General features: G+C 52.0%; 4 protein-coding genes across 12 annotated transcripts; 3 read left to right on the forward strand and 1 right to left on the reverse strand.

The window, feature by feature from the left end:
* Nucleotides 1-285: 285 nt before the first annotated feature.
* Nucleotides 286-58,788, forward strand: MECP2 (methyl-CpG binding protein 2). Of its 2 annotated transcripts, XM_033112260.1 has the most exons (4): nucleotides 291-442; nucleotides 5,356-5,479; nucleotides 47,344-47,694; nucleotides 49,085-58,788. In XM_033112260.1, the coding sequence occupies exons 2-4, from the start codon at nucleotides 5,454-5,456 to the stop codon at nucleotides 50,166-50,168; spliced, it is 1,461 nt and encodes a 486-aa protein (XP_032968151.1). In that variant the 5' UTR covers nucleotides 291-442; nucleotides 5,356-5,453; the 3' UTR covers nucleotides 50,169-58,788. The 2 variants fall into 2 exon arrangements, with proteins under 2 accessions (XP_032968060.1, XP_032968151.1); XM_033112169.1 differs by lacking the exon at nucleotides 5,356-5,479 and having other exon boundaries at nucleotides 286-442.
* Nucleotides 58,789-61,544: 2,756 nt separating this feature from the next.
* On the forward strand, nucleotides 61,545-70,456 carry IRAK1 (interleukin 1 receptor associated kinase 1). Of its 4 annotated transcripts, none has more exons than XM_033113066.1 (14): nucleotides 61,545-61,728; nucleotides 61,812-61,979; nucleotides 62,077-62,208; nucleotides 62,327-62,430; nucleotides 62,614-62,802; nucleotides 63,039-63,103; nucleotides 63,290-63,404; nucleotides 64,166-64,284; nucleotides 64,776-64,983; nucleotides 65,297-65,362; nucleotides 66,886-67,122; nucleotides 67,829-68,264; nucleotides 68,704-68,847; nucleotides 69,347-70,456. In XM_033113066.1, exons 1-14 carry the CDS (start codon nucleotides 61,593-61,595, stop codon nucleotides 69,406-69,408), a joined length of 2,181 nt encoding a protein of 726 aa, XP_032968957.1. In that variant the 5' UTR covers nucleotides 61,545-61,592; the 3' UTR covers nucleotides 69,409-70,456. The 4 variants fall into 4 exon arrangements, with proteins under 4 accessions (XP_032968957.1, XP_032968980.1, XP_032968965.1 ...); XM_033113089.1 differs by having other exon boundaries at nucleotides 67,829-68,030; XM_033113074.1 differs by having other exon boundaries at nucleotides 62,617-62,802.
* A 21,880-nt stretch (nucleotides 70,457-92,336) lies between these two features.
* Nucleotides 92,337-98,673, reverse strand: TMEM187 (transmembrane protein 187). The gene is made up of 2 exons (XM_033118903.1): nucleotides 98,382-98,673; nucleotides 92,337-94,731 (listed from the first exon to the last, which is right to left on the reverse strand). Exon 2 carries the CDS (start codon nucleotides 94,482-94,484, stop codon nucleotides 93,684-93,686), a length of 801 nt encoding a protein of 266 aa, XP_032974794.1. The 5' UTR covers nucleotides 94,485-94,731; nucleotides 98,382-98,673; the 3' UTR covers nucleotides 92,337-93,683.
* Nucleotides 98,674-99,158: 485 nt separating this feature from the next.
* On the forward strand, nucleotides 99,159-124,155 carry HCFC1 (host cell factor C1). 5 transcript variants are annotated; one of them, XM_033103298.1, is made up of 26 exons: nucleotides 99,159-100,639; nucleotides 106,563-106,711; nucleotides 106,909-107,069; nucleotides 107,656-107,864; nucleotides 108,794-108,878; nucleotides 109,378-109,484; nucleotides 110,602-110,781; nucleotides 110,911-111,270; nucleotides 111,547-111,707; nucleotides 112,247-112,444; nucleotides 112,812-113,036; nucleotides 113,183-113,287; nucleotides 113,509-113,728; nucleotides 114,013-114,155; nucleotides 114,316-114,454; nucleotides 114,661-114,881; nucleotides 115,468-116,986; nucleotides 117,227-117,390; nucleotides 117,878-118,454; nucleotides 118,877-119,200; nucleotides 119,399-119,517; nucleotides 119,607-119,744; nucleotides 120,139-120,324; nucleotides 120,995-121,298; nucleotides 121,786-121,849; nucleotides 122,073-124,155. In XM_033103298.1, exons 1-26 carry the CDS (start codon nucleotides 100,447-100,449, stop codon nucleotides 122,110-122,112), a joined length of 6,291 nt encoding a protein of 2,096 aa, XP_032959189.1. In that variant the 5' UTR covers nucleotides 99,159-100,446; the 3' UTR covers nucleotides 122,113-124,155. The 5 variants fall into 5 exon arrangements, with proteins under 5 accessions (XP_032959189.1, XP_032959191.1, XP_032959193.1 ...); XM_033103300.1 differs by having other exon boundaries at nucleotides 100,447-100,639; nucleotides 118,880-119,200; XM_033103302.1 differs by having other exon boundaries at nucleotides 100,447-100,639; nucleotides 117,881-118,454.
* The last annotated feature ends 2,440 nt before the right edge of the window (nucleotides 124,156-126,595 follow it).

The following is a 126,595-nucleotide window of genomic DNA, read 5'->3' on the forward strand; positions in this document are numbered from 1 at the left end:
CCATTAATCCTTAATATTCAAATTCCTCCCACTAAACCAGCCCCTCAGTGCCCAAGCCGCCTCTTTTTCCCAAATGACGGCCAACGGCAGCCAATCGGCAGCTGGGCAGGGGGTCCGCCCCCTTTTCCCTGGCCAGAATGGACACAAACTATCGCCAATTGGTGGCTCCGCCGCGGAGGACCCGCCCCGCCCCGATCGCCGCACCCAATGGCAGACGGGCTCGCGGCAGCGCCGGGGGCGGGACGCGGGCGCGCAGGTGCAGCTGCGCGCAGTCCGGCCGGGAGGGCGGGGCGCGACGTCGACCGTGCGGAGTCCCGGCGTCGGCGGCGCGCGCGCTCCCTCCTCTCGGAGAGAGGGCTGTGGTAAAAGCCGTCCGGAAAATGGCCGCCGCCGCCGCTGCCGCGCCAAGCGGAGGAGGAGGAGGAGGCGAGGAGGAGAGACTGTGAGTGGGGCCACCGCGGCCGCGGGCGGGGACCCTTGCCGAGGGGCGGGGGGTAGGGGCGGGACGTGGCGCGGGAGGGGCCCGCGGGGTCGGACGACACGGCTGGCGGATGGCGTCCCTCCTCTTTACCCTCCCCCTCCCGCCGCCGCCGGTGACGGCTCCCCCCTCGGCCCGTCACCCGCACTTGCGGGTGACCGTCCTCGCCCCGGCCTCCCCGGGCCACCTTCGCCTGGCGCCCCGCTCTCTCCCGCCTTCAGCGCGCATCCCGGCCCCCGGCCCCACGGGCGCCGCTGTCGCTGGGGCTTCGCTTGTCTGGGCTGCGCGCGCGTCGTGCCCTTCTCGGGGCTTCGGGCCCGCGGCGCCGTCGCGCGCCCGCGGCCCCAGCCTCTCCCTGGATCGCGCTCTCCCCTCTCCCTCCCTCGCGCGCCCCCTCTCCCGTTACTCGGCCCCCCCCACCGGCGCGCGTGCGCAGTCCGCCTCCCGTCGGGAGAGTGCGCCACAAGGGCTCCTGCGCTCTCACCCCCCATCTTCAGGCTCTGCCTCCCCCTCCTTCTCGCCCATTCCGTGACTTTCTGCCCCCATTGCGAGCGAGTCGGTCCACCATCTCCTTTCCCATCCAGCAGGAACAAGTAGGTGGGAATTTATTGTCCACCCACAAAAGGGACTAGACATTGTGTTCCTGGTCCCACAACTCATCCGAAAGAGGCTGTTCTAGTTCCCATCGGGAGCCGTGGATAGGGGACTGTTTGTCCGGCAGCACCTGAGGCTCTTCAGTGGGAGTGCGCCTCCAGGGTCTTTGGGGTTGCGGTGGCCTCAGAAATATGAGCGTCCTCCCATCCTCCCCCCTCCGCCGGCGATCTTCCAGTTACATAAGTGGAGTGGGACACCGTATGTAACGGGCTCCCGTAGTCCTGGACGCGTCCTGCTCTAGATCACCAGTACCATATGGGGCAAGTTCATCGCATCGCTGTGGTTCCTGTCAATTGTCTCTGAAAGTTTATTTTCTTTTTAGTTTGGTTATGCCTGACTCGCCCACACTGAAACTCAGGTGACTTTTACATGGTGTGGCAATGTGTCTGTGGTTTTGCGCTGAAAACTTAAGGTCATTGTGAAGAGTCTAAAAAGAGTGCTCTCACAGAGGAGAGACCCTTTGCGATATTGCTAAGTATGGCTCGGAGAGGGGGAAGCTTGCTCTGGAATACCTCTGTGGCAGTCGTTTCTGTTGTGTGTTCCGTGTGGATTGGTCACAGCAGAAATGGGCTCAACCACAAAATTGATATTCCTGACTCATGGTCAGGCAGATGTGTGCTTCTGGTTATTTTTCCAGGAACAGGAATGGGCTCTGTGGAGCCATTCACATGTTGTGTCTGCTGTGTGGGATCAGTACCCCAAGTTGTGAGACGGTAGGATCAAATTCAGGGGGTGGTTGGTGATCCTGGAACCATCCCTACCGGCGTGCGCTGATGCTAAGTGGCTTAGACTTCCGGCGTGTGATGATGCGAAGTAGTTTAGACTTGGTAGGACTCTCCCAAGTTACAGGCATTTGGTCATGCTAGAAAAACGAAGCGTAGTCAGGCCTTGGTAGTAAAATTCATTGTTAATGGCAGTTAGTACTCTAGAGGAGAAATTTGGGTTTCATGGCTGGAATTTTCATCTGGATCTCAGTAATTGCAGTTAACAGTGAGATTGAGCCTGGCCTCTTGAGTCTCTTGAAATATGCTAGATCCTTATTGAAAATACAGGGTCTGGATTTTTTTAGGTCTTCTGGGAATTTCCCCCAGGGATTTCGGGGAAATGGGCTTATTTGTGGGCTTTTTAGGACTTGCACTTCAAATCCCAGTGGGGAAGCCTAGAAAACACTTTTATTTCCTTACCCACACATGTCAGAACTTTAAAGGGCACAATCAATCTAGTAGAAGTACAGTTGATTAAGTAAGTCGCCACAGAGCACCCATTCGTACATGTCAGCTAAGTGGCCTGTCACTGAGGTACATCCCGTCCAGAACACAGACACGCAAGCCTCACTTGACAAAGATTCCAAGGTTTGTACATCTGAACCTGAGATGTCACTGGACAAGGGCTTTGCTTTGTTTTGCCGTCGTTGGCAATGTGTTTGCCTCTTCAGATGCCCTCCAGCCAGCTGTTTGTCATACCCCTAGCCCTTTAAACAGCACAGGTAGCTTCCAGAATATAGTTTATCTGCGAAGTTCCTGGTGGTGTGTGAAGTAAGCATGTCCTAACAGCTTGAAGAGACCTTCTATGGCTTTCTTGCTCATATTGGCCTATCATGCTGTTCTATTTCTTACTGTTACAAATTTGCCTGGAATGCTTTAAACCGAGTACCAGGTCTTTGTTTCACCTGGCAAAGCATGATGCCGTCAAACCGTACTCCCAACTTTTGGGCTGTTTGTGTACTGGGGGGTGGGGTGGGGGTTAGAATACAGTTTTGCATTCTATTTGTAATTTCCAGTCAGAGCCATTGTTTCCCTGCCTGCCCTGCCGCTGAGTGGCCGGATCTAGTGGGGTACGGAGGCGAGCTGTGGAGTTGGACAGCACAGCTGGCTAGATGAGTCCCATATGATGTTGCCCCCCACCCAAATACTCCTTCCCCCACGTGGAGATCAAATGAGAAACTCTCTTCTTTAACTTACAATAAAGAAGAGCAGCGTTAAAATTGTTGGTTCCCGTCTCAGGCCCGTTTTCGCTGCTAAGGTACCTGCCTGGGACTGTTTGCATGATAAATGATGTGTCTTGCAACCAGTCATCTTTTCTAACAACGAATATCAGAAGAAATCTTTTAATTGGCTCAGAGCAGTTTGTTGGAAGGCTGCCTGAGAGTCCGTGAGAGAATAACAGAAAATGTTTGACATTTGTAGTAACTAGTGTTTTAAACGCACGGGGGGTAAAAGAACAGCCCTAGACTGGCGCCGAGTTGCAGGGAGTGTGGCAGGACACCTGCTTGTTTCCACTGCCCTCTGTTATGGTGACATGCGTGCAGACCAGCCTCCTGTGGCCAACAGACACAACCGTTTTTCTTGGGTAGAGTATTACTGTCACTCCAACGGAAGGACCTTGTCCTCAGTGCTTCTGTAACAGCCCTCTCTGGGCAAACTGCCATTGTCACCACTGTGCTTCTCCCTTGTTTTGGTTAGGACACACGTACATGGGTTCCTCTTCCTTGGACTCACACAAAGGTTGCGCTCTTCTGCCTTTATGTACCCTCTTCTGCCTTTCTCTTGCAAGGAACCTTTGAACTTATTGAAAACTTGATTTGCATGCTATTGCTTAAATACTTGGTTCTACCACTTTGATGGTAGATAGGTGTGTAGGGGATCTGAATGGAAATGGGAATTTGGGGGCAGGCAGGGCACCCCCACTCCTATACCAGGAGAAGGCGGTGGCCATTCCATTAGAGGCCTTGGCCTTTACAGCTTTTTCAAGGCACACCTGTGTTGGGTCTGCTGGCATATGGATGTGTCCTCACTGTAGCTGTTTTGCTGTTACTGCAGAAGTCTGGACTCGGGAGCAAGCCTGAGGAAGTGGTCACTTCTCTTCCTTGCCTAAGAACCGGGGCTGTTATATATATGGACCTGCAAATCACTACTTTATTGGGTTTTCACCTAACTGCTCTCTTTCGCTGGCTCTTTTACTTCTCCATAAACTCCTTGAGTTAATCAGAGATCTTAAACTTTCAGAGTTGGAAGGAACCTTAGTCCAGCTCCGTCAGTTTACAAGTGAAAAACAACTGTGGCTATGAAAAGCTGTGGCTTTTCCAGGGCCTCCCAGCCAGGAGACCAGTATGATTTTTATTATATATTAAGTTGGTGCAAAAGTAATTGTGGTTTAAAAGGTTAAGAATAGTTGCAAAAACTGCAGTTACTTTTGCACCCACCTAATGGCTAACTGAGTAACACTGTTACCTTGACTTTGGGATTTCAAAGCATTCTGTGACTCGACTGTTTAAGAGAATTATAAGGCCTCACTGCACCTCAGTAGATAATTCTAGGAACTATCCTGCTCGTTATAGACCAGCTGTAAGTAAAAGACTTGGTTGGTGTTGCCCTTCCTCTGAGTTTGATTACACAAGTAATTATTTGTGTGAATATTCTCTAAGTTGTACACGCTAGGCTTTTTTTAGTCTAAAGATAAAAGTGCTCCTCTTGGGCCAGCGAGGTATTAGAGATTAGCTTATATAGGCCAGTTTAGGTTTTAACAAGGAAATAGTGGTTATCTTGATGATGAAAAATGTAATGACAAAAGTCCTTTTTGAATATGTACTCAAAAGCAAAAGAGAAACTGTCAGATTAATAACTCAGTCTGTTGAACTTGGCGACTTGCTGATCTGAGAAGCTTAAAAGTGATTGCTCTGAGACAGACTTTTGGAGGATGGCTTTGGATCTCCCGGGGCACTTGGTGTCCACTGGTGCTGCTTCTTTCTCTCAGGGTTAAAGCCCCTTTCCACGATGTTACAGCGGCTCGTTGCAGCTTCAGCTGCTTGATAAAGAAGGGAGACTTTGCCTCTGGATTTCACATGTTCTTTTTGGGATGACATTTTAATGCTGCATGTTCTCTTGAACATGTATTCTCTCCCCGAGTATTTCTGTATGACGTGGTAGAAGAAATACTTATCCGAGATCACCACTAACGGTACGCTTTATAGTGTCACAGAGTCCGTCAGAGGAGGCAAGACCTGTCATAGTGTCGATTCTAACATGCATGAATCTTTCCTTTATTTTAGCACTGTGTGTTATGTGCCAGTAATTTGCAGTTTATCCTTTGTTTCTAGCTAGGTAAGCCGGGAAATAGCATAGTACTTTGTCTATATGTTTATCTTCAAAATGTCCCAAATAGCCCTGGGAAAAAGGTCGTGCAGCACAATGGGGGCTTTCAACTTACGATTTTCTTTGTTTTAGGCTCCATAAAAATACAGACTCACCAGTTCCTGCTTTGATGTGACATGTGACTCCCCAGAATACATCTTGCTTCTGTAGACCAGCTCCAACAGGATTCCATGGTAGCTGGAATGTTAGGGCTCAGGTAAGTAACCTTCCTTTTTTTTTTTTTAGTATATGTCCTGGTTTGGCCATCTGTTTTTAAAAAAAAAAAAAAAAAAAAAGGAAAAAAAAACAAGATATACTACTCTTGGACAGTATAAAAGTACCCCAAAGACTAAAGACATAACTGTGCCAAACTGTGCCATATAATAAAAAAAAGTCACTTCCCTGAGCCCTGAAAGGTCAGTTTGGGTAGGGTTACTTGGTAGCCGCAGCGTGATCTGGGGGCGGGCGTCAGATTAGAGCCGGAACTGGTGATCTGCAACTTCAGTTCACCTTGAAGCAGGTCAGCTGAGCTGAGAGTGCTTTGACTGAGCTCTTCACCTGCCGCTGCTGCTGTGGCCCAGTGGTCTTCAGCGGAGCGCTTTGTTTGCTTTCGTTTTGGGTAAATAACTTCCTGGTCACCGTTAGTGAGCAGTGGTACCACGCACTTTCAGATCCGGGGACCGGTGTGTGGTCCCCTAGAACGATGGCCTCCTGAAAGCTGTCACAGAACAGTGGAGCCCATGGCTAATGGCATGTGCTTGCTGCACTCCTCCCACGGGCACTACAGAGAGCAGCACCCAGACGCACGTCTGGCTCTTGAGACTCTTAGAGCAGAATGAATGCCTTTTGAAACGCTGGGGATCCAAGCCATTCGAGGTCTGACACTCAGGTGCTTTATTGGCCGCACTTTTGGCTACTTTGGTGCCATTGTGTGGATTTTAATTTTGTAAAATGAGTGGTTCTTTCATTTCTCAACTGTCAGGCTCAATATCTCAAGCTTTTAAAAACAATCAGTGGTCACTCCACATTTGTTGTTTTGACACCTGGATTTTCAACCATTCCATGTGTTAAGGCAGAACATTCTCATTGAATTTTTCCATTTCTTTTCCTGAGGAAAAAATGTGAGCTTACCCATATGCTGCCATTGCGATTCCAGCTGAGACTCCCAAGTAACACTTTGTTGTGTCTCTCTAGTGGTTTCTGACACCTCAGTCTAAAGCTGTGTGGACATAACAGATAACTGACTTAGGGACTCCGTGAGGGGCAGGGTTCGGGGGGAGGAGAAGAGAAGGTGTGGACGGAAGGGAGGAGCATTGCACTGCCTCCAAGTCCCAAATTTGGTTTCACTCGTGATCCTGTGACTCAAATTGTCATTCCCTTTTGCCGCGGGATGTACCCTGGGCCCTGCTGACAGGACGTTCTTTGTATGCCAAGTATTTATGCTGGTGGGAGTTGTGTGGCTGGCGCTTTGTGCATTGTCTCAGAAATTGTGTGGACTACATGTAATATGGACAGTGAATGGGTTTCTTCTGGTAGATAGTAGGCCTGGGGGGTGGTTAAGGTTTTTAATAGTCTTTTTCTAAGATCACGAATGGATTTTATAAAACAGGCCATGATGACTCTATACAATTTCTTCTAAGAAATACAGAAGAGATGTTTTTTAAAATACCTCTTATTATTTATGAATGGGAACGACATGGCCATTTGAGCTTCAAGGAACTTGGAAGGAAATTCTCAAAGGACAGAACCTGTCTTTAGTAGATAAGTGCTTGTATCTTCTTATTTTTCTTCTTTTCCTTTTAAAGAAATTATAAAAATAATACATGCTTTTGTGGAAAATTCAAACCTTTTTAAAGTATATCAAGTAAAAAAGTGAAAGCTCCCTGTTACTCTCTGCGCCCACTACCCAGAGTAACCACTGTTAGTTCATAGCTTAACCTAAAGCCTTCCGAATCTTCTTCTCAGGCTATACAAACATGCACCTTTTGTATTTTTAACAAAACAAGGATAGTATTATACGTATTCAGCATCTATCCGTACGGTACATTTCTGTATGCCTCATTTCTGTTAAATACCAGCGTGGTCTGGTGCCGACTTTCTGTCATGCATTGTCCCCCTATTGATTTTCCCAGTGGTTCGCTATTAAAGAGACTACTGGATTGAACATCCTCATGTGCCTGCCAGTCTTTCGGAAGAATGGCTGCCCAGACTTGGAGTTGCTGGTGGGTACCACCATGTTGTCTTCCAAAATTGCTGTCCCAGTTCCCACGGTAGTCTGAGAAAGTGCCACTTCCCCACACCCTCCCAGAATTGGATAGCCATCTTTTAAATGTGTGCTCCTTGGGTTATCACTGAGGCTAACCCTCAGCATAAATATGTGGTGTACAGCCCTCGGTCATTGGCCATTTGTATTCAGTCTTTGCAAATTTTCTCTTCATGTTCTGTATTCATTCTTCCATCAGGGTATTTTTAAGTGGATTTGTAAGAACCCTTAATGTCTGTCATCATGCAGATGTTTTTCCTACTTTGTCATATATCTTTTGATTCTGCTTGTCTTTTTGATACAGAAAATTTGTTATGATTTCTTCTTTTGCTTTTATACTTAGAAAATTCTTTCCTACTCTAAGAACATGTCAATATTCATCCATATTTTCTGTTTTCCTAAAACGATATACTATTCATACATACTACATATTTGATATGTACAAAAGGATCTTATAGGTAAGTTACCCTCTTTGGTGTGGTTTTCAAAAGTACCTGTATTTGTATGTGAGTTTAGGATGGGATGAGGTCTAGCTCCCACTTAGCCAGTTGCATCATAGCTGTTTGGTGAACGAGTCATCCGGTCTTCACCTTCATCGTGTACTGACTTCAAGTGAACAACGCATCTCTTACTTTTTTCTTTCTGTATTTTTTCTTTGTGAGGCTTGATGGCAAGCCTGTTAGCAGATAATTATTTATTCATTGATCCAGCAAATATTTGAGCCCCTGCTTTGAGCCAGGGGTGCTGCTGGGCCCTGCAAGTACTGCCTTCTCCTTGACTGCGGGCAGTGCTACAGAAGGGGGGGGGGGGCCAGTGGCATGGCTACAGTGCTTATTCTGGAAGACTCAAGGAAGTAGTGGATCTTCACAAAAGCAGGTTTTAGATAAACTCGGAGGAATCCAGAGAGTGTGTGTGTTGTGTGTGTGTGTGTGTGTGATTCTGACATATAAGTTAGAGCTTTAGGGTAGGTTGCAACATAAAGCATAGTTTGTTTTATAACTCATGTAATTGCAGGCTGGTTTTTGTCTTGAATTATGATGAGGGCTTTTTGCTGTTGAAACAGTTCTATATTCAGCTAGCTTGGTTGTTATGATAGAATAAAAGTTGCGTACTGATAAAAATGGTAATTTTCTCCTATGATGATTTTGAAGCTTTTCTGTAAAAGCTGATAAAAATAAAGACAGGCTTTTGGTTAATACATTCTTAGGGGAACAAGTGTAATTTTTCACAACTTGCAACATTTAAGTCTAATAAATACCCTCAAAACTGAAGTGGAATCCTGATTTGGATTGAAAATATTTTTTACTTTAAGAAAGGATATAAATGACTTGTGATTAAGGAAAAGGCTTCTTGTATAGGCAGGGTTTTTTTTTAAATGATTTTTTTAATACTGTTTTTCCCCAAAAATAAGACCTAGCTGGACCATCAGCTCTAATGCGTCTTTTGGAGCAAAAATTAATATAAGACCCTGTATTATGTTACATTATATTGTATTATATTATACCCGGTTTTATATAAGACCCGGTCTTATTTTAAAATAAGACCGGGTCTTATATTAATTTTTGCTTCAAAAGATGCGTTACAGTTGATGGTCTGGCTAGGTCTTATTTTCAGGGAAAGACGGTAGTTCGGTATGTAGTGCAGAATGAAAAAGGTGGTATAAAATGTTTAATGGTAAAAGATCTCCTTGCCACCCTGTCCCCAGATATCCATTTCTCTCCCTGGAGGCAGCCATCGTTATTTCTTATTAATCTGTGTGTGTGTGTGTGTGTGTGTGTGTGTGTGTGTGTGTGAGATTTTTAACTGGTGATAAAATATACATAACATCAAATTGACCATTTTAGCCATTTTGCGTGCACAGTTTAGTGGCATTAAGTACGTTCTCATTGTGCAGCCATCACCACCATCCATCTTCAGAACCCTTTTCATCTTGCAAAAGTGAAACTGTCCCCATTAAACCATAACTCCATTCCTCCCTCCTCCCCCAGCCATTGGCCCTCACCCTTCTCCTTTCTGTCTCTGAAATTGACTGTGCTAGACATCTCATATTATTATATATATTTTACATATGTGTTTATGTACGTATTTATGTATACAAAAGCAAGGGTGTGTGTGTGTTTATGCCAAGAATAAAATGCTGTGCACATTTGCAAAGTTTGCTCTTTTTAGTTACTGTATCAGGTGTCCGTTCCTGTGGAGCTATATCATTCTTTTTAAGGGTGGGGTTAGTAGTACATTATGTGGGTGCACTATAATGTAACCAGTTTTCTATTGAGGGATACTTATGTTTCCCATGTGTTTAATTTGATGAATGCTGTGGTGAATAGTCTTTTAAATATACTATTTTGCTCACTGCCGACATTATCTGTAGGAGAAATTCCTAAAGATGAGACATGCTGGGTCAAAACTTTGATAGATGCTGCTAAATCAAGGGTGGTCTTTTAATGGCACCGTTTTAAAGGAAAGACTACATAAAGATAAGCATACAAATTTATGACTGCAAGGCTATTTGTAGAGATTAGAGAGCTGTTAATTAGGCTAAGAAGACATAGTTTTTAGCAGTTAGCACTAGAAAGCAAAACTTCAGAAGCTTCCGTTTCATCACACGTGACCTCGTGTGAGTAGAACCTGTGAGGCAGGACCCCTTAGTTGGCAAGAGGAACTCCAGCCAGTTCTCCTTTGTGAATCTTGAAGAAAAAGGAGCATTTTGATTTTGCTGCTCTTTGAAGTTTCAGTGGCTCCTTGGGATTCCGGTTTGAAGAGTGTCTGTGGCTGCAGGACCTTCTGTCTCGTTTGAATTGTAATATGCATAAAGAATAGTATCCTGGAAGTGTTCAGGACCAGGCTGCTGTTGCTTCATTTCTCTTTCTCTGTCGTGCTCTTCACATAGCAATACTTCATCCATTTACCCTGTGCTCACTCAGCATCTATTAGGTTCTGGTTACCGTGCTAGATGTTAGGGACTGCCCTCCTCTCGGCGACCTTAGAGTCTAAAGGAAAATCCAGATAGGCAAACGAGCCATTTCTTTACAAGGGGCTAAATGCTACAATGGACAAGTACTGGCCACTGAGGGAGTGCATAAGCATTAGGGAGGTCTGGCCCACCTAGATGTAGGGGTGGGGTCAGGAAAGACACTTCTTTGAAAAGTGACCCCCAAGACCTGAACAATAAGGCCACATTAGCTAGTCCCAGAGAAAGTATGAGTGGAGGCGAGACCAGCACGAATGAAGGCTCGCACAAGAAGAAAACTTGTTTGCCCGGGTCAGAGGAGTTTGGGGTGCGGAGGTGAGACAGGAGGCGCGAGCCCGGCTGGGCGCTGGGAGCAGTTCCGTTTGCAGAGTGTGGTGGTAGGCAATCAGACGCAGCCGCACCAGCTGTGCCGAATAGGCTCCGCTTTCCTTCCCAGCTGCATCTCCTCAGACGTCCGTGCCCCGGAAGGTTTTGCGAGGTGCCCTGGCCGTCTGCCCTGTCCCCTGTGCCCCCCTCACTCACTGCTCTGGAGGCCGCCTGCCCGAAGCTGACTTCTCACCCACCCATCAGGCCCCTGGGGCTCCCACTCCAGGTCTCTTCATGGAACCTTCCATCCCTCCACTTCTACCCCACAAGACCCTGGGGGACCCGTGAGGAGAGGGCTCCCCCTTTTCAAACACACTTCATTTTCGGCTACTCAATACTGAGAGAAGGGCAGGAGCGTGAGGCAACGATGGTACCAAATGCATTGCTTAGTTCTTCTGATTTTTACAGATTCTTTTTGACCGAGAGTTTCATGGTGAAGGAAGCAGTGCATAAGCAGCTTGTTCCTGGCTTGTCAAGGACTAGTTCCACCCCCACAGGCAAGCCACTGGAGGGCCCGCTGTAACCCCTGCAAGCCTGGGCTAAGGGGGTGGGATCAGAGCCCCTCAGCACTCCTCCGTGTGCCTGCCCCTGAGGTCCTTCCTTCCCGCGGTGCTCCGCTCCTGTTCCTCCTGTGCCTCTGCGCTCTGCTCATGTGCCAGCTACTTCAGGTACTTTCCGCTCGGACTTGGGAAACGTTAGGACTTTGTGCAGTTTACACCAGCCTCCTTTTCTGGAACTCAAACGTGACAGCTCCAGCGAAATGCCAGCCTGTTGCTGCCCTGCCTCCCCAAGATAGCCAGTTCCCCAAAGGTGATGGGGATACTGGCCATGCAAGACTTCTGCTGAGTTCCGCATGACTAGTACGGAACACTTGAAAGAGTTTTTGCAAATGTACGTCACATTCTGCAACTCACTCTTTCCACTCAATAGTCGGCTTTTGAGCCTGGTCCGTGTTGCTCTGTGCACACCTTCATTCATTTAACCTGTCTCCTTGTGCTGTAGAAACATCTTTACAGCAGAAGCTCCGCCAGAGCCCTGAGGGACAATGAAATGGTAGAGAAATGAGGATTGACATCTGGTTTATGTTTACGTCCTTGGGTCCGATTGACCGAGAAGATATTTTTATTTCTATGTTTGTTAAAGCTTTCCACAAAAAAGGAATCCATTTTCTAGACTTATTAATATGGCAGTTCGAAGGTTTTATTTTTAGATTTGAAAGAAAGCAAAGCAGGCTTCTGAGATATGCACATTTCCCTTCATTCCCATCTCCTTTGCAGCATTCCACAGTGCTGCTAAAACATGAACTTGAGCACTTTTAAAGCATGAGCTGACTTTCTACGTGTGAGTTATTTTTGAAAATACTAAAGCGTTTTGGTTTTCTTGGGCTTCTAGTGGTACTTAAGTTTTGACATTACTTTGATAAGTTGTCTTTTAAATTTGTCTACACATATTTAGTAACTTTTTTTTTAAATATAAATTTTCATGTTTCTGGTTTTTGTGTTTTTGTAAACAACAGAAGGTATTAGTCCATATTAAGTACTAATTTGCTCTAATAGTTTCAGCTGTTTTTGGAATTACACTTGGCAGAAAAATAGACAAACATCTGCAGTTGTGACAGTTTGTCTTTTCCTTTTAACTCCAGAATAAACATCTCGTGAATTTTTTCTAGGCTTGTAAGAACATGGCAATGATTAAAGTTGTCATAATACTTAAGTGGTTAGGGAAGGTTGAAAGTCTTTTTTTAAGTGGTATCACCCAGTAAAAAATATTAATGTAGATTGTAAGCAGCTGCATAAAATATCTTAGCCACCTTCCAGGTTGTTTAAGATAAAGCAAACAAACAAAAACATAGTATTTGTTAAGTACTTTATGTTTTAATTACAGAAGTAAAACATCATTGTAAAAAAAATTAGATGCATATGGAAATCACTCTGGAAATTCCACCATGAGGAGAAAACGGCTCTTACTATTTGGTGTGTACCTTTCTAGACCGAGGGTTCTGACGCAGGGGTTCTGTGACCTTGGATGGGAAAAGCACTACTCGATCTTTATTTTCACCAACCTCTCATTGAAAATGCAGATTTCCTTCAATGACAAATGTAGGCAAGGAAACCCTTTGGTAGCATTAGGAGTGCCTGTGACTTTGTCACCAGTGAAGATCAAAGATGCTTTCATATCATACTATATAGTTGGAAATACACATTTGAAATACGGTTTGTGCTCATCGCTACTTCCAACTTGGGGTAGTTATTAGACCCAGCTGTAGATCTGGTTATTTAATGGTTTACTAAAGAAGCACATATCACACTAGCTGCAATTATCAAGGTATGTTGTTAATCAATTTCTATGCATTTTATTTTATGCATTTCAGAACATTCTTCTGAGGAGGGGTCCAGAGGGCCGAAAGGGTCCATGGCAGAAAAAGATTAAGAACGCCTATTGTGTACATTATACCATGCAACTACAAAAAGAAGAACAGCCAGCACTTGACTAGTCATTATGTGGGGGAAAGAGACCAAGGAAAGCCCTAAAGCACAGGTGCAATAAAGGGAGACAAAATGACATGTAAAGCTTAGTTCAAATTATTGCATCAAATATTTTTATGAACACATTTAGTGTTTTACAGGTATCATGCACAGTGTAATGCAACTAAAACTGTTAAAGAATTCTTAATGCCATATAAATTGCTTGGTAGATAACAGCCTAAAAGTTACCTTTGCTGTTGGCATTTAAAACATCCTTCTGGACGCTTCTGTATGCATCCATGTGCATACGTGCATATTGTTTTAGGTAAAGGGGATCATACAGTATGTGCTGGTGTAACTTGCCTTTTTTCCTCAGTGATATGCTGTAGATATCTGTCCGTGTCAGTAAAAGTAGATTTATATTATCACTTTTCCCTAAAATGAAAATAGCTTAATTATACTTTCTAATTATAAAATTAATATCTGTTCAATGAAAAAAAATTAGGAAATATAGAAAGAGGAAAAGTAAGAATTGCTCATAAATCTGCTGTGTACAGATAGATAACATCTGGATGATATCTTTACAGCTTCGTGTTTAATGACCACATGACATTTCATTGGTGGCGACGCCTTGATTTAATTAGGGGCATTTCCATTGTCTGTGTGTTTTCATTGCTCTGAATGACAGGTATGGCTGTGTGCTGCCGATTCTACTCTGCCTAAATCTCTGAGCTCCCTCTTCAGCCCCACATTCGTTGACCTCTTCAGTATTTCCACTTGGGTTGCTCATAGACATCTCAAAGTTAACAAGCCCCAAGCAGAACTCTTGCATTTTTCCCCATTCACATCTACTTCTCCTCCTGTCTTTTCTATCTCAGTAACAGCATCAACGACCACGCAGCTACCAGTCAAATATTCTAGGAGCTGTCCTTGATTCTGCCCTTTCCCTCATCTTCCTCTAATTCGCCAGGAAGTCAAAAGATGCCCCAGAATCATCTCCACTGCTGAGACCTCCGTCCAAGCCACAGGTCACCGCAGAGGGACGCGGCAGGACTTGGGGTGATATATTTTACAGCTTCCTCGCTGACCTTGGTGAAGCAGTCTACATTTCCTAAGACGATTTGTTACAGTGACACTCGATTCTAAATTATGGAATTGTTCCACATTTAGTAACTTTTTCATCTGGCCAATATAGTTCAGTTTAAGTACTGAGTTCCTTGCTGCTCCGTGCTGAAGGGTCTGCAGTTCATTAGGCTGTCATCCAGCCGTTCATTTCACGATGGAGTCAGGTGTCTACGGTACCCCAGGCACTGTGGTAGGCAGGCTGTGGGGTCACTGACACACATGGGTGGGACCTTTCCTCCTGGAGTGTACGTTTAGCGGGAGAGACAGACTAAATAATTCACAAGTAATTACGTAATTACAGTGGGTTAAGTGCTCTGAAGGACACGTATGGGGAGGCTCCCTGGGATCACGGGTAACGGGGGGACAACCCAGCCTTGGGAGGAATAAGGAAGCTTACCCTCAGGAGGCAGTGAACACGAGTGTTGGACAGGGCTTTTCCAAAGAAGAGCTTGTGGGAAGTCCCCCACCCAAGCGCGGCAGGAGCTTAGCCGTCTGAGGCACTTAAAAAGCCCCGTGTGGCTGGAGCCCAGCAGGGCTGGGGGTGACAGAGGTGCGGGCACAGGGGCCGACAGGCTGGGTGCAGGGTTTTTGACGTCCACGTCAGAGCAATAGGAAACTATAGAGGCTCAGCTGGTTTGGGATTTGAGTTTTTATCAAAATATTGCAGCCGCTCAGTAACAACATAACCTTTCTCCAAAGAGGTTATGGTGAAAACAACAGTCTGCCCCTTCCTCTTCCTGTTCCACGACCCAGAGAGGACAGCTTTTAACTATTTCTACTTTTATTTCCTTTAATGGTTACCTTCAAAACGAACTCATATGCTTAGATATCTTTCTTGATTTGCCAACTGTGGGAAATTATATGAGCTGAAATGAAAGAGGAAGACAGCTTACATCACCTCCCATGTTGAAATTCATATTCACCTTTTCTCTGTAATTTTAAACAGTGGTTACTGTTCCACCAGCTTTAGTCTATGTGGCACTTCTCCTCTGTATAAGATGAGGATATGAATGACCCTGCTTTTCCTTCCATGCGCCCCCACTTCTACTTTCTAAAAACTACACTTGATCATTTCCATTCTTATGATCATTAACGGTTATGCTCTGCCCTGCGACCACATCCAGTGGCCGGAGGTTAATTCTGAGGTTGCAAACCAGTCACCTCATTGACATTACACGTGTGTAAACTTGCTCACCGCGAGGCCTGCTGTTGTGTGCGAGGATTCCATTCCCTTCTTCATAGGTCTAGAGTCACAGTCACTGGACCACTCAGAGAGTGACCAATCAAGGACAGATGGATTCTCTTTCTTCAGACTCGCTCACCTGCCGAAAAGTCTGGCCAGAATTTAACCTGCCACATAGTTGGACCTTGGCTTTCTTGTATGGCTCCTAGTTTTTCCCACTGTTTCTCATTACCTTTCACCTTTGTTTAATAGTATTCCCTGATCTTGTAAAATCCTCTCAGCCATGCTGTTTCTTTCCTGCGATTCTGCGTTTCTCACCCCCAAAGGCCTTCCTCTCCGAGCTCTCTGTCCTCCTGCAATCTGGACAAATACTTATTCTCTAAGTTGTACACAACTGCCACCTGGATCTTCCCTTCACTGAACTCTTAGGTTGGAGCTGCTGTTTCCTGGAACCCATATCTTTGATTTAGTCCTTGTTTTCTGAAATACATCTTTAGAAAACTTGCTGAGATAGGGTGCGTGGGTAGTAAACTGTAGTGGCCACCATTGTTGCTTAACCCATACCCATTTTCCACAGAACCCTGGTATTATTCATCTTTCTACCTTATTCCCAACTCCAGCAAGGGTCCTGAAGTCATTCCACACATCGCATTCCCTGGGCAACTGTTACAGATCGAGGTTGGACCTCTGATCTCAGTTGGTCCGCTCAGACTGAAGGGGAGGGCTTCGGTGGCGTGTTCAGAGGAGACTGTCTTTCCCTCACTGGCCGTAAATAAGGAAGGTGCTACAGGCAGCTCTGGCGTAACCTGACTGAGGGAGCAAGCCTGAGAGCGAGAGCTGTGCTTCCTCACCGAGGACAGTGCAGTAGAGAGACGGGAGGAACCCAGGGTCTGCCCCAGCTCTGGGATTCCAGTTATGTCAGACAATACATTTTCTCATTGTGTAAGCAGTTTGAGTTGGCTTTTCTGCTACTTGCGACCAAAGACATTATAACAGACATGTCTTTTGCTCTTCTGCTCCATTGGTTAAGCAAAGGATTCCAACTTGAAAGTCATTTTCCCTCCTAACTTTGAAGGCATTTCTGCCATTGTCTCCTAGAATGTGGAGTCACTAATGAAACAATCTAGTTACAGTTCTTTTGTAAGTGGCCTTCTTTTCTCTCTTCTTCCCTAGAACATTTTTAGGATCTTTTTCTTTAGTGTCTTGTAATTTCATGAGAATGTATCTAGAATTGTGTCTTTTTCATTCATTGTGCTAGGGTCAATCAGAATATTGTCGATTTTTCTTTTTTTAATAGGTTAGCTTCCATCCTTTCATTTTCTTTCTTATAGAAACTCCTGTTAGCTTATTTTGGACTTATATTGATTCCCTGTCTTGAACCTCTCTCATAGTTTTCTTTTTTCTTTTTCTTCTTTTTTTTTTCCTCTGAATTTTGGAAGATCTCCTAGACTTTCTTTTCTGCCCCTTCCGTTAAATTCTTTATTTCAGCCCAATTTTTTTTTTCTCATTGTGAAGCCTGTATGCCCACTATGTAGATTCAACAATTGTTACCATTTTGACATATTTGCTTGGTCTGTATAGATACATGCATTTTTATACCCTTTTGCTGATCATTTCAAAGGAATTTGCAGACAGCGTAGCATTTCATCCCTAAGTACTTCAGCATACATCTCAAAATAAGGACAACTTCCGATATAAGCACAATGTCCCAAGCACATCTTTAAAAATTAATGATAATTCTCTAATGTTATCAGACAGCCATTCCAAATTGTGACTTCCCCCAAATGTCTCTTACAGCTTTTTTGGGGGGGAGGGGGTAAGTAAGCGATTGAGATTTATACCTTGCATTTGCATATGCTTCCTTTGTCTCTTTTAACAAAAACAACCTTCCCACCTTCAGTCAATCTTGACACTGACTTTTTGAGGCAACCAGCTCAGTTGTCTAATAGAAGGCCCACATTCTCGATGTGTATCTTTTTTATCCCTTATATTGTAAATGAGAGGTTAGATCTGCAGGCTTATTAGGTAACATTTGGGGCAAGAATATTTTATATTAGCATCGGACTGGCTGGTTCTCCTGTGGTTCCTGATGCTACATTTTACCACTTGGTTGAAGAAGGCAGTGACTGCCAAATCTCTCCATTGCGGATGTACAGTTTTCCTGTTGTAATTGATAAGGAATCTGTGGTGTGATGCTTTGGCACCATGTGAAGATCCTGTTGCCCAACAGCCATTCACCTAATGATTTTAGCTTTCATTGATAATCCATGTCTGCATCTGTTACTGTATTGGGGGTTACAAAATGATGGGTTTTCTAACTGTCATCTCTTCTACATTTGATACTGGCATTCTGTAAAGAACTTTCCCTCATCAAGTAAGGAGGAGCTATATTTCCTCCTAAAAAGACAGTATAAATGCTAAACCTTTGCCTTTAATTACTAAATGAATTACCAAATTCTAGAGGAAGGAGTTAGTATAATTAATCATCATGTCAAATGGTGGCAAAATATTTATTGTTGTGTTTTCTCTTTCATGTCAATATGACCTCATGAAGTTTTATTTATTAAATGTTTTACAATTCAGCTGTAGTCACTATTCTTTTTTGATCAAATTATTCCAAATTTGGTTAGTGAGAATCCCTTCAAGCTGGCACCTGTGTCCTCTTGGCATACCCTCATTAATTAGTCTTGGAGCGATTCTTTGCTTTCTGGTATAAGACATTCCATCCAACATGTTTTTCCTGCCCCAGAACTGGTTCCAAGAGCTCTGGTTCCTTTTAGTGGGGAATTCTATTTAGAATCCAAGAATTGGGTGCTATCTGCTCATTCTTACTGGGTAACATTGTGTCTAGGCCCTTTCAGTGGAAAAAGCTAGAAATACATTGGAAAAAAATTTTTTTAAGTCATGGATATATAATGATGTCTTCAAAGGAAATTTAACATTAGAGGGTTTGTCTTTATCCTTATACATCTTTTTCTTACACTGAAGATGTTGATTTCTAATTAACATTAAATAGTTGCTTATTTGTTTTATAATATACATAAATAGTTATTATACCAGTATCACTACTAACAATACAAATACTGAATAAAGTTTACAATTTCTTTTTGTCCTTAGGCTATATTTTACTGAGGATGTAAAATCAAGTTTATTGTGTTCAAAAGTCGCCTGGGGAATTCGCTTCTGATGGTAGTGAGGTAGCTCATTTTGCTGCTCCTCTTACAGATAACAGTGAAAAACTCTGGACAAAAATTAAAAAAAACAACTGTTTCAAGGTACTAGAGAGTGACTAAAAGCAGGCAGAAACTGGAGGGAAGTTGATATTTGGAAGAAGGGAACGGTTGGTGAATTTCCTGTCCGTGATGGCTTTTCACCTGTCGGTCCTGGTCAGTGCTGCTGCAGGGAGGCTGAGACTCAGATAGAGACCGTCACTCAGGGGTTGAGGAATCAGAGGACAGCGTTCAGGGCAACCACAGCAGCTAGAAACTTGAGGGCAGAAATCCTGGAAAGTAGCCGCAGGCAGGGGGCCCAGCCTCTTCATATAAACTCTGCTAAACTCCGGCGAAGTACAAAGAAATGAACAGTGATTTTAGCTGCTGCCCACCTTAGGGCAGAGAGTTTGGAGTTTGAGTTCTACCATGTTAACTGCCTGCTAAAATGAAAAATCGGTATTCGTCATAGGAACATAACAGAATCCAAAGTTTGACAGTGTATCACTCACCAGGTCTAGACATTTGAAGAAATAGGAAAATGTGACCCTTACTCAAAAGCAGGGTTAAGCACATTTTTTTCTTAAATAGTAAATATTTTATGTTTTACAGCCCATCAAAAGTCTCCATCAAAAATGCACAGCTCTTGTGGTGGTGTGCAAAAGGAGCCATGGACAGTATGTGAACAAATGGACATGGCTGCTTTCCAATAAAATTTTATTTACAAAAACCGGCAGTGAGTCAGATTGGGCCTGCAGGTCATGCTTTGCCCACGCCCATTTAAGAGAAAACCAATCAATGGCAACCTACCTCAAGATAACTCAGCTGTTAGAATTAGCAAAGAAGGATTTTAAAGCAGTTGTTGTAACTATGCACAAGGACATAAAAGAAAATATGCTTATAATGAAAGAACAAATCAGTAGTCCTAAATCTAATAATACAATAATTGGGTTAAATGTAAATTAAGCATTTCAGTCAAATGGCAGAGATTATAGGCTGGAGTAAAAAGCTAGACCCAACTATAAGATAAGCACTTTCAGTGTAAAGTACAGCTATATTGAAAATAAAAGGATAGAAAATTATATACCACACAAACAGTAAGCATAGAAAAGCTGGAGTGGCAATATTTAATATAATAAATAGCAGACCTCAAAACAAAGGATATTACCAGAGACAAAGAGACACATTTCATAATAATAAAAGGGTCAGTTCTTCAGAAAGACATTATCAGTCGTTAAATGTATATGTGCCTAATTACAGAGCTGCAAAATACATGAAGAAATATTGGCAAAATTAAAGAGAGAGAGATAAATCCATAAGCATATTTGGCAATTTTAATCCCTTTCTCTCAGTAATTTATAAAACTAGAGAAAAAAATCAGTATGTAGGAACTCTGAACATTACTAGCCACCTTGACCTAATTGACATTTATAGAATAATACACTTAGTAACTGCAGAACACATTCTTTTCAAGTGTACATGATAACAATTCAATGTATCATTTGCTGGACCATAAAACAAGTCTCATTACATTTCAGAAGCTTGAAATCCTACAAATTATGTTCTGTGCTTAAAATGAAATTAGAAATCATAACAGTAAGATCTAGAAAAGAACCAAATATTTGAAAATTAAACAGTACATTTCTAAACCCATGAATCAAGAAATCATAAGAAAAATTAGAAAAGATTTCAAGCAATAATAAATTATAATGAAAATGCAACATGTTAATATTTATAGAATGCAACTAAAGGAGTACTTAGAGGGAAATTTATAGCTTTAAGTGCATTTAATAGGAAAAAAAGAAAAGTATAAAATTAGTGATCTAAGTAAGATTCTACCTTGAAAAGCTAGGAAAAGAAGAGCAAAGTAATCCCAAAGTAAGTGGAGGAAGGAAAGGTAGTGATAACAGTAAGTGCAGGAATCTGTGAGATAGAAAACAGTAAAAAAATAGAGAAAATTAACAAAGCCAAAAGTAGTTTTTTTTGACTATATCAACAAAGTTGATAATCCCTTGGCCAGACTAATCAAGATAAAAAGAGAAGCACATAAGTTACCAATATCAGACACAAGAGGGGATATTACTAAAGCCTCTTCAGACATTAAAAGGATTGTAGTAAATGTTATAAACAACTGAAGTTGACAACTTGGATGAAATCGACAAAGTCCTTGAAACACAGGATCTTACGTAAACATACACTTCTGGAACATAGAGGAGGAAGAAACATCATAGCTTGTTATATGAGTCCAGCATGACCCTGATACCAAATCTTACAAAGACATTACATAAGAAAAATTATACACCAATATCCCTTGTGAACATAAATGTAAGAATCTTAATAAAATAGTCATGAGCCGCATGTTTTGGTCAATGATTGATCGCATATATGACAGTGGTATGCCATATAGCCTAAGAGTGCAGTAGGCTCTACCATCTAGGTTAGTGTAAGTACACTGTATGTTGTTTGTATAATGAAATTGCCTAACGACGCATTTCTCAGAATATATCCTCGTTGTTAAGCAGCACATGACTGACTGTATTTAGCAAATCAAATCCAACAATGTATGTGTAAAAAAGACAATACATCACAGCCAAGTGAGACTTATCCCAGAAATACAAATGTGGATTAACATTCAAAAACCAGTCTGTAATTCACCATATTAAGAGAATAAAGGAGAAAAACCATATAATTATCTCAATGAATATGGAAAAAGCATTTGATAAAATTCAGTGCCAATTCATAATAGAAACTCGGCAGATTAAGAATAGAGGGGAACTTCCTCATCTGATAAAGTGCATTTATAACAGAGCTACTAAAATGTATTTAATAGTAAACTATTGAACATATTACCCCTAAAATCAGGGAAAAGACAAAGAAGTCTACTCTTAATACTTCTATTCAATATTGTACTAGAGGTTCAATATTGTACTAGCCAGTATGCTAAGGCAAGAAAAAAGATACAAGGCATTAATATTAAAAGGAAGTAAAACTTTCTTTTTGGAGGTAATGTAGGAAATTTGAAAGAATCTACTAAAAAGAAGGAACAAAAGAGGAACAAAACAAATCAACTAGAACTGAAAAGTGAATTCAGCAAGGTCTCAGAATACAGAGGTCAATTATACAAAAATTAGTTGGAAAAGAAATTTACACTGTAGTACCATTAGGAATAATTTGATGGAAAATGCACAGTCTGTACGCTGAAACTGAAAACATTGCTGAAAGAAATTGAAGACCTAAATAAATAGATATACCATGTTCATGGATGAAAAGACTAATCTTTACAATGTCAGTTCTCCTTGTATTGATCTGTAGATCAAACATAATCCCAATCATAACTATGGGCTTTTTTATAGAAGTTGACATGTTGATTCTAAAATGTATATGGAAATCCAAAGTACCAGGAATATCCTAAGCAATCTTGAAAGAGAACAAAATTGGAACACATACTACCTGACTGACTGACTGACTGATGTAAATCTACAATAAGCAAGACTTCCTGGTACTTGTATAGGGATAAACACATGGTTCAATGGAATAGAATACTCAGAAGTCGACCTAACTTATGTGATCATTTGATTTCTTAAACTTGTTTATTTTTAAGTGTGTTTTTCCAGGACCCGTCAGCTCCAAGTCAAGTAGTTGTTTCAATCTAGTTGTGGAGGGCGCAGCTCACAGTGGCCCATGTGGGGATCAAACTGGCAACCTTGGTGTTAAGAGCACCGCACTCTTAAGCAACTGAGCTAACCAGCCGCACCATCATTTGATTTTTAGCAGAGGTGCCAGAGCAGTTCAGTGGGAGAAAGGAAAGCCTTTTAAGCATATGGTTCTGGATGATAGCAAGTGATGTCCACACCAGACAAAAATGAACCTTGACCCTATCCATATTAGCTTCCTAGGGCTACCGTAACAAAGTACCACAAACTGCATGGCTTAACACTGAAGGTGTCTGCAGGGCACGACTCCCTTTGAAACCTGCAGGGGAGTCCTTCCTTTCCTCTTCCTAGCTTCTGGTGGTTTGCTGGCAGTCTTTGGTGTTGCTTGTCTTGCAGCTGCATCACTCCAGTGTCTGCCCGTCGCATCATGTGGCATCCTTTCTGTTTGTGTCTTCACGTGGCAGTCTTATAAGGACACCAGTCATTGGAATAGGGGCCCCCCCTACTACAGAATAACCTCATCTTAAGTAATTACATCTGCAAGGACCTTATTTCCAAATAAGGTCACATTCTTAGGTACTGGGAATTAGGACTTCAACATATCTTTTTTTGAGGAGGACACAATTTAACACATAACACTACGCACCACACATAAAAATTGTTCCAAAGTGGATTATAGACCTAAATGTTTTGAAAGCTAAAATATATAGCTTCTAGAAGAGAACATAGGAGAATCTCTTTACAACTTGAAGTTAAATGATTCTTAGGCTACAGAAAGCAATAACTGTTACAGGGAAAATGGGTAAATTGGTCATTAAATTTAAAAATACTCTTCAAAAGATACCATTAAGAAAATGAAAAGACAAATGAGAAGATAGTTGAGGCAAGTCAGAGAGAAAATAAAGTCATGTATCTGACAAAGGACTTGGAATATGTAAAGAACTACAATTCAATCAAAAGGCAACCTATTTTTACAAGGTGACAAGATTTTAATGCGTAGTTACTTCAGAAAGGAAGACTAAATAATGACCAGTATACCCATGAGAAAGTGCTCAACATTAGTCATCAAAGAGACGCAGATTAAAATCACAATGAAATACCACTGCACCCCCAGTGGAATGGCCAAAACTGACAACACCAAATCTTACTGGGGATGGGGGGGCCGGGGCTGATTGGGGGGAAGTGGCGCCAGGGAGCTTTCTGTGGCCCCGTTGTCTTCTATCCTGACGGGGGTTTAGCTTATGCAGGTGTGTACAGTTGATAGAACTCATCGAATAATACACTTGAGATCTGTCATTTCACTGGATGTAAATTTTACCTAAAAGAAATTTCAGGGGCAGCTGGTGAGCTCAGTTGCTTAGAGCGCGGTGCTCTTAACAACAAGGTTGCCGGTTCAATTCCCCACGTGGGCCACTGTGAGCTGCGCCCTCCACAACTAGATTGAAACAATTGCTGGACTTGGAGCTGATGGGTCCTGGAAAAGCACACTTAAAATAAATAAAAGTTAAAAAAAAATTTCAACTCTCTTTAATGATACGCATGCTGGAGTGTTTGGGGGATGAAGTGTACTGGTGTGTGAACTTTGAAATGCATCAAAAATAAGATGGCTTGATGGATGGATGGGTGATGTCTACGACGGTAGACTCTGTCTAGGTGGTGGGTATGTGGGTGTTCTCTATAGAGTTCCATTTTTCTATTTGTTAGGGAAAAGCCACTTGGAGTAATTCTCTTCTGTGAGGTTATGTGATTGATTTGATATACAGTTAGGTTTATTTGTTTTCAGTTTTGTGGTTTGCTTTTTTTCTCTATTTTTGGGATACATAAAGTATTTAATGGGTCAAAAGTCTAGCCTAATTTAATACAGGGAATTGCTACTTCAGTGATCTTTGTTTAGCTATGATTGTAGAATAACAAAATGTTACGATTATAATAGTGATTCTTTGTATTAATAGCCTATATGCACATTTTACCTACAGGCAAACAACACACATGGTTTTTGTAATTCCCTTTTGTTATATTCTGATTATATTTATTAAAATGCAGTTTGATATCTGTTGAATATAGTATAATAGACTTGAATTGTTTTTGTCTGTTTTGTTTCGTTTTGTTTTGTTTTGTTGTAAAGCCAAGCCTGCAGAGAAGGGTATACTCAGAAGTCACATTTCCGCCTCTCTCCCCTCCATCCTGTTTCCCGAATCCCTTATAGGTGACTTGTTACTGGTTTCTTGCTCATCCCTCCGGCGTTTCTGCCAATAAATGTATATATTTTTATTTCTTCTTTTTTCTTACAGCGAAAGTTAGCATGCTGGATGTAGTGTTTTGCATCTTGTTTTCAGTTTCTTCTCACTTTGTCTGTCCTGAAAATCACTCCCTATCAGCATAGCTACCCTGCTGATTATGGCAGCGTGGAGTTCTCCCTTCCTCAGTCTCCGTGTTCCTGCTGCGCAGACTCTCGCGGAGAAGAGCCGTGCTTTAGTCAGGCAGCTCCCTGTGGATGAACATGTGGGTCCTTTTCAGTCTTTTCATATTGTAAACAGTGCCACACTTTTGCTTTGGATTTGTAGCTAACCCGTTTTTCATCTCAGAACTCTTTTATCGTCTGTTTATTTCTTGTGGACATTTTGTTCTGGTTTTATGGCTGTATTATCTTCTAGAGTTTCTCCAAGAATGTTATCTGTTTCATCTAGGGACAGAATTGGTCTCTCTTCCACGTTGCTGGGTCTCTTCCCCTGAGCCTGCAGAGCCCTTTGGTTTGGGAACAAGAGGCCAGGGTAGCTGGCCCTGCTCCAGTGGAGTTGCCGGTTTCCTGTGGGGTCTCTCACCTGAGGGGAGGTTTGGAGTGGGAGCTCTGTGGGGAGCAGGGGGGTGGCAGATGGGTCAGCCCTCACGCCATGGACCCTCAGAGGCCAGAGAGAGGTGGCCTTCCCCTGGGCTGCTGCCAGATGCAGATGCACCAGGAGCCCTGGGAGGAAAGGAAGGTTTCTGGCCGTCAGAGAAAGGGGCACCTGACTATTCTAAGTGGGCTCTGCTGCCCAGCCCCAGTGCCGGCAGCCTCGTCTAGCAGCTCACTGGAAGGGCCCTGCCCCGAACCTTCTGGGTCAGAACCTGACTCTGACGGTGGGGACTCATTTGGACATGAGAGTCTGGCGGGCGCTGCTTGCCCGTGATCTGCTCTGAGGGCCTCTTTGGGGTGTTAACAGGCACGTAGGCTTTCGTTTCCTTTGTAGCTCCCTTGTAGTACATTCTGCTCTGTTCGTTAGTCAACATGTTCCTCCTATTTCCAACATCTAGAAATTTGTGAAACGTCTCAGCTGTTCGAAAGTCCCTGCCTGCCATCATCTCTGTCGGAGGTTTCTTCCTCTTTATGCATCTGTACTTTGTTTCTTTGAGGTTTGAAGGACTAGGTAGTAAATGCATATATGCAGTGGGTCATCCAGTGAAGAATTTGTAGCTGTGATGCAGGGAACTTTATCAGAGGTGATGGGGACGAGGCCACATCGGAGGGGTGGGTGGCGTGTGAAGGCGTGGAGTGTGGGTGTAGACAGCTCTTCCGGAGAAGGTTGGCCGGGCTGAGGACGAGAGAAATGGGGGCGAGGTCAAGGGTGCTGTGAGATTCCCGGGGGGCTTTCTCAGGTGGGTGGCTGCGAGTGTGTGTGCGTCGGGGGGGATGGAGCCTGCGGAGGAACCAGGTCCTTGCCCAGAGACCCCTGAGGCAGGCGCTTCCTCTCTGGTAAAGGTGTGAGGGTACAAGGCGCAGGGATCCTTCGCGAAAGCTTAGGAGTCTGGTGAGAGTTAGAGCTCAAGTAGCAGCTGGGGAGTTGATGGGACAGCTGCAGCAAAGGACCCCAGACAGGGTGGCTTACAACAGCAGCAGCTTACCGTGTTTCCCCCAAAATAAGCCCTAGCCGGACCAGCAGCTCTAATGCGGCTTTTGGAGCAGAAATTAATAAGGTATAAAGACCGGGTCTTACATTAATTTTTGCTCCAAAAGCCGCATTAGAGCTGCTGGTCCGGCTAGGGCTTATTTTCGGGGAAACACGGTATTCTTGCACAGCGCTTGAGGCCAAAGGTCCAAAATCAGGGTCCCACAGGGCCCACTCACTGCGGAGGCTCTAGCACACGATCCTTCCTTGCCTCTTTGAGCAGCTGCCAGCTGCCTGGCAATCCTAGACATTCCTTGGCTTGTCGCATCATTCCAATCTCGGCTTCCATCTTCACTTGGCCTTCTCGTGTGTGTGTTTTCTTACCCTAAATCTCGGATGGTCTCATCTTGAGACCCTTCACTTCATTACTTCTACAAAGACCCCTTTTCCAAATAAGGTTGCATTTATGTGTCTGAGGGTTAAGACATATACATACCTTTTGGGGGCCAGCGCTGAACCCACTGTCGAAACCTGCCCATATCCAGGATGGAAGGGCCCAGGGAAGGTCCGAATCCCCACAGAACAGTTGTTTCCAGTGAAATCCAGGCTCTGTAAGTGGCAATTCAGCCCTGTTCCGTGTAGCGTGACCATCGTAGTTCAGCAGACGGCGTTCACAGGAGACGGAATGAGACGCTCCTCGCGTCCTAAGTCTTCACATAGCACCCACATCACCTTTGGCTGGGTGCCGCAGTTTGGCACCTGCAGTAGGACAGCCCTCGTTATTCGCTGGAAACTTCGTGTGGTTCTTAATAAAATCGAGTGTTCCCTTAAGTCCGTTCTCATACTTGTGTTCCTGGTTCTATGACTAGACATGGAAATGAAACATTTAAAAAAGTTAAAGTACTTACAGTTGTGCTCTTCAAGACAACTTTCTGCACTTGCAGGTGCTCTGAAGGATAGCCACGTCCCTTTAATTCTTCAAGTCAGACAACTTTTACAGTGGCTGTGCTGGTGCCAGGAAATTGAGCCCTAGTCATCCGGTCATCTGCACAAGAAGAGTTCCTCCTGTATGTTCAGCTCACAGCCTCTGCACCCAACTTCAGTAATCCTTTGCCATGGGTGGTGCCATCCCTTGTCTGACCCTTGCTGCCCTCGTAACTTCACTCTTCTCCTTCCCAGGCAGCCGTGAGTGCTCGCTGGCGTGCCGCCTCCGAAGCCGCGCCGCTTTCTTGCTTTGTCATAATGATGAAGCCCCAACCCTGGTGGAATTCAGTCACCGTCTGCCCTGTCCCTGCTCTGCCACACCGCTGAGTGCGGCCCCCTGGCTGCTCCCGTTTCAAGTTCACACCACTCACTTCAGGAGAACGTGGCACTGCCCCGCCGGCATACTAGTGCCTCGGTCTCGCCTTGCTTCTCCCACCCTCCTCCTCAGCTCTCACACCATCCTGCAGCTGCTGGTCTCTCACGTGCTGGTTCCCAGAGAGCAAGGCAGCCGTCGGAAGGGGACATCCGTAGGCCCCACTGCTCGCCAGCACCTACCCCTGCTCTGCGCTTCCCGCTCTGTCTCTCCAGCCCTCTCCTGATCAGAGATTGCTCCCGCAAAGCAAAGCGGGGTCCTTCTCATCCCCCAAGAAGCCTGCCGCTGCCGCTTGCACCTTGACAAAGCTGCCCTTGGCCGCACCCCCCTTCCCTTCGCCTGCAAGACTCCACTCCGCATCTCCATAGGCTCTTAGGCCCTCTCCACTCGGTCCTTTGCTGACACGAATGGTGACCTTTGTCTTGTTAAACCCGGGGCCCAGTTGTCATTTCTCTTCCCCAACCTGTCAGCGTCAGTGACCCCAGTTTCCATGTGAGTCCATGCCTTCTCTCCCATGAGGCTTTGCACCAGTGTGTACCTTCTCAGTGGGGCCTACCCGGACCGCCCTGTTTTTTCCCAAACCACAGCTTTGGTCCCTTTCTAAAATAGAACAGGTGACTGATCGTGTTTATCTGAACTGTCTGTCGTCCCTGCTGGGGCAGAACTCTACGAGGCAGGGTTGTCCACTGCATTTGCAGGTCGCGCAGGCACCTGGAACGGAGCGTGGGTCTTCTGCTCTTCTGCACCACAGCGTTGGAGGGTCTCAGCCTCAGACGTCTCCTCTCCACGCTTCACCCCGATGTGGTTTTGTCCGGCCACGTGGCTTTCTGTTCCATGTGCCAGCCACTGACTACCACATTTGTCCCCGGAACTCCAGACACGTGCTTCCAGTGCCGACTGGACGTCTCTGCTCGGCTTCTGATGGGCTCTCCAGGTGGACCTGTTCAGACCTGAGCTCCCAACCCCCCACACCTTCTCTTTCCCCGTGCTTCCCTTCCCAGAAACAGCAATTCCATCTTCTTACTGCTCAGGCCAGAAACCTGCTGCCAGTCACCCCAAAATGCTTTCTCTCACACCACGTCCATTCACCCACAAACCCTGTTCGTTCTCCTTGGCGTGTTCTCTCCATCTCCACTCGTCCCATCCTGGTCCCGTGCCCAGCCTCGCAGCCTGCCTCTGCCCTTGCCCCCCGTGTCTCTGTTCCGTCTTGCCACGTTTGGGCTGGAGCTTCTGCTCTTCTATTCAGGGCCCTCCAGTGGGCTCCCCTCTCACTCAGAGTCAAAGCCACAGTCCTCCCAGTGGCGGACAAGGCCCAGGGTAGTCACCTCTCCTGTCATTTATGTACTCCGGCCTTCCTGGACCCTCCTTCCGATGCACCCCTGCCTCGGGGCCTTGGCCCTGTCCTTCTGTTGGGGAATCCTTTCCCCGGGTATCATGTGCAGGGCTCCCTGTTTGGTCTCCTTCAAGTCTGCTCAAATGTCACCTTCCCATTGTAACCCTCCCTGAAGATCGATGCCTGCCTCTACCCTGCCATTTCCCCCGCCTGCTCTAGGACTTGTCGTCATCTGCTACGTGCCGATTTACCCACTGGTTTTATTTGTGTTCCCGCCCTCCCTCCCTCTCCTTCTTCCTGTCCCTTTCACTGGAATGTAAGCCCCAGGAGAACAGATTTTTCCCCCCACCTCTTCCCTGCTGTATGTCCAGTGCCTACAGCTGGCGTACTTATTGGATGGATGGATGGACGGATGGACTTTTAAGTGAGACCTTGCCCTAAGGTTTTGTCTTATGCTAAGAGAGGCAGAGTAGACTGTAGCCTGCTCTTCTTTTGACCCATTAGCTTCTACGTGGACAAGAGGAACAGTATTGTTTATGAGTTAATCGGACCTACAGCCTGGAGTCAGAAGGTACACAGAAGGGGCAGATATGTGGAGTTAGAGTGTGAGTTACTTTTGGGGGATTTCCAGTTATTTGAAAACTTTTTAAGGATTTGCAGTTATCCAAAAACATGGACGAAATCGATGAGAGTCTAAATAGCACCTACACAGTTGCCCCACTTTTTAAACATACATCCTTTACGAGTGTATAATTTAACAGCATGATTTCCCAATGCAGCTTTGCAAAACAGGAGAAATGAATTTTAAAGGCTGTCAGGTGCCTTTGCAATCTGTGGCTTGGTATTTGTGTAACAACATTTGTGTTTTGCCAACAGATGTGCTGCTTAAAGTACCCATGAGAATGGCTTTTGTGGTTTTCCACCTGACTGGACAAAACCTCAGGAACAGCTTCCTGAGAAGGGGCCTTCTCCAGCTCCCAGGCTTGAGGGACCTGACCACTACCCCCCGGGGCCCTTAGTGACCCCTACAGACAGCGGGTGCAGCCTCTGTAGCCAGAAAGGACAATGCTTTCCTCCCAGGTTGCTCTTTCCCTAGTGGGTTATGAGCTGGAGCAGAGAGCCCCTGCGACCCCTCGGGGCCTTCCTGTGCGTAGCACAGCGCCCGGCTTGAGTAGCTGGTGGGTCCCCCCTCTAGGCGCATGCATGCATGCAGGTGCGTGTCCCCGCTACCTGGACCTGTGGCCAGGCCCGCTCGGCAGGCTAGGGCCGTGCTTCTCCCTGCTCGGTGGCTGTAGTTGGGGAGAGCAGAAGGCTCTGGCTGCCTGAACTTTCTGAGTCTCAGCAATTCGAACAATGTTTTGTTTTGTTCTGGTCAGGTTATGACACCAATTCTAGGAAGGAAAGGAAAGGAATCTGGGGTCGTAGGAGGTGGTGAGTTGTGTCATTAATTAAGTTTTTTTCCCCATATTTTTGCAATGAGGCAAGTTTTCTTTCAATAAATAATGCTGGGGGCTTATCACATGAAGGCATGTGTGTTGCCCTCAGTACATTCTGAATTAGCTGCGTTTACTTTTGTCTCTTGATTTCACTTATAAACAACTCAGAGGCTGCATTTGTAGCCAACAGAAATAGGAAGAAAGAATCTCAGGATTTATTTTGTCATTTTTCAATAGCTCCAGGTATAGTGATTGTGATAACAGTGAAAAGGCTGTGTGGCAAGTAAACCTCACATGTTTGTGAACTTTTTTTTTTTGCTTCTAAGTATCTTAATGCCGTTTTTGTGTTCAAAGAATCTCCCATTATGTGGGTCTTAGGTAGGAGGCAGGTGGACCCTAGCTTCTACTTAAGAAAACCGAAAGACAGAGTTGGAGGCTTCTCATGTGCCCTGAAGACTGCAAGCGGGCTGTCCATGGCCACGGCAGGGGCTCCGTAAGGATCTAGGGTTCACGGCCCCTTGATCCTTTTCCTCCATCGTCCTGCACGGGGAACTTCCAGCCTCAAGGTTGCCTGTGGTCACAACATGGCAGTCGCAGCTCCAGCCATTGCATCTTCCTCTCCAAGTAGGAAGAAGAAAACGGTGGGGAAGGGGCAAAAGGGCATTTGCCAGCTTACCCCCAGGCCCATTCAGTAATTTCCATTTCCATCTCAACGTTTATCATTTTTTTTATTGAGGAACAAACCGTGGCTACAACAGCAGTCATGTATTTCTCACTAATGGGTCTGGGTCCGCTGCAGGATGGGGTTCAGATCTGTTCTCAAGCCTGTGGTTCCAGGACCCAGGAGGGAAAAGCAGTTGCTAGGAACAGTCTCTTCATAGGTAGATGTCAGGAGCCCAAGAGCCGCGAGCGAGCGGGGACACAGAAACCTCTCATATCTGTACCCTCCTTGGTCCCGTCAGTGTGAACAAACGCACAGCCAGTGGGCGGGGAGGTGTGCTCTGCCCACACGCAGTTCAAGGGCAGGCCTGAAGAAGAAAGGAGCAGGCAGCACACTTTGCTGCCATCTCATTGGCCAGAGCGTTATCTCAGCTCTGCGGGGGGCAGAGGGGCTGGCACATCTTTCCTTCCTGTTAGGAAGGCGGACAGAGAACCTGAGTGTCGGAGGCAGCTGGCAGTGCCTGCCCCAGCGGACGGATATTCCCTTCCCTTGCTCCCTGGAAGCGAGGGGATGGCGATGAAACCGAGGCTTGGCCAAAGCTGTTTTGCCTTCAGGTACTCTGACGCTTGAGGGACAGTGAGGGAGAAGTCATGGTGGGGGCTCATGTATCAGGAAGCAAGCGGCAGTGGCTCATGTCCAGTGATGAGGTGATGGTGGTGCCCGGGGTGGGTTTCCCAACCGGTATTCTTCGCTTTCAGTTCTTCAACCACTTTTCTGGGCTTCGTTCTCTAGTCTTCTCTCCGTTTCCAGATGTGCCAAAGCACTTTGTAATGGAAGTGAGCTAGAGTGGTTTTCTGTTGCTTGCCACCCCGGACCTTGATGGAATGCGTGGGGTCTGGGCAAGGAAAACACACGCTGTCACAGTTACCGTGAGAATAGGAGGGCATAGGCGTTTTGAGCCACATTGCCTTAGGATTAAATCCTAGCTTTTTCTCCTACTAGATGTCAAGTCACTTTCCCCTCCTGGAGCCTCAGAGTTGCCGTCAGTAAAAGACTGCTTTGGTGCGTTGCTGAGTATTCTGGGAGACGGTACATAAAGCAATGATTGTGCACGTATTGGGGAAACGTCCTGGATTGACTATATGTCATTTGGGGAACGGCTAGTAACTTAGGAGTCCTGATCGCAGCCCAAAGGGCCCTCTGGAAAGGGGGAAGCGCCGCTGGTCCCTGCGGTGAGCGAGGCTCTCCGGCAGACCCTGGCCTCCATCGGAGCACGGTGCTTGGCAGACAGGCTGTTCCGTGAATGAGTGCATGTGAGCATGCGTGCTGGGGTGCAATCCCATGGGATTTGGGTGAGTCTGACGTGTTTGCATTGGGGGAAATAGTTCAGCTGCAGGTCACCATCCAACAAGTTGTCCTCGGCCTAATGCCTCTGAGCCAGCAGTGGGCACAATTATCTTAGGCTATTCAGCAGTCACTTATTATGAGTGCACTTCAGCAGATTTTTCAATTTCCTTCATGGTCTAGATTTGTACACAACACTCCTTATTGCTGACTTAACCACTAGTCACCACTAATGAACAAAGACTATGAACAGGAAATTCGGAAAAGAAGAGATACAGGTGGCTAACGAAGACAGGAAAAGAGTCCTGCCTCAGTGATAATCACAGACAAGTGAAAACAAAGAAGAGGCCATTTTCACCCACCAAAGTCGTAAAGATTAAAAAGACAAAAAGAAAGAAAAGATCTAGTGCCAGTTAATGTTGGGTGCCGCTCCTGCTGCACAAGCTTGCTCCCTGCCTCCTAGGCCGGCCTGCACGCGCAGCCAGGGGAGGCCTTTCCTTGTCTACAGACACATTTGGGTCCACTGTTGAGGGGGTGACCCACCCACACAGGTCACAGCCCAGGAAGTGCAAACTAGAGTGATGCTCTGGTCCCTGATTGTCTCTGCTACCACCCGGGCCCCTCTAAAGGGAGCAGCTGCTTCCAGGGTCCTGTGTGTGTTCTCTGAGGTTCTGGGTGGGTGTGTGTGTGTGTGCGCGCACGGGAACCTATTTTTATTTTTTCAGCACCTGCTCAAGTCAGTGTGGCTCAGGTACATTTTTGTCCATTTGTCTATTTTTCTAAATTCACTAGCATGAAGTTGTGCATATCTTTTTGTAAGCCTCTGCGATATCTGCATTTATGTCTCCTTTTTCATTCTAGAACTGTTTTCTTGTACCTTCTCTCTTTTTCCCTTGTCTTGGTAGAATTTTTTTGGTTTTATTAGTCTTTCAAAGAGCAGACTCGTGGGCATTATTGTCCTGCAGTATTCTGTGTCTGCTTTCCAGTTCATTAAGTTCTGCTTTTATCTTTATCATATCTTCTACTTTCTTGGGGAACGTTCTCTGGTTTTCTTTTTCTCACTTCTTAAATTGTAAAATTAGCTCATTGATTTCCAACGTTCTTTGCAAATATGAACATTTAAAGCTGACCCTCAAACTATTTCAGCTGCATCCAGCAAGCTTTTAATGTGTAGTATTGCCACTTTAAGGCAACTTGAAGGGTTTTGTAAATTTCCTTTATGATTGTTTTTGAACCACAAATTATTTAGAAATGTATTTTTTAAATTTCTAGGGTGGCCGGTTAGCTCCATTGGTTAGAGCACATTGCAACTAACACCAAGGTTGCCGGTTCGATCCCCGCATAGGCCACTTTGAGCTGCACCCTCTTTAAAAAAAATTTTTTTAAAGAAATTTCTAAGCACATGACTTTGTGTTCTTTTTCCTAGTTACTTTTAAAAACTCAAGTTGTAGCTGAACTGCCCTGTGGTCTGAGAATGTAGGACGTGTGACAGCAGCCCTCACAGCTTGTTGACAAGTGTGGACCTGCCCGACTAAAGCGTGTAGCCACCTAGCAGGGATGCAGGAGCCTGCATAAGCTTGTCGCCTCAGTCTTACCCGCTGGGTTATGAACGTATCCTCTCTTCTTACTGTCCTGTTTGTCTGCTTGATTTACCCACTGCTGGGAAACATTTGTCAGAGGCTCCTCTCATGCTGGTGGACGGACACGTCAGTTTCTCCGTGGGTTTTGTTAATTTAGGCTTTATTATGTCTCTTGAGGCCGGGTTTTGAGTTTCAGAAGCGGTTTTACCTTTCTGGTGAATTGAACTTTGGGGCATTTTGAAGTGACCCTCTTTTTAATTAACAGTGCTTTTTCCTGGAATTGCACTTTGTCTGACAGTAATAGCGCTGTGGCATGTGTGCTCCTGGCCAGCACTGCCACCTGTCACTTTTCTCCCTTTTGTGTCGTTGTGGGTTAGGCGTAACTCTTGACAATGGCAAATAACTGGATTTTTTAAAAAAATCCATTCTGTCCGTTTCGTCCATTAACATCTATTTAATTACTGATACATTTAGATTTGTTTATAGCATTTTATTTTGTGTGTTTCAGTTTCTCTACATCTCCTGGGTTTTTTTTTTCCATTTTTCCCTTCTCTTAGATTGATTTTTTTAAATTGTGGTAAGATACACAAAATTGACCATCTTAACCATTTTTAAGCATATAGTTTCTTGGCATTAAATAAATTCAAATTGTTGTACTACCATCTTTTGGATTGAGTTGTAATTGGTATCACGCAATCTATGTAGTGTCATACCCTGCTTTTTCATTTTCCATTTGACAATAGAACACAAGCATCCCCATTGTTACGGACTAACGTGTTTGTGTCCCCTCAGAATTAACGTGTTGCTGCCCTAACCACCAGTGGGAGGACATTTGGAGACGGGGCCTTTGAGAGGTAATTAGAGTTAGATGAGCTCAGAAGGGTGAGGCCCTCGTGATGGAATCAGTGTCCTTCTGAGAAGAGACACCACAGAGCTCGCCCTCTCCCTGTCCTGCCATATGAGCACACAGTGAGAAGGTGGCTGTCTGCAGGCCAGGAAGAGGGTCCTCAGCAAATACTGACTCTGCCGCACCTTGATCTTGGACTTCCTGCCTCTAGAAATGTGAGAGATGAACTTCGTGTTTAATCCACCCATCTGTGGTATTTTGTTATGGCAGCTCAAGCAGACTGAGACATCCATGTTATGAAAAGCAGTAAACATCCTTTTAAAGCTGCCTTTATTCCTTTGCAAATTTAGGGTATCTTGTCTGTTGGCCTTCTACCGACTCCCTACCGCTTGCACCTGGAAGGCCCGCCTCTTCTTTGTGCCAGGCTTTCCCTAAGAGTAGTTTATATTCACGCTCTCCCTCTCCCCGTTGGTCAGCCCCTGGATTCTCCTCTCTACTCCGTCCTTCCCCCACGCAGTGGTTCTACACGTGCTGCTCTCTGCCTGCCTGATCAGGACCCGCTCATGGAATCCACACCAGCGCAAGAGGCGCTGTCCTCCTTCCCCCCACTTTACAGGCGAGAGCTTCCCAGACTCAAGCATTTATCCTCATGGCCTTTCCATGCCGTGTGGAAACATCCATTTCCTTCTTGCAGCTCTTCACTGGCAAAAAAGGGGAGTTAAAGCAGGTCGTATTCTTTGGCCCTCATCTCGTTGTCCCCTCCCCTGGACTGGCTGTGTCCTGCCTGAGGCCCCTGTGGGCTTGTCTCCCAGCTGATGGCGCAGTTACCTATTGCTGTCTGTGCCCCCGCTCAGCTGAAGCCACTGAGAGCAGTGACTGTCTGCTCACCCTCCACAGCCTGCCCTTGTCACCGCTGCTTGGCACTTGTTACACTTCTTGTTCAGCGAATGACATTTGTGGGCGTGTCAACTGTGGGAGGAAGGCAGTTAGCAGCAAGGGGTGTAGCTCCTTGTTTTGCCCGCAGAGCGAAGACTTTTCACTACATTTTTTTTTTTGCATTCCTGAATTTATAAAATAAGTCCACCTAAACATAGAGGTGGCGCATTAAATTCTAAACCCAAAAGCTGAGCTAGGCTCAGGTGCCCCAGAATTTCGCACCAGATCAGTATCCTGGACGTCTACACGGTGGTTCCCTGAGTGTGACTCAGGTAGATGCTGAGGAGGACAGAGAGGTCAGGTTGAAGCACATCCGTGGAAAATGATCTTAAATTGGACGACGTATTATTAGGTTAGTGCAAAAGTAATTGCGGGTTTTGCAATTCTTTTTAACCTTTCAAACCACAGTTACTTTTGCACCAACCTCATGTTAACAAATGGATGTCTCTGTTAGCTCCAGGACCTCCGATTTTCAGAAGGTGGTCCCATGGACCCTAGAAGTGTCGTCAGACATCTGAAGTTAGCCGGGTGGGTCCTTCTCCACCCGGGCACTGTCCCATCCCCCCCTGCCCGGGTGGCTGCTGTGTCAGAAGCCTCCCTTCGCCCACCTGTCCTTCCGTCCCCAGATGAGTCTTTGGGTTTCAGCTAACATCCCATTAGGTGGCGCCAGAGAGCACTGAAAAGAAGTAGGATGGAAATAAACCTTGTTTTGCTTGATGTCAGAAAAAGGCTCACGGGGTGTATGTGCACTTCAGTCACATTTTACATGCAAGGCATTGGAAGGTTTTAGCCCTTTTTTCTCCCTCCCCTTCTCGGCCCTACCCATTGCCGGCCCTACCCCCTGTCTCCCCCACATAAAGGGGATAGATCGGAAAGACCGAATGGCCGAACTTCACGCCCTCTGTCTCTGTCACAGTGGATTGCAGCGACAGTCATGCAAGCTGGGAGCCCGAGAGTCTCCTGCCCTGCCCTCCGCTGCCCTCATCCCAGGAGCCAGCCAGCCCTGCTCTGTGTTCCTTTATTTCTCCAACCTCTGTCTGCGTCCCTTCCACCGCTGGCCTGGTTCAAGCCCTCGTCTCTCTCTCGGACCCCTCCGACAACTTGCTGACTCCACATTTCTGTCTTCCATTCGGTCCCTGGAGTTGAATCTCACTCCCCTGCTTTAAACCCAGGGGTGTACCCTGTCTTCAAATGGTGTGAAGGCCCCTAACGTGACCCCTGCCTCTTTCTGGCCTCTTCTGTTGCCGCCCCGTTTCTCATCCATGAGCCCCTCAGCATACAAGACTGTTCTCCTCCTCCTGGCCTCTGTCCATGCTTCCCCAGCTGCGTTTCCTCCTACTTATTCTAGAAGACTCCTCAGGTATCTCTTCCTGCAGGGAACCCTTCCTAAGCCCGCAGGTCCCACCCGGGTTAGCTCGCTCCTCTCCTCCCACGTCACAGAGAGAGCCGTCTGGTGACGGGCATGGCCTGTGTGCCCCCGGCAGGAGGAAGCGCTGTCTTCTGCGCGCTCATGAAAAGCACGCAGAGATGCTCGTGCCACCCCGCTTTCTAAGTCCACACCTCCCTGTCATGGGCTTGCTCACTGCCCGGGACAGCCCCCTCCACTGGGGAGTCAGTGCCAGGCCCGTATTCTCCGTCTCTCTGACACAGCCCCTTCCATCCCAAGGTGACTTATGTGTAAACATAAACGGTCCTCCCAGCACCTGGTGCCCCATCTCCTTGACCACCTCTGCTCCAGGGACCTCAGCCCCCCACCGCCACGGTCCCAGCCCGGACTTTGTCGTCACTGCAAACTGCTCCCCTCATGGAGCTGTGACGCCTGTGCTGGCTCCAGGGTCCCCGTTCCCCAGACTCTTGTCAGTTTCCCCCTCACGACTCAGGCCCATTGACCTACAGACATGCTGTAGAATTTCCCATCCTCACTGAGCATTCCCTCCTCCGCTCCTGCCCCTGCCCCATTCTCTGTGCCCCCTTTGGCCAAACTCTTCAAGAGTTGGCTACTCGCCATCCCTTCCTCGCCTCCCGCTTTTTGCTCAGTCTGCTCCACAGAAGCTTTCTTGCCCACATTGTGCGGAGCAGTCTTTTCAGCCCCCAGCAGCTGTCCACGTTGCCGTGGCCATTGACAAGTCCCCCTTTTGACATGGTTTTTCCCTCCTGGAAACCTTGTGTCTCTTTGGGGACCCCACCCTCGCCTTGTGCAGCATCACTGGCTTCGTCGGTTTTATTTTCTTTGGCCACTTCACCTCACTTCTGAGACCCCTTCTGTGTTCGGAGGAACTCTTCACCCCACTTTATGAGTTTGATGGGAAGCCAAATGACCTGTGACTGTAGTTGCTGAAAATTCCAGATGCTTCTTTTCTTAGGTCCCCTCTCAGCGGGGGCAGCCGTTGGCAACGGCCGAATCTGGTCCACCACCTGTTTTTGTAAATAAAATTTTATTGCAACCCAGCCCCACCCCTTTCTTTATGCCTTGTCTCCCACTATACCGGCAAGTTGAGTGCTTGTGACAGGCCGTGTGGCCTCCGAAGCAGAAAATTATCTGGTCCTTTACCACAAAAATGACCTCAGCCCTGCCAGAGGGTATGAGCATGTGCCCCAGGCTCCGCCCGTCACACCCACCTGCTGGCTCAGTGTCAGGGCTGCTGGAAGGACAAGCTCCTGGGTGGAAGTGGCCGGTGGTCAGTGCTGCCCCCTGCAGGGTGGCAGAGGCAGTGCTGACCGCTGCCATTTGGAATATTGTTCCTGGCCTACTAGATTCAAAACTTGTTCCTCCAGCCCTCTAGGGATTCTCCGACCACCCAGTGAGCCCTTTTTCCCCCTAGTTTTTGTTCTTATGGTGAAATAAACATAACATAAAATTTACCACTTGAACCATGTTTAAGTTTACCGCTCCGTGACGTTAAGTACATTCCTACTGTGCGAACATCACCACCTTGCATCTTGCAGTAGACTTTGAATCAAGTCCTTCTCTGTGGAAATCAACTAGAGTTGGGCTCCGCTGCCTGCCACCAGTTCTCTGGACAGATACACCCGATCGTCCTTCTGCCGCCTCGCTCCTCTTCCTCTGTTTCCTGTTCTGACGCTTCCTCGTCACAGCTCACTCACCCGCGCTGGGGACTCCCCGATGTCTGTCTCTAGCCCAGACCTCTCCCCCGGACTCGAGGCTCGGATATCCAAGTGCCCTGTAGACCACTAGAAGGCAAAATGCCTCAACAGCGAAAACGTACAACATGGAAATCAGAACCGTTGATCTGTGCTCCGCCTGCCCCGCCGCACACACTTGCCCTCCACGGAGGTCACCCGCAGGTTCCCAGCAGGAGATGCCGTCAGCAGACAGCCTCCAGCTGCCTGTTCCTCTGACTGACAGCCTTCTCACTGGGTCCCGCCGTTTCCAGGGCAGCACCCAGGGTAGGGCTGCCTTCTGGAGCATGCAACCTGTATAACGTCCAGGGCTTCAAAACCCCGCGCTTGATTTAATGCTCTAATGTGGCCATCAGAATTCGCCAGTTTTGAAAAGAGGTCCTGCATTTTCATGTTGCACTGGGACCTGCCAATTATGTAGCCCGGTCTGCCTCATGTGGAGCTCATTTTCTCTGCCTTGCTCACTTGGCTCCAGCCTGTCGCTCTTGCTTTTCCTGGAACATGCCAGATTGTTCCTGGGGTCAGGGCCTTGGCTCTTGCTGCTCCTTATGCCCGGGCCCCTCTTTCCATGAGCTGCACCTTCTCCACTCACTTCCTTCAAATTTGGGTTCAGACTCACTTCACCGAGGCCTCCCCAGGCGTAAGGCCCCTGCCCTCACTTTCTGACCTCTCTGCTCTGTGTGTACACACACACTGCCCCTACCCCCCACCCCCCGTAAATGGCTGTGCCGGGATTTGAGCTCTCTGCTTGCTGGCTCCAGAGCCTGCGCTCCTGACCACTGCGCTGAGCTGTCTCAGAACTTCGTAGATGCTACGTGTACCTGGTTTCTGATGTTTCCCTTGGGAAGTTGTTTGGTTTTTCCCTTGGGATACCTGAAGAATTGTCTCTCTCTCCTTGAAGTCGACCAGAGTTTGTCTCACCGTTGAGTGTTCTTTATCACCTTTTCCTGGGAACACAACATGTTCTGTGGGGCTGCACGTGCAGCGCATCTTCGTTTCAGGTCAGTTCTCTTATAGCATATCTTTGATGGCATCGTCTATTCCATTTTTTGGGTTCTCTACCACGGGGACACAAATTATCCTTCTGTTGGATTGTCTTTGTCTCTTCCAATGCTTTTAGCTTTGTTCTAATTGCTTTAGCTTTTGTCTTTCTCATCTGCATTCACTGTTTGTTTAATTTGATTTTCAACTATGCATATTCTGTTTTCGACTCTTTTTAAATGTATTTATGAGTTCCATAATGATGTGGTTTGGTCTGCAGTTTGTTTCTCTTAGGTTGGGAATTTGCCCTTTCCCCGTACTGTGTCTTTATCGGCTCATCTTTGAATTCTTACTGAGAACATGTTCTTATAACATTGTGGGGAGTGTCCTTCTCTTCCTTGCAGTGTGTTCTCCTCGTGGAGAGCGACTTTGCCTTTTGTGAGCCATGTCCTTCTCTCTCTCTCTCTCTCTCTCTCTCTCTCTCTCTCTCTCTCTCTCTCTCTCTCTCTCTCTCCCTCCCTCTCCTTTTGGCCATAATGTGTTTGCATAGTTACCATGTTATTCCTTGTCGTGTTGGCTCCGGTGCGGATGGCTCTGTGCAGTCATTCTGCTTGCTCTGCTACCTCAGGGGGTTCTTGGTCCTCTCTCCCCGGTCTCTCGCACCCACTCACACTGCGTTCCCGTCTGGGCTATGGGGAGCTCGTTACCTTGTGGTCAGAAGTTGCACACCGGGGGAGCTGTAGCAGGGGAGGGAGTCTTTGGCAGTATCGAGATTCTCTCCATCCTAAGAATTGTGGGAAATGTCTCATGCCAAGGCTCACTCCAGCTGCTTGAGGGACATGTATGCCATTCCTGTAGGGATTGGGAAGGGGGCACCTCAGGCTCCAGAATGTTCCCTGAGTCCATGTGTACCCAAGAGCATTCGCCTCCCGCAGAGCCGGCCTGGCTCCCTGGCACTTTACCTGTTTCTCCCCCACCTCCCAGCAGAAACTTCTGAGCCTAAAAGGAAAAAGTTACGGACTCCCACCCAGTTGCTTCTCTCCACCTTATTGGCTGAGAGATCTCAGGGTGTCCTTGGCTCCCCAGCATGGCTTCTGGGGATGAGGCAGGGGCAGGAGCTCAGTCTTGCTGCTGCTTTGTCCTCTAGGATCCTTTCTAGCCAGCAGTGTTTCTAAACGTACTGCCTTCAATTTTATGTTCTTTTCCTCTGTGTGATGAATTCTTCTCTTGGCACTCCTCCTCCCTACCTTTGTTTTGTTTTCTTATTTTATTGGGGATTGGGAGAGAACATTTCTGTGGGGAGTTTTAAGCTGCCATTTCAACCTGATTCTCTGATCCATGTGGAGTCAAGTCTGCTGTGTGATGCCGTGGCCACAAGAAGTAAGTCATGGCCCCGGACCCCTGCATGTTCTCTGGCCGTTCGCAGATGCTGTTGTAGGGCAATGTCAGGTTCAAAGGCAGTTCCATTGGGATCGTTACAGGAAGGACAGTATTCAGTCTTCCCATTGTGTCTTTTACCTGATGAGGGTTTGTACACAGGGAAGGGGCCAATTTGTTGATATTTGTCTTGTCACCGGGCGTGTTACTCACTTTTTAGCCACTCCCCAGAGTTGTTTATGGGATAGACATCCAGTCCCTGCTGCTTGTCTACTGCTTCCTGGTGGCTTTGAACCCCTGTTGTCAGAAGCCTGGGGGCCCAGGGTGCTGCCGGGGAAGTTGCTGAGAAAAGTGGGATACCAGCCACATCTGTGTATCTCTTTCTGGGTGTTCCAGCAGTGCGGGGTCACGGGCGTGCCGCAGCCCTTCGCTGCCCCTCCCCTGCGCTCAGCCTGTCACTGGCCTTTCCTTGTATGGCTCTAGTGGGCTCCCAGGCCCTTGCCATTTGCCACCAGCAAACTGTCCTTCAGCCAGCCTGGCTCACGGGTCCTGTTGTTCTGACCTTGAAGGAATCCTATCCCCAGACCTCCCTGGCGGGTCCCTCCTTGACCACATGTTGAGTGGGTAGGACTGTAGGGCACAACTTGTCTCACAGCGACGGCAGCCGCGCCACATCCTGCAGCTATCTCTCCAAGTGCCTCAGCCCTTGGTGGCGCCTTGTTTGCCAGCACTGACGGAGAGTTTCCATTTCTTTCTATTCAGCTGTCACCTCATTGGGCTCAGTGACCCTCCTTTTGGGGGGGGGTGCTGACGCTCCTCCTCCGTCCCCCGGCACCGCTGCAGGTCAGCCACAGTCAGTCGTGCTCAGTTTGATCGCTTGTGAAGGGGGTGCCTGTCAGGTTTCTTCACAGAACAGGACCCTTTACCTCCCTTCCCTTACTCTCTAGCCTGTGTATTCCTTAATTTCTTGCCAGCTTGTGAGTACAGGTAAGACTTTTTAAACACTGTTTTCTATAGCATCTTCTAGAAGGTGTTCAGTGCAGTATTTTTAGTAGTTTCAGCAGGAGGAGTATCTGTGGACCTGACCTCCGCGTTTCTGGAAGCCAGTCTATGCAAGCCTGGAACCCTTCTTCCCAGTGTCACCATCCCCCAAACTGCTGCCCTCAGAACGCCTCCCTGCCTGTCACTGTAGGTGTCGCTGCTCCTGGGTGAGGGTTACACCAAGGCCCCAGCCTCGCCTGCCAACCCCCACCCACCAGTGCTCAGCGGGCCACCGGAAGCACCCAGACGCAGCGTTTAGTCACTTGAGCCTGTTGGGCCCGGGTGCTGAGCCAGCCCTGCTCCTTGGAGTGGCCGCGGGGACAGCGGGGACACTGCCGTCAGAAGCAGCAGAGGTAGCACAGCGTTGCCTTGGCTTGTCCTGTGGCACGCGGTTGCTGAGGGCTGTTCCCGGGTCTGGTGCTGTGTGATGAGCAGGGAGACGACAGCAAAAACGACACACACTGGCAGGGTGGGGGTTGGCCTTCGTGGTGATGTGTTCAGGGTACACTGGGGGGGCATGGGGTGCTCCTGCTCCTGGGAGGCAGGAGCAAGAAAGGCGTCTCGGAAGGGCCATCTTAACACAAACGAAGCTGGGCGGTGGGGGGCTGGCCCAGAGCCTGTGGTTCCCCTCCCGGGAGAGGTGTCACGGTGGGGACAGGCTGGGGCCCCTCTGCCCATCTGGTGTCGCCCGCCCTGAGCCCTGCTGGCAGCCTGTGGCACTCCTCGGGCCTTCCTTCTTCAGGGAATCCCCATCTCTGGGCTGCCCCTCTGCCTGGAATAGGAGAGGGTGTCACTATTTCTTCGTTACCTCTCTGTCTGTCCTCCCCCCTCACTAAACCGGGAGCTCCAGGTGACCAGAGTGATGCTCCCTCCGCCCCGCATCCTAGTCCTTAGCTCACATCAAGGGTATCGTCCGTAAACACACATTGACTCAACCGTCACCTCAGAATGGTTCCCTTGTCTGGTGGTACTTTTCTTTTCACCTGTGACACTGAAGAGTTGAAGAGGTGGCTTTGTGAGGGTACCCCCAACTCTAACATGTACGAACTTGTGATCTAGGTTCTGAGCTCACACACTCAGGACTGTGTGGGCACGTGTGTGCGCGCACGTGCCTATGCGCTGTGCTTAGAGGGGAGGAAGAGGGCTGTTTCTTTGAAAAAAATATGTGCTTCAGCAAACCCATGACCTCCCGGGGGGCTTAGGCAGTCACCTGGCACCCCATCCTGGCCTCCCTCCTTCAGGGTCATCCTGGGACTGCGCAGGCACCGGGGCCAGGGGTAAACTCATTCGGACTACCTGTTTTGCATCATTTTTACCTCCACGTCCAGCAGAACGGCTTCCAGACCTGGTGGGCGTTCGTTACTTGTTTTTAAGTAACAAACACTTGTGTATCCCTCAATGCACAGAATTGAAAACCAACATGGTGTCATAGTTGTTTCAGGTAATTTCAATTTAAAGGAACTAGACTATTACAGATGGAGTCAAAGGCCCTTTTATTCCCCATCTTCCGTGCTATTAAAAGTTCATTTACTGTACACTTAGGAATGGCTAGAAAGATAAATTTTGTTATGTATACTTTATATGTAAAAAACCTAACAACCACCACCAAACAGTTCCTTTGCTCCCAAGTCAGTTTGGGCACAGCTGGGTCTCCCACCTTTGTAGCCAGTGGGAACAGAACTATGTTCTCCTCTCCTTGAACTCCTAACCGTGAATGTGGCTGGAAGCCCAACCTGCTCCTGGCCCAGGCTCACCCGCCTGTGGTCAGTGGCACCGCAGTCCTCCCAGGCCTTGGCCCAGGCCCTTCACTTGTCCCCACCCCTAACCCCACACCAGTCTGTCACCCAGCTCCGCTGCCCCACCTCCTGGTCATGTCCCCAATTCGCTGTCTCCACCCTGGGCCATGCCAAGACCACCGCAAGAGGCTTCTCACGGGTCCTTCCTGCTTTCCTCCTGGGCTCCTGCGGTCTATTTAGAGTGATCCTTTGAAGATAAGTGCCCTTATCCCCGTCCCCTGCTCAAAGCTCCCCAATAGCTTCCCATCACACTTGGAAGAAAACCCAACAAAGCCCTGTTGAGGCCGCTCTACTGTCTGGAAACTTCTTCCTCCACACAGCCGCGGGGCTTGCCCCCTCGCTTCCTGTAAGTCTTTCTCGTTCCTCCCCCACTACTGCCACGTGCATTTTTTCTTCATTGGATTCTAATCAGCTCATTCTTTGGAAACTCAGCTGGTCACAGCATTGCCCGATGCAGGGAGCCCATTCAGGCAGCGCCTTTGTCCTTTTGACGCTCCTCATTACCCTCTAAGTGCTCCCCTGCCTTTTCGCCCCCGTAGGCCACCCCAGAACCAGAACCACCCTCTTCTCCCAGGGGCCAGCCTGGTTCCCTTCCGTGGCCACTAGGCATGTTCCTTGCCCCTGGGATGCCATCGTTGGCCTCAGAATGTGTCCTATCAAGGCTGTGCAGAGCACTGTTGTCAAAAGTATTAGAAATAAATCTCTTCTCGGTAGTATGGGATCAGTTTGATAGCGTTAAATTCATTTATTTCTGGTTGCAGTCATGCAATGAGGTTTTGTTACCTTTGTTTTCATTTTCATTTTGGTTACGTAAGCTTTTTACCTGATTCAGGAGTTGAAATTATGCCCTGGCGTACCCAGAGAGGGCTCGCCCGTTCCATTAGTTTCTGCTGTGTGTTTCCTAAAGTCCCCTTCTTTCTCACACAGCAAGCAGCCTGCGATACACGTTTTTCACCTGGACAGTAGATCTGGGGATCACTCCCCAGGGGGTTGGGGCGCTCTCCATGGTGCCCCATACTGTTGTCGTCTAGTCAGCACGTCGCTGGTGGTGGCTGGCTGAGCTGTCTGCAGTCTGGGGCTTGTCAAAACAGCGCCGCCGAAAACAACATCATTCTCTGTTGTTTTGCCTTTCTGGAGGTGTCTCTTAAGGGCAGATTTCTAGAAGGGATTGCCCTCGATTGCATCAACACCCTTGATTGTATCTAACAGGCATTCCTGGGGCATGTGGCTTGTACTTGACCTCGTGGTGCTGAAAGTATTTGGGGAATACAAATGAGAGTTCTGAAGAAGCCAGACCTTTTCCATGGGCGCAGTGTGTTTCTCTGACTCCGGGACTGTCGGGGTTCCAGGGAGCAGCCCTGGCCTTCGGCAGTGCCCAGTAGACTGTGCGGAAGTGGTGATTCCAGTCTGCCGCTCAGCTGTGGCCGAGCGCCCCTTCTCGCTCTGGGATGGTGGGCCACGCCCAGCCTCTCACGGTTCTTCCTCATTTCCTGCTGAGAAGCTAAGACTGGGAGAATTGAAAAGTGGGCTCTGTGCTAGAACAGGTTAGGGAGCCCCATTTTACAGCAGAAAAACGCCCCCTGTGGGCCGAGGGCTGAATCCGGGTGACCCTGGCAGCCAGCCACTCTCGGGCCCGAAATTGCCTGATGAAGAGCCAGGATAGGGAGGAACTTGGGTGAACCCGAGGAGGGCCCGGACACACCCTTGCCACCACCTGTCTCCCCACACCTGACCTTGGCTGTTCAGGAAAGCCGTGTGCTCGTGGCACCAAGTGAGTCGTGTGCTAACCCGCCTTTGCTGACTTCCCCACATCCTTCGAGCCTGGTTTCGGGTGCACAGCGCAGTGGAAGCCGCTTGGGGTAGAGCAGCCGCGGGGCAGTGCGTGGCCAGTGTAGGCAGGAGCTGTGTGGGCCAGGGCAGCTCTGGGGCTGAGGCACAGAGGACAGGAATAGCCGTGCCCTTTTCCAGAATAGACTGCGAGCTGAGGGGCTAGCAGATGGCTTATCCTGAGCCCACACTTCTTTCTCAGCCTCCCCTGGCCCCAGCGGTATTCGTGCCCTCTTAGTCCGGCTACGAGAGCAGCATGGCTGGACTCTGACCCCAGCATCCAGGGCCTCACAGTGAGCATCTCCGAAACACACAAGGAAGGGACCCTACCAGACGGAACCGGGGTAGGGAAGGGGCTGCTCTGTCGGCATGAGAGGTGGGGAGGCACCCCTCCTGGGACGGCGTGGACGCTCCTCGGCGCCTTTCTCCTCGCTCCGCCATCCCACCCACAAGGCCTTGTGTCTGTCATAAGGGAGCGCCCAGTGGCAAGGGCTCACCTGGCCTGGGGTCACTTCTCATGCCGGAACCCTGGGCAGCGGTTTCTGATGGCCCCAGTTAGCCAGGATTTATATAGCACTTTTGTGACTTTTTCTTACTCTGGGATGTTGGAACCTGTTCCTGAGATGAGGAAACTGAGGCATGGGATATGAGGGCACTTGCTCGGGTCTGTGTTTGCAAATGTCAGTCAGGATTTGAGCTCAGGTCGGCTGGCTCCAAACCTGTGTGCTCTTTCCACAGTGCTGAGCTGTGTGCCACCTCCCAAGGGGGTAGTGCGGGCCTGTGTTCCCATCAGTAGGTTGTACTGTGCCCCACGGCAGCTGTTTGTCCAGCACACATTTGAGAAAACCCCAAATAAAGAAGCTGTAGTAACCTCCAAGCAAGGCCTTGGAGCCCCACCCCTATGTTGGGTGGGCAGCTCCCTGCCCAGCAAGCCAGGGCCGCCTCCTGTCAGCCACGAAGCCCAGAGGCCGTCTGGTGCAGCTCATACAGTGGCCTTTGCCAAGGCGCATGCTCAGAAGCCACAGGGTGTTTCTACTCAGAAAAATGGCACCTGTGTAGGCCGCTTACTCTCCTACATGCTGCGAGTGGGACTCGGGGGGCCACAGTGCAGGTAGAGTGCAGTCAGCCACCACCATCAGCAGCCCAGAGCCCTAAAGAAATCTGTGAAGGGAAGACCATCAAGGCCTGGTGAGCACCGGCGGGGCAGCCCCCGCTCCCAGAGCCCTTGCCCGTGCTGTGCTGCGCTGCCCTGAGCCTGCCCATGCGCACTTTTTCTGCAAACCGGTGTGTCCTCTGTGATACTTACATGCCTGTTTAACACTTCAGGGAAGAAAAGTCAGAAGACCAGGATCTCCAGGGCCTCAAGGACAAACCCCTGAAGTTTAAAAAGGTGAAGAAGGATAAGAAAGAAGACAAAGAGGGCAAGCATGAGCCCCTGCAGCCGCCAGCCCACCACTCTGCTGAGCCAGCAGAGGCAGGCAAAGCAGAGACCTCGGAAGGGTCAGGCTCAGCCCCAGCCGTCCCGGAAGCTTCTGCCTCCCCCAAACAGCGGCGCTCCATCATTCGTGACCGGGGACCCATGTATGATGACCCCACTCTGCCTGAAGGTTGGACCCGAAAGCTTAAGCAAAGGAAATCTGGCCGCTCCGCTGGGAAGTATGATGTGTATTTGATCAAGTAAGTAAGGGCAACTCCTATCTCTGCAGAGCTGGGAGGGCCAGGTGGGCGGGAGGTCGGGGACAGATGCTGAAAACTAATGGGGATCCCTTGGAGTAGGAGCTCTCTGCTGCTGGTTGATCACAAAAGGGTGCATGCGTAACCTCTCCTGAGGTCGGGGAGGGGCTTCAGTAATGAACACCGCTTCTAGGCATGACCAGGAACGCTTGGAACGACTGTGTACAGAGGTCTCTGCCCTGAGTGACGCGTGCACAGGGTAGCAGAGGGTGACTTTACCCCGCCAGCTCTTGAGGCCTCGTCTAGAGATGGACTAGCAGTAGGACCTACTCAGGGTTGCAGTGAAAATGCCAGGAGGGGTCACCTGGGAAGCAGTGAGGTCACGGGACCTGCCATCTGCGGTGACCTGGGCACTGGAGGCAAGCTGAGCTCGCTGCGGTTCCCGCCGGTTCCCGGCTGGAGAACATCCAGCCACGGGATTCTTCTCAGAACCTGTTAAGCTCATCTGCTTTCTGGGAGAGTTTTTCTGTGATATTGCTTCCTGCACCAGAAGAATTAGGAGTTCCTAGGGCTCAGTCCACTCTGTGAATTATGTTGGGAAAGGTGGGCTCTCGGACAGGGCCCCTGGGGAGAAACACAAACGGGTGCCATGTGCCTTTCCAGCAGTCGCTTTTGCGTCTGTGCAGCTTTGGGGGTGGGGGGGGGTCACAAGATGTTTTCTGTTGAAACAGAGTAACTTCCAAGGCCAAGCTCCAGAGGAGGAGTGAAGAAGTACATGTCAGTTCTGTCCCTTAGACGATCCTGAAATGGTTAGCAGTTTTCAAAGGACGTTTTCAGACATTGGCAGCCTTGTTTGGTTCCAACAAATCTGAGAAGAGTGAGCAAAGCATTACCTCTTGGCAGATGAGGAAAGCGGTTTCCAGAGATGCCAAGTAGCATGTCCAAGTTCAGACAGAGGCTGCTCTCCTGGCGGGTCGGGCCAGGCACCGGCCAGCAGAACTGGCCCTAGCCTGACGGCTAGACAGGATCCCCAGGCCAGACCCCTTTGGGGGCCAGAGGAAGAGCCTGAGTGGCAGGCAGGTCCTTGGGGGCATCTAGGCAACAGCTGTGGAGCAGCCAGCACCAAGCTATCGTGACGTGGGAGCAGGCCATGCCAGTGCCCGCCACTGCCCGGCAGCCCAGTTAGCTCGCATATCGCTATGCTGGTGCCCATCTAGTTTGAGCTCATCCTGGCTGTTCGTAAATGTGACTCCTTTTCAGTAATCTCATCAGGCACGTCAGCGGCAGAATGTTTTCTGTCAGAGTTCACCACCACCTTCTGCTCTGCCGCATCGCCGACATTGCTCTGGGAGCTTCTAATCATTTTTTTGTGTCTCTCCATTTGTTCCCACAGTCCCCAGGGAAAAGCCTTTCGCTCTAAAGTGGAGTTGATTGCGTACTTCGAAAAGGTAGGCGACACCTCCCTGGACCCTAATGATTTTGACTTCACGGTAACTGGGAGAGGGAGCCCCTCCCGGCGAGAGCAGAAACCACCTAAGAAGCCCAAATCTCCCAAAGCTCCAGGAACTGGCAGAGGTCGGGGACGCCCCAAAGGGAGCGGCACCACGAGACCCAAGGCAGCAGCATCAGAGGGTGTGCAGGTGAAAAGGGTCCTGGAGAAAAGTCCCGGGAAGCTGCTCGTCAAGATGCCTTTTCAAGCTTTGCCAGGGAGCAAGGCCGAAGGGGCTGGGGCCACCACTTCGGCCCAGGTCATGGTTATCAAACGGCCCGGCAGGAAGCGAAAAGCCGAGGCCGATCCCCAGGCCATTCCCAAGAAACGGGGCCGAAAGCCGGGCAGTGTGGTGGCGGCCGCTGCCGCTGAGGCCAAGAAGAAAGCCGTGAAGGAGTCGTCCATCCGGTCTGTGCAAGAGACCGTGCTCCCCATCAAGAAGCGCAAGACCCGGGAGACGGTGAGCATCGAGGTGAAGGAGGTGGTGAAGCCTCTGTTGGTGTCCACCCTCGGCGAGAAGAGCGGGAAGGGACTGAAGACCTGCAAGAGCCCTGGGCGGAAAAGCAAGGAGAGCAGCCCGAAGGGGCGCAGCAGCAGTGCCTCCTCGCCCCCCAAGAAGGAGCACCACCACCACCACCACCACTCAGAGCCCCCGAAGGCGCCTGTGCCGCTACTCCCGCCCCCGCCCCCACCCCCGCCTGAGCCCCAGAGCTCCGAGGACCCCGCCAGCCCCCCTGAGCCCCAGGACTTGAGCAGCAGCGTCTGCAAAGAGGAGAAGATGCCGAGAGGAGGCTCCCTGGAGAGCGACGGCTGCCCCAAGGAGCCCGCTAAGACTCAGCCCGCGGTCGCGACTGCCACCACGGCTGCAGAAAAGTACAAACACCGAGGGGAGGGAGAGCGCAAAGACATTGTTTCATCCTCCATGCCAAGGCCAAACAGAGAGGAGCCTGTGGACAGCCGGACGCCCGTGACCGAGAGAGTTAGCTGACTTTACACAGAGCGGATTGCAAAGCAAACCAACAAGAATAAAGGCAGCTGTTGTCTCTTCTCCTTATGGGTAGGGCTCTGACAAAGCTTCCCGATTAACTGAAATAAAAAATATTTTTTTTTCTTTCAGTAAACTTAGAGTTTCGTGGCTTCAGGGTGGGAGTAGTTGGAGCATTGGGGACGTTTTTCTTACCGACAAGCACAGTCAGGTTGAAGACCTAACCAGGGCCAGAAGTAGCTTTGCACTTTTCTAAACTAGGCTCCTTCAACAAGGCTTGCTGCAGATACTACTGACCAGACAAGCTGTTGACCAGGCTTCTTAGGGTACGCCTGCACTTCCCCTCCCACCCAGCCCTCCCCCCACGTGGCCGTTAAGGACAGAGAGCACTTGAGAGGACACTCCCATTTTCGGTGCCACCGGTGCCCCAGTCTCAGCTCTCCTTTGCCCCCACCCTGCCCCCCAGCTCTCCCAGCTCCCCCACTCCCACCCACGTTGGGACAAGGAAGTGTGAGGCAGGAGAGACAGGTGGCTTCTTTAGAGAAGACGACAGAAATGGCCAGTGGCTACAGCCCGTGTGATCCCACCTGTGGTGGCACAAATCTGGCCTCACGCCAGCCCCAATCCAAAACCCACAAGGACATTTCACAGGACAGGGGAGTAGCACCTGTTCGCTCCGGCTCTGGCATGGCTCAGAGGGAGTCGTCCTTTGAGCTGCTGGGTGTCGACTGGCCTGAGCCAGAGGACAGGATGGCCCAGGGCCGGCCTCTAGTGGACGGCACTAGACAGAGGCCGTGGAGGCGGCAGGACGAGGCGCAGGCAGGCTGGCCGGGCTCCGGACCGGCAGAGCATAGCAGGGCAGGAGGGACTGGCTCCCGGTCTCTCCGAGCAGCCTGTGACTGGCAGAGGGGCGGGGGGACGGAGGGGAGATTGTTCTTCCAAAACTTTCCAATTCTACTCCTTAGGGACAGCTTAGAACTATTTGCACTATTGAGTCTTCATGTTCCCACTTCAAAACAAACATGCTCTGAGAGCAAACTGGCTTGAATTGGTGATGCTTTGTCCCTCAAGCCACCAGATGTGACGGTGTTTAGAACTGCCTGGATCTGTAGATACCTGCGCTTGTTTTAAAGTGGGCTCAGCACATAGGGTTCCCACGAAGCTCCGAAACTCTAAGTGTTTGCTGCAATTTTATAAGGACTTCCTGATTGCTTTCTCTCCTCTCCTTCCATTTCTGCCTTCTGTCATTTCATCCTTTCATTTCTTCCCCTCCTTCCTCCTCATTCATCCCTTCTGTTCCAAGCAGCAGCAGTGCCCAACTGTACAAGCCAATGCTGGTCAGCCAGAACTCGCCCTGCCCTCGGCCTTGCCGCCCCCAGCTGCAGCCCCACCCTGTCCCGAACCCTGCTGAATCCACCGGCCCTAGCGCCTCAGCCTCTCTGCAGGGCAAGAGAGCAGCAAGGCCTCGCTCTCCTAGGGAGCCCTTTCCCTGGTCAGAGCCCGGACACCGGGCCTCCTCAGCCTTCCACTCGAGAGAAGTGGGTGGGAGAAGTTGGGCCGGATTTGGATTTGGGAGCTGAGGGTAGCACAGAGCCCCCACCCCCCGACCCCCATCCCGCCGTGGCCTGGCAGTCATCGCGAGACCCAGCCCTGACCTCGGCCTCTGCCAGGCCCTGCTAGCGCAGTGCAGGGCAGCAGTGCAGGTGCCCCCCAGACCTGAGCTGGCACCAGCGCCTAGGGCCCCCCTTCTCCGTCCCAGGTTCCTCCATTAACCACAAGTTCTTTTCTAATAGAAAACATTTGGCTTTTGCTTGCTGGAGACTGGGTAGGGCCAGTACATCACACATTTCCACGTCTGTGCCAGGGTGTCGCGTGGGGGCTTAGAGGCTTGGGTTTGCTGTGGGATCCCATCCTTTCAACCTCTCTGTTCAGGAAGTCCTTATCTAGCTGCATATCTTCATCATATTGGTATATCCTTTTCTGTGTTTACAGAGATGTCTCTTATATCTAAATCTGTCCAACTGAAAAGTACCTTATCAAAGTAGCAAATGAGACAGCAGTCTTATGCTTACAGAAACACCCACAAGCACGTCCCATGTGAGCTGCTGCCATGAACTGTCAAGTGCGTGTTGTCTTGTGTATTTCAGTTATTGTCCCCTGGCTTCCTTACTGCGGTGTAACCATGAAGGAGTGAAACATCCTAGAAACCGTCTAGCACTTCCTTGCCAGTCCTTAGTGATCAGGAACCATAGTCGACAGTTCCGATCAGTAGCTTCAGAAAAAAACGTGTCTGTCTCTTCCGGAATGGTTAGAAGCAAGGGAGTTTGCCCCGTTCAGTTTCTAGAGTCATAGCTGGCCTTTCTAGCATTTTTGTATCCATTTCCTTATACTGCAAAAGCAACTCCCACAACCAACCCCGCTCTGCTGTCAATCCTCTGGGCTTCACTTCTGACTCCGCCCCAGGAAGGGAAGGGGGGGTCGGAGGAGGGGGATGAGTCCTTCATCACCCCTCTTCCTCCAAGGACAAAAGGCTCCTGACCCCACAGTGGCCTTGCACTCCCGACACCCCCAAAAGGCGTTTCTCCGCGTGAGCACGGCATCCAGGCAGTGTGTCACGGAGATGCCGTCCGTTTTGGTCGGTGGGGTTTTTATGCGTTACACCTAGTCCAGTGAAATGTGGCTCCTGGGAACAGTGTCAGGAGCTGCCCTCCCCATCGGCTCGGTATCATCTGGTCCTGGGAAGAGGAGTGCGGGGCCGCCAGGCCCCCCTTTCACCCATGGCAGTTTGTTTCTTCAGGGTCTGACTGGGCATTGGTGGTGGAGAACATAGCATTTCAAGGGTCGTGTCTTTCTGTCTGGCCCCCTAGCTCCCCAGCTTCTTCCCCTAGAGTTCCAAAGCTGCAGGCGGTGCCTGAGGCTCTTAGGGTTTTCTCTCTCCCCCCCTTTCTTCCACATTCTCTCTTCCCCAAATAAAGGCATCACGAGTGAGTCACCTTTTAAGCAGGCTGCCTTGGCAGTTTGTCACCCTGGCGGGCAGGGACCCTGCAGCTCCCATGCCACCCCTGTCCTGGAGTCAGGTTGACAGGAGGTTGGAGGGAAAGCCTAAGCCCTGAGATTCTCACCAGCTGTGTCAGGCCCATTTTGGAGTGTGACCTCAATTTTGTGTGTACTTCAATACCACAAAGATTGGGGGACATCTTTTAGGGAACTGTGCGAAGAGTACAGGAATTGATCGATGGCTTTCGGATCCCCGTGGGCCAAGGTCACAGAAAGTCGCATTCAGTCTCCCGAACCCTCATTCTAGTTGTTAGTTACTACCTCCTCTCTCTACAGAATTCCACGTGTCCTCGAGCTCCTCCCACGATGCCCGGCCCAGCCCTGCCTGCCCGTCACGGGCTTGTCCTAATCAGTGGAATCGCCAGCCTTGACACTGTCATGAACTGGGGACACTGGGCCACAGCCAGGCTCTGGTACGGCTCCCTTCTGCTGGCACAGGAGACACCTAGAAATGCCACGTCCCCAGTCCATCAGTGCCAAACTAGTCAAGGACCCAGCCCCTCAGCTCCCTGGAAGGTGAAAGTCGTGGTGGCCTGGGATCACTGACCACAGCCAGCACCTGGCTTCTACTCCCGAGACCCACCCTGTGCAGGTGCAGGCAACAGTCTGTTCAGTGGCATCATTCCAGGCTAGAGGCCAAGAACAGTGGTAGTGGGACCCAGAGCAGCCCCAGCTTGTCACCGCCTCCTCTGCCCAGCTTGTTATTGCTGTCACAGCGATCGTGAAAGGGTACTAGCCAGAAACAAACTTCCACATTTGGTGGGGAAGGAGTTTCCTTAGCTGACAGGACCTCTGGATTTTAAGTAACTTAAGAAGCAGCTCAAGCCCAGGAAGGAGCAAAGGTTATGAACTGAACTCACCAGGTGGGGCTGACTGGATCGCGAGGAGCATTCCCGCCCAGCTCTCTGAGCTGGCGGGGTCAGGGGAGGTTACAGGTACTGGTTCTTGGAGAAGACCTTTGTGCATCCATTCCTAGCCGCTGTCGTTGCCCAGATTGCTTCCTGGTGCAAGTCACGCATGGAGTCTAGGACCCGTGGCCCAGACCTCGGGAAGCAAGCTGTGTGTAGAGCCCCACGGGCGTTTGCCTAGCCAGTACCCCAAGTGCAGCGCGACGCCCACGGCGCCAGGCCTGTCGGCCGAGCCGCTGCCCCCACGCCCCCGCCATGTCCGTTTCACACTCTTGCTCTGCTCTCTGCAAGGGCCCATCTTCGCTCTCTCGGTCAGTGAGCCTGTCCGCTCTTGGAGGGGTTTGGTGACTCTCCATTTTTGTGTCTTTCTCTTTTAGATCAATCTTTAGAAAAGGCCTAATTGTTACAAATCACTAGGATACTGCCTGCCCCAGGGTCTGAAGTTACATATTAAAGGGGGAAAAAAGTGAACACTGAAACCGGTTCTCAACAATTCCGAAGGAAAACCTAGAGAATATTTGGCAGAAAATTACATTTCGCTGTTTCTGAATGAATAAGAGCAAGCTTTTGCTGCTCTCAGAATACTTGGAGCTTGACCTGATGTGTGGTGAGCGCAGCAGGCGAAGGGGATTCCAGCCCGAAGCTGCTGGATCTGAGACTCAGGGCCATCCTGTCACTGGAGAGCCCGTTTCTCCTTGGGTAGCAGTCCCTGAAGATTCAGCTGCCGTCCTGGCCTGTGGGGCGGCCTGGAGGTTACAGCCCGCCTGGTCCCAAAGCTGCAGGAGCCCAGCTATTGGTGTGAGAAGCTGAGTGTTCAGCAGGGACTCGTGAAGGCCTGAGCCATTTCCACTCCCCAGCGCCACCTGTTTCTTGCTCCATTCTCATCTCCACACAGCCTACCCGAAGTGCTGATTTGTCAGAAAAAAAGGAGCTCGAACTAGGGCCCAGCTAACTAGGAAGGAGAGGGTGATGTCTCCCCCTTGGCCTCTGCCTGTGGTACAGCCTGTCCCCTGAGTACATCCGCCTGCTCTGCTCTGCTCTCCTTGGGGGCTGGGGCCTGGTAAAGCGGCACTCCCATCTGAACTCAGAGGTGAGGACAGAGGCCTGAGCACTCGCTGCGGTGTGTGCCCCCCTTGTCCCTCACCCTCGAGAGCCCCTGGGGCAGAGGGAGGGTGGGTGTGAAGACAGGTGCTTCCCCCGCCCACCACCAGCAGAGCCAAGACCCTCACAGGGGAAATCTGGCCTTTGAGTTTCAGAGCATTTATGAAACTTGCAAATTGTCTTTGCTCCCCGAGCTCCCCCTTCTATCTTACCTTTTCTCAAGTCCTGCTCAGCAGCGAGAGAAAACGAGATGAAAAGGCCAAGAGGTTTTTGGCTCCTGCCCACTGGTAGTCCCTCTCCCATCAGTGTTTGTGTGTCAAGTGACAAAGCTGTTCTTCCTGGTGACCCTGATTATATCCAGTATCTTATAGACTATACGCATAGGCCTGCTTGGTCTCTTCTATCCTGGGCTTTTGTTTTGCTTTTTAGTTTTGCTTTCAATTTTTCTGTCCCTTTTATTTAATGCACCGACTAGACACACAAAGCAGTTGAATTTTTATATATATATATCTGTATATTGCACAATTATAAACTCATTTTGCTTGTGGCTCCACACAAAAAAAGACCTGTTAAAATTATACCTGTTGCTTAATTACAATATTTCTGATAACCATAGCATAGGACAAGGGAAAATAAAAAACAAAAAAACAAAAAAAAAAACAAAAACAAAAAAAAAAAACGACAAATCTGTCTGCTGGTCACTTCTTCTGTCCAAGCAGATCCGTGGTCTTTCCTCGCTTCTTTCAAGGGCTTCCCTGTGCCAAGCAAAGGAGGCTCCAGGCAGCACCCGGGGTTTTGCACTGTTTCTCCCGTGTTTGTGAGAGAGGTCCCAGGGTGCCGCAGGACAGTTCACCTCAGTGGGTGGGTGCGCGAGCGCTCCCTTGCCCTCGCGATGTCCGGAATGTAGTTGGCACCGCCTGGTCCCCTTCCACCTCTGGGTGGGGCAGCTGGAGTCCACAGGGGTGGCCTGACCCCCCATCCCTTCTAGTGACCCGGTCAGAGTGATCACGTGTGAGAGGCGGCTCAGCAGGCCTCCCCATCAGTAGGACTCCCACTTGCCCGAGTCCGGGGGTCTGGAGGGGAGACGGGAGGCCCGTCACATCTCTGAATGTGTGAGCCACACCAGGTACAATGCCAGGGACCCCAGAACCACATAGAAGAGCCCAGTGGGTCCCCTCCAGGAGGTAGCAGACTCCAGAAATGTCCCTTTCTCTTCTCCCCCATCCTATGAGTAATTGCATTTGCTTTTGTAATTCTTAATGAGCAATATCTGCTAGAGAGTTTAGCTGTAACAGTTCTTTTTGATCGTTTTTTAAGTAATTAAAAACACCAAAAAAAAAAATAAATCCAGAAACTTGTTCTTCCAAAGCAGAGAGCATTATAATCACCAGGGCCAAAAGCTTCCCTCCCTGCGTCATTACTACTTCTGAGGCCTGAATCCGAAAGAGAAACACTCGTAGACCCTTTGGGTGGCTGGGCTACCCTCAGCCCCTTGGAGGACCTGGTCTGGGGCCCACTCCAGCCCGCGTTCAGTATTAGCGGTGGGTCATGACGTCCTTGCCCACCCCGCCTGGGATGGGGCCCAGGAGGCAAGGAGGCCGTTGCCGCTGATGCTTGGCCACTAACAGGTGGGTGTCCGCATGTGTCCACGTGCATGCTTTGTGACGGAAATGTGAAAATCAGCGCCCGAGTTAGCCTCACCCTGTGACCTCTCGCCCCGCCGGGCCGGAGCGGGCCCATCCAGTTGAGTGTTTCTGGGGAGCTGGACAGTGGAGTGCAAAAGGCTTGCAGAACTTGAAGCCTGCTCCTTCCTTTGCTACCAAGGCCTCCTTTTCCGTTTGATTTGTCACTGCTTCAATCAATAACAGCCGCTCCAGAGTCAGTAGTTGAATATATGACCAAATATCACCAGGACTGTTACTCAATGTGTGCCGAGCCCTCTCTTCGCGCTGGGCTCCTGTGTACCCGGACACTGTAACGTGTGCTGTGTTAGCTCTCCTCCCCCCACCTGCCCCTCGTCTTTCTGGGGGTTTTCTGTTTGGGTTTGGTTTGGTTTTTATTTCCCCTTTTGTGTTCCAAACATGAGGTTCTCTCTACTGGTCCTCTTAACTGTGGTGTTGAGGCTTATATTTGTGTAATTTTTGGTGGGTGAAAGGAACTTTGCTAAGTAAATCTCTTCTGTGTTTGAACTGAAGTCTGTATTGTAACCATGTTTAAAGTAATTGTTCCAGAGACAAATGCTTCTAGACACCTTTTCTTTACAAACAAAAGAATTCGGAGGGTGGGGATGGTGACCAAGATGAGAGGGGCTGTCCTATGTCCCCTCCCAGGAGGGGAGATCCAGAGAGATGGCCCCCGCTCAGATCAGCCAGAAGCCACCCAAAGGAGTTAAGCCTATGCCAGCGGACCGAATAGCTGATGTGTTGCCATTTTCAAAGTCAGAGCAAAACCAGGTCTTGTTCCACCCGGTGGATTCTTTTGCCTTCCCCCCCCCAAGATTATTGGCATCATTGTTATTTTTAAGAACAGACAGGTTCATGTTCCTGCGAGGGGAGTCAGGAGGGTGTGAGCAGGGCCGGCCTGGCCTTGGTAGGAGGCTGGGGTGGGCCTGAACGGCCATGGCTCAGACGAAGGGTGGGCACCTCCCTGGAGACCTCCTCTGCTGTGGCCACAGGTCAGGTATATGCTGACGGGGCAGACTGGCCACTCTTCGCCTGACGCAGCTCTTTCTGGACAGGCCAGGTAGCGGGCATTACCGTTTAGTAGGACACTTCCATCACATCCCACCCCGTCCCGCAGCGCCCCACACTAACGTGACCTCTTATCTTAGTCCCCACCATCTCGTGTGATGAGATGCGGAGGGTGCGCTCTCTTAGCTGTCATCCAATTCCCAGCAAAATTTGGACGTGAGAACCCCCCTTCCCTTTCCATGGCAAAGCCAGACCCTTCTCAGAGAAGCTGTTCCCCCCACCAGACGGTTTGGGTTCACGGAACGGACAGAGATGTGCTCACTTCGCGCCAGGCGGCACCTCCTCCCGAAGGTGAGGGTAGTACTCACTGTAGTGACCATTTGCACGTGGGGTTTGGTAGCGGGTAGAACCAGGCAGGGTGGCTGCCCCCCCCCCAAGTCTCAGTGACACAGGCCAGCCACCCTGTGCAGAGGGAAGCCCGGCTGAGGGTGGGAGAGGTATGTGTGAGGCGCGGGGAGCCGCCCAGGACAGACTTGGCTGGAGATGTCTCAAAAAGCCCTCTATCACATTCACCTTCAGTTTTTGTGTTTTGGGACAATTACTTTAGGAAATAAGTAGGTCGTTTTAAAAAACAAAAAATATTGATTGCTTTTTTGTAGTGTTCAAAAAAAGGTTCTTTGTGTATAGCCAAATGACTGAAAGCACTGATATATTTAAAAACAAAAGGCAATTTATTAAGGAAATTTGTACCATTTCAGTAAACCTGTCTGAATGTACCTGTATACGTTTCAAAAACACCCCCCACTGAATCCCTGTAACCTATTTATTATATAAAGAGTTTGCCTTATAAATTTACATAAAAATGTCCGTTTGTGTCTTTTGTTGTAAAATCAAGTGATTTTTTCATAAGGTTCTTTTACTATTTGAAAAGATGGGCAGCACGCAGTTTTATTTTATTTTTGTAAGTTTTTTAATACGTGTGAAAGCAAAGACTACTCAGCATGCCTTTCTAAGTGACGCGTTTGCACCTTTTGTTGGGAAGTACTGTATCCTGTGCTGTTAGCATTCTCGATAAATCTCTCTGTGAAAGTGACTCAAGGTCTGGGCTTTCATTATCAGACAGCTCACAGGACAGCATGGTGGTGTGTTTCCTGATTCGGTCTGGCTGTCCCTGAACAGAGGAGAGCCAGCCACTTTCAGGACCGCCCTGAGAGGAGAGGGCAGCCTGCTCCATACACCACCTCCCCTTGGGCGTTCCAAGGCCGCCCTTGCCAGGCACACTGCTCCTGCATGTGTGGGGAAGCTCTGGGTGGCAGGCTGGGAAGGGCCTGGCACAAATCTGCCCGCCGTGCCCTAGGTCAAGAGGCAGGCGGGCTGCAGAACAGTGGCACAACCTCCCTGTTCCTGAGGGCCACGGTAGGGGTGCCTCTTTGGTCGGGATGTGCCCAGGTGCTTTTGGAAAAACAGCCCACTCCCAGCTCAGGCTCCTCCTGTGCCTACCACCTGAGACCCTCCCATAGCCTCTGCTGAACTGGCTCCCTGCCCAAGGGGGGCGCTGTCATCACTGGGGTTTGCAGGTGTCACACCCTGCCTGTGCCCCTTGGCTTCCCCGTAAGGCTCTGGCCTCTCTGGAGCTGTCTGCCCCGCACGGTCATCCTCACCAGGCCCTTGCTGGGCTGGAGGGGACAACTGCTCCGTGTCCAGCTTCACGCGCAAAGGTGGACGCACCTATTAGAAGGTGCACTCGAAAGCCTTGGCCTTAAACGTTAAAACAAAGGGTTGAAATTCAACCTGTGTGCACTGAGCATCTTGTGTGTGCCAGGCCTGTCCAGGGAGCTGCAGTCCAGCAGTGAGCAAGTAGGGCCAAGCGTCTGTTCCCTTAGAGCTCAGTGTGTGTGTATCCGCATGGTAATTCCCATCCTCAGGGTATGGGTGGCCCCCTCTGTGGGAGTGGCTGACACTTCTGGGAAGAGGTTCCAATGGACGCCCATATTGGGCGCGGGTTTTTGCAAACATCCCCGAGTCCCTGGGAGGACAACCTGGGGTGGGGAGCCCTCTGGGGTCAGAATCGAGAGGACAAGGGGGATGGACGGTCAGGGAAGAACTGTTACCTTGCAACAAGCATGCCTCTAGCTGGAGAAACAAAAGAAGAAGGCACCTGGTACTGTTGGCTGGGTCTTCCCCATCTACTGGGGGAGGCTCAAGAAGGGCACACCAGAGATGCCAGGCACAGCGGGGGCTGCAGACAGCTCTGCCACAGGGCCCTAGGGAGCTTGCACCCTAGCTTCCACCTGGAGAGCTGTTTGAGCTCAACCTTGTCACATGACGGCCAGGAAACTGCACGTGCTAACTCGTGGACACAGAAGGCCTGGCGCTTTCTCGGAATCATAAGGAGTTCTGGATGGCTTACGGCTGCTGGTGTGTGCAGAGCTAGACATGAGGTGGGTGTGCAGGGGCCATGTGGTGACGGCCATGGAGGCTGCAGTCCAGAGCTGCGACCCATCAGAAGGCTCCGGGAAGCACAGGAGTCTTTTGGCAGGAAAGCCCTGTGGCTTGATTTGTGCCAGAGGAGGAGCACCCAGGCAGACATGAGGCGCGGAAGCCATGAGGGAGCCGGCAAATTCATCCAGGTAAGAGGTAGTAGTGAAGGCAGTGGGCCCATGGGGAGGAGATGGACTCCGGACATGTTTGGGGAGAAGACAGGAACATAGTGGCTGCTGATGCGGAGTGGAGCCATGGAGGCTGCAGAGCACTATGGGAATGGGCAAGAGAGACAAATATGACCCAGACGCCAAACTGAGCTTGGTGCCTGGCCACTGCCTCAGAAAAGAGAGTGGGAGAGAGAGGCCTGACTGCCGCCCTCGCAGGGGGAGCGCAGACTGAGCCAGAAACGTGATCACGAGAGGGAAGAGGGACAAGAGGAGCTGAAACCTTGTTTTTAAGAGAGACAAGCACGGTTCATGTGCTAGTGGGAAGGAGCCAGCAAAGAAGGAAGAGTGGCAGATATTGCTACGAGGTAACAATTGCTGATGCAGGTGCCTGCAGGAGGGAAAAGACGGGATCCAGGGCACAGGAGGTGGGCGGAAATGCTCTGAGCCGGGGCAGCCTGCGGGTACGAGCTTCCAAACCGTTCTCCCTGCACCCGACCTCACGGGCCAGCTGACGGGAGTGAGCAGGGGGTGGGAGTGGGGCCTTTGTGGAACCCCCATCTGACCCTGTCCCTCCAGCATCTCTGACGGCTCTCCATTGTCTCCAAATAAAGTCGACACGTCTTAAGGGGACGTCCCAGCGGCTGACGTCCTCATGGCCTCCGTCCTCTTTGCTGAGAACGGCTCTCCTCCATCCGTCAGAGCCCCACTCAGACGACCCCTCCTCCTGGAAGCCCGCCCTGCCCGCCTGGCCCCGCGCAGTGGCGCTGCCTCCGCGGGAAGGGACCGCTTGTGGCGCCCCCGTGTGGCCGAGGGCCGCGGTGGCCGCGGCGGCCGCGGCAGCGGGCAAGATGGCGGAGTCTCGGGTACCGCCCCTTCCGCCCCGGCGGGCGTCGCACGAGGACGGCTTAAAGGGGAAGTGAGTCAGTGTTTGCGGACCCGGCCGGCCGAGGCCCGCGCCCGCCGTGGCCCCGGAAGGCCCCGAGAGGCCCCGGCCCGGCGGCGGCGGCAGCGGCGGCGGCCATGGCCGGGGGGCCGGGCCCGGAGGAAGCCGCGGCCCCGGGCGCACAGCACTTCTTGTACGAGGTGCCGCCCTGGGTCATGTGCCGCTTCTACAAAGTGATGGACGCCCTGGAGCCCAGCGACTGGTGCCAGTTTGGTGGGTGGCGTCGGGCCGGCGGACCTGCGGGGCGGGGGGCGCGCGGGACCCAGCGCCCAAGCCTGACGCACCCCACCCCGCAGCCGCCCTGATTGTTCGCGACCAGACCGAGCTGCGGCTGTGCGAACGCTCCGGGCAGCGCACGGCCAGCGTCCTGTGGCCCTGGATCAACCGCAACGCCCGCGTGGCCGACCTCGTGCGCATCCTCACGCACCTGCAGTTGCTCCGCGCGCGGGACATCATCACGGCTTGTGAGTGCGCGGCTCCGGGACCCCAGGACCGGAGGCCTCTCACGGGGCCCCTCCCCCTGCCTGGGCCTAACCATCCTTTCTGTCTTTGACGTCCCAGGGCACCCTCCCGCCCCCCTCCCACCCTCCAGCACCACCTCCCCGAGACCCAGCAGCCTCTCTGCACCCTCTGAAGCAGAGGCCCCCAGCCCCGGGAAGTTGCAGTCGTCAGCCTCCACTCTCCTCTCCCCAGGTAAGACAGCCCTAGTGTTGGGCTTGATGGACCTGAGAAAAGGGCCACCTTGACCATGGCCATGGCTGTAGATCCTGCCCCTGGTCTCTGCCTGCCTCTCACTGGTGTCTTTACGAAGCTTTTCCAGGCTTCCAGGCTCATTCTGGGCCTGAGATCGGCCGTGTCCCAAGCCCTGCTGCCCTCCGGCCACCACCACCACCACCTCTATCCTCTTCTACCAAGGTAGGTGGGTCCTGTCCCCAGGAAAGGTTCCAAACAAGTAACAAGAAACCCAGTCTTTGGTACACCAGGGATCCCCAGCCAGCCCAGCAGGGCCAGCTGGGAGGCAACTGGGATGGAGGTAGCTTGTGGCCAGGGCAGAGGGGAGGAGACAGGACCTTACCTGATTGGGGTCTCTTCCCACAGCAGAGCGCAGGGAACCCAGTGTCCCTCCTGCAAGGTACCCACCCCTCTCCATTCTGCTGGCCCCTCCATGAGATTTCCCAGGGCACCCACAACTTCTCAGAGGAGCTGAAGATCGGAGAGGGTGGCTTTGGGTGTGTGTACCGGGCTGTGCTGAGGAACACAGTGTATGCAGTGAAGAAGCTGAAGGAGGTGGGTTTAGCATCCCAGCGAGGGCCCTGGAGGGCCAGCAGCAGACCCTCACTTTTCTGGTCCAACCCCCTGCTTCCCACACAGCTCCTTCAGCCCTCTGATTCCCCAGCTCAAGCCCCCCCCCAGCCCCTTGGTTGTTCTGGGCCCAGGACAGATGGCACTGGGAGTGGCCATCGAACCTTGGCTGCAAGAGCCTCATGCTGCCCCTCTTCCCCCGTTTTCCCTGGGGGCTCCAGGAGGCAGACCTGGAGTGGACCACTGTGAAGCAGAGCTTCCTGACAGAAGTGGAGCAGCTGTCACGGTGAGCCTGGGATGTCCCTCTAGGACCATGCACCACGGGATCTGGCTCCCTCAGGCCCCCGAAGCTTGCCATGCCCAGCCTAGCTGAGAAACCAGCAGGGACTGCCCACCCCCGACTGACACAGCCATATGGAAAGCGCGGTGGAGACTGGGTGGCAGAGCACTCAGGCCCCAATTTTCCAAGCAGGTTTCGTCACCCAAACATCGTGGACTTTGCTGGCTACTGTGCTCAAAGTGGCTACTACTGCCTCGTCTATGGCTTCCTGCCCAATGGCTCCCTGGAAGACCGCCTCCATTTCCAGGTAGTCTTACCTGGCCCGGCACGTTTCCCCAGACCCACAGCGTCTGAGTGGTGTGGGGCATGGGGCCTAGCGCCTGAGCTCTCAGCCTCCGTGAGTGGGTCTCACCGGCAGGCAGGGCCTAGGCTCAGGGTTTGGCCCAAGGTGCGATGTCGTTTGCCCCAGAACTCTTTCCCATGGCCTCTTCCTGGCTGTTCTGCGTGCCCAGGAGCCTGGGACCATGGTACCTCTGAAAATGGGGTTATTGACTCCGAGTAACCTGACTCGGGCTTCTTCCCTTTGCAAGCAGAGTAGCTGAAGGGTCTTGTCAGTATTGCTCTTGGGGAAATGGGGCAGTGGCAGCAGGCTGCACTGTCTGGACCCACAGTTGGGCCCTGTCTAGCGAGACACCCACAAGACTCAAGGGCGAACTGCACACTGTGTTGGGAGAAGTGGAGAGAAAGCCTCCAGTGACATCCTGATCGCCCTGGGACAAATGAATGAACTTCAGGAACTGAGGACCGCGGAATTCTGTGATGACTCTGGAAAGCACATTCTCAGCCATTTTCCCAGCATGCTTTACAAAGCAGTGGGAATAGCTTAATCTCGCTCCTCTTGTAATATAACTCATGGAGATTTTGCTCCTCATTTTTCAGAAGGAGAAACAGTCCCAGAGAGTGAAGTGCTTGTCCAGACCCCGTGGTGACAGGTGGAGGGAGGGTTGGGGTCAAGGAATGGTGGCGCCCAGCACCCCCTGTGCCCCTTTGCTCCCTCTGCTGCTCCAGGCCCGGGCCTGCTCCCCACTCTCCTGGCCTCAGCGCCTGGACATCCTTCTGGGCACCGCCCGGGCGATTCAGTTTTTACATCAGGACAGTCCCAGCCTCATCCACGGAGACGTCAAGAGGTGAGGAGGGGAAACAGCTAGTCCCCTGGGTCCCCTGAGAGCTGCAGGGGCGGAGTCCATGGCAAGCCCATGATGCCCCCAAACCTTCCACCAGCAGAGCGTCTGGTCCCCAGGAACCCTGCCCTGAGTGCCCCCATGAAAATAGGTCTGCCCTCTCCTGCTCGAGGCAGAGGTGGGGATGGTGCAGCCCTGGGACGGGACGTCAGAGCTAGGGGCCCTGGGTAACGAGTAACTGGCATGGGTGGGACAGGTGTGGAAGCGGAGTCCAAGGATGCCCCACTCGTGGGGCCGAGCTGTGCAAGGGTGCACTGGGCTCTGCTTGCTTGGAGACTCTAAGGAAGCTGGAATGATCCAGCAGCACTAGTCGCTTTCTGTGAGCAGGGTGCAGGTTGGCAGTCCGAAGTCCGATGACGTCAGGGCCAGGCAGGTGTCGGGGGGGCAGAGCGAGCTGGGGCCAGGGCCTGGCTGACACGGTTCCCTTCTCCCCTAAGTTCCAACGTCCTTCTGGATGATAGACTGCTGCCTAAACTAGGAGACTTCGGCCTGGCCCGTCTCAGCCGTTTTGCAGGGGCCACCCCTGGCCAGAGCAGCAGTGTGGCCCGGACTCGGACCGTGCGTGGCACCCTGGCCTACCTGCCTGAGGAGTACATCAAGACCGGGAGGTTGGCCGTGGACACCGATACCTTCAGCTTCGGCGTGGTGAGCCACGGCCCCTCTGCTGGCTGGAGGGCTGGGAGCTGCAGCCAGGCCAAGGCAGGAGGGCCTGGAGAATTCCATGTGGAGCCAGAGGCCAACCTGGCAGGTCTTCAAGTCCGTGCTCCAAACCGCCGAGATTTGAGTCCCATAACATGTCTCTGTCCCTGTGAGGAGCCGGTCCTGACCCAGCCATCCAAGGGCCACGCCACTCCATCCACCTTACAAGCCCCCTCTGCACACAGCCCTCCCTGCCAAGTCCCGGGGCGGTGCCCTCCCAGAAGCCACTGCTATGCTCTCCATCCTGCCCTCTCTCCAGGTAGTTCTGGAGACGCTGGCCGGCCAGCGGGCTGTGAGGACGCATGGTGCCAAGACCAAGTATCTGGTGAGCTTCCTGAGGCGAGGCAGGCCGGCAGGGAGGGACGGGGGGCAGGGAGGTGCTGCTCCTGACAGCCAACAGGTGCAGCCCTGGAGGGTGGAATGGTCTGGAATGCAGCACCTCACAGAAACCAACCTCTGCTGCTGCTGACTCATCTTTGAAAGTAGGCAAGGCCCCAAACAGCTTCCTTTACCTTGCCGGGGAGAAACCTTTCTTTCTTCTGTAGGTGCACTGGGCCTTTGCAGACCCCACCTGGGCTGGGGACAGGGAAGAGGGTATCCTAGCAGGGCAGTCCCAGTGTTCTGGCACCGGAAGCTATAGTGGGAAACAGAACACGGGCATGTGGGAGGCTGTGGCGGAGATTTGCCAGCTCTGGGAAGCCTTCTCTTGGGCCCCTCCGGGAACGCTGCAGATGAACGCTCCTCGTTGAGGAGGCAGGGCTGAGCCGCCCCCACCGACTCCTTGGTTCCTCTCTGCCTCGCCAAGGACTGAGGTGGGGCCAGAACACAGGGGAGCTGGGTTCCAGTCCCAGCTTGACAGTGGTCTTGGTACGAATCCCTACTCTGCTGGGCCCCGTTCGCCATGTGCAAACAGACTTAAGGCCCGTGCATTGCTTAGCTACTTCCTGGGCCCAGAACTTGTTCGGTCAACATTTGCCCTTCCCACTTGACCAACTGGCACACCTCTAGCTGCTTCTCCTGGCTTGGGGCTCTTTCTGTCTATTACCGGGTCTCAGCAGGTCTGGAACCGGGAAGCCAGACGGGAGCCCTCCTTCCTTCACCTTCCACACTCATTGGCGCATCCGAGTGGGGCTGCTGTCCATGTTGTCATCACTGCCCCAGGCTCCTCAGGGGTCTTTCTTTGGTTTTCTTTGGATCCTTCCTGTTTGTTCCCTGTGCTGCGGCCAAAGCAATCTTTCTAAAACACAAAGAGATCGTGGAAGCCCCTCTGCCTTCCCACTGTGCTTGGGGTGAAGGCCCAATGCCTGAATGCCACAACTGGCCGGGTCCTGCCATCATCGCCAGCCTTCTCTGTGTCCTCCAGGCTCCCTGCTGCCTGTCCTAGGGCCTGAAAGGCCGCCCCCCACTCAGGTGATCCCCCCTGGCCCTTCCCATCTCGGAACACAAGGTGGCCTTGGATCCTGTTTCCATCCTGGGGTGCCTGTCCGTGGGACACTCCTTTCTCGGCTCTGCTCTCTCCGGCTAATTCATGCTTTTGGATCCCAACTCAGGTGCCACTCGCTCAGGCCGCGGTCAAAAGGCCCATGGGCCCCCACTACAGTTTTCCATTGCTCTATAGACTTGTTGTTGGCGTTTCTCCCCTCCAGAAAGTCTGTTCTGTGAAGGCAAGCCCAGGCTGTTCTGTTTGTTGGTGCTGGGCATACAGTGGGTGCTTTATCAACCCAAAGAAAGACCACAGGCGTCAGTGACCGAGGGCCTGGGGAATGTGGCTGAAGGTGCGCGCGCGCGCACACACACACATACACACCCCCCCACCCAGTGGCCATGCTCACTGTATCTGTCCCACAGAAAGACCTGGTTGAAGAAGAGGCTGAGGAGGTCGGGCTGGCCCTGAAAAGCACCCAGAGCACGTCCCAAGCAGGTGCAGCCACAGATGCCTGGGCTGCTCCGATCGCCGCCCAGATGTACAAGAAGCACGTGGACCCCAGGCCTGGGCCATGCCCACCCGAGCTGGGCCTGGCCCTGGGCCAGCTGGCTTGCTGCTGTCTACACCGCCGAGCTAAGAGGAGACCCCCCATGACCCAGGTATCCTGGCAAGGGAGGGACAGGAAGCATTTGAGGTACCCATTGCCCATGGGGGACAGTGGCCTGCTGGAGACCAAATTTGTGGCGCTGTCCTGTAGTGAGCCAAACACAGCACCTGCGAGACCTCTTTCTGGAGGCAGAGTTTCCAAACAATTCCTTACTTGCCCTTCCGATTCTGCCTGCGGCGGCCGGAGCCCCACTGAACCCCACCTGGTATATAGAGAGGCAAAGGGCTTTTCTTGCGCCCCCTTCTGGGTATACCTTGCCACTGCATCTGCCTTTTTCTGTTCCCTCCCTGTCTGTCACCCCCACCCTTACCCTTTGACAGTTGAGAATACAGAAGCCCCATTTGAGGGCAGCAGGACACTGAGATTCGGTTTCTAGAAGACAGAAGCCATTCTCAGTCCTTAGCTTTGGTGGCTGTAGACTCTCAGTGTTCCTTCTGGCAGGGACAAAGGGACAGAGCTTTCCCAGCTGTAAGGTGTGCCAGCTTAGTGGTCCCCACAGCCTCCAGAGCAGCTGTGAGGGGCTTGGGGTGGCAGCCCAAGCCCCAAGGTAGGTCACAGATGACCTGGAGCAGCCTTGTAGTTTCGCTGTCTTCTGTGAGGGATGTGACTGGTTTTCATGGCCAGCCCTGGCCTACCTGGTAGCAGGGTAGAGCCTGACCCAGGGCCCCTCACCCTGAGACCCCTCTCTCTCCTTGCAGGTGTACGAGAGGCTGGAGAAGCTTCAGGCAGCAGTGGCAGGGCCGTCCTTGGGGCCAGACACTGCTAGCCACGGCCCCCCTTCCCCACAGGAGAACTCCTACATGTCCACCACCAGCAGTGCCCCAAGCAGTGCCAGCCCATGGCAGCCCCCGGCAGTGCCCTCAGGAACCCCAGCCCAGGCTACAGAGCAGCTTCAGAAAGGTCCCAACCAGCCCGTGGAGAGTGATGAGAGTGTGTCCGGCCTGTCTGCTGTCCTGCATTCCTGGCACCTGACCGCGAGCTGTCCCCCAGGCCCAGCCCTGCCAGGCAGCCCTGGAGAGGGGGCCGCCGTGTGGGCCCCAGCACCCCTCGGGCAAGCTGGCTGTACTCAAGGGGGCGCCACCCCAGAGTCAAGATGGGGGAGTGGCCCGGAGCCCCAGCCCCCAGCTGTGGAAGGTAGCTAGGGACAGGTACCCAGAATAGGGACCCGGGACCTTCTTTGGCAACAGTCCCCGTACTCCTCACCCCCGGCCTTCTGGGAGGAGAGACCTGGGGCCTACCATTAAGCTCACTCTGTCCTTAGCAAGCTCCAGGCCACTGTCTTGGGGCAGGTGGCCTGCCTGGCCTTGGAAAGGGGTGCAGAGGACCGCCCACTGCTATCTCCTGTCCCCAAACCATGTCCCCCTCCCCAGGTGGGTGAGAAGAGACCAGGAGCTCGCTTCCTGAAAGCTGGGAACAAGGAAGGCTCTGTCCAGGACCAGGCTCCTCGCCTAGCTGGGAGCCGGGGCAGGGAGCTAGGCTGGGGGCCGGGAAGACTTATGAGGGCAGAAGTATCAGCAAGGAGTTCCCAGGTACAACAGTCCCTGAAGCTAAGAGGGCGCTCTCTCCATCCCAGGATCACTCCTGGGCAGCTCTGCATCATCACGGCCACCGCAGATTGTCATCAACCCAGCCCGACAGAAGATGGTGCAGAAGCTGGCCTTGTATGAGGACGGGGTACTGGACAGCCTGCAGCTGCTGTCGTCAAGCTCCCTCCCAGGTACCCTGTGTGCGCTCTGCAGTTGGATGGCTGGCCTCTGTGCCCACTGAGGCACGCTTCTTCGTGCTAGCTCCAAAGAGCAGTGTTTTCTGACCATGCACGGACAAGGTCCCTGTTCCCGAGGCCATGGGACAGTGCAAAGGCAGGCCACCCACCTCTTCTAAAATGGCTAGAAGCCCAGCCTGCCCCCACGCCTCCCTTGGGGAGTTGCGTATTCCGGGAAAAGCTCTGTCCCAGCTCCTTCACCTTCTCCTGACAACAATAACTTCCCTTAGCCTGGGGATGCCAGTGTCCCCTACGCTTCCAGAACATACGAAGCCCCAGTAGGCATTTTCCATTCCAGGTGCTATTTGAAGAAGCACTGCTTAGGAATAGAAACCCCTCATTTCAGAGAGCACCCCCGGAGCTGAGGTGGAGCGATGGCCCAGCCCTCAAACCAGCCCTCTGGCAGCCAAGGACCCTCCCATTCACTAACTGCCATTTCCTCCTCCTCCTGCAGGCTTGGGCCTGGGACACCAAAACAGGCAGGCCCCAGAAGAGAGTGATGAATTTCAGAGCTGATCTGTTCACCTGGGCAGATCCCCCAAACCCAGAAGTCAAAGTTCTCATGGTCGGAAGTTCTCATGGCGCGCGAACCCTCAGGAGCCCGTGGGCAGTAGGGGTGGGGGCCCCAGCCTTGCAGGGGAGAGCAGGTGGTGACCCCTGTACTGTAGGGATGTGGACACAGGCTGGGCTGAGAGTCACCTGGGCTGGCTGCAGGAAGCTGTCAGTAGGGAAGGCTATCTCAAAGGCCTTCCTTTAGTCCAGCATTTGGGGGAGAGGAAAGCCAATGTCGTGGGAGGGGTGTGTAGAGGAGGAATGCATGTCTGAAGGCAGCTGGCTGCACAGGCCAGAGAGGAAAGGTGGGTAGGACCACAGGTAATGAGGGATGCAGTGAGGAGCCGGCTCCTCTGACAGCTGGGCAGGGCGTTTGCAGACCAGGCCTACCGCAGCTGCCCTGGGCCCCTCTCCTTGTACTTTGCTGAAGCCCTGGGGGAAAGCGGCCACTCTAGAACAGAGCAGATGAGGCCACGGCCCTCCCAGCCGCCTGTAATGTGGAAGAGTGAGGTGTGGCTGTCCTGTGGTTCAGCCCACTAGCTAGGAGTGAGGGTTCTGAGCTAGCCCAGAAAGTCCGGTAGCGCCCCCATCAGGCCAGTGTCTGTAGGCTTCACCAAGGAGCTGCAAGCTAGCCTACTGTGACACCTGCTAGCCAGGCCACCCCTGAGTGCTACAGACTGGTACCAATCCAAGCATCAGGCCCAGGCACTGATGGTGACAGAGGGACCACTACCCAAGGTTCGCCTAGGCCCAAGTCCTGTGTTACGCAGACAGTAAGAAGCCCCAAGGCGAGAAGTTGGGAACAAGGCAGAGAAAGAGGGAAAAAATAGGAGTCACAGTTTTAGAAGCAAGTGAGATTTCCTATAACTGTCTTCGAAAGTGGCCCAGGGCTGTAGCACAGGCTTACAATGATTTTGTGCCCACAATCATAAGTCACACTACATGCCCCACGAAACTAGGCATTGATGAGTCCAAGTTGTCCTGGAGTAATAAAAGCTTATGTTTCGATCTCTGGCTATGCTTGTGGAATTTGTTGCACTGAAAGCCTCAAGCTTTTCGAATGCTTTTCAACTCAGCGTTCTTGACTGTCCAGCCCCAAACATCAGACCGCCCCACATCCTCTGGAGGCTCTTGTTTCCACTCAAAGGAAGCCACCATACTGGTGGCAGATCCACAACACTACTACCCAACAGTAATTGCACGGGTTGTTAAATTTTCCCTGTGTATTTTAAGGATTCTGATACTATTGTAAATGGTATCTTCATATTCTAATTGGTCATTGATAGTGTATAGAAATACAATTGCGTTTTGTATATTGGCTTTATATTCTGTGACCTTGCTTAAATTCACTTACTAGCTGTAGCAGTTTTTTGGTAAATACCTTGGGATAGTCTATATACACAATCATTTCATCTGCAAATGTACCACGTCCTTTCCAATCTGTCTTTTATTTCTTTTTCTTCTCTTATAGCACTGGCTAGGGCCTCTAGTCAAATGTTAAATAGAAGTGGTGAACGTGGACATCCTTGCCTTGTTCTCAATCGTACGGTAGGTGCAGAGTTGTGTCTTACCATTAAGTCTGATGCTAGCTATAGGATTGTCGTAGGTATATTTTGTCAGTGTGGTGAACCACATCAACTGATTTTCAAATATTAAACCAACTTTGCATTCCCTAGATAAAAAGAGCACTTGGTCATGTGTTACCCTTATATATTGCTGAATTCCATTTGCTAATCTCTTCAGAATTTTGGCATCTATATTCATGAGGGATATTGATCTGCAGTTGTCTGATAATATCTGTTTCTGGTATCAGAGCCTCATAAAGTGGAACGTGTACCCTTATGTTCTTCAAGGGTTGCGTATGCTTGCTGTCGATTTCTTTAAATGTTTGATGGATTCACCAGTGAAGCCATCTGTACCTGGAGTTTTCTTTGTGGGAAGGTTTTTAATTGCAAATTCAATGTCTTCGGTTAGCTATTGGACCATTCGGATTTTCTGCGTCTTTGTGTGTCAGTTTTAGTAGTTTGTGTCTTTCAAGGAATTTTCCCATTTCATCTAAATTGGCATAAAGTTAATAATCCCCCTTTATCATCCTTTTATGTCTGTAGATTCTGTAGGGACATCCCCTCTTTCATTCCTGATATTGGTAGTTTGTGTCTTTCCTTTTGTTCTTCATCAGTCTAGATAGAGGCTTATCAATTTTAGCGATCATTTCAAAGTACCAAGTTTTGGCTTCATTGATTTTTCTCCATCTTTTTTGTTGATTTCCACACTATCATTTCTTTTACTTATTTTAGAGTAATAAAACATTTTGGGTTTAATTTGCTCATCTTTTCCAACTTCTTAAAGTGTAACCTTAAATCTTTGATTTTAAACCTTTTTGTAACATAAGCAATTAAAGCTATAAATTCCCATTTGAGAACAGCTTTAGCTGCATTCTACTCACGAGGACATGTTCTATTTTCATTATCATTCAGTTCATAATGTTTTCTGATTTCCCTTGTGATTACTTTAACCAATGACCTACTTACAAGTGTATTTAATTCCCAGATATTTGGGGATTTTTCAGATACCTTTTTGTTATGTGTTTTTAATTCCATTGTGGTCAGAGAATTTCTATGATTTTATTCCTTTTAAAATTATGGAGACTTGTTTTATGGTTTAGCTTGGTGAATGTTCCAGGTATATTTTAAAAGAGTATATATTCTGCAGTTGGATGTATATATTCTGCAGTTGTCCTATAAATGTCCGCTCAAGGAGGCTGATGGTGTTTTTCAAGTCTTCAGTGTCCTTGCTGATTTTCTGCCTAGCAGTTCTCTCTGGAAGAGGAGAGAAAATACCACAGTCTCCAACTGTACTTGTGGAATGTCTCTTTCTCCCTTCAGTTCTGTCAGATTTTGCTGCCTCTGTTTCGCACTGGGTACATACACATTTAGGATTGTTATGTGTTCTTGATAAATTGACCCTTTTATTATCATGAAATGCCCCTCTTTATCTCTGGTAATATTCCTTCCTTTTTAAAAAAAAAAAAACACCTTTTATTTATTTAAGTGTGCTTTTCCAGGACCCATCAGCTCCAAGTCAAATAGTTGTTTCAATCTAGTTGTGGAGGGCGCAGCTCACAGTGGCCCCTGTGGGGATCGAACCGGCAACCTTGTTGTTAAGAGCACCGCGCTCTAACCAACTGAGCTCACCGGCCGCCCCAATAGTCGTTCTTTTGACGACTGCTTTGTCTGGTATGAATATAGCCATTCCAACTTCTTTATGCTTAGTTTGTTTCTGGTATAACTTTTTCTTTTTCTTTGTTTAACCTATCTGTGTCTTTATATTTAAACTGCACTTATCAACAACATGTGGTTCCATCTTAGTTTTGTAACCAGTCTGATAATCTCTTATTTGTTTTGTTTAATCCATTTACATTTAATGGTAGAGCTTAAGTCTATACCATCTCGCTGTTTTTCTGTTTATCCCATCTGTTCTTTGTTCCTTTCTGTTTCCTTCCTGACTTCTTCTGGAGTAATCAAAGATTTCTGGGGTTCTATTTTTTTTCTCCACTATTGGCTTGTTAGCTCTAATAACTGATACCACTGGTTCTGCTTGAGACCCCTTCCTGCACCATGATCTGGAAAGTGCTCAGAGGCAGAAAGGTAGAAATCCGGGCTGCTGTTGGGGTCACTGCATTGGCTTTCCTTCTGATCACGGTCCTGCACGGCCTGTTGTCCAATATCAGAAAATACTTATGTAAAATATTTTGCCTAGTTTTCTGGTTGTTTACAACCAGAGGGCTATTCGGACATTGGCCATTCCATCATGGCCACAATCACAAGTTTCCCCTCTTTTCTGAGCAATTCTTCACTCCTAAGGTCACCCTGTCTCTCTCCTGCATGATCAATTTTCCCTTGGCTCCTGGATCTAGTTTCATCAAATATGTCCCCAGGTAGCTTCCATTGGTGAAGAACTCCTTTAACCAAACACCTCTCTCCAATCACAACCCCAATTCTCTGTTCCTCTTTCTAGCCAAACTTCTGAAAATAATCATCTGTTTTCTCACTTGTTCCCATCCCCTCTTCAGTCCTTTGTAACCTGGCTCCTACTCCACCACACTCCCAAAATGATGCCAAAGTCACCAATGATCACGTTGCCGAATCCAGTGCCCCTTTCCTGACGTCATCCTATGGGCCTCTTCGTGCCCTCGCCCCCTCTGGCTGCCCTCCCCTGGCAACCTCTGCAGCGCTGCCCTGTCTGTCTCCTCTACCCAACCTCTCCAAGGTCGGAAGGAGGCCGTCAGGACTCACCCAGGGCCTCTTTGCTACCTCCACTCACCCCGGGGTGAACTCACTCTTCCTCATGCTCCAAAGACCATCTTGCTATTGATCATTCCCTCCTGACATCCCCAACAATGAGTCTCCTCTGAGCTTTTCGCCCGTGCTTCCAACTGCCTGCTAGACATGTCTTCTCTGATGTCTCACAGGCTCCATGGCTTAAATGTCACAACAGAAATTTGGATTCCCAGTCATCACAAGCTCTCTGTATCGCTGTGGCACTACCTCCACCTTCCACCCAGCTGCCCAAACCAGATCCTGAGAAGTTAGGCCTTTTTAATAGCATGTGTTAGGGAGGTGTAACTAAAAGGTAGAAAAGTACATACGCTGTACATGTGTAGCTCAATGACTTTATACATGTATACAGCCATGTGACAGCCACCAGTTAAGCCAAGATATAAGTCTGCTGCAATTATCTATTGCTATATATCAAACCACCCCAAAACTTAGGGACTGAAAATTCACATTTATTTTGCCCATGAACCTGTAATCTCGGCAGGGCTCAGATGGAACAGCTCATCTGCTCCACTCAGTGTCAGCTGGAATGGCCTGAAGGCTGGTTTCTGGAACCATCCAGAGACTTCCACACATGTCTGGGGATTGATGCTTACTGCCAGCTGAGGACCCTGTCAGGCTAGGAGACCTACACATACCTCTTCCTTGTGGCTGTGTGGCTTCTTCCCAGCACAGGGCTGACTTCTGCCGGTGAGTGTCTCAAGGGAGAGCCCGGTGGAGGCTGTGTCCCTTTTGGTAACCTGGCTTCTGCTGTACTCTCTTCGTGAGAAGCAAGTGGCTAAGGCCAGCCAATATTCAAGGGGAGAGGAATTACAGTCCAGCTTTTGCTGGCATGGATGCTAAAGAATTTGTGGATGTGCCTTACACCAGTACAAGGGCATGTCCATCACCCCAGAAAGGTCCCTCACGCAAAAGAACCACACACTACATTAGTTTTGCATGTTCTTGAACTTCACAAAGTCATGAAGATGTTCTCCTGTCACTTCTAGACACTTCATTGCTTTACCTTTCATATTTAGGTCTGTGCTACATCTCAAATTGATTTTTGTTCCTGATGATAAGTAGGCATCACGATGTCCTGTTTTCCCACGTGGACATTTCAGTTTATCCCACACCAGTTAGTAAAAAGACTATCTTTCTCCACTGAATCAAAATGGGGACTTCGTCGTCAATCCACTGGCTGTATTTGCACAGGCCTGTTTCTAGCCTTTGTTCTGTTACATCAGTCTATCTAGCCATCCCTATACCAACAGCACAGTAGCTTAATTATTGTAGCCTTAGCGTAAGCCTTAATTTCTCTTAGCGGTGATCCCTTCAGTTTGTTCTTCAAGATTGTCCTAGTTATTGTAGACCCTTTGCATTTCCATATAAATTGTAGAGCAATTGGAACTCTCATCCACTGCTGGGGGGAATGTAAAATGGTCCAGCCACTTTGGAAAACTGTTTGGCAGTGTCTTAAAATGTTATCATCCACTTACATATGATGCAACTATTCTACTCCTAGGATTTACCCAAGAGAAACGAATTCATACGTTCACACAATGACTTCTACACTAATTTTCACCACAGCTCCATTCATAATCGCCAGAGAGTGGCAACAACCCAAATGACCATCAGGTGACTAGACAAACAAATTGTGTGTTCACGCAATGAAACACTACTTGGCAGTTAAAAGAAACAAATTATTAGACTCAGAATAACTACAGAGCGAAAGGAGCCAGACCAAAAAAGCGTCCGCACTGCATGACTCCATTTATGTACACTTCTAGGAAATGCAAACTTATCTGTCATGGCAGAAAGCTGATCCGTGGCTGTCGAAGGGTGGGTGGGCAGGGATGGGCTGGAGGAAGGGATCGCCAGAAGCTTGAGGAAACTTTTGGGGTTGATGGATATGTTCATTCTCAAGATAGTGGTGACGGTTTCACAAATAGAACTCTCAAAGTGGAGGCTTTAAATATGTGCAGTTTATTTTATGTCAGGTCTACCTCCAAAAAGAGCTTTTTAAAATTAGTAATTGTAATTAAAAAATACACTGTATTAAAAAAATACACTGTATCTCTTTTAAGCAGTGTATTGTTGGATATTTTCACTTTAATCCAGCCTGTCAGTCATTGTTTATCCATTAACGTTTTAATGTATCTGCCGACATGGTTGTGTGTGAGTGTGTGTGTGTGTGTGTGTTGTGTGTGGTAATATGTACGTGACATAATATTTATCAGTTGAACCACTTGTGTACAGTTCAGAGGCATTAGATCCATGCACAGTGTTGTATACTCATCACCACCCCATTAATCTGTACCCCAAACCTTTTTCATCATCCCGCCCATTGAACAGGAGCTCCCATCCCCCTCCTGACATGTTTGCGAGTGTATCTTACTATCTGTTGTCTGCTGTCCCAGCTGCTCCTTGTCCCTTCCTTTCTCCTATCTTGCCTTCGTCCAATGGTGTCACTGGTGTTACGACCCTAGGGATTGGCTCTGCATCCTGGTATTGGCCCCTCCTCCTTGCCGTTGACAGTGTTCTTTTCATGTAGTTTAAACCCAAAGGACGTCATTGGTGGTGCTTTACACAGTCTGCTTTTACTTGTATTTACCCACATATATTCCATTTCTAATGTTCTCCATGCCTTCCTGCAGGTCTGTTCTTTCATCTTGGATTTCTCGCCCCACCCCTTCCTTTCTTTCTCAAATTACTTCATTTCTTGGCAGAAAATAGGGTCAAGAAAATAACGAGAGGGTGACATTGCTATAGGAGACATTCCCGCATATGCGCCATCCTAGCTGTTCTCTGGTCTTCACTGCCCCTAGAAACAGTACCCAAACCCTCTCAGGTTCAACAACGTAAGACGTCAGTGTATTTTGAGTAACACTTTAAATAACAAATATGCTATGGATCGTCCTCTACAGCCCTGGGGGAAATGTGTTATCTCCGTCACGTGTTTATTAAGAGGGCTGGGTGAATACACTCGGGTTTTTCATCTGTTTTAAGTGTGCAATTCAATGGTTTGTGGTATATTTACAGAGTTGTGCAACCATCACCATAATCTATTTTTCTAAAGCATTTCTATCACTGCTAAAACACTGTACCCATCAGCAGTCACTCTCCATCCTCCTTGTCCTCTTTCCAGCCCGAGGCAATGACTAATTTACTTTGTGTCTCTATGGTTTTATCTATTCCGGACATTTCATGTAAATGGGATCATACACTATGTAGTCTTTGCTGTCTGACTTCTTTTCCTTAATACAATGATTTCAAGGTTCACCCAGATTGTAGCATGTGTCAGTGCTCCACTCCCTTTTATGGCTAAATAATGTCCCATTGTATGCGTTTCATTTATCCAGTCCTCTGTTGATGGACGTTTGCGTTGGTTTGACTTGGGGCTATTACGAATAGCCCTTATGAACTGTGTATCAGTTTTTGTGTGGCTTTGTTTTAATTTCTCTAGGAGTGGAATTGCTAGATCATATGGTAGCATTTATCATAGATTTGTTTCATATCTATGTTGCTTAATGTTTGTAACTTCCTTGAATCTGGAGTTTGACGTCTTTTTCTCAGTTTTGGAAAATTCTCAGCCAGTATCTCTTTAAGTACTGCTTCTGGCCTTTCTCTATTACTGGGGGAAAAGACTGTTCTCTTATCTCAGGATTGTAGCACCTCAAGTCATGACTTTGCTGCCTGTTCTCCAGTTCTTTCAAACTGTTGTTTTAAAATATACATTTTGTCCAACTTCTATAGCTATTTTCAGTGAGAGTCTATATACCTATCATGGCCAGAACCAGAAGTCTCCAGAAGTTATTCTTGACTCCTCCCATCCCCTCATTTCCACCCCCAACAGCAGACAACCAACATATTTTATCTTCTTCCAAATTGTACTTGTCTCCCATTTGCCTCGTACCATCTCATGCACCCTGTCAAGTCCCAGGCCACCGTCATCTGTCAAGACTGACTGCAGCACCCTACTGTGGGTGCCCTGCCCCCACCTAGCTCTCCAGCCTCCTTCCTGCCACTCAAGGTCGTTCAGTTCTGTCAACACAACACAGCAGTCACTTCACAAAACTCCGATGTGGAACTCTGCTGTTCATGTGCCCTCATTCAGACAGACCTGTGTGTAGACAAACCAGAAGTCCAACCGAACCTGTGTCCCTTAGCTTTTCTCTCGGTTGAGTTTAGGGACCATACTCAGTTCAGCCACTAGTGGTGGGTGGGTTTGTTTGTTTGTTTTTCCTTTTTTCTAAAACTCCGAGAGCCATGCTTGTGGTCTCTAAGCCACCAGTTGCTGTAGCAACCTCTAGTTAGCACTTGTGAAAGGAAGCTTCCTTTATGCCTTCAGCAAGAGGGTCTAGAGCGAAGCGCCATGAGTGGAGGCTGCATATTAAGTAGAGCCGAAGGACTAGCCGGCAGGGGAATGGGACATGGGTCTCCTAGGGACAGGAGAGCAGAGAACTGATGCCAAGCTGCTGAGAAACTAGAAGAGAGTGTCGAATTGTCCTACCACCTTCATTTTTTATCATCTCAGCAGATTGCAAATATAACATCAGAAATCCTCCCTCGCTCTTGTTTTTCTGGATGAGAATGAAAGTCAGCAGGCAAAACGGCGAATGGAGACTGCCTTCCGGGGTTGGCTTTTCTGCTGAGTCACTGCCTTAATGGCCACCCCAGATACCCAACTCCCCCTCTCTTAGCCTGTTTCTAAGGCAACCAGTGAGCGTGCTGGGAGCTAAGCCAACCTGGGATCAGAGGGACTCCCATTCCCGGCTACCATGTGGCCATTTTTGTTTTCCTAGCCAGAATGTTTTTCGTCTGTTTTTTAAAAAACAAACGTTTTCTTTTAAAAACACCTGCTCATTACAAAAAAGAAAAAATCCAAATAGTACCGAAGGCTAGTGTGCAGAATAAGAAAACCCTCTTCTCACTTTCCCAGCCTGGACTCTCCTCCCCGAGAGCAGCTTCCGGGTTCACCTCCCATGACTCAGCCGCACTCACGGTCCCCACCTTGCTGCCCCCCTAGCGAGAGACACCAAGGCTGCACCCTGTCACACAGATGAACCTTACTTTTGTTCTTCTACAGTGTAGACGCTGTATGAACATACTATCAAGTTCCTTCACCAGTCCTCCGTGGAGGTCAGTTAGGCTGTTGCCAGGTTTTCTGTTTGTGCTTTCGCCGTCGTAAATAATCCTGGCATGTGCATTTTTGCACACTTAGGCCAGGGTTTCTTTAGGCGAGACCCCTTAGGAGCTGGATGATAAGGTCATTTTGATAGATGAAGCCAAAGTACCCTCCAGTGCACTGCGTATTGGCAAAAAGCTTCACCTTTGTAAATGTAATCGGTGAAAAACCATATCTTGCTTTTTACTGGCATTTCTTTCACTCTGAGTGAGGTTGGACATTCCTTTATTGTCTTCATGGGCCTCTTGAATTTCTTTTCATGTGAGCTATCTAGTCATACCCGTGGTCAGATTTCCACTGGGCTGTGGGTCTTCTTTCTTATTGGTAGGGAGAGTTCTTTCCATATTCAGGACTGTAACCCTTGGTCTCCTCGTATGTGGTACAGATAGTTTCTCCTGGTTTGTGATGTGTCTTTGACTGCTCGTGGTACTTTCCATGCAAAAATGTACTAATCTTTTCCTTTACGGCTTCTGGCTTGCAGTATTGGGCTTAAAAAGGGTTTCCCCACTTCAAGCTCATTTTTAAAAGCCACTGGTGGTTTCTTCTGGTATGAATTTATCCTTTAATGTTTACATATTTTATGCAAAAGACCCACACCGATCTGGTAGGTATAACACAGAGGACTATGCCCAAGAAACAGAGGATATGCACCCTTTGCAAACATACACAAAACGTTCATGAAAATGTTGTGCTGAGGGCCACTGAGGAAATGGCATACAAGCCCCAGCAGCGCAAATCAGACAGACCACTGACTGCAACACAAAGAAATTAAGATGAACCAAGAAAAAATAACACTTCCTCCCTGCAAAATGTTCAACTAGAAATTTAAAATTGCCCTTCTAAATAAAGTGTGGGTTAAGGAGGAAATTAAAATGAAAAATACTAAGTGCTAAATACAACTGTATGCCAATACACTTAAAATTCTAGATTAAATGAACAACTTTCTTTGAAAAATAGAAATCTCCAAATTTGTCTCAAAAAGGAGTAGAAAAACAGAATAAAACAAAAATCACATATGAAATGGAATTGCCAGCCGCAGTACTAAACCTCTAAAGGGCCAGAGGCCCTGCTATGTGACAGGCATGGCTCGGGTTGATCAAATCGTTCTGGGGTTTCATAGAGGCATTCATGCAAGGTGACAAACCCAGAGAGCCCCGTGTAGAAGAAGAAATGAGCTCTTCCCAGACTCAGGTGCCCTGCCCGGCTGGCTGAGGCGTGTTGGGGGATGGGGACCTGCATCTGCCCCTGCCCCGTGTGGCCACCTGGCTTTGGATGCGTGTGTGGTCTGTCTCTACCTGTATGCAGCCACCAGAGCCACTCGAGGCGAGAAAGGGGGACCCCCAGTCTTTTCCAGAATGCAGCTGTTGGCTGTAGACTCCCCAAAATGACCAGCAGAAAAACCTGTTGATCAAGCTTAGCTGAGCTTACTGGACTCACTGCAATGAAGAACACCGTCTCAACAGAGGAAACTAGAAGAAATGCACAGAGCTTTAGAGCTGGTGGCAATTTCAAGGTGGGATCTCAAGGTCAGGCGGAGGTGATAACACCATCACATTGGATTGGTGGACACAGCCTAAGGCAGGCTTGGACAGAACCACACAATGAGGCACTTTCCAGGAGCAAGTATGTCCTGGTGACAAAAGCTCGTTTGCTTTGCTCTGTTCCCAGTTTGACAACGGAATGGGAAAGGATATCCCGTGCCAGAACCGTTTGTCATGGGGATAGGAAGGCACGTTGGCTCGCAGTATGATTCAACACAGGGCTAGGAAAGGGTGTTGGTTTAGGTTTCACAACTAAGACCCCTAGGCCACTGTGGGGACAGAGTCCCAGAGAGCAGTTTCCAGACTCTCGGCCTCACTGGAAAGGTGCCGGCTCGGGTAGTAGATGGCCACCAGCTGTGACTAGTTGGCCGTCAGCTGTAACCAGTGAGCCATTGGCCACTGATATAACTGCCGTGGCTGCGCTGGTAAGCACGGAGTGCAGTTATCAGGTGGGGTTGGTTGGTTGGCGGAGAAGTGGACGGCAGGTTGCGGATCGTGTGGCTCCTGCTTCCTGCGTCTCCAACCCAGCCGCCAGCGAGACTATAGTGGTATGACTCCCCTACCTATGGCTCCGTGGGTGTTCCTTTTTGGCCTCACCATGTCCTGCGTTCTTACATGGGGAGGGGGAGCTGAGACCCCGCATGACAGCCACTCTCCCCTATCAGACCACCGAGATGACTGCAGAAAGGAGACCACGGCCTTGACAGAGCCTTCCTGGAAGCTTCCTGGAAGGGTGAGGTCAAGGGTGGGGTGTTTCTAATTAGGTTTTTCAAGTGTGGTTTAAGGCATGTGTTTGAATGAGGGGATCCGAGAGGGACGAGCAAACCCTGTTTAGGATTGCTGGGTGCTGCCAGGAAGGGCTTTGAAGGTAACCCTTGAAGAATGAAGGGCTCTCTGAAAAGCCCAGCTGAGCTTGTGGCTGTTACCCCGAGCAGGGCTAGTCGAATAATCTAATGTTTGGCTAAATGGATTTTCAGAAGTTCCTGAAATAAACAGTGAAGTTATTTGCAACTTCCTCTTCCTAGATGAGGATTTCCTGGCATAGTAAATAGGCTCGTTGCTATAGGGAGACCAGAGGCTGGGTGACGAGCTGTGGTTTCAGTTCTCCCTAATTAGCTCACATTCTGAAGTCGCAAGATGCCTTCTGGAGGGAGCCATCTCGCCTCGGCGCTTGCTGAGCAGAAGTGCCACGTTACTGGCAGAGGATGAGGTGTAACCTTTGAGGGGAGCGTGTGGGGGCTTGCCCTCTGCAAAGCCAATGGAGGGGTGCCCCAAGAGAATCACTCCTGGAGAGTAGGGGTGCTTGACTGGTCCCGGTCTCCTCTGGAAATGGTGGAGCTCCCTGTGCTGGGGGATGGACCAAGCGGCAGCTGAGAGGTCCCCGCTGCAGGCAGCCTGCTCGGCCAGCGTGTGGCAGAGCAAGGAGATGACGGCTTTCAAGTGGCCTGTCTCGCTGACTCCCACTTACGAGGATCTCCTACTGAGGGCCCCCAGCAGCAAGAGCTGTGCAGTAGGCTGCCTGCAGCAGGGCCGAGGGGCCAGGTGGGGGTCGCGGACTGACACAGATGGACTCCCTTTCAGGGGAACACTTTGAATTGGGTCCAAGGGGAATGTTTGAAAATGAACACCATAAAAAAAAAAGAAAAGAAGAAAATGAACACCACTGGGTTTGAGAACCAGCATGAGACTAATTACAGGAGACCTGAAAAACGACAGACCAGCTTCCAGGTCTGAGGGGGATTTGGTACAACTCTATGGTGGGGCGGGGGCAAGTACTGGTAAAAAAAAAAAAAAAAGACTTGACACCACTACAAAGGCTAGTTAAAGAGTGAAACCCTATGCGAAAACTGGACAAACCCAAAGAGCAAATGATGCCCCGTCTGAGATCAGGCCCAGTGTAGAAAGCCAGAATCAGGGCTGGCGAGGCGACCCCAGCTTCGCCTTCCACACCCTTCCAGCCGGCCTGAACCCAAAGGACGCCTACCTGACTGGTGATGGGCGCAGCTGGCCTCCCCGCCACCTGGGCTATGTCCCGCCACCCCGGTCAGAACTGCGGGCAGGGGGTCAGCCCTCTCCACTGTGGGGCCCAATGAGACTTGATATTGTCAAGATGACAGCTCTCTTGCTTTTTGGTTGTTTTTTTCTTGGTGTTGGTATTACTACAGGAAATGGGAACAGAACAGGGTCCCCCGTGACATTTTCTAACTTTTTTCTTTTTATTAGTTTCCGGTGTACAAAACAATGTAATAGACATTTATACCCCTCACAAAGTGATAACCTCCTCCCCCATAACTTGTTTTTAATAGAAACCCACTATTTTGGTATGTTGCTAATTTTGTAGCCAACTGAGTGCATTTGCTTTGTAGAAGTCTTTTTCAGTTGATTCTCTTGGACATTTCAGTTGCACAGTCATCTTATTTACAAATAATGAGAGCTTTGCTTTGTCCTTTCCAATATGTATTCCTTGTGTTTCTCTTTTTCAATGTTAAATAATAATGGCGATCCCGGAAATATTATCTTGTTCTTGACAAATGAAAATGCTTCTCCTGTTTCACCATTACACATAGCACTACCTTCTGACTTGAGATATATATTATATATATGTTGAAGGGAAATGTATGTAGATACATAGATAGATAGATAGATAGATAGATAGATAGATAGATAGATAGATAGATATGGTATCAGCTCATGAAGCTATCATCTGTTGCAGATTGCACTTTCCAAAAATGGCTGGCATAATATTTCCCGTCCCACTTGCACTTGCAAAACATTTCCACTCCTCCATCAAGAGGTCGAGTCCCCTTGACCCTCGATGGGCATCTGTGACTGCCTTGATGAGACGGAGTCTGGCAGAAGGGACACTAGTGACTTCCAAGGCTAGGTCCCTCTCTTGGAATGCTCACCCTTGGAACAGACACGATGTTGTGAGGAACGGGACATGGAGAGGGCCACGAGCAGAGGGACGAATGCCCTCTGCCCTCAGCCCCAGCTGCCATCTGATACCAAGTTCCCCACTTGCCTTCTTGGCAATGGAGGTGTCAGCCCTCAGGGGGCTTGCCCCACGTGATGCCACATGGAGCAGAGATGAGCCCGGCCTGCCTTGCAGATCCCCGAGCAAAACAAACACTTGGAGTTGTTTTAAGCCACTGGCCGGGCTCATCTCTGCTCTGTGATTTTTTAATTGGGGAATATTGGGGCACATTGTGTTTCTCCAGGGTCCATCAGCTCCAAGACTCCAGGCCCCACAGCTTCAATCTAGTTGTGGAGGGTGCAGACCACTGGCCCATGTGGGAATCGAACCAGCAACCCTGTTGTTCAGAGCTCACACTCTAACCAACTGAGCCATCCAGCTGCCCCTATTTTGACCATTTTGAACTGTCCAGTTCAGTGGCATTAAGTTCAGATCATTCACACTGTTGTGCGACCATCCCCTGTCCATCCCCAGAACTTTTTGTCTTCCCAGACTGAAATCTGTCCCCATTCGACACTAGCTCCCCATCTGCCAACCCCAGCCCCTGGCACCAACCATCCTACTTTCTGTCTCTATAAGTGTGACGCCTCCAGGGACCTCATGTAAGTGGAATCACACAGTATCTGTCCTTTTGTGCCTGGCTTACTTCACTCAGCATAATGTCCCCAAGGTTCATCCATGTTGAAAGATGTATCAGAATTTCCTTCCCTTTTCATTCCGTGGCATGGATAGACCTCATTTTGTGTATCTGTCCATCTGTCGATGGGCACTTGGGTGGCTTCCGCCTTTTGGCTACCGTGAGTAACGCGGCTGTGAACATGAGTGTGCAGATAGCTGTTTGCGTCCCTGCTTTCAATCCCCTTGGGTCCACACCCAGAAGTGGAGTTGCTTCAAATACCTTTTTGACATCTACTGATGTCATGTTTTCCTCCTTTGACACATTCATATTACTAATTATAGTGACATACTTCCTAATTGAATCATCTCTCCACTCTTGGAATGAACTCCACTCGGTTACGGTATATTCGTTTCCTAATCTGCTTCTGGATTGTCCTAGCTCATTTTTAATATTCGAAATGTGCATCGATACTTTCCAGTGCTGATGACCTGCAGTTTTCTTTGTGGTGTGCGTGTGGGTGTGTGATCGTCACCAAGTCTGGAGACCAGATTCACTCAGCTAGTCAACCCTGGAGTGCCTGCCTACTGAGTAGCAGACATAGCTCTGGACTCTTGGAATGGAGCAGTGACTGAGGCGCAGAGTCTGTCTGCGGTACTAATTAATGCTCTCTGGGGAGAAGAAGGTTCTTCCAGTTTCATAAAACATATTTGGAAGCTTTCCTTTCCTTCTTTAATCCACTGGAACTACCCATTTCTGAAAGCCCGGAAAGAATTCATTTGCAGCCTGAGGCCGTGGAAGGGGTGGCTGTCTGACAACCCATCTTTTTCTCTGCTCAGCTGTTCCCTTTCTTCTGGGATCAATTCTGGTAATGTCAGTTCCCACTGTGGGACCCAGCATGTGCCTTAAAACCTTGAGGACCATGGCAGTGTCAGGGTCCCTCCCAGCACGTCACTCTAGGCCTCTGTTCAGACACAGAACGTGCCTCGCCCCAGGTTTGTGATTCAAGAGTGAGAGGCCAGTCCTAAGGGGCCGCAGTGCTTCTCCCTGCTGGGGCCCTGCCCCTCCTCCAGCCCCCAACGCCCCTCTTCCCAAGCTCCCTCCTTCCTCCTCTGCCCTGCTCAAACCACACCTCTCCCCATTCCGTTCCTCACCCCCCCTCAACTCCTGCCACCCCCTGTCCTCCTCCTACTCTTCTGCCTGGGCCTCCTGCTCGCCTCACTAGGACACACACAGACGAAAAGATGTGCAACCTCATTAGTCATGGGGAAATGAAGATAAAACCACAATGAGATAGTTATACACACACCAGCATGACTAACACTAAAAGAGACTGGTCATACCAAGTGTCGCCGAGGACACGGAGCCAGGGGGAGTGTAAACTGGGACAGTCACTTTGAATAACTGTTGGGCAGTTTCTTACGAACTTGAACTTCACCTACTCTAAGCAGGCAGTTCCTCTTCTAGCTGTAAAGAAATGAATGCATATGTCCATAAAAAGATTTGTACATGCGTGTCCATAGCCCCTTTATTTATGTTAGCCAAAAACTGGAGAAAAACCAAATACCTATCGCCAGACGAACAGATAAACAAAGTTGTCGTATATTCATGCCACAGAATACTACTCAGTAATTAAAAGAAATGGATGTGCGGATACGAGTATGAGTGGCACATTCTGTCTACTTCCTTTTGTATGAAGTTCTAGAACATGTAAAACCAATCAGCGGTGACAGAAGTCACAATAGTTTTTACCTTCGGGGCTTGGTTTGATGGACCCTCCGCTGTGTATCGGAAAAGTTCAAGGTGTGCACTTAATATGTTTGGGCTCAATAAAAATAATTCAAATATGTGAGCTTCTAAAGCTGTAAATTTCACTTTAAGTACTACTAGCAGTACTATCCCAACAGTTTTATTATTTAGTTATTTTTATGAATGTAGTTCTAAGTATTTTTAAATGTTCATTTATGATTTTTAAAACTTTGCAATGTATGGCGATGGTGTGTGTGTGTGTGTGTGTGTGTGTGTGTGTGTGCTACTGACTTTGAACGTAATTGCACTGTGCTCCAACAGTGTGGTCTGACATCAAGCCTTCCAACTTCCTTGCTCCTGGCTTCATGGCTAGGGTACTGTCTTTAGATGCCACTCGCAGCAGACACGGGGGGACCGGGGAGGATGCCAGCCTGTCAGAGCACCCATAGTCACAGGCTTGTTCACACTTTCTGTATCTTCACAGAACTGTTGTCTGCTTGACCTAAATACCTTCAAGGGAAGCCCATAGAAACCTCCCTCAATGATGCTAGATTTGTCTATTTCTCCCTGGAGTTCTGTCAATTTTTGCTTTATATGTTTTGAACCTATTCTAACATATTCCTGAAATGTTCTTGTTTTGTCCCAAAGTCAATTTTGCCTGATATTAATATAGCTATGCCAGCTCTCTCTTGCCTAGTAGGTGCCTCGTATCCTTTTTCTCATTCTTCGCATGTAATCTTTCCGCAGATATGTTTTACGTGTGTCTCTAGTAGACAACATATGCCTGGAGGTTGTGGTTTTGATACAATATGATAATCTCTGTAATCTCTGACAGTCCTCCGATCTGAAGTCCTCTCAGAGGTGACATATGTTGTTTGTCATGTCTGCCCCCACAGAAACCTCCAGTGGGGCTGGCTCAGCTCGTCGTTGGTGTCACAGGCTCAGCTCCTCCACCTGTTTGTTGTAGAATATAAAGAACAATGTGGGCAGGGGGGAACCCAACTAAATAGTAAAGGTGAAGAGTTTCAGATGGTAAACATTTCTGAATGGCTTACCCGGGTGCTCTCTGGTGCAGCTGAAACCTCCGGGACTGGGCACGGTGGCCTCCCGTGTCTAAACTTGTCCTGCTACACACCCGAGTGTGTGTGCTGTTGCAGTTCCAATTAAAGACTTTTGAAAATAAAGAAAGTACTTTCAAACCACAATAAGATACCACCTTCACACCCACCAGGAGGGCTATAATCCAAAATCAATGACAAGGTGAGGCTGTAGAGGAATTGGAATCCCGGGGCTCTGCTGGTGGGAATGCGAAATAGTGCAGCTGCTGTGGGTGGAATTAGCAAATGGCCCAGCACTTCCACTCCCAGCTATATACCCAAAAGGAAGGAAAACATCTGTCCCCACTGAAATTTGTACATAAGTGTTCACAGCAGCATTACTCACAGTAGCCAAAAGGTGGAAGCCACCCAAGCGCCCATCAGCTGATTACCGGATAAACAACATGCGGTCTCTCCATACAGTGGAATACTATTCAGCCATGAAAACGGAGGCAGTCCTGCTGCGTACTCAACATGGAACCTTGAAAACATGATGCTGAGTGAAAAAAGGCAGACACGACGCAAAAGACACGTTGTATGGCTCCATGTATATGAACTGTGCAGAAGAGGCAAATCCATAGCGACAGAGGGTGGGTGAGTGGGTGCCAGGGGTGGGGGGAGAGAGGTGGGGAGTGACTGCGTATGGGTCCAGGGTTTCTGTTTGGGTGGATGGAAACGTTCTGGAATTAGATAGTGGCGATGGTGACAAAACCCTGTGAGAATACTAATGACCACTGAAATGTACACTTGAAAAGGATGCATCGTATGGTATGTCATTTATGTCTCCATTTTAAAATGTATTTTCAAAATACTATTTGGATCCCAAGTCGTGGTGGCAAGGGCTCCAGTTAGGAACAACAAAGTAGCAGCCGAGAACCAGGGAGGGAAGTCTAAAGCGCCAAGGCAAACCCCACCTTGGCCACTTCCTACCTCCGTGAACTTGAAGGTCATTCAACTTCTCTAAACTCACTTTCCTAGACAGTAAGCCCTCAGGAACTGTTAGCTCTTTGCAAATATGACTCGTGTCTCCTCATCTATAACGCAGCCGTAGGAATACAGAGCAAGGCTGTGAAGAGTTGATCATAGAAACACCTTATTATAAGCAGAGCGTAGGCTGCCTTTATGGGTTACCCCACTAATCCTCACAAGCACCCCACACTGTAGGAGAGGGGTGCTGTTAGGATCTCCTTTTAAAGAGAGGAAACTGAGGCACAGAGAGCTTATGAAACTCACCCAAAGCCTCCCACCTAGTGAATTGCAGAGACCAATGGTGATTTTTTAAAAATGTGATTGAATATAGATAACAGAAAATTTACCATTTTTAGAGCTTTCAAATGTACTGCTCTGTGGCATTAAGAACATTCACTTAAAAAGTAAAAAAAAAAAAAAAAAAAGGACATTCATACTTTGTGCAGCCATCAGCCATCACCACCATCCAGCTCCAGAACTTTTTCATCTTCCCCAACTGACACTCTGTCCCCATTAGACACTAACTCCCCTTTTTCTCCTTTCCCCAGCGCCTGGCACCCACCCACCATCATACTGTCTGTCTCTGAGTTTGACAACTGTAGGGACCTTATAGAAGTGGAATCACGCAGTATTTACCTGCTATGACTTGCTGGTTTCACTTAGCATCACATCCCATAGGTTCTTCCATGTTATAGTGTGTGTCAGAATGTCCTTCCTTTTTGAGGCTGGGTAATATTCCATTGTATGGAGAGACCATGTTTTGTTCATCTATTCCTCTGTCCATGGACCTTTTGGCTACTGTGAATACTGCTGCTATGAATGAACATGGGTGTGCAAATCTCTTAGAGACCTTGCTTCCAAGCCTTTTAGGTAGATACTCAGGTGTAGGATTGCTGGATCATATGGTAATTCTATGTTTATTTTTTTCAGGCAACCCTGCTTTTAAGCTAGGAAAGGCAAATAAAAAGAAAATGAAATTCTATTTCACCCCATCAGACGGACAGACAGTAAATCCTTTAACAGTACCAAGTACTGGCGAGGCTGAGGAGCAATGGAAACTCTGGTGGGCAGTAATTCCTGCAACCACTTTGGCAAGGGGCGAGGCCACTTCCAGTCAGATTGAAGTGTAGCTGTGGATTCCTTGTGCAGCGCTCACACATAAGCAGAGAGGGAAGGACAGTGGCCCCAAAGGATGAACTGCCCCGATGGGCACCCTGAGACCTGGGGATAAACTCCCACCAGTCAGGTCCTGCAGCCACTGGAGAAAGATCTGGACCACGTGGTACATTTACAGGTGGTTATAGCGCACGCAAGACAGGAGTGTATATTGCTAGTGCATATGCCCACACGTCGGAAAGGCATGAGAGTTTGCCAGGGCCTAGGGTCCACCCAACTCCGGATGGTGGTTACCTCTGGGGCGGGAGGGTAGGGACGGGCTCCATCTCAATCTGTTAGGTTTCATGTCTCTCAAAGGAAGAGACCTGTGCCAGCCGAGAGGGTGGCGGTGCAGACACCCTGGCAGAGGGCCCAGTGGAAGTCAGGCGGGGCCAAGAAAGAAGAGGCAGAAGTAAAACCAGAAGTCAGCAGTTCTGAAGAGAAGCAGAGGGCAAAGATCAAAGTGGAAGGCGGGAAACAGAAGAAAAGACTAGAAAAGCCTGAAAATGGTTAGAAGGACCTGCTGTGCTACCATGGCCTGGGCTGCAAATAGAAACCAAGCTTGGGTAGCTCTCCAGACCCACAGGGGCTGGGCCCTGACAATCAGCCAGCCCCCCGCCCAGCCAAGTGGCCCAATAGCCACCAGGTCACTTACCAGAGAAGCAGCAGGGACTCGAGGGGCACCTAGGACGAAGACTGCTTTGTCTTAGCAACGAGCACGGGGATTACAGAAATATATTGGGGCTGAAAAGAAAAACTAGTGGGGCAAAGGTATTCCTTCACCACATGGCTATTTGGGGGCTCGCTTGAAGACATAAATCACCTCGTTGACATTTATCCAAAGTTTTCTACTCATGGAGACCTTTAAAGGTGAAAGGGAAATGCTTTGCCTGTGGCATGTGCCCAATTTTAACTGCCAAGAAATAAAATCGCCTTGGCTCTCCCAGCGTTTGGGAATTCCCTCTCCTCACTTACAAATGATCCCTAGATGTGCCATGGAACCGTGCTTTGAGAAATCATTTTAACAATGGTGACAGCTGCACGGTTTTATTTCCCAATGTAAATTTTAACTATTTTTATAACAACTATTTCTCTAATAATTTTATAATTAAATTTTTACAATGAAAAAGATCGGAAGCAACCATAGATTAAGGAAATGTATTTATCATCTGTGTGACAGATGAATGGTAAATATTTACAATATAAAAAGTGTTCCTACACATTGAGAAGGAGGAGGCAAGGCTATAAACAAAGAACTTCCAGGAGAATGAAAGCAAACTTCCAACAGACAAATGCAAGAGCACCAGCTGCGCACGTGAATGCGTGTGTGGAAGAGGCGTGGGTTAGAGCCACAATGAGATCTTGTTTCGCCCCCATCAGATTGGCACAAAATGAAAAAGCATGCTAACACCTGCTGGTGGGTGGGGGCCCGGGGAGGCCTCTCTCGTCACTGGTAGATATGTGAATCGTGAGTGTCAGTGGGGAAAGCACCCCAGGGATTTAAAACCCATGTGCCCTTCGATCACACGCCTGAGAGTGACCCGAAGAAAGGCGAGCGAAAGCTGACCAAGGTGCGCTAAATGAGGACAGGGGAAGAGGGCCGGTGCCAGCTCTGCCCGCCCATGCGCACAGAGCGTCACTTAGCCCAATGGGGCCTGGGGCAGGGTCTCCGCCCATCGCTGTGGAGTGGGGAGAACTAGTGCATGGGAGTAGTGTCCCATGGTGGGGCCACCAGCTTCCAGAGTACCCTCAGGGGGCTTATTGTCCCCCCACCCACAGCCTGTTTTCCCTGCATAATCAGAACAAAACCAACGCAACTATTTTCCCTGTGGGGCAAATCCCCAGGCCGTAGTACGACAGGGCTGGGAAGAGGCCTAGTGTCAACGTTATTGTCACTTCTTCCAAGGAGAGGTAGAGCCACTGTGGTGGCCGGTGCTTCGGGCCGGAGGGTAGGACCCGGGGTTTCTAATGCTGTGTTGCAACTTCCAGCCAAGTTGAACTTCTGGAGTTTCAGTTTCTGTGAAATGAGGGGTTGGTGCAGATGGTTTCTACGATTCCTCCCAGCTTTGGAGCCTCTAAACCGTTAGGCCAAACGTGGGGAGAGGGTCCATTGGGTAACCGATGGCTTCTCAGCTGTGCTGTGTTGGGGGGTGGGGCTGTAAGATGGAGACAGTGATAGTAACAACAGCTGATAAACAAAGGGGGGGCAAGAAGGACTCCTCAGAACAGAGCTAGGCTGGGGCACAGCCACCAGCCTCCTCCCTCCAGCATCTCAAATATTGCTGGCACCCTCAAACCCTGGGTTCGAGGCCTGTCTGTGGTCCTGGCCACAGAAGCGAGGGCTCGCCAGGGCCAGAGCGGACCAGGAAGCTGCATGGCTAATACTGGCCACACTGAGAAACACTGATCAAAAACAGGGGGCAGAAAGAGAAGGTTCCAGGCCCCTGGCTTTAATTGGGTCTGTTCAAAGGAGGGTTATCTGATTTAGCAAATGAAAAAACAGGACACCCAGTTCTATCTGAATTTCACATAACAATGAACAATTTTTCATCATAAGCACGTCCCATGTGATATTTTGGACATACTGGTACTAACACATTATTCACAGTCCTGCCATTTCATCTGACAACCTTGGATGGGTGCCCTCAGCAGGAGAGAATGCGGTGGGGCTTCTGGAAGTCTCTGCCCCACCTGAGGTGTCTTTGCCACAGGAGTCTCTCCTTTGGGTGAAGTTCACCTGGTTCAGGGTCTCCGCAGGCCTTGGAGCGCCAAAGGCCCCCTGTGGTCCCCCTCCCCCACATAATGGTGTTAGTTCTCCATGAAACCGTCCTGCATCACCCTAATCTGAGCGTACCACCTGTTTCCTGTGGAGACCCAGCCTGACACAGGAGTGGAATGAAAACCAGAAGGTTCTCAGGGTTATTTACTAAGTAGGCATTGAATAAAATAAGTTATTGGTGCTTGTGGCTCAAAGGTGTGGAATGAGCAAGACGATGGAAAGCCCCAACAATTCTCAGTGGATCCACTCGGTCCATCAGAGAGAGAGCTAAGTGAGAAAGAGTGAAGGGGGGTAAAGCCACCTGGACACTAGGTGATGAGCCTGCCCCGCCCCATCTCTGAGCCACCCCAGGGAGTCCATCTTCCCCACTCCCTCCCTCTGGCCTCCTTGAGGTAAGGGTGGCTTCTCTGGAGATGCCCATAGCTTTTTCCTCTTCTAGGGCACATAGAGCTTTCGTGACAACTCTAATGGCACAAAGCTGTTTCCCCACGCAAGTGCCCCTGCCCCACTCTTCCCCTGCTGGCATGCCCTGTCTCGGGGCCCCAAGTCCTGAGCCAGGCCCCACCATTTGCCCAGGCTTGGTTGGGACCCACCACCCATTTGAGATGAGTCCAGCTGGAACAGAACATCTGGCTCAGGTACCCAGTTTCAAAAGCATGTCGGTAGTCATAGCAACAGCCCGCATGCCAACCCGAGAGGCGCTAGGGAGCACAGAGCAGATGCACATGGCCATCCTCTCTCTGCCCTCACCTTTGCCTTTAAAGACCAGAAGCTTTTCAGGTGACAGAGGATGAAACAGGCACCTAAAGAACAAGTGGGGGAAAAGAACGCACAGGGGGATGGTGTCCAAGGGTCTGCAGCAGGCAACGCAAAGGCAGAATCCTTAGCATGTCTGCAGCCCGTGTCACCCCCAGGCTCACTGGTTCAAACACTGCCGTGTGCACGAGAAGCAAGCTGAGGGGTTTAAAGATGCCAACTGCACAGACCTGCCGTGAGGTGCCATCAGGAGATCATGGATCCTAAGGACCCGGAGTGGCAGGATAAGGGGATTACTCAGACCATGCTCTGGGTCTCTCCGATGGTGACAGACATGTGACGCTTCAGTAACCCTCGCCGCGAAGGACCTCTGAGGCACACACCCTGGCTCTGGGAGTTGACCCACCAAGCAACGCCCTGGTGAGAATTGAACTTTCGACATTCATTTGTGTTTCTTCACGTAGGTGCACCCTGCCCTGTTCCACAAAGGACATGAGGTGATGTGGCTTCCATGCGACCTGTTGTCAGCTTGGCAGTCAAGACATCATGGTGAGTTAGTGCTCTGGCCTCCATTTCCCCATCAGCCTGCGAGCGTGTATTTCACATGACTCACTCTCCCTGATCCCTCACCTCTGGCAACACTCACTGGTACGCCCACTGCCTGGCCTGGCACACTGGCCAGAAGCTACTGTACCGTGCTGTCACCAGCCCACACTTGTAACCAATGTCCCGAAGCTATTGCAGACAACCATTCTCTCTCCAGCTGCGAGTGTCATAGATTTCTTCTTGGCACCATTTCCCCGCAACATTTATTTGGAAAAATTTCAAAGTACAGAAAAATTACAAGAATAGTACAATAAACCCCCATGTTCTTTGTACCTGGATGTTTGCTTTATCTCTTTGAAAGTTAAGTTGCAGAGGGTATAACATTTCACCCCTACGTATTGAAGCCCATAATTTTGAAGGAAGGGAGTTTTCCGTGTAATCATCCTATCTGATCACACCCAGGAAATTTACCAATGATGACAAAGTATCATCTCATAGTCCATCCACCTTGACATTGGGGGGTCAGCAGCTGTAAGTAACTTCTTTTCACACTTTAATGTATCTTCCTCTCAGGAGGGAGTCTCTGGCAAGTGTTTAAATTTGTCAGAAATAAGAATGCAAAGTGGAACTGGAGCACATCACAGACCTTGGACCAGAAGTGGCCCGTGAGCCGCTGGAAGAGATGCCACCGTGACAGCTGATGGTCACATAGCTTGAGGACCACAAAGCCCAGACAGGAGAGCACGGCCAGAGCCAAGTACACTCCGGAGCACACGCTGCCATAGCGCCCGTGGGCACGCAGGGCCTGGCCCACAGCGGCAGCGATGTGGGCGCCCAGTGCAACCTCAAACCCACAGGGGTGCAGCAGGGCAAGGCCGTAACTGCACAGCGAGAGGCACTCGATGGCAAGGAGCAAGTGGGGCTTCCAGCCCCTGTCTAGGTAGAGGCACCAGGCCACTGGCCACGCAAAGATGGGCAAGGTGAACCACTGGTCGAGCACGGCGGCAGGGCGCGTCTGCGTCCCGATCCGCAGCCACTGCACGGGGCCGTAGACCAGGGCCATGGCAGCAAAGACATCCTTCAGGTAACGAGCCCGCTGCATCTCCGCGGAGCGCTCCGGGGTGCTGGCATTTCTCTGGAGCCAGTACACGCCCAGGAGCACGTAGGCCACGTTAATGAGTGAGTTGAAGGGCATGGCTAGGAAGGCAGGGAGACTGGCTACCGGGGCTTCCGCATAGTGCTCATAGCCCACTTGGACAAAGACGCCGTCAAAGACGCCCGTGTAGACAGTGGCCAAACAGAGGCAGCTGGCCACGGCCACATGGCACAGGGCCTGACCCGACTCGGGCTTCATCTGGAACGCTAGCTGTGACTCGGGGCAGAGAACTTCAAAGAGGGGCAGCGTCTGCCGTTATTTCAGCATTCAGATAAAGAGCATTTGCAAAACACTCCTCAGCCTCCCAGCTGAGCCAGCAGGAAGAAGTCCCCGTGATTTCCGACGCAGATGCTGCGACCTTGCCCCGAGTGGTGGTGGCGGGCCAGAGGAAGGCGGGGGTCCTGCTGATTGGCTGGCACCAGTGGAGGGCCGTTCAGCCTTTTTCCTTTGTGGTTAGAAAAAGAGTGTGGTTAGACAGAAAACCATCCAAAAAAGAGCCTCCATCTTCCCGACTCTCAGCCTCAGGAGTCATCAAGTTTTCATCAGAAAAAAACAGAAATAAAAGTGAACCAATAGTAACGGTACGTTCACCTCCTTCCACACGGCCTCTAGAAGCCTGCAGAATCCTCTCTCGCCTAGGCGTGGCGTGCCTCTCTCCTGATACCTGTGCTGTTCTTTCACCTGTGTACTATGACAATCCTGCGCCGTGCCCTAGTTCCCCTGGAGCCACTGCATTCAGACAGTCTAACCTTTCCTCAGTCTGTTGTGACAACTCAGAACACGCTTTCCCACCTCAGCGGTGTCATAAATGTGTACGTTTCCAGGCTAGCCCCAAAACCATTTTAACCAATACCCAGTGAACTACAGCTGTGGTCTGAGTTCTGGAATCCAAGGCAAGAGATGGTGTGCTGGAGAAAAACGGGGAGGAGGGGAGGAGGACGGGGAGGAGGAGAGGAGGAGCGGGGGGAGGAAGGGAGGAGGAGGGGGAGGAGAGGAGGAGGGGAGGAGTGGGGGAGGAGGGGAGGAGCAGGGGGTGGAGGGGAGGAGCAGTGGGAGGAGGGGAGGAGCAGGGGGAGGAGCAGAGGGAGGGGAGGAGGAGGGAAAGGGGAGGAGCAGAGGGAGGAGTAGGGGGAGGAGGGGAGGAGCAGGGGGAGGAGGGGGAGGAGCAGGGGAGGAAAGGAGGAGCAGGGGGAGGAGGAGAGGAGCAGGGGGAGGAGCAGAGGGAGGAGGGGGAGGAGGAGGGAGAAGAGGGGAGGAGGAGTGGGAAGGGAGAACTAGGGAGCAGGAGCAGGGGGAGGAGGGAAGGAGGAGGGGAGGAGGAGGAGAGGAGCAGGGGGAGGAGGGGATAGGAGGAGTAAGAGAAGAGCGAGGAGGGGGTGTGAGGCCCGGCAGCACAAGGAGCTCTCCCCCAGGCCTGCTTCCCTGGCTCGCCCTCCTACCTGCCCCCAAAGTGCCATGCCATCCCCAAATCACCTTCTTTCCTTGGCCCACGATAAAACCTTCCATTTCCTGAAGTCACAGAAGCAGACACACAATTTAAAAATAATGTAGACTTATCATTGACTGCCAACTGCTTTAGGGCTAGCTGTAGTGTGAGTTGGCCTGGTAGCCTAGAAATGTACTAATGTCTAAGAAAGAAGAGGTTCGATGTTCTGGAAATGACTCAAAGCCAAAACAGCAGGCAGGAAGGCGGGTAGGCGGGCGGGCAGGCAGGCAGGTAGGTAGGCAGGCATGGGGACGAGAAGGACTGTCTGTGTTCCAACCTTGCCCTCCCCCACCTACTAACTATGTGACCTTGGGCCTTAATCATTCTGGGCCTCAGTATGCACACCTGTAGAATGGGGGTGCCACCAGTACCTCCCTGCAGACTTGTGTAAATTAAACGAGTTCTGTATGAAGACGACTTAGCACCATTTATTTTCCAGGCACAATGTCTCTCTCTCCTCCTGCAGTTTGAGCCCTGAAAGGGCGAGACCGGAGCTAGTTCTTTGCTCTCCCTCCAGTACTCAGTAGAGAGCTGCTCAATTTCAATTCAATTCAAGCACCACGCCAGCACCTTTGCTCTTTTTCCTTACTCTTTCTCTGTTCCTATTTGCCATGTCACATCTCGGTGAGGCCCACCTGCATTCTCCAGGAACTGCTGGGCCTCACGCTAAGCTTTCTTGCTCCTGTCTGTCCTGCCTTGGGGGTTCGCTCTTAAGGAGGGCCACAAGGCCTAGCGTTTCCACAAGTGAATGGAAGCGCTCCCCCTGACCACAAGCCTCCATCTCAGCATGTGGCACTGTCACACACCTCCCACACCCTCTTCCTCTGGCTAAGGAGCCTCTAGGCCACCCCGACCCCATCGTTCCCACTTCCAGGCTGAGCGGCCACTAAAGTGGTCTACACACAGGAGTCCCCAGCGCTTTCCTCAAGTGACTGGGTCAGATCGTGAAAGCCCCTGTGCAACAGCCTTCAATGGCTGGCTCTCCACTCCATGCGTGACCCCGTGCCAACCTCTTGGCCATCATAGTGCCATCCCCACGTAGCCCTGCGAGCTTCCCAGACCCAGTCTGTCCTCCAGCTAGAATGAGACAGTGGTTGGTCCTTCCTGTACCTGGCCTGCTCGCTCCCCTAACTCAGCTGTCATTTCCTCTCAGGCGCTTCCCCATTCAGCTCCTGACTCAGGCTGGGAGGTGAGCTGAGGCCCTGCCTGGTGTCTCTGGGTGCCTCCCTGCACCCTTCTGGGGCCTGGCTCCCTGGCATGAAGTGCAGGCCTCCGGGACCCCATGCAGCCTGACCCTCCTGTCTGCCAGCAAGCCTGGAGGAGAGCCGGGGACAGGAGTCGGAACACTGTCAACTTGACAGAAGAGGTCCAGGAAGGACATAGAAAGTGACTCTTCTCTCCGGCTGCTGAACAGAATCCACCTGAGCCCTTGTGCAAGCTGAAAACAACATATAATCAAACCAACTTGCCAAGTCTGCCAGGAAGACCACTGCTGGGTGCTTTATGGCCTCGCTCCTCTGTACCCCTGAACTACCATGACCCTTGTTAAGGACACTGAAAGTTCTTCACAGATTCCCCCAGTGCCTGGCAACAAAGGCCAAAGGCTCGCCGCCGTTCTGGGGCCTTTGGGGGGAGTCCTAAAAAGCATGACTATCTCCTGGCTAAGGACTAAGGGGTTAACACGCTTTCCTTAGATTCTCCTGCTTCTCGGGGCAAATGCATGTAAGCAGGAGCCACTGTCACCTGTTACAGTGGTGGCTTCTTTGGCCTGTAGCATTTGACAACTACTTGTTGTGTTCCTGACTAACCAGGCACAGCTGCCTCTGCGTAGATAAGGGGATACCAGCCCCAGGGCTGCAATGTGGGACACCCCAGCAGGTGAGGGCAGTGTAGACCACCTGGATGCTCAAGGAGCCTGGTGCAACCAGTGATTCTTGAACTCTGGGGAGAGAATCGCTGAGTGGGGGCAAGGCCCCTGGAAACCAGGAGCTCAGCTTCCTTGTTTTACGAGGGAGGAACTTAGGGCCAGGGAGCGGAGGTGAATGGCCAAGGTCACTTAGGGCAGTTGGTAGCATGGCCGCCTCTTTGGCCTTTCTCAAACAAATGCTTCCAAAGGCATAAAGTTAAACAGTGAATTACAACATACATTTAATATGTCGTAAGATAGTTACTAAAATGTTTTTGAAAATGCGGGATATAGTAATATATGAGCTTCTTTACTAATAGGTTGAATTCTAGATCTATGCGCAGGTTGAATAACTACAGTAATTTCAAAGCAGTTATTCTGCCTGCCAGCAGGTCTTGTCATTTACTTAATTTCAGGATATCTACAAGAGCTATACGATCTAAAGTGATCTGTCATTTCCATTGGTCACAAAGTCACCTGGCTGACGCTCTGGGCTCTGCTGCCTACATTAGTAATTGCGGGAAAGGCCAAATTTCGGATAGAGGTTGGTGAAAATAAAGATGAGAGAAAGTGAAAAAACTAATCTGTTGTAGCTCCAAGCTCCCAGAGACCAGTGCAGGACCCCTGCACTACAGCCTGCGCCTAGCAGCGCCCAGGCGGTCTCATGCCAGATTTGGAACCAGGGGACGACGTCAGTACCCACCTCTCAAGATTGTTGTGAGAGCTCACAGTATTGGCGCGAAAAGGCCAGCAATCACCATCCGGGTATTTTGCCTCTCTCGCTTCGCTGGGGGAAATTCAAATCTCGAAGAAGGGCGGACCCGAAAAGCGGCCGTGCGCCTGCGCGCGGGGCGTGGCGCAGGGCTCTGGGAAGCAGGCGGGGCGGGGTGACGTGAGGTGAGGCGGGGCAACACAGAGCTCTCCCGCGCACGCCCACTCGGCTGGAACGCCACCAGCCTGGCCCGCCCGCCCTGCAGGCGGCGGGGCGGGGGACGGTCCAGCGCGCGGCGGCGTGCCGGCGCGCGACCCAGCTGGTTTTGTCGGGGCGCGGGAGGCGGAGGCGGCGGCGGAGGCGGCGGAGGCGGCGGCGGCGGCGGCAGCTCCCGGAGGCGGAGCCGGCCGGCCTGGGAGCCGGCCGGCCTGGGAGCCAGCCGGCCGCGTCACCGCCCACTCTCGCCCCGCCCCCGGCTCCCTCCGCAGAGGCCTTCGGGCCGCCTCTCCGGCTGACGCTGAGTGTGCGGAGCGGGGGAACGTCTCCTGCCCGACTCGAGGCGCGACTCTTATTATGTATCCCAACAGCCACCCTTAGCAACCTATGCCCTGTCCCCATTGCTAGTTAAAGGCATCTCTTCAGGCATGTGTCCCTTCAGCGACCCGGGGAACGGTTTCCTAGGGGGCGGGGCCAAGCTCGTGTGAGGCACTTTCATCCGGGCATCACCCAGATGCCGCAGCCGCCATCTTTGTTTTGTGCTGAAAGTCGCTATTGACGCCCGCGGACGGCCGGGCGAGGGGAAGTGGCAACATGGCGGCTCCCAGGGCGGAGGCGTGGAGGAGCGCTGAGGGGGGCCGCCGGGCTGGGCACGCCTGCGCCTGACCCGAACCCACTCTGAGCCCAAGCTGAGCGCGCAGCGGCCCCGGGCCCTCGCCGCGAAGCTGTACAAGGGCTCCTTTAAGAGGCGTCGGGCCAGAGGCGAAGTCTACCAGAGGGCGGGAGGGGGAGGCAGTGACGTCAGCGGACTCCGCCCCCTCGCCCGACCGTCGCCGCCGCCATGTTTAGTTGTTACTTCTTTACACAAGATGGCGGCTCCCAGGGAGGAGGCATGAGCGCCCTGCCGTTACCGCTTCTCCTGCCGTACAGTTGCCACTTCAAGGCCTAACTCTGGCTCTTTGGAGCGGTCCCTGTGGGAAGGAGTCAAAAGGAGGGAAGCGAGGATCGGACGCTGCCTTGCGTTTGGTTTGCAGTGGAAGAACTGACCCAGGAGGAAGAGAATAGGGGGGTAGGGGTAGCTAGTCTCAAGATGGCGGCTCCCAGGGCGGCAGGCGCAGCCTGAGTAGCAGAGGCGGACCAAGGGGAGAGGTTCGAGACCTCACAAGCTGTACGGCGCAAGCCTCGGAGCAACCCTTGAGAATTCGAGCTCCTTCCACTGGCCTCCGGCACGCCTCTATTCCTTACAAGTGTCGAGGCTGTTTCGGGAGCGGCGGCCACACTAAGCGCTGGGCGGGGAAGCGAGACGGTCTCAAGATGGCGGCTCCCACAATTGTGGTCTGAGCGCCGGCGGGGCTGGGACGACCGCGGCGCCTGTGGCTCCTTTCCACCCGCCCCGGAAGCCGGCTAGTGCAGGGGACTTGGGGGGTGTGGGAACCGGGCCGGGGCTCCGCCATTTCCGGCGGGGGAGGGCTACGACTGAGGAAGGGAGGAGAGAGAGGCGGCTCAAGATGGCGGCTCCCAGGGCCTCCCGCTCGAGCTGGTGAGAAGGAGCGCCCAGGCAAGTAGTCAGAGCGGCAGGACTCGGCTGCCTCCAGCCTCTCGGGCCTAGGCACTTGACAGTTTCGGGACGCTCTTGAGGAGACGGGGTAAGCGAGAAGAAGGGGAAGAGCTGAAGGGAAGGAGGATAGTTAAGATGGCGGCCTCCATGGAACCGTGCACCGCTGTGTGAAAAACCGCTTCTGCGTGAGAGCTGCCTTAGACGAAAGGGGGTGTGTGAGAGCTGTTGGAGGGCTCCATTCCCGCTTGGTGACTTTTTCCCACTGCGCTTTTCCCCGGAACTATGGCTTCGGCCGTCTCGCCCGCCAACTCGCCAGCGGTGCTCCTGCAGCCCCGCTGGAAGCGAGTGGTGGGCTGGTCGGGTCCAGTACCCCGGCCCCGCCACGGCCACCGCGCCGTGGCCATCAAGGAGCTCATCGTGGTGTTTGGTGGCGGCAACGAGGGAATAGTGGACGAACTGCACGTGTACAACACGGGTAAGTGCAAAGCTCTTACTGGACCCTCGGAAATTTTCCTTCTTTCCATCTTTTCCCTCTTCTCTCCCTCCCTCCATCACCTCTTCCTCCTCTTCCTTCTCTCCCTGCATCTCTTCCCGATCTCCCACCTCCCCCTCTCTTTTCCCCCTCCCTCCTCCCTCCTCTCCCTCCTCCCTTATCTTCCCCTCACCTTCTGCCCTCTCCCCCTCCTCCTATTCCTCCCTCTCTCTCTGCACTGATCTGCTTTCTCCCCCCCACTCCGCCCCGCCACCCTTTGCTCTGCTCCGCTTCTCTGCTTTCCCCTGCTCTTTCCCCGGTTCTTACACCCCTTGACTCTCCTGTGTTTGAGGGGTGCTTTCATTATTGGAGAGGAACGTCTAGTCCGGCTGGTGCGGGGGCGTCGCCAGCGGTGGTGACTTCAGACATACACCGTTACCCGGCCTGGCGGGCGGGCGGGCGGGCGGATGCGTCCCTTTGGCGCAGGCAGATTCCCACCCCCTCCCTCCTTGCCTCCCTCCCTGCCTCTCTCCCTCCTTCCCTCCCTCCTCCTGCGCCTGCTCGGCTCACCGCTAATGCCCATTCGGGAGAGATGACAACTTCTAGATTACAGATGAGTTCTGTCTCGAGAATCAAGCAGCCTAATCCCGATCTCTGGGGGTTGTGTGTGTGGTGGGTAACCTTTCCTGGGCGGAGCAGGAGCCTTGGGGACCCACAGATCAGGCGGCATCACTGCCTCCCGCTCTCGGCATTCACTTCTGCAGTGCTGCTCTTCAAATGACCGGTTTTCTTGATCTGGGGCCCTGTGATGTAGGAGATGAATTCAGTGATCCCGCAGCGGGCTAGATGGCCCCTTACCTGACCCTCCCCTTACTGAGAGGTTGAGGAGGTTACCTGCCCACGTTCAGTCTCGCCCAAACCCAAGGCCTCTGTCCTTGGTTGGGAGGAGCGGCTTTGGATGGCAGACAGCCCCGTGCTGCGTCTCTGTCTCCGGGTATCGCCGTCCCGTGGCTGGCTTTCGGCCCTTTGCCTGGTGTCCTTGCTAGGTCTCTAGGGCTTGTCCACATCATCCTGTGGCCCTCTCCCCAGGGTGGCCACTTGTCCTGGTTTGCACACCTATTGCCTCGTTCTGAGCGGCCTGTTGAATGCCGCTGGCCCACAGCACCTCTGCTTGCTTGTAAGGAGGAGCTAGGCGTTGTCGCTGAGAACAGTGGGCCTGTGTTCCTTCTGCTCTGGGTGAGAGCCTGAGGGACTAAGGCATGGGCAGGGAAAAGCGTGCGCGCCCCCCCACCCCCGTCAGTGGTTTTAAGAAGCTCCCCGCCAGAGCAGCGGAGAGGCGCGTTCTGCTCGGCCCTGGTGGGGGGCCATCTGCCAGCCCTTTCCCTCTTGCCATCACATCTAGCAAACTTCTTTGGCTCCGGGTCTGTCCTCTCTCAGGGTACTGGTGGTACCAGGTCCTTGAGTCGGGCACTTCGCACAGCTCTGAGGTTGCTCTGGGCTAGGGAGCTGGCAGCCGCAGGGAGAAGTTGGTTGGAGCTGGGCTCTTGGTTGGGTGCTCTCACTCCCTGGCAGAGTGCAGTTTTCTCTGAACCTTGTAGGCTGTTGCCCCGACCAAGCTGACTTTCAAAGGCTGGTGGGTTGTGGTGACCCTTTGCATGCCGGGGCTCAGCACCTGTTGCCTCCAGCGAGGCCGGGCTGGATGGTGGCGCTCCGTGCCAGCTCAGACAGCTGCGGTGGCAGCGATTAGCCCAGTAAGGTAAGGCTGAGGGGCAGGGCTGTTTTTAGAGAGGCCGTTGCCCTGAGCAGAACCTCCTCGACATGTTGGACCGACTTTATTCTCCCAAGGCCTGGAGCAGGTTCCTTGGCAGGGAAATACCATTTTAGAAAGTAGGGCAGGGGCCTAATTAGCATCAGCTCCAAAGTCCACTTCTTCCTGGGGCCTTGGTATATTTGTTAGTTTATTACAATGAACTAGTGGCTTTGGCCTTGATTCATTCCCAGGCTGCAAGTAATTGTAGTAGTAGGAGCTAGCCTGCCCTCCGAAGGGCTGCCGCCCTCATTCCTCCCGGGAGCACTTTGGAAACTGCCCTAATCGACTCCTTATGTGACTTCCCAGGAGAGTGACTAACGACCCCAGTCCTGTTCTCACTCAGGGTTTCCGCTCCTGCAAATAACAGAGCGGGGATCTCTGGCTCTGTTGTTTGCAGGATCTCTGGCCGTTCCTGTAGCTTTGAGGTGCTGCTGTTCTCGGGAGAGAGAGATGGGGCTTGGTGTTGCCCCTCCCCCACCAGTGGTGGCACAGGTGCCCTCCTGCTTACCTTTGTTTTGTTTTGTTTTAAATGAGGTCAGGCCACATTATCCGTATGCCTCTTTTCTCGCACTTTCCTTTTGCTGGATGAGTGCTCAGAGACCGGCTGATCTGGAAGCATCCCCTGTGGCTAAGATAAAAGACTCCAGGGGGCGCACTCAGGGGACATGCGTGCACATCACAGGCTTGCTTAGCTTAGCGACCTGGGGCTAACGACAGCCTTAGGGGTGGCAGGTGTGCGAGAGAGTACGTGTCCTTCCTCTTCATGGGCAGTCGCCAGAGCAGCTGTGAAACACTTGACTGGCCTTTGGGAGGTCTTTGGGTAGCTTCTGTCCTTGACCTAGGGCAATTTCATTTCAACCTAGCAAAGCGGATTACCCAGAGGACCTGGTGCTGACAGGGTAGGGTGTGACCTGCTGGGTGGAGGGCACGGTCGGTCGCCCAAGGCTGGCTGGCTTCATTGGTTCTTTTTTTTTTTTTTTTGCCTCAATGGTTCTTTAAGTAAGGTCTGCCGACTGTGAAAGCTGGAAGGAGCCTTGGAAAATATCGAGTGGAACTTCCTTGTTTTTGCACATGAGGAAATTGGGGTCCGAGAGGGGAAGTGACAGGTCCAGGGTCACCCCGCCAGTTGGTGGCGGAGTCTGGCAGGAGTACAGACCTTTATGGAGACTGTTAGGCTGGCTCTTCCTTCAGTTAACAGGCACAGGCCACCACCTAGAAACACCTCCCTGGGCCTCTGTCCCTGTAGCCAATTGGTCACTAAGTTGAGGTTGTCTCAGATCTCTTCCCCCTCCATTCTGGGCCCTTCTCTCTTCTCACTTGGCTCTTGTACTCACTTCCTGATTGGCCCCGCTAGTTTCATTTGTCGGGAAATCCTGTTCACCCTTCAAGGCCCGGCTCCAGTCGTCACCTCTTCTGAGGAGACCCCCCCCGCCACCCCCCATAATCACCCCTGCTCACTGCAGAGCTCTTCTGGCCTGCTCTTTGCATCACGGAAGGAGGGCACAGTAGCCTCCCTAGTGGACTGGGGGGGGGGGTCTGAGAATGAGCGCGGTCTCCTCTGCCTCCAGCGCCCGGCACCATGGCTGTCACACAGGAAGTGCCCCAGCGTGACAGGGAACAAAAAGGCAGCTAGTGCGGCTTGACCATCTATCCACTACGTGGGGATGTGCCTCTAGGTGGTGATGCCTAGAGGTTGATGGGATGGCAGCAACGACAGACAGTTGGCACAGTGTGGAAAGGGGTTGGGGAGCTGATTGAACACAGAAGCTGGGGTTTTGGTCTTGTTGAGGGGAGAGAAACTGGGGTCATGTTTCTGGTCATCCCACGAAGGGTCCCGTGGGCAAGCAGCCTCCTCCTTTCCTCAACCCCTTCCCCCCGTGAGAGTGGTGACAAGCCAGAGCAGCATATCAAGAATGAGGGGCCCAGAGATTGGGTTATATGACAGCCCCCCCCGGATGAGCTAGAGATAACAAGATTAAGGGGCGCCTGCAAATCGCTGTCATAGTTAAGAGGCAGTTGCTTGTGCCATCTCGGGGACAGAACTGGGACTGGGGGCGAAATGAAGAGAGGCGGTTTGCAACTTCATACTAGAAACTGCCTGACAGACTGCTCTTGATAGGGGTGCAGAGGGCCCCTGCCCTGCCTGGTGTGTTCTAGAATGAGATCAGCACCTCTGGCGGCTAGGTCAGTGACCAGAGTGTGATGGCAAAGCTGTGGGCTGATCCCATTTGCTGTGTGGCTTTGTCCCAGCCCTGACCGATGGCCCCCCAGCTGTCTTTGTACGGCAGCCACAGGGGTGCTCAGGTGAGCGAGGCCACCTCCCTTTTCTATGGGCCCTGAGGTGGGCACCTAGCGATCACTTCAAGTCGGTCACAAGATTCTTGTCTGTGTGTCTGTTTTGCTCTGTGACCTCAAGTAAGTCACTTCCCCTCCCGGGCTCCGTTCCTTTATCAGTCGAGGGACGTTGGCCGAGGTGATCTCAGGTTTTCTGTGGGCTTTTATCTCACTACCTTACGTGAGTCCCTTCCAGGGACCATTCGCGCAGGGCAGTTTGCCTCGGCATGGGGAGCTGCTGCTTCTCTTAGTGTGTGTTTGCTCTGGGAGTGAGCGAGGCAGCGAGCCGGGACCTGGGGTCTGGGTGCGTGCGCGGGGCAGGCAGTACAGCATTGCACCTCCACTAGGAAAATGGCAGAGCAGGGGAGAGGAGGATTGGTGCGGGGCATCCTGAAGTCCCTGTGACTCTGCTAAACCACAGAGGGGACCGACAGCCTCTTCCAAAGCAGCCTGTAGAGCTGGGCAGTGGGGAGTGACAGGAAAAGCTGTAACTGTCTCCGGGGGTGCACTTGTGCTTTTAGATGAGGGCCGGCCTTTGGGGCAAGCTGCACGTTGGGCTTTGGGGGCAACAGCGTAGAACTTAGGTTACCCAGCATACGGGGGCGCTGTGTCAATGACCAAGTGCGTGCCTAGGCAGAGAGGGCAAGAAGCAGCAGCTGGGGACTCCCAAGGCCCTCCCCAAGGGGCTAGCGTAATCCCCAGTCAGACCCCAGGGGGAGCCCAATGTACACCCAAATCCCAATCCCCTTGCGTGCTCATGTTGGACCAAAACTGATTTACGTCTGGCCCCCAGTTTGAGGTTTTGGAAGAGAGAGTGGCGTATCCTTTCGGGGACAGCTCTTAAAATAGCGTATGATGAAAGGGACCCCTCAACGGAGGAGGATGTTTGCCCCATGACTTTTCCAGGAAGCCCTGGCACCTCCAGTATGAGGAGAGTTGAACACCAGGTCACGAAAGTGTGGGCTAGTCATGAGCGTCGCAAAAAGCCTGGCCACCAGGCTCGCAGCCTGGCTTCCGATTCACCCTCTTCCTTGGTGGCCTCCCCACCCCACCCCCAGCTAGAGGTGATGGGCTTTGGGGAAGCTTCTGTGGCCAGCAGAGACTGAGGCTGCTACAGAAGCTCTCGCTACTGCTGCCACCTCTGGCTTTTGAGAATGTTCTGGAGGGGTGTGGGCGTGATATGGGGGGGAGGGGCGATGTGGACCATCACCTAGGAGACGCCAGCACAGATTGTTCTTGTGTGTCCTGCTCTCCCTCCTCAACCAGCAGGTCACGCTGACTTGAGTGCCCAGCGCCTGCAGGAAGGGAGAGCAGCCGCCGGTACCGTGGTTCTTACAGCCCCTTCCAGATACAGCTGTGGGCCCCTGGGGAGGAGGGGCATGGGGCCACCAAGCGGGTATTTTGGGTGTAACAAGTTTCTTTTCGAAGACCCACCAAGCAGTAGGGGAAGGAAGTCGGCGGCCACTTTCCCAGGAGCTGATGAGCTATCTTGGTCAATGAGTTGTGCCCCGCTGAGACAGCCTTCAGGAGAAGCAGGGTGATCGCTGGCTGTTTGGAGGTGGCCTCTCAGGTCCAGGTGTTTGGAAGATGTCTGGGATAGAGGGTTGGCACTCGGATGCTGAAAGGAGAAAGTCCCACATCCTTGGAAACAGGCGCTGTCTCGGCCCCTCCTTTCTCGGTCCACGTTTGGAAGGCTGGTGGATTGGGGGAGTAAGAGGGGTGGGGACTCTTGTTCCAGGAGCTCCCCAGGTGTTCTGACTTTCGCTTCCTTTTGTTCCTCAGCCACCAACCAGTGGTTCATCCCAGCCGTGAGAGGGGACATCCCCCCTGGGTGTGCAGCCTATGGCTTTGTGTGCGATGGGACCCGCCTGCTGGTGTTCGGTGGGATGGTCGAGTATGGGAAATACAGCAATGACCTCTATGAGCTCCAGGTAACGGCCCCTGCTGTGCTCCTTACAGCTGTGGCCCGGGTGGGGGTGGCGAGGCAGGAGTGTGGAGGGGTCAGGGGCTCCTCTGCCCTCACACACCTACCTCAGCCTGGTCACCTCCTCCCTACAGCACCAATGGCCCAGGCCCCAAAGGCCAGCTTCACCCTCCCTGATTTGATCAGTGACTCTTGATTTTGCAGGCAAGCCGGTGGGAGTGGAAGAGACTCAAAGCAAAGACGCCCAAAAATGGGCCCCCTCCATGTCCTCGGCTCGGGCACAGCTTCTCCCTTGTGGGCAATAAATGCTACCTGTTTGGGGGTCTGGCTAATGACAGCGAGGACCCCAAGAACAACATTCCGAGGTGAGGCTTTGTCCTCTTCATGTGGATTCCCACGTGCCACCCACCCATCCCACCATGCCAAGTCCCTTCATGAAAGGAGAAGGTGCCACTAGATGTCCTAGAAGGAGCATTCAGGCTCTGAGCTCTCTAACCATGAGGAGGCCTGGGGGAGGAGGGCAGGCCAGGAGGTGGGCACCTCCCTTGCCTTGGACTGGTCTCTGCTCAGACCCAGTTTAGCACTGGTGCTTTCCTTCGCGGCCTCTGCCGCCTGCCTGCAGGGTTAGCGATTTGTTTTTTCACTCTCCAAGGCCAGTGGCCAAGGGCCTTGCTAAAGTCAGAGTTGTCCCACGCCAGGATGCCCTGGTATAATGCCCAGCTTCGTGGGCAAGGCAGCCCAGCAGGCCCCGTCCTGCTGCTCCTCTTGGACTCACGCTCCTCCTCCAGAGCTTTTGGCAGCCCGTCCTTGGGGGCGAGGCTAGAAAAAGAACTTGTTCATGGGCCCTTAGCTCCGTTTGTCTCCCAAGGAATCTGCTGCTCAGCCGCAGAAGTCGGAGTGGCAGCTGGCACGTGGAGCCGGCGCTGACCATAACTGACCTTTCTTCTCCAGGTACCTGAATGACTTATACATCCTGGAGTTGCGGCCCGGCTCCGGAGTGGTAGCCTGGGACATTCCCATTACCTACGGCGTCCTGCCCCCACCCCGGGAGTCGCACACTGCCGTGGTGTACACGGAGAAAGACAACAAGAAGTCCAAGCTGGTCATCTATGGAGGGATGAGTGGCTGCCGGCTCGGGGACCTGTGGACCCTGGATATTGGTAAGATGTGGCTGTGGCTTCTCCAGTCGCCTCACAGCAGCTAGTCTGCTGGGGGGCCAGCATGGGGTGGCGGTGCGGGGTTCACAGGGGGCGTGTCCTGCTTGGCTCCTTGCTGTGGCAGGGTGGGGGCCAAACCCTGTTTGGGGCTGTCCTCTTTCCCCGGAGCTTGTGGCACTGCTTTTGAGAAAGAGGAAGGCTGAGTTGGTCTGCCAGCTTATAGGAGAAAAATGGGGGAGGTCAAGGCCCTTCTAGAATGGAATTGTGTGGATTAGGTAGCATGGGTCCCTCTCGATTCGTCAGTGGTCAGACTGGACCGGGAGTCGTGCACACTGGTCTGTTGTCGTCACATGGGACGTCGAGAGCCCATGAGATGTCTGGGGGCTACTTGGGCTGGTAACCAGGTGGGGTATCGGGAGTGGCGGAAAGAAGTGTGGGGTTCTGACCCTAAGAAGGCCGAGGGGAGAAGGTGGCTGACAACATGTCTCTGGAGGTTTATTTAGTTCTATAGATCAGTGTGGACACTCCAAAGAAACAGTTTCTTGTGAGCGAAACTCCCAGCAGCGTGGTGCTTCCCCACGCGCGGTCTGTAGACAGCGGAGGTGGTGTGAGGGTGAAGGCATTTTGGGGAGAGGAGGAACGGGCACGTCTTACGCTCCCTGACCCTACCCAGCCCTGACAGCAGTGCTGGCGACAGCAGACGTCCAGTCGATATTTGAAGAGACGCTAATTGCCAAGATGGTGAACATAGCTTGGGAAACGCTGATCCAAGGGCCTCCTATGGACTAGAGGGAGGACAGGCATGGAATTCTTGGCCTGGGTCAGCACCCACCTTCCAGAGCCTTCCCCGAGGCCAGGGCACTTCCTCTGGGTCAGAGGGCACGTGTCTGACATAATGTGGGTAACCCTCCTTCCTCCCTCGCTCTTCACAGAGACTCTGACATGGAATAAGCCCAGTCTCAGCGGGGTGGCACCTCTTCCTCGCAGCCTCCACTCGGCCACGACCATCGGCAACAAGTGAGTAGCCGGCCATTCATTGCTTTTCTCTTGCTAGCCCTCCTCTGCCCACCCCCCAAAGGGCTCTCAGTTTGGTCTTGGTGCCAGCAATCCTGAGGAGGCCTCTTTCTGGCTGGGCTGGCTGTCAGGAGCCCCATCTTTACATTATGACCCTGGGGGACCAAGAGAAGACAGACTTGGGGTAGAGGGGCACAGACCGTTCTAGATCCTGCATATAAGCCGCAGGGGGTCTGTCAATACCGAGATCCCAAAGCGAATATAAGGACAATGGGGACTGAGAAGAGCTCAACAGCGGTTCCATATAGTGGAGGTGACACAGTTCTTGTGAGGGCTGAGCCACCGAGCAGGAGAGGGCCACACAGAGAGCTTCGTGCGTCCTGGGGGACTCTCCTGGGACAGCTAGAGGACCAAGTGTGTAGAACTTTATGGATGGAAGAGGTGGCCTCTAGCTTGGCACCTCCTCTACAATCGTCTCTTACTCTTCCCTCCCTCCTCCCAGAATGTACGTGTTTGGTGGCTGGGTGCCTCTTGTCATGGATGACGTCAAAGTGGCCACACACGAGAAGGAGTGGAAGTGTACCAACACACTGGCTTGTCTCAACCTGGGTATGGCCTCCTCGGGCTTGGAGTGGCCTGCGGAGGGCTGCAGGAGGCAGGCCCTCCTCGGCCGTGAGAGCTGTGTGGGGTGTGCAGGGAGCGAAGCTTCTCAGGCCTGTGCCTCTAGAATTCGAGAAGAAGCCAGTGGTCAGAGTGCTCGGATGGAACCTCCTCCTTTTCATTTGTCGAATAGGCTCTTCCTACACATGGTGTGACATGTGGAAACACAAAGCCGAAGGGTGCAGAGCCTCCCCCTGCCTGCCATTGTGCCCAGAGGCGGCCACGTTGCTGGGTTGTCCACCCTGCAGGGACTTCTCTGTATATACAAGCATTGCTTGTAGGTTCCTTTAGAAACAAACAAAGCGGCAGCCTGCTCTACGCAGCGCTGCACTCAGCCTTTTCCCGTTTACTCTGTCTTGGAGTCCATCCCATCCCCACATGCCACACAGCCTCATTCTTTTGAATCGCTATCCTGGTGTCGAAACTTGCACAGACGCTGCTCCGTGAGTATCCTTGCGCCGTTCTCACCCACGTGCAAGTGTATCTGAAAGGTAGAAACCTTGAGGTAGAATTGCTGCCAGGCTGCCCTGCGCAGAGGCTGTACCCTCATACACACCCCTGGCAGTGCCGGTGCAGCGACAGTCAAACCTTTGCTCTTCACCAAGCCCGACGGGTGACTGACTCTCCCCACGGGCCAGCCCCATGCCCCTGGCTGCAGCAGGCACTGCAGAGAAACTGCCAGGCATACTATGGATTAAGCTGGCGTTTCTCTTACTGTGAATGCAGTACGTCATTTTTCTTAGATCCTTCTGTCGCCTTTTCTGTAGCTTGTGTTCCTGTTTATCCGTCTCTTTCTGTAGGCTCTTGTGTTGTGTGGTGTGCAAGAAGGGAAACCTTTGGCTGTGTGTTTCAAATAGTTTTCCCAGTTTGTAGTCCGTGGATTATCATTGTTAGGTCTTTTGGCCACACAGAGTTCTGGGGGTTTGGAGTTTTTCTTCTAATTGAGTCGTCTTTGATGACTTCCTTGTTTTAATTCTCCATCCCTGACAGCAAAAGGCCAAAGGGCCGCTCGGGGATGGTAGGCTCCTTTGCCTCCCTGCTGACCTCCGCCTCCCGCTCTCCCCAGATACCATGGCCTGGGAGACCATCCTGATGGACACACTGGAGGACAACATCCCCCGGGCCCGAGCCGGCCACTGCGCTGTAGCAATCAATACCCGCCTATACATTTGGAGTGGGCGTGATGGCTACCGAAAGGCCTGGAACAACCAGGTGTGCTGTAAGGACCTCTGGTACCTGGAAACAGGTAAGGCCAACTGGAGGAGGCAGCCTTAGGGCCCACCACAGTGCAGCTGAGCCTGCGGGCGTGTCTTCTGCCACGTTCACCCCTGAAGCTGAAGCCTCCCCCTTCTGACCGGCTTTGGTCTCTTGACAGAAAAGCCACCGCCCCCGGCCAGAGTACAACTGGTACGAGCCAACACCAATTCCCTGGAGGTGAGCTGGGGGGCAGTGGCAACTGCCGACAGTTACCTTCTGCAGCTCCAGAAATACGACATTCCTGCCACGGCTGCTACTGCCACCTCCCCCACACCCAATCCAGTCCCATCTGTGCCTACCAACCCTCCCAAGAGCCCTGCCCCGGCAGCAGCCGCACCTGCTGTGCAGCCGCTGACCCAAGTAGGCATCACGCTCCTGCCCCAGGCTGCTGCCGCGCCTCCGACCACCACCACCATCCAGGTGTTGCCACCAGTGCCCGGCAGCTCGATTTCAGTGCCCGCTGCCGCCCGGACTCAAGGTGAGCGTGCGGGTAGGGCTGGCCCACCGGGAGAGTGCCCTCCTGCATGAAGACTGCTAAACAGCCAGCACACATGGCAGCCATTGGTGCGGGCTTCTTACTGAGGGGCTGGGTGTGGGGAGAAAGCTCAGTCGCACCTGTGGGGACCGTTGCTGAGGGTGCCTGGAACGGCCAGATACAAAGCTCCAGCAGGTCGCCGAAGCAGTTCACGTCTAAATGCTGAAAGACCCGACAGAGGCTGGAGCCCTGCTCATGGCCACCCCCTGTGCTTGCCAGGTGTCCCTGCTGTTCTCAAAGTGACCGGTCCTCAGGCTACAACAGGAACCCCGTTGGTCACCATGAGACCTGCCAGCCAGGCTGGGAAAGCCCCCGTCACCATGACCTCCCTTCCTGCAGGCGTGCGGATGGTCGTGCCGACTCAGAGTGCCCAGGGCACGGTGAGGAGCCATTGCGTGACCAGGCTGGATGGGGTGGGACTTCCTGGTTGGTGATTGATGGCACCTTGACTGGATTTGAATCCCACCTGCCTGCAGCACCATTCACCCTGGGCCCTTGTCGCCTGTAAAGCACTGATGAAGTGACTGTTCGTTACCAAGTTAATAAGAATAAGCAAGTTGATGTTTCAAAAGGACTTCCCTGCTCTTTGATCCCCAGGGCGTGTTAACGTGAACTTTCTTGTCCTAAAGCCCGAGGGGAGAATCTAAACTGCTGGTGGTTAATGCAGACTCGGAGGGAGCTGTCTTTCACTCTGTGGTCTTTAGGAAAGATCCAGAGCTGCCGGCAACCTCCTGCCTTGGGGTCCCTGTGCCTGCTGAGTAGTAGGAATCCAGGTTTGGGGCCGGGAGAGCTGTGGTGCTGCTGCGAGGAGCGTGGAACCCTGGGTGGGCAGAAGGCTCCCCGGGGAAGCCTGGAGCAGGGAGCTAGGTGCCCCGGTGCGCACGCTCCCCGTGGCTCACACGGCGCATGCCCGCCGCAGGTGATTGGCAGCAACCCGCAGATGAGTGGCATGGCTGCGTTGGCGGCTGCAGCAGCCGCCACTCAGAAGATCCCTCCTTCCTCGGCGCCCACAGTGCTGAGCGTCCCAGCAGGCACCACCATTGTGAAAACCGTGGCCGTCACACCGGGCACTACCACCCTCCCAGCCACGGTGAAGGTGGCCTCCTCACCAGTCATGGTAAGCATCCCGGGGACCTGGGCGTGAGCTGGCAGCCGTGAAGCCGGGGGCTTCCAGGCAGAGTGCAGCCAGACAGCGGTCACTTTTCCAGGGCCTCAGACCAGCCCACAGAGGCTCTTAGCCCACAATCGGTGCTTGCTCTGGACACAGCTGTCTGTCACGGGTGTCATAGCCTTGGACGCGACCTATATCGTTTAGTCTCCTCCCTTCGCTAAGGGAAAGGTGAACCAAACCGAGTTCTGTAGTGTGGGAGGGGGAAGACAGGAGGTGGCAGATGAAGCAGATTTGCAGGCCCTCCAGGACATGCCACATAGAGACTCGGGCTCTCTCAGCCCTGCCTGGCACTCATCCCTACCCCCTCCTCCAGGTGAGCAACCCAGCCACTCGCATGCTAAAGACTGCAGCCGCCCAGGTGGGCACGTCCGTCTCCTCTGCTGCCAACACGTCCACTCGCCCCATCATCACAGTGCACAAGTCTGGGACTGTGACTGTGGCCCAGCAAGCCCAGGTGGTGACCACAGTCGTGGGTGGGGTCACCAAGACCATCACCCTGGTGAAGAGCCCCATTTCCGTCCCAGGAGGCAGTGCTCTGGTGAGTGACAGATGCAGCCCTACTGCACGTGACAGCTGCCAGGCTGTGGCACTGCCCCGGGCCCGTGCCAGGAGAGCCGCAGCCCAGGCTGCAGCCTGCATTGCTTTCTAGATCACTCCCGGCTCCATCCTTTCTTTGCTTTTTAGATTTCCAACCTGGGCAAAGTGATGTCAGTGGTGCAAACCAAACCAGTTCAGACTTCGGCAGTCACAGGCCAGGCATCTACAGGCCCGGTGACCCAGATCATCCAGGTGAGCTTGTGGGTCCCACACTCGGCGACACAAGCAAGTGGAACTTGGTGTCCCTGCCCAGAGACGGTCCGTTGAGCACGTGTCGCACATCAAGTTCTACTGCTCGGTCCTGTCCCCCGCAGTGTGCAGAAGAGGCCTGGAGCTGCTTGGGCTGCGGTGGAGAGTAGCTCCGTCCTGGCTGCCGATCCACCTCGCCCTCCTCCACCTGTTTTCCCTCGCAGACCAAAGGGCCCCTGCCAGCCGGGACCATCCTGAAACTGGTGACCTCAGCAGATGGCAAGCCCACCACCATCATCACTACCACACAGGCCAGCGGGGCTGGGACTAAGCCCACCATCCTGGGCATCAGCAGCGTGTCCCCTAGCACCACCAAGCCCGGCACCACCACCATCATCAAGACCATCCCCATGTCAGCCATCATCACGCAGGCGGGCGCCACAGGTAGAGGTTTCCCCCAGCGCGTGGGTGACGAACCGGGGAGGGGTGCTACCGCCGGACGGGCGTCGAGGCTGAGCTCTGCTGTGCTCTTGCTTTTCTGTTTGGTTTTTCCCCTCTTCTCCACCCTCCCCTTGCCTTTTGTGTAAGGTCTGTAGGGAGGTGGCAGGGTGTGGCTTTAATTGGCACCTGTTCGTTTGGTGCGAGGGGCAGAAGGAAGCGGGACATGGGAGCTAGCACGGGGGAATCTCAGGCCCGGCCTGAAGCCATGCTTCCCCTCTCCTGTCCAGGTGTGACCAGCACTCCTGGCATCAAGTCCCCCATCACCATTATCACCACCAAGGTTATGACTTCGGGAACTGGAGCACCTGCAAAAATCATCACTGCTGTTCCCAAAATTGCCACTGGCCATGGGCAGCAAGGAGTGACCCAGGTGAGGCATGCCTGGCCCTCCCCTTCACCCCTCTGTCCAGTCCAGGATCCCAGGAGGCCACATGTGCCCTATGTGTCTTCCTGAGGGGCCTGGGAGGGGGCAGCACCGGGTCCGGCCACCCTGTGAGTGACGTTGGGGGCCCTTTCCTCTGTTGTTCCAGGTGGTGCTGAAGGGGGCCCCTGGACAGCCAGGCACCATCCTCCGCACCGTGCCCATGGGGGGCGTCCGCCTGGTCACCCCCGTCACTGTCTCTGCTGTCAAACCAGCTGTCACCACGTTGGTTGTGAAGGGCACCACAGGTGTGGCCTCTTCCCACATTCTTTCTGGGTCTGCCTCCCATAGGAGGGCTGGGGAAGGGGGCAGGTACTCTCTCTGGAGCTTTCTGTTCCTGTTGGGGGCACTCTAGACTTCCCAGTGCCCCCCAGCGCCGTCCAGTGAGAAAAGCGACTGGAAAGGAGGCAGCAGCAGCAGGCCTCATCTTCATTCTGCCTCTCCCCGCCTTTAGGTGTCACAACCCTGGGTACCGTGACAGGTACCGTTTCCACCAGCCTTGCTGGAGCTGGGGGCCACAGTACCAGTGCTTCCCTGGCCACACCCATCACCACCTTAGGCACCATTGCCACCCTCTCGAGCCAGGTGATCAACCCCACTGCCATCACCGTGTCGGCCGCACAGACCACGCTGACAGCGGCCAGTGGTCTCACCACCCCCACCATCACCATGCAGGTAGTGTGGCTGAGAGTTCGTGAGGGTTGTGCGTGCATGCCAGGGGCTGCGTGAAAGCACGTGCGCTCCAGCCTGAGGGGTACGGTCTCCCATTGCTCTGCTACTTTGTGTAGCAGGTCCTCTCTCTCCCTCGTGTGTGGCATCATGGCACATGTTCCCTGTTGCAGAATCATAATTCTTAATCACTAATTCTCTCTCTTGTTGCGACAACATATTTCAGTCATTTCCAGTTTTTGACCGCTAGGTTCTTTTCTCGTTATGTTGTAGATGATGCAGCCATTTATCTTCATGTGCATGTAGCATTTTCCTTTTCATACATCTTCAGCTGAATTCCTGGAATTGGTGAAGCATCTGTTGCTGGCCTTTGGGTGGCGCAGTGTCAGCAGGGTGTCTTCCCTAACCAGGGCTGGCCCTGGACCTTGAGGTGAAGCACTGCCTCTTGGTCCTTGAGCAAGTCAGTGTCTTGGGGTCAGAGCAAGGAGGAGCCGAGTCTGTCGTCCCAGTTGGCATGCATGACAGTGTAGGACGTTGGAAGGGACAGATGGAAAGTTGCACAGCTAACTCTTACCGTCTGGTGTCTTCCCAGCCTGTCTCCCAGCCTACGCAGGTGACTCTGATCACGGCGCCCAGTGGGGTGGAGGCCCAGCCTGTGCACGACCTCCCTGTGTCCATCCTGGCCTCACCTACTACGGAACAGCCTACGGCCACTGTCACCATTGCTGACTCTGGTCAGGGTGACGTGCAGCCTGGCACCGTGACGCTGGTCTGCTCCAACCCGCCTTGTGAGACCCACGAGACAGGCACCACCAACACGGCCACCACCACCGTCGTGGCTAACCTTGGGGGGCACCCGCAGCCGACCCAAGTGCAGTTCGTCTGTGATAGACAGGACGCGGCCGCTTCTCTCGTCACTTCGACAGTGGGGCAGCAGAATGGCAGTGTGGTTCGCGTCTGCTCCAACCCACCGTGCGAGACCCATGAGACAGGCACCACCAATACCGCCACCACTGCCACCTCTAACATGGCTGGCCAGCACGGCTGCTCCAACCCGCCCTGTGAAACCCACGAGACGGGCACCACCAACACCGCCTCCACTGCCATGTCGAGCATTGGTGCCAGCCAGCAGCGAGACACCCGGCACAGCTGTGCGACCACCACCACCCCTGCTGTGGTCCGGGTCGGGGTGGCGGCGGGGGCCCTGGAGGGAGCCCAGAATTCTGTCAAAGCCTCATGCCAAACCCGCCAGACCAGTGCAACCAGCACCACCATGACTGTAATGGCCACTGGGGCCCCGTGCTCAGCCAGCCCACTCCTTGGGCCGGGCCTGGCGTTGGAGGCCGGGGGCCATGGCACCGCTTTTGTGCAGTTGGCCCCGGCGAGTGGCCAAGTCAGGCCCAGCGGCCCCAGCGGCAAGGACAGCCCGGTAGCTGGCCTGGTGTCCACGGGGCACCAGCTGGAGGCACATCACAGCCACAACATCAGCACCCCCAGCACAGCCTGCTCTAGCATGGGTGCTGGGGAGCCTGGCGAAATGCGAGGGCTCCCCACACATGCGTACGAGAGCTCAGCCAGCGCCCCTGTGACTGTGACAGCCCTGGAGGCGCTGCTGGGCTCCTCAACCACCGTGACCCAGGTCTGCTCCAACCCGCCGTGCGAGACCCACGAGACAGGCACCACCAACACGGCCACTACCTCGAATGCGGGCAGCGCCCAGCGGGTCTGCTCCAACCCGCCCTGCGAGACCCACGAGACGGGCACCACCCATACACCCACCACCGCCACCTCCGGTGGGGGTGCAGGCCAGCCCGAGCATGGGCAGCAGCCCCCTGCCGGCCGCCCCTGCGAGACACACCAGACCACTTCCACTGGCACCACCATGTCAGTCAGCATGGGCACCCTGCTCCCCGACAGTGCCCCCTCCCATAGGACCCTGGAGTCCAGCTTGGAGGGGGCAGCACCGCCCACCGTCGCTCCCCAGGCGGGTGCTTCATTGCTGACTCCTTTTCCAACGCAGAGGGTGTGCTCCAACCCTCCCTGTGAGACCCACGAGACCGGCACCACGCACACGGCCACTACTGTCACCTCCAACATGAGTTCCAACCAGGGTGAGTGAAGGCTGGCATTCCTGGTGTCCCAGAGCCCAGGGCGCAAAGTGTGAGGGAAGCGGTACCTGAAAGATCTACTTAGAGCCCAACAGATTCTGTGGGGCTTAGTTTTTGGGGGTGGGGGGGTGTCCTGCTGGCAACTGTCCTCTCGGGGAGAGGCCCTGGGGCTCCTGTCAGCCAGACTCCCCGCCAGACCCATGCTAGCCAAGTGCCTGTCGCCTCACTGCCTGCCCCCCACAGATCCCCCGCCGGCTGCCAGCGACCAGGGAGAGGTAGAGAGCACGGAGGGCGACAGTGTGAACATCACCAGCTCCAGTGCCATCACGACCACCGTGTCCTCTACGCTGACGCGGGCCGTGACTACTGTGACACAGTCCACACCGGCCCCAGGCCCCTCTGTGCCCGTAAGAGTTCTGGGAGGGAGGATCCCCTGGTGCCTCCCCGCTGCCCGGTGCGCCTTCAGCCTGTGCTGTTACGGAGTCGGACGCCAGGTGTCGCTCTCGTACCAGGCCACAGGGCTGCTCCTGGTTCCTTTCCCAGACCGCGAATGGGGTGGCCTGTGGGCATGACAGGGCAGGAGGCGGGAGCCACCCATTTCCATGGCTTGTGGTTTCACTGTAGCCTGTAGGTGTGACAAGGCGGGAATATGAGGGCGCCTTTCTGACTAGACTGGGAGGCCTCTCTGAGGACGGGTTCAATTTGGCTAACGGGTCTCGAAGGTCTCTCGTCTTGCCACACTTCTGCTGCTCAGTGATCCGCCACCCCTCCCCATTTAACGGGGTTGCGCTGGCCTGTGGAGAATGGGGATCCACGCCAGCAGGGAGAGATGAAGGCTGCCCGGTTCTGGCCTCCCTCTCCTCCCCTCTGACAGGGGCTTCTCTCCCTTTCTAGAAGATCTCATCCGTGACTGAGACTACCCCAGGGGCTCTGACCACCGAAGTCCCCATCCCGGCCACGATAACAGTGACCATAGCCAACACAGAAACTTCTGACATGCCCTTCTCTGCTGTTGACATCCTGCAGCCCCCAGAGGAACTCCAGGCCTCGCCAGGGCCACGCCAGCAGCTGCCGCCACGGCAACTCCTGCAGCCCGCCTCCACACCCCTGATGGGGGAGTCCGCCGATGTCCTGTCAGCTTCCCAGACCCCTGAGCTGCAGACCGCCGTGGATCTGAGCAGTACAGGGGACCCATCGTCAGGCCAGGAGCCTGCCAACTCAGCTGTGGTGGCCACTGTGGTGGTCCAGCCACCCCCACCCACACAGTCTGAAGTAGACCAGTTGTCACTTCCCCAAGAGCTGATGGCCGAGGCCCAGGCAGGCACCACCACCCTCATGGTAACAGGGCTCACCCCTGAGGAGCTGGCGGTGACTGCTGCCGCCGAAGCAGCTGCCCAGGCCGCAGCCACAGAGGAAGCCCAGGCCCTGGCCATCCAGGCAGTGCTCCAGGCTGCACAGCAAGCCGTCATGGGTAGGTGCTGGGGGAGGGCAGCTCGCCATGCCATCTGCAGTCAAGGCCAGAGGAACACCCTGAAATTGAAGGGAAGACGGGTCCCTCGGGAGGAGTGGTGAGGCGGACTCGGGGTTCTGGAGCCTCCCTGCTGACGGACATCATGAGAAGAAGAGGCCCATTCCCACCAGGGTGGCCTAAGTCCCGTGTGACAGGGAGGACAGGCACTGCTGACGGGCTGGGCTGGGCACCCAGAAAGGAGGCGGGGCCCCTTGGTCAGTGGATGGCAGGGTAGGGAAGGTCCGTGGTAGAGGCTTCCAGGGCCTACGTCTCTTGGGACTCTGCCATTAGTGCTGGGAGGTGGAGGGGTGACATTGGAAGGCGAGGGACAGACTCCCCCTGGCTGGCATCCGTCTTGAGTAGTGTTTTTCTCCACTCTGGAGCAGGCACTGGGGAGCCCATGGACACATCCGAGGCGGCGGCAGCTGTGACACAGGCAGAGCTGGGCCACCTTGCCGCCGAGGGTCAGGAGGGCCAGGCCACCACCATCCCCATCGTGCTGACGCAGCAGGAGCTGGCCGCCTTGGTGCAGCAGCAGCAGCAGCTCCAGGAGGCACAGGCCCAGCAGCAGCAGCACCACCTCCCCACCGAGGCCCTGGCCCCCGCTGACAGCCTCAACGACCCGGCCATTGAGGGCAACTGCCTCAGCGAGCTGGCCGGGGCCGTCCCCAGCACCGTGGCCCTGCTGCCCTCCACAGCCACTGAGAGTAAGCGGGGCCTGGCCAGCCATGGGCATATTTCCCGCAGTACTACCCCCAGGGAATTCAGTTGATTGGGGAGAGGTTTTGGGGGGAATCTGGGCCCCTCTGTGCACAGATGGGGAGTATGGACTGGTCTGAGGGAGGGGTTCCAATCAGCAGCCGAGTCTCTGGGCTGTTTCCCACTGATGACTTCTTTCCTTCCAGGCCTGGCTCCTTCCAACACGTTTGTGGCCCCCCAGCCAGTCGTGGGAGCCAGTCCCGCAAAGCTGCAGGCCGCCGCTACCCTGACTGAGGTGGCCAATGGCATCGAGTCCCTGGGCGTGGTGAGTCTGGTGTGATGGGGCTTCGGGAGTTGCTGCCTCGGCCCCGAGGGCTCAGGGCCTGATCGCTTCTCCTCTTGCCGTTTTACCAGAAGCCGGACCTACCGCCCCCGCCCAGCAAAGCCCCTGTGAAGAAAGAGAACCAGTGGTTTGATGTGGGAGTGATCAAGGGCACTAATGTAATGGTGACACACTATTTCCTGCCACCAGATGACGCTGTCCCGTCTGATGTAAGTGTCCCCAGGAGCTGATGCCCTCAGGCGGGTGGATCCTGGCCATGAGGCAGGTGCCAGGGCTCGAGGAGACTTCAGAAGCTCCCCAGGGGTGTCCTCCATCTTGGGGATCGCCCGGGGACAGCCAGGTGCAGAGCCCAAGCCACGCACTCCTTCTTCCTGTGCCCCTTGAAGCAGCGAAGAAGCCCAGTCTCAGTTCTCTCACCACGTCCCCCCTTGTCTTGGAGGGGGTGCCATCGCTGCCCTATTTCCCCCTGTCCCTCCCCAGATGGACCTGCGTGGTCCCCGGGTTGGAATAACGGCTCTGCCAGCCCAGAGCTGCCTTCTTGACAGTGGGGTTCACGTGACTGTCTTCTCTCCCTCTTCCTGTTCTTCTGGCCTGTCTCCCCAGGACGACTCGGGCACTGTCCCAGACTATACGCAGCTGAAGAAGCAGGAACTGCAGCCCGGCACAGCCTATAAGTTTCGTGTTGCCGGGATCAATGCCTGTGGCAGGGGGCCCTTCAGCGAGATCTCAGCTTTTAAGACGTGTCTGCCTGGTTTCCCAGGGGCCCCCTGTGCCATTAAAATCAGCAAAGTGAGTCTTACCACGGAGCAGCCCTCAGTTTCTGGCTGGTCCCCCGCCTGCCTGGAGCAGAGCAGGTCTCTGCTGAGTTCATACATACGGAACTCCCTTCTGTGCTGGACCAGGTGGGGGGTGACTCAGGGGAGGCCTCAAGATTTGGGGTGAAGCCTCTGGTCCTGGCACTGTTCCCAAGTGCTGGGGTGACAAGGGCAAGTTCCTTCTTATCCCCCGGCCTCGTTCTGCCGTCTGTGAACATGGCAGCTGATGTTCAGTGAGTGTTCACTGCATGTCATGTCCAACATGTTTTTTTATCTAATCCTTAGCACAGCCTGAAGAGGTCTGGAACCTGTTGTTAGCTCCATTTTCCTGATGAGGAAACTGAGGCACCAAGAGGCTAACTGATAAGTCTTTAGGTGTCAGAGTGGGTAGAGGAAGGCTCTGTAGTGAGTCCTGGTTTCTTTTATTTTCTCGTTGCATGAGTCTGCCTTCCAGATGGGGGCGGATGAGGCCATCTCTCTGGAGCTCCTCGAATTCCGCTGTGAAATAGGTCTGTTGTGTTAGGAGGAGCAGTGAGGTGTGAGCACTGAGTGTGCAAGTTGGGAAGCACTCTGGTACAGGCAGCGTGGGATGCAGGTGCAGAGGTGACAACAGCTCACCTTGACCTCTGTCACCTTACTTCTAGAGTCCCGACGGTGCTCACCTCACCTGGGAGCCCCCCTCTGTGACCTCGGGCAAGATCATCGAGTACTCGGTCTACCTGGCCATCCAGAGCTCCCAGGCCGGCGGCGGCGAGCCCAAGAGCTCGACCCCGGCCCAGCTGGCCTTCATGCGGGTGTACTGCGGGCCCAGCCCCTCCTGCCTCGTGCAGTCCTCTAGCCTCTCCAACGCCCACATTGACTACACCACGAAGCCCGCCATCATCTTCCGCATCGCTGCCCGCAACGAGAAGGGCTACGGCCCGGCCACCCAAGTGAGGTGGTTGCAAGGTGGGTGTTATTCGTTGGGCTCCTTGGGCAGCCTCTGGGGAGTGGAAGCCCCTCGCAAACATCGGGCGGGTGGGGTGACCCAGCTCCAAGCTGGACTTTGGAGCTTTACACTCCGGGCAGGGGTGGGGCATGATGGCCTAGGGTGCTGGGCAGGTATCTTGTGGACAGTACCTCCCCTCACGTGGGGTGCAGGGAAAGCTTCCCAGGGCTGTTGAGGTGGGGCGTGGAGACCCCAGGCTGCCCCGTCAGTTTTTGAGGCAGCTCCCACGAGGCTGAGCAGGGAGAACAGTGAGGGCCATGAACCTGAGTCTAGGGCCAACCTGCGGGGCAGTACCCAGGTGGCCAGAACCACGGGAAGGACCATCATTCTCAGCTGGTCACGCTGCAGGGCTGGGGGGCTGGGGTGCGGGGTGCAGATGTGTTCTCTCAGCTTGGGAGCTGCTGTGTGACTTTACTGCACCGCTCACTGCTCCTCCTTTCCTTTCAGAAACCAGTAAAGACAACTCTGGCACCAAGCCAGCCAGCAAGCGGCCCATGTCCTCTCCAGAAATGTAAGCAGGAAGCTCCTTTCAGGAACCTTCTAAGACTAGGGTGGGCAGCTCCTGTGAGGAAGGAGCTGTGGGAATCCTAGGGCTCCGCTTCTTAAATGATTGGGTGGGAGGGGGCTTAACTGGGTATGAAGCCCCGCTGGACACCAGCCAGAAACTTACAACGGGCCCCGCAGAGCTGTCAGGAGCCCCCTCTAAACTTTCTCTTTTCCTTCCATGTTCCCAGAAAATCCGCTCCAAAGAAATCTAAGGCAGATGGTCAGTGAGAGGCAGCTGCTTTGCACCTGGATTCCTCTCCAGACCCCCCTCTGCTTCAGGAACCCCACCCGGCGCTCACACTTCACCCTCCCAAGCTACTGGCCACCGTTCATTCTCTCCTTTTCTCTGTTTTTAAAATAATCTCAAGAAAGCACATTTTGCCATTGTTGTTGGGAGGAAGCGGGGGCAGGTCTGGAAGAGCAGTGAGCAAGTGGGAGCAGTGCGCCTTCGTCCCCTGCGCCTTCTCCTGGGGGCTGAGTGAGCCCCCAGAGACCCTGAGAGTGAGAAAAACAGAAGCTTAGAGCAAAGATGCCACAGCAGGGGAGGCACCACCTCCACAGCCTGCGCACCTCCTGCCGTTGATCACCCTTGACTCCAAGGGGCAGCCAGGGGCCAGGCAGGGGACACGGAAGCCGGAGAAAGGGCACCGTCCTTACCCCTACCCCTGCCTCTGCTCTGAGAGGCGAGAGAGGCTTCGCAGGGCACCCTGTGCTGAGTTCTGTTTTATTTTGTTCCCTTTGCATTTTCTGCTACCGTTAACAGCTTGCCCTCAGCTTATCCAATCCGTCTCTGCCTGCGATCCCACAGGAAGCTTACACATTTTCTCAGAGGCCTTCGTATCTACCCCCTCCTCTTCTCCCCGTCCCTCTTTCCCATTTAAAGCGAGAAGAAAGAAAAAAGACGGGGGCGGGGTGAGCAGGAGCCCTGTGGTGGCCTGAGCAGTGTTCTGTGAAAACCTCCTGACTCCCAATGGGGTGTAGAGTAGCCCCCACCGAGCCTGGCTTCGGCCCCCCCGTGGGTTGGGGCTAGGGGCCACATCACCAACTGCTGCATTTGTTGTATTTTTTTAAGTTGAAGTTGAAGTTAACATTTTTATTGTAATTTTAGCCTTAGCGTGTGGGGTTTTGTCCCTTTTTTGTTGTTGTTAGCCGTGTACAGAATGTGTATCTCTTTATTTTTTCTTATTTTTTTTTAACTTTCTCTCCTTGGCTAAGCCTTGGCAGGGATCTTTCTGGAGGAAACGCTGGGGGCAGCAAGGGGAGGACAGGCGTGAAACTTCTGTTGCAGGCCTGGTGTTTGCTGCCCAGCCCAATTTTCCTCTTGCTGGCCCCTGCCCTCTGCCCCTTTGCCTGTCCCCATGTCTTGGACAAAGGAGGGGTGAGCTGTCAAACTTCACTCCCTACGGGCGATTGCTCCACACCACAGGATTGAGCTTGAGAGTCTGCAGGAGCCAAAAATCAGGTTTCTGAGGAGGAGAGCTAGCTCAGGAGGTCAAGGCCAAAGCCAAGGCAAACTGTCATTTTGGTCCTGGGTTCATAGCGCTCTCCATCCCCCACCCAGGCTCCCACCTTGGCAGAGCTGGCTTAGAATATCTGACACCCTCTACTGCTGCTTCCTGCAGCCACCCCCCCTACAGGCAAAGTTGTAAGGGAAAGGGTGGGATGGGGCTGTGAAGGGGAACTCAGGCCTCAGAGATCATCTGGGAGGGCAAGTGTGTGGTTTCATCCAGGAGGTGGGCTGGGGAAGAAGCAGGTCTTTCAGTATGCAGCATTGTCCCCAGGCTGTGCAGTCCTAGGGCCAGATTTGGGGTGCTTGGGGCCCTGCTTGGAGTAGCTAATGGGCCGGCTTTCTGTCCCACACCTGAGATTTAGGCAAGGAGCAAGGTTTGCAGGCAGGTCACAAAAGATTTGAAAGGAGCAGTCCATCTTTTCGGAGCCCTCATCTGCCCTGGAGACACTGCTGTGGCGGGGGGAGTCCCCCAGCCTCTGCAGACCCTCCCCCCCCCACCAGCTGGCGCCCTCTGGGGCCTCTGGTTTGATGTATTATAGTATATTTCGCTGTGGAAAATGTCACGTTTAGTCACCTTGGAGCCCACTCGCCTGGTCCCATCGTTTCCCCATCCCTTGTCCCGAGCGCCCTTTGATTTCTCTCGTTTCTGAGAACAGTACACCCGTTCATCTATTGTAGAGTAACCCCGTGACTCAATATTACCATAGTGCGATGTCGTTTTGTGCTATTTTGAAACAATTAAAAGACTTTTTTTGAAGTAACCACCTGCTGTCTCTCACTGTCTGGGATCCCCAATCTTACTGAACCCCCAGGAGCCTCCTGCTCACAGGACCTGCTGTGAGTGGGATTCTGCTTCCCAATTGCCTCGCAAGTTTCAAGGTTCCACCACACCCATGACCCTGGATAGAACCAGATTGTCGCAGCACAAGGTCCCACGGAAGCCACTGCAGCCAAGGGGCTTCCTGGGCAGCTGCTGCCAACTCCTGTGTGGAGACCAGTCACCTTCCCTCCTCCCCTACCAGGGGACTGGGGCAAAGGACGGGAAGGTCAGCAGCTGCCAGCCTCAGACGGTTGGGGAAGGCTGAACCAGACAGCTCCTTCCACCAAGAACTCAGGGCCCCCAGGAGGGCCCCGGAGTGTCACCTCCCAGATACATGGCGTTGCCCATGGGTTGGCTCCCCCGTTGGGCGCTCAGCAGGTGCTGCAGGAGTGAATCGGCTGGCTCCCTTGAGAGCCCGGCCCCCAGAAGGAAAGAAGCAGAACTTTTCTTGAGCCAACTGTGAGAGCCCCTCTGTTGGGGTGGGGTGGCTTTCCTAGGTGGACGGAATTAGGACTTAGTGCCAACCAGCCAGGAAGCCCAGAGAGCCTAGGCATGGCCAGGCAGCCCCCCGGTGCTCGCACTAGTGCCAGGGACAGAAGGCATGGGGAGAACCCTTCCTCAGCACGCCTGCCTCCTTCCCCCACCTTGCCCCTTCACTCTTCTGCCAAAAGCTGCCTTCTCCATCTTTGCCTGGTGAGTGCGTGTGCATTGTGAGCTCACGGCCGGAGGGGAGCGTCTTGGGGGGCAGCTCTCCCTGGTGCTCACTCCACTGGCCTCACGGCATCTCGTATGGTGTAGGGTCCTTGGCACCGGGAGTCACAGCGCTGCCTTCCCCGCCACACCAACTCTGCCCAGCAGCCTCACGAGGTGGGAAGGGGCAGGCACATGTCCTTCAGATTGGAGCAACAGGAGCAATGCCCAGCGGTGGGAAGATGCGGGCCAGCTGGGGAGAAGGGTCTGAATGGGGCTGGCCCCAGAAGGGGAGGGGCCTGTGCAGATTTATCAGGTGTGTGACAGATGGCCCTGGATGCTTAGCCTGTGGAGGCCTGCAAAGGTTCTTCTTCAAACCCACCCTCTGCTGTTCCCACACTCACCTGCCTCACGGCGGCCTACGTAGCACTCCAGAAGGCAAGGGCCATGCCATTAGCATCTTTGGCGCTGGTCTCAAAATAATGGGCTCACCACTCATCAGCCTCCTGGGGAGAGCCGTGCTGGGGAGAGGAGTGGCGCCAGTTCTCCACCTCGGGATTGGCCAAGGCCACATCCACTGACCCAGGGCCGGGGCCCCACCAATAGGAACCTTAGAAACCTCCACCTACCAAGGCTCGTCCTTGGCTAGGCATGAGGGGGACAGAATGCAAGGAAGGCAGGGGAGAGGCTGGAAGTGAAGGGATATGCCATAAATGACAGCTGTCTGCGAGCAGGGCAAGTCAACAAGCCCAGCTGGGCCCACGGCAAGGACCCCCCCCACACACACGTATGAGCTAAGGTAGAGAGTGGAGACGAAACAAGCTACAGTGTATAGGCGTACCTTGTTTTATTGTACTTCACAGATGTTGGGTCTTTTACAAATTGAAGGCCAGACCCTTCACCAGCAAAAAGAGTACAACTCGTTTTATTGCAGTGGTCTGGAACCGAACGCACAGTATCGCTGAGGTCTGTCTGTACCCTTGGCCAGGGAGGTCAGTCTTATTCCCAAGCATCACAAAGGTGAATTATGGGTGGTTGGGAAGGTCAGCCTGCAGCAGGAACTCTGCCTGCCAAGAAGCCAGAACCTGGAAGGAGGAAGCCATTGTGACATGAAAGACCAGCACACAGCAGTGGGAGCCACTGTAGAGCGCCAAGCCCAGGCACCAGAACCTCTGTGTGCTGGCCATGTCACAGCTGCACCAACGAGGTAGAGAGGCCCAGTTACACTCCTGGGCTGCAGTCCATCACAATAGAAGAAAGGACAACCAACGCAGAAGTCCAAGCAAGCCCAAGCCATACTGGGAGCCCCGGACCCTCTGGAACGTCCCCTGCACATAATTCTGCCCTTGGCAGGGAAAGTGGGGGACAGTTGTTCAGCCGGCCCTGCTCAGAGCACCTGGTCAGGTCAGACAGTCACAGAGAGATACAAACCACATCTGGGCACTGGAAGACAGGCCTGGAGAACTTTGGGGGCCCGAGGACAGAGCGGTCCCCAGACGCCCACTCTTACAGGCAGAGTTGCTTTCTGGCCTTCGAGCTGCATCACTTGGGCGAAGAAGTCAGCGACAATTGCCACCGGTGCTGACCGCTTAAGCATTTGATGAGGAACTGGTTCATCAGAGGGGAGTTGCCCACCCTGTGGGGTCACAGGTCAGAGGAACCTCGGTTTACGCATTTCCAGCTGTCCCCTC

Source organism: Rhinolophus ferrumequinum, chromosome X, assembly GCF_004115265.2.
Source record: "Rhinolophus ferrumequinum isolate MPI-CBG mRhiFer1 chromosome X, mRhiFer1_v1.p, whole genome shotgun sequence".
Lineage (NCBI taxonomy): Eukaryota > Metazoa > Chordata > Mammalia > Chiroptera > Rhinolophidae > Rhinolophus > Rhinolophus ferrumequinum.

Coding starts and splice junctions, on each gene's coding strand:
- TMEM187 (XM_033118903.1), bottom strand. CDS start 94,484: ATGAAGCCCGAGTCGGGTCAGGCCCTGTGCCATGTGGCCGTGGCCAGC.
- IRAK1 (XM_033113066.1), top strand. CDS start 61,593: ATGGCCGGGGGGCCGGGCCCGGAGGAAGCCGCGGCCCCGGGCGCACAG. Junction 64,984..65,296: donor ATACCTTCAGCTTCGGCGTG/GTGAGCCACGGC, acceptor CCCTCTCTCCAG/GTAGTTCTGGAGACGCTGGC. Junction 67,123..67,828: donor GGAGACCCCCCATGACCCAG/GTATCCTGGCAA, acceptor CTCTCCTTGCAG/GTGTACGAGAGGCTGGAGAA.
- MECP2 (XM_033112169.1), top strand. CDS start 381: ATGGCCGCCGCCGCCGCTGCCGCGCCAAGCGGAGGAGGAGGAGGAGGC. Junction 443..47,343: donor GGAGGCGAGGAGGAGAGACT/GTGAGTGGGGCC, acceptor TTAACACTTCAG/GGAAGAAAAGTCAGAAGACC. Junction 47,695..49,084: donor TATGATGTGTATTTGATCAA/GTAAGTAAGGGC, acceptor TTGTTCCCACAG/TCCCCAGGGAAAAGCCTTTC.
- HCFC1 (XM_033103298.1), top strand. CDS start 100,447: ATGGCTTCGGCCGTCTCGCCCGCCAACTCGCCAGCGGTGCTCCTGCAG. Junction 100,640..106,562: donor ACTGCACGTGTACAACACGG/GTAAGTGCAAAG, acceptor TTTGTTCCTCAG/CCACCAACCAGTGGTTCATC. Junction 121,850..122,072: donor CCCATGTCCTCTCCAGAAAT/GTAAGCAGGAAG, acceptor CCATGTTCCCAG/AAAATCCGCTCCAAAGAAAT.